Genomic DNA, 144,179 nt, shown 5'->3' on the forward strand with positions numbered 1-144,179 from the left:
GGAATTCAGTTACTAGTGGTGTACCGCAAGGGTCAGTGTTGGATCCACTGCTGTTTGTCATTTTTATAAATGACCTGGATGAGGGCGTAGAAGGATGGGTTAGTAAATTTGCAGACAACACTAAGGTCGGTGGAGTTGTGGATAGTGACGAAGGATGCTGTAGGTTGCAGAGAGACATAGATAAGCTGCAGAGCTGGGCTGAGAGGCGGCAAATGCAGTTTAATGCAGACAAGTGTGAGGTGATGTACTTTGGTAGGAGTAACCGGAATGCAAAGTACTGGGCTAATGGTAAGATTCTTGGTAGTGCAGATGAGCAGAGAGAACTCGGTATCCATGTACACAGATCCTTGAAAGTTGCCACCCAGGCTGACAGGGTTGTTAAGAAGGCATACAGTGTTTTAGTTTTTATTAATAGAGGGATCGAGTTCCAGAACCATGAGGTTATGCTGCAGCTGTACAAAACTCTGGTGTATTGCGTACAGTTCTGGTCACCGCATTACAAGAAGGATGTGGAAGCTTTGGAAAGGGTGCAGAGGAGATTTATGAAGATGTTGCCTGGTATGGAGGGAAGGTCTTCCGAGGAAAGGCTGAGGGACTTGAGGCTGTTTTCGTTAGAGAGAAGAAGGTTGAGAGGTGACTTGAGACATATAAAATAATCAGAGGGTGAGATAGGGCGGATAGGGAGAGTCTTTTTCCTAGGATGGGGACGGTGAGCACAAGGGGGCATAGCTTTAAATTGAGGGGTGAAAGATATAGGACAGATGTCAGAGGTAGTTTCTTTACTCAGAGAGTAGTAAGGGAATGGAACGCTTTGCCTGCAACGGTAGTAGATTCGTCACCTTTAAGTACATTTAAGTCGTCATTGGATAAGCATATGGATGTACATGGAATAGTGTAGGTTAGATGGGCTTGAGATTGGTATGACAGGTCGGCACAACATCGAAGGCCGAAAGGCCTGCACTGTGCTGTAATGTTCTATGCTCTATACGTGAGAACACCACCACCTGCAAGTTCCTCTCCAAGCCTCTCACCATCCAGGCTTGGAACTACATTGCCATTCCTTATCTGTCACAGGGTCAAAATTTGGAATTTACTCCCTCATGGCATTGCGGGTCAATCTACAGTACATCAAGAAAGCACCTCACCACCACCTTCTCAAAGGTAATTAAGGACACGCGATAAATGCAAGACAGCCAGAGATGCCCATGAATGAAAACAAAAGGCTGGGATTGAATCAAAGGGAAGTGGTAGAGACAGAGAGTGTGAGATAGTGGGGTGGGTAAATAGAGAGAGGGCAGAACGGATAGGATCGGGTATTTGTATTGGTGGAAGGTGGAGAGGATAAAAATTTTTATCAATCTTTAATTCATTCCTCAGTCAATGAAGTGGCCTCAGCCTGTGGGATCTCATTGTGCATCATGGTGAATGCCCTCGCTGCATTGAACGGGGTCTGAACTGTAAAAAAACATATTAATTTTACTGCCTTGAGTGCTGATGGTCGAAGACCTTTTGGAGCATGTTTCTGTAAAGACTCATTCGAAGGCAACTCATGATTTTGGGAGAAATTTTGACACTTCGATGAAACTTTCTAGAGAAATTTCAAAGCATTTGGAGATTCTGAAAGTATGGGCCTCTTATTCCATTGGAGGGAAGGAACAGGAGAGTCTAACAAAGAACAAAGAAAATCACAGACCTGCCATAATTCACTCCTTGGGATTTCCATTTCTAGCCTTCTGCCCTGTAAATGACAAGAGTGGGAAAATCCAGCCATCCCACAGATAGGATTGCACATAAATGGAGATACAAGAGTGGGTTTTAGGATGCAGCGGATGGGTAATTGAGAACCTACAAAGGGTGAAGACACACAGATGTGCAAAACTAGCTGGCTGCAAATTTGAGGGTGCAAAATGTTGATTGGGTGCGACACATGGGTGGATGCATAAAATTGGGTGTGGGAATCGCAGATTCAGGTCTGAAAGAAAGAGTAAAAGGAGGAAAGAGAAAGAGAGAAAAGAACAAGAAAAAGGAAGTGGCAAAGAAAATAGAGAAAGGGAGGAGGAAGAGAGAGAAAGACCTACGGAGAGGCTGCCAGTAAGAGACATGGAGAGAGAGACATACAGAGAGGCAGAGAGAGAGAGAGAGAGAGAGAGAGAGAGAGAGAGAGAGAGTGTGAGAGCAAGTGAGTGCGAAAGCGAGTGAGAGTGCGAGAGCGAGTACGAGAGCGAGTGAGAGAGAGTGCGAGAGCGAGAGCGAGAGCAAGAGAGACATGGACACAGAGAGAGAGGGAGACACAGAGAGAGGGAGAAAGAAATGGGGGGGGGGAGAGAGAGAGAGAGAGAGAGAGAGAGAGAGAGAGAGAGAGAGAGAGAGAGAGAGAGAGAGAGAGAGAGAGAGAGAGACACACACACACGGAGAGACAGAGACGCGTTGCCAGCGGAGGTGGTAGACGCAGACACGTTAGCGTCTTTTAAGATATATTTGGACAGGTACATGGATGGGCAGGGAGCAAATGGACACAGAGCGTTACAAAATAGATAACAAAGTGTGGAGCTCGATGAACACAGCAGGCCAAGCAGCATCTCAGGAGCACAAAAGCTGGCGTTTCGGGCTTAGATCCTTCATCATCTCTGATGCGATTTCTGAAACGTCAGCTTTTGTGCTCCTGAGATGCTGCTTGGCCTGCTGTGTTCATCCAACTCCACACTTTGTTATCTTGGATTCTCCAGCATCTGCAGTTCCCATTATCTCTGTTAGAAAAGAGATGACAGGTTAGACAGAGGATCTTGATTGGCGTAGGCTTGGAGGGCTGAAGGGCCTGTTCCTGTGCTGTAATTTTCTTTGTTCTTTGCACACAGAGGCAGACACGCACACAGAAACAAAAAGAGCGAGACAGACACACACAAAGAGAAACACAAAGACAGAGAGTGGGGGGGGGGGTGGGAAACAGAGAGAGAGATCAAGAGAATGCAAGGCAGGGAGGGTGGGGCAGGCTGAGACAAACAGAGAGATAGCAAAGAGAGGAAAAGTCAGTCAGAAGTAAGGAAAGACATGGGCAGACTCAAGTCGTCTCACCACTGCATTTGGTCCCAGTTACCCAGCTACCCTGCTGGTCTCTCACTCCCATTTTCTCCCATGAGGTTTGCTTCAGGATGCCTAGTTCAGGGTGCGAGAGTGCGCGAGAGTGAGGTTAAAGGATCAAAACTGAGTACAAGATACCATTTTTATTGCAAAAATATACTTTATTTATACAAATTTATGTTAATACATATACATAGGTATGAAAGTGGTTCTTCACAGTCTTTGCATAGAAAGGAAGAACAAACATTAGAATTTCTCATTGCCTGCAGCTGCAAGACCAAGGCATTTCCTACTACTGCTCGACACTATTTGTGTACATTTGGAGCCGATAAGAGGGTCTGACAACAGAACAAACCCCCATTGCACTTTAGCAGAAGGAGATTAGATTGTGGTCTTTCCCCACTGCACCTTGGCAGCACCTGCCCCAAGATTTAGTGCATCCTTCAGCATGTAGTTCTGGACCTTGGAATGTGCCAATCTGCAACAATTGGTTGAGGTCAACTTTGGGTAGACCAAAGAGCATCTTTCACCATGTTGATGGTCTTCCAGGCACAGCTGATTGTTGCCTTGCCATGCATCCCGAAGAACAGACCACAGAGTCCTGTGTCACAAAGCTGCTTGGAATGAACCTCGACAAGAATCATGGCAAGTCTCTCCAGACTTCCTTTGCAAAAGCACATTCTAGGAGGAAAAGCACGAGTCTCTAACCCCTCCTTTGCAGATGGGTCCGACCTTCTGATCCAGGATCAGGGACAGTGGTCTTCTGGCACAGTGACACTGTTGAGAGCACAGCTATTTATGCATTGAAGTGTTCACACAATCACCTTCAGTCTGTGCCTGGATTCCTGCAGTGACTCCAGGTGTCTCTTTCCAGTTGGAGTGAACTGATTTTCCCACAGTCTGAAATAGATTAAAGACGTTATAGGAGATAAAAATAGTGAACGAAGCAGTCAAGAGAGGAGAAATATGGGTTAATATTTCAAAAATAACTACAAGTAAATACAGTCCACGAAAAGGGACTGAATCCTATTCATACGTTCTTTACTACATTGAATGTTATAAAGACTCACTCAATCCGCTCCAAACTCTTACTGTCCAGAATGAGACGGCTGATGGCTGGGACAGATCGGTCCGTGAAGAGGTTTGTTCCCAGTTTCAGAATGGTCAGTGACTGGTTTGTACTGAGGGCAGAGGCAAGATCTTTGGTACAAGAATCCGAGAGACTGGTACCCCATAGACTAGGGATCAGAGAGGGAACAAGAGAAATAGCAAGAGTAAGATGAAGCTCCCAATGTTTATTAATGACAACAATACCAACGCAAATAACTATCTTCAGTATCAGATGATGAAAAATTAACACCAGTCTCATGGTCTGGTTCCTGTTGTATAAGACAGCTTATACCTGAAAGTGTTAATTGACATAATGTGATAGATCAGTAGGATATGAAAGACTGCTCCCGGGAGGACTTAACTAACAATTAGTTGTCTCTATAGAGAGAGGCTGAATAGGCTGGCACTATTTTCCTTGGAGTGTTGGAGGCTGAGGGGTGACGTTATAGAGGTGTGTAAAATCACAAGAGGCAGAGATAGGGTAAATAGTCAAGGTCTTTTCCACGGGGTGGTGGTGGGGGTGGGAATAGAGGAGTCCAAAGCTAGAGGGCATAGGTTTAAAGGTGAGACACGAAGGATTTAAATTGCACCTAAGGGGCAACCATTTCCACACAGAGGGTGCACGTATGGAATGATCTGCCAGTGGAAGTGGTGGAGGCTAGTACAATTATGACATTTAAAAGGCATCTGGATCGGTACATGAATAGGAAATGTTTAAAGGGATATGGGCCAAAAGCTGGCAAATGGGACTAGACTAATTTATGGTATCAAGTTGGAATGGACGAATTGGATTGAGGGGTCTGTTTCCATGCTGTACATCTCCATGACGAACAAATTGCTGGAGCATTGACAAACATCCTTCTATCCTCTTTAGCTACAGGACCGAGAATAGCCAATGTTGTCCCATTGTTTAAGAAAGATAGCAGGATAATCCTGAAAATTACATGCCTGTGAGTCTCAGGTCAGTGATAGGGAAATTATTGGAGAAGATTCTCAGGGACATGATCTATATGCAAATAGACTTGGTGGTGATAGGCAGCGTGGGTTTGAGAGGGGGAGGTTGTGCCTCACTAACTTGATCAAGTCTTTTTGAGGGGATGGCAAAGATGATTGATGATGGAGAAGCAGTTGATGTTGTCTACATGGACATCAGTAAAGCATTTGACAAAGTCGCACATGGCAGACTATTACAAAAAATGAAGTCATCATTCAGGATCAGGAGTGAGCTGGCAAGATGGACATAGAACTGGCTTAGTCATTGGGTAGCGGTGGAAGGATGCTTTTCGGAATGAAGGGTTGTGACTAATGTTGTTCCATAGGGATCAGTGCTGGGACCTCTGTTGGTCATGATGTACATAAATGATTTGGAAGAAAATGTCGCTGGTCGAATTAGCAAGTTTGATGACGATATGAAGATTGGAGGAGTTATGGATAGTGAGGAAGATTGTCAGAGGATACAGCAGGATGTAGGTCAGTTGGTGGCATGGGCAGAAAAATGGCAGATGGAGTTTAATCCAGACAAATGCGAAGTGGTGCACTTTGGAAGTCAAATACAAGTGGAAATTATACAGTGAACGGCAGAACCCTTAGGAGTAGTGATATGCAGAGGGATGCAGGTGTGCAGGTCCACAGGTCACCGAAGGTGGCAGGTCAGGTAGATAAGGCAGTTAAAAAATGGCTTATATAGTGTGCTTGCCTTCATCGGAAGGGGTATTGGATGTAAAGATAGACAAGTTACGCTGTAGCTTTATAGAACATTAGTTAGGCCACAATTGGAATATTGCATACAGTTCTGGTTGCCACACCACCAGAAGGCTGTGAATGCTTGGAGAGGGTACAGAGAAGGTTTAATGGGAGGTTGCCTGGCATGAGGGATTTTATCTATGAAGAAAGGTTGGACAGACTGGGTTTATTTTCACTTGGATGCAGGAGGTTGAGGGGCGACCTAACAGAAGTTTACAAGATTGTGAATGGCATGAATAAAGTGGAAAGTACAAAGCGTTTTCCTAGGGTGGAGGGATAAATTACAAGGGACACGGGCTCAAGATGAGAGGTGGGAAGTTGAAAATAAGATGCATGAGGCAAGTTTTTTCACACAAAGGGTCAATACCAGGAACACATCGCCAGAGGTGGTTGTGGAAGCAGACACAATAGCAGCATTCAAAGATCAGCTAGACGAATACATGAATCGGAAGGGAATAGAGGGGCACAAATTCTGTAAGTAAAGACAGTTCTAGCATGAAAGGGCAAAATGGGGCAGCACAGACTAGGAGGGCCAAAGGGCCTGTTCCTTTGCTATATTGTTCTTTGACTCTATGGCTCAATGCTGTAACCATAACGCTTCGGTTGCAGTAACACGTACTTTGAAGTGTAGGCCGAAGTATTATCAACAACCTTGTAACTTCAGTGTTTGCGACTCACTCACAAATACTAAGTTGGAAATCCATTTGTTTATCCCAAGTGAGTATTTCCTCTGCCAAAGACCTGATGTGGCCATCATTCACCATTTGGCTTCAAGAGCTTGGACTGTGAACAACAAAAAGGAACAAGGGTGGACAGAACAAACGCAAAAACAAATAATAATTCCTACCCCAGGTTCACAATTTTGCAAGCCGGATTGCTCAATGCCACAGACAGCAGTTTCACTCCAGTATCTCCCAGTTTATTGTTACCAAGGTTAAGAACAGTCAATGACCGAACTGTACTGAGTGTGCAAGCGAGTTCTTCGATACAAGAATGTGTGAGATGATTATCAAGCAGCCTGGGAATTAGGCAGAATGGAGAGACCAGGTGAGAGAGAGAGAGATACAAGTAACAAAAAAACAGGGTAATTCCCCATTATTTATTCAGAATGCTATGATTGATAATGATAATAATGCTCAGTGTTGGACATTCTGTTACTCTAAATACAATCTCTCAAAGTTTGATACTTACACCAGTTCCTGAAGTTTACAGTTCACATTTCTCAGAACCACAAACAGTCGTTTCACTCCTAAATCTTCCAATTTATTTTCACCCAAATTTAGACTTATCAGTGACTGGTTGGTACTGAGAGCCGAGGCAAGATCCTGGGCACAAGAATCTGTGAGACTATTATCATTCAGCCTGGTGATCAAAACAGACAGGAATAACAGGGGTAAGCCACAAATGCTTGGTGGCTATTGTTAATTATTACCGATACAAATGATGAACAGAATGTGACTCCGATGCTAATAATGATAGGCAGTAGTTATTAATAACACTATCAATGGTAATTATGCAAATGATCAAGTATCCTGCTTTGAGAAACAATCATATACAATTTGATGCTTACTGCAGTTTTTCTATTTGACAATCCGGGTTCTTCAGCGCTTCAGATAACAGTTTCATTCCTTGATCTCTGAGATCATTGCTTCTCAACCTAAACACAAAGAAATAATGAGAAACAGTGTGAATGAAACTCTGCATCTGATACTATTTTGCTCTCGGCTAATAAACATTGAACAAACTTAATAAAATTAATAATCAGACTTTCCGGCCAATGGCAAAATATTCCATGGTGTCCACCTCTCAAAATGTTCAGGGGCCATTTATGACAGTATTTATTAATAATATCCTATTTACATGAGGTTTTTCAATGTTCACTTTGCCAATACACATTTTAAATGTACCCAGTTCTGCTAGTTCAGAACTACAGCAAGACAATGTTGTAACAGTCCCATTAAAATTGTTTTGCATTTATTTCGGGTGCAGATGTTTTGACAGTAATTGGGAAATTTTCAGAAGTTGCCTGTGTGTTGGGCATTTCATATGCAGGTTTGGATAATGTGTATATGCTGGATCAACTCCCAGTTTTAGCAAGCAAACACTTTCTAGGTGTGTGGCTCCAATGCCAATTGGTGTATGTCTGAACTGTAGGGACAGAGCATTACAAGTCATTAGTTTGGAGGCATTATATCTGTACATTTAAATTTCCCAATAATGTTTCAATTTAGGACTATAAATAATCCAATAATTACTAACATTTGGAACTGAAAGATGTTCTATATTCCATATAATTTTGTCTTCATTCATTTACACAATGTGGGCTTCATTGGCAGGACGAGCATTTATTGCCCATCCTTAACTGCATTATTCTGGGTGTGGGGTCATATGTAGGTTAGACAGGGTAAGGATGAAAATATCCTTACTTAAAAGGACATTAGTGAACCAGATGGGTTTTTCCTGACACTCAACAATGGAGTCATGGTCATCATTAGACTCTTTAATTCCAGATATTTATTGAATTCAAATTCCACTATCTGCCATGGTGGGACTTGAACCCAGGTTCTCAGAACATTATCTGTGCCCCTGGGTTAACAGTCCAATATCATCATCACTGGGCCATCGCCTTCCCCTTGCTCGTCCTCATTCCCCTCACCCTGCCAACAAGGCAAACACTAAACACTGGAATAAATAACTATATAATAGTTTGATAAGTTCCCATTCTGTTTCTAATTAAAATAGTAGATGTGCAATATATTTTAAATTAACTTTTGTTCAGCCACGTTACATTTTCTGTTTGCCTTCCATTTCTCCATGATACTTAATACAAGTTAATTTCAAAGGATCATAGCCTTTAGGTCAAACTTTCTAACTCTTCTGAAAAATCAACTTCAGATATTCCAGTCGAGATACAGTTTTAAACTGATTGTTTTACATGGGTTTTATTTGCGTTGAATCTGTTTATCTCTGCTTTCAGTAAAACGTATCCATGGCAACCGACAGCAAATATCACACGATTGTTCTACAACTTATCTGAAAGAATCAGATGTAAAGAAGAGATACCTCAACTCCCGGCATTTGTACAGTACGGGGCCCAGTCGCTGCAATCCTTCATGCTGAATATAACAGTTCTCGAGATCAAGGAGTTTTACTGTGTCACACAGACCAATGACATGTGACACAACAAAGCAGTCCACTGGTGTCAAATGAAGTCCACTAAACACAAGTATTTTCATGGATCCCACTACGGACCGAACTAATGCTTTATTCTGAGATTCAAAAAGGTATTGCAATTTTTTCAGAAGGTCCCTTTTATCGGTTTTGCTCCCTGTGTTTCGAATCTGTCCTTCGCCTATCTTCTTCAACCAGTCAATCACTTGGCAGGTTGTTTGATGAAGAAATGGACCCAGAAACTCCTCCAGGGGCCAAGCTGCCTGTGGGGAGGTCAGGCCAGCAACAAAACAGAGAAATATCTCATAACGGCCATCTGCCTTACTGTGAGCATCACTGAGGAGTTTCTGGATGTCCCTGGGATTTGGAGTCAAGAACTGTGCAAGTGCAGCTACAAATTCTTGGATGGTGAGGTGTGGGAATGTGTAAACCACAGTCTGGACTGAATCATCCCTCTCCAGAAGTTCCATGAGGAACCCAGACAGGAACTGGGAAGGTTGCAGACTGTACTGGATCAGTTCTCCATTTCTAAACACAATGTTTTTCTCAGAGACTCCTTTGAAGGCCATCTCACCAAGCTTCAGTATCACATCACGAGGGTTTTCAATTTTTCGGCCATGGTGTTTCAGAATGTTGTAAATATAGTAGGAATATAGTTGAGTGATGGTCTTGGGAACTCGTTGCTCTTTCCCGTCAGATTGTGAGAGGAAAGGACCCAGTGACTGACAGAGGATCCAGCAGTATGAAGGATTATAGGTCATTGTGTACAAGATCTCATTCTCTTTCACGTGTTTATAAACAGCTGCTGCCACTGTCCTATCTTCAAAAAACCTGTTGAAATATTCCTTCCGAACATCATCAGAAAATCCTAGGATTTCAGCCCAGACAGCGATCTCAGCCTTTTCCAATAAACATAACTCAGTGGGACGTGTGGTCACTAACACTGAACACCCTGGAAGCAGCTTGTGCTGGATTAAACCGTACACAATGTCAGACACTTCACACCAGCATTCGGGATCTGTGCACGTGGACTGCGATCCTGTATTTCTCCGACTGTCAGTAAAATCAATCCTCCCCTTGAATTCATCCAAACTATCGAATATAAACAGTAAACTCTCCGGTTTCTTCCAAAGATTTCCCAGAATGTTCCCAAAATAAGGATACTGATCCAGTATCAGATTTTCCAGGTTTATACTACAGTTAATAGTATTCAAATCTCGGAACTTGAAATAGAAGACAAATTGAAACTGTTGGTAGATCTTCCCAATGGCCCAGTCATAAACAATCTTTTGTATCATTGTTGTTTTACCAATCCCTGGTACCCCACTCAGTGCCACTGTACTCCCTGAACTGAAATTTGTCTGGGAAAACCTCCTCTGGAACAGCTGATTAGTTTGGACTTTTTCCAGTCCTCTCCAGAGGAATTTCTCTCGCCACTCTTCATGGTCTCGGCCTCTTGCCAGCAGCTCATGTTCTACTAGAATTCGATCCCGAACAGTAGAAATGACCGTGAGATCAGCATATTGATCAACTAGCTGGAAAATCTTCACCTTCTCCTTTACTTGGACAGTGTTCACTCTCAGTGTTTCAGTTTGTACCCGCAGCATCTCTTTATGTTTCTGTTGAGCATCTGGAATTAGAACAGGGAGAAAGTGGTTCTCAGTGTTAACTGCATTATTATACAAGTAGTATTTCAATGCTATTTCTTGATGCAATAAAATGTTAAACAATTTAAAATCAGAGATATAATGGAAATGGGTGTAGTTATTTGAATTTTTTGAAACCTCAATTGAAACTCAGTGATGGCAGAAAAACGTTAAATTCTTTCTGGATTCAAATTTCTACTGATCATGGAAATTTTAACAAAGCTGATTCTCTTTCTCAATCTCCTAATTTACTCACTGTCCCAGCATCCACTGCACTTCAGGGTTGCAAATTACACAGATTCATGGTCATTTGATTTGAATCATCATTGTCACATGTATTGAGATATAGTGAAAGGTATTGCTTTTGAATACTAACCAGACAAATTACACCTTACATAAACACATCAGGGATGCAGGATATAGTGTTACAGCTCAGAGAAGGTGCAGAAAACAAAAATCAACTGTAACATATGAGAGGTCCATTCATAAGTCTGTAAACAGTGGGGAAGAAACAGTTCTTGAACCTATTGGCGTGTGATTTCAAACTTTGTATCTTCTGCCCCATGGAAGAGGGTAGAAGAGAGTATAACTGAGGTGGGAGGGGTCTTTGATTAAATTGGCTGCTCATCTCTGTTTCCATTCTGCTACAACCTATCCCAAAACATGGGAATGACTTCTCATTCTAGATTTCCCCACGCAAGAAAGCATCCTCTCTACGTGTGCTTTGTCAATCCCTTGTAACATCTTATATACCTCAATTAGATGTTATCCCATTCTTCTAAATTCCAGAGAGTATGTGCCTGAACTGCTCAATCTGGCTTCAACTGACTAACCTCTCCTCCCTGGAATCAATTGAATGAACCTCTTTTGGATTGCTTCAATGCATCTATATCCTTCTTCAAGCAAGGGGACCAAATTGTATGCACTACTCCAAGTGTGGTGTCACTAATGCCTTGTCCAGTTGCAATAACGCTTCCCGACTTTTATATTCTATTCCATTAGCAATAAATGCCAAAATTCCGTTTGCCTTCCATATTACCTGCTGTACATGCATCTGAGTTTTCTGCAAGAAGACACCCAGATTCCTCTGCACCAAAGTACCAGAACATACAACATAGGACAGAACAGGCCCTTCGGTTCACGATGTTGCGTCGAACATGATGGCAAACTAAACTAATCCCTTTTACCTACACTTGGTCCATTTCTCTCGATTCCTTGAATATACATGCACTTATCGAAATGTGCTACCATCCCTGGCAGCATATTCCATACACGTACAGTCTCTGTGTAAAAATCTTGACTCTTGCATCTCCTTTGAATTTTCCCTCCCTCACCTTAAATGCATGAACCCTAGTATTAGACGTTTCAACTCCGTGGAAAAGATTCTGACAATCAACCTTATCTTTGGATGTGAGTTTGCTCGCTGAGCTGGAAGGTTAGTTTTCAGACGTTGTCACCATTCTAGGTAACATCAGTGAGCCTCCGACGAAGCACTGGTGTTATCTCCCGCTTTCTATTTATTTGTTTAGGTTTCCTTGGGTTGGTGATGTCATTTCCTGTTCTTTTTCTCAGGGGATGGTAGATTGGCTCCAAATCAATGTGTTTGTTGATGGAATTCCGGTTGGAATGCCATGCTTCTAGGAATTCTCGTGTGTGTCTCTGTTTGGCTTGTCCTAGGATGGATGTGTTGTCCCAATCAAAGTGGTGTCCTTCCTCATCTGTATGTAAGGATACGAGTGATAGTGGGTCATGTCGTTTTGTGGCTCGTTGATGTTCATGTATCCTGGTGGCTAGCTTTCTGCCTGTTTGTCCAATGTAGTGTTGTCCTAGGACAAGCCAAACAGAGACATGCACGAGAATTCCTAGAAGCATGGGAATCCAACCGGAACTCCATCAACAAACATACTGGCTCCAAATCAATCTACCATCCCCTGAGAAAAAGAACAGGAAATGACATCACCAACACAGGAAATGACATCACCAACGAGGAAACCTAAACAAATAAATAGAAAGCGGGAGATAACACCAGTGCTTCGTCGGAGGCTCACTGATGTTACCTAGAATGGTGACGAAACGTCTGAAAACTAACCTTCCAGCTCAGCGAGCAAACTCACATCAAGAACCTCAACCCGAGCTACAAATCTTCTCAAAACTCGCTAACCTTATCTATGCATTGCATAATTTTGTAGATTTCTATCAAGTCTCCCCTCAGGCTTCACTGCTCCAGAGAACGTTTTTCTAAAGTTTCTCACCATTTAGCTAATAAGCTGCCTTTCTATCGCTCTGACCCAAAATGGATAACATCACACTTATCCATGTTAAGCATCATCTGCCAAATTTGGTCCATTCACTTAACCTATCTGTATCCATTTGTAAATATTTTCTTTCTTCAGTGCAACTTACTTTCCCATCTATTTTAGTGTCACTAGCAAATACGGCCTTGTTACTTTTTAATCGCTGTATCCAAATCATTAATTTTAGCCTGTAAGTACTTAAGGCCTGATGACCAAACCCTGTGATATCCCACTAATTACGTCTTGCTAACCAGAAGAAGACCCATTTATCTAGGCTGTCTGCCTTCTGTTGGTTAGCTGATCCTCAATCCAAGCCAATGACTATCCCCAGCGCCGTGTTATCTTACCTTGTGTACAAAATCTTGTGTGTGGCACCGCAGCAAAAGCCTTCTGGAAGTTCAAATATACAAGGTCTACAGGATCCCCATTATTCACCTTGCTTGTTACACAGTCATACAGCACAGAAGAAAACCCTCTGGTCAACCAGTCCATGCCAAACTTAATTCCAAACTAAACTTGTGTCGCCCACCTGCTCCTTGCCAATATCCCTTGAAACTTTTTCCATTTAAGTATTTTTCTAGCTGTCTTTTAAACATTAAGTATGCCCACATCCGCCATTTCCTCCGGAAGATTATTCCACACATGAAACATCTATGTAAAAAAGCCGCTCCTCACGTCTATTTCAAATCCATCTCTTCCTACCTCAAAAAGATGCCCCCTCAGCTTGCAATCCCCCATCCTAGGAAAAAAATACAACTATCATTAAATCTAACAAGATCCCTCACAAGTTTACAAACTTCTATAAAGGTCACTTCTCAACCACCTGTGTGCCAGTCAAACATGTTCCAGCCATTTCAGCCTTTCTTTGTAACTCAAACCCTCCATTCCTGAAAATACCCTGACTCATCTCTTCTGAACCCTCTCTGGCTTAATAATATCCTCCTTATAAGTGGGTCACCAGACTGGATACAGTACTTCAGAGGAAACCTCACCAATGTCACATACAACCTCACCATGACTTCTCAACTCCTCTGCTCAAAAGACAGAACAATGAAAGCAAGAAAGGTAAACACTCAACCACCCAGTCCACTTGAGTCACAAATTTCTTAGACAAACTCTAGCAAATTAATCATGACTTACCCCAGAAAGCAAGGTTGACTCTTATGGACGCATGTTGAACTAACTGGTCTGTAGTTTCCTACTTTCTGAAGACTTCCCTTTTTGAATAAGGGCATTTCAGACTATCAATAGCAAATGCGTACCGTTTGCTCAAGTCTGGTGTGGTGCAATAAGGGTTGGTGACTTTAAAATTTAGACTAAGTTTTTCCAATCCGCTGGAACCTTCACTCCATCCAGGAAATTTGGGAACATTCTAACCAATGAATAAGCTATCTCTGCTGCCACTTCCTTTAAGACCCTAATAGGTAGGCCACTAGGTCCTGGGGACTTGTTTGCTTTTAATCCCAATAGTTTGATCCATACATTCTCCCAAATGATTAAGTTTTTCCCCCTGTATAAAGCCTCTGTATTGACTGTTATAACTGGGGTGTTATGAGTGTTCTCCACTGTGAAAATTGATGTAAAATACTAATTTAGTAATTACCATTTCTGTGTTTCCCCCTATTAGCTCCACTATCTCTTCCTCCAATGGACCAAGTTGAGACAGACTTTGGGCAGGTTACACAGGTAACATGTTTAGAAAAGAAGAACCCTGTGCGTGGATTAAATTTCCACTGAAATTTCAATCAAGCTTTGGAGGCTGTGTAGTAGAAAAATAATAAACTGATTGTATGTAGAATGCAACCCACGTGCTATTTCCACCATTTCCGGAAATTTCAGACCCACATCATTTACTTTGCAGTTAATCTCTATGTTTGTAATAACACTTCCTCTTTGTCCCTGTTTCAGCTTATCTGTTGAAGAATCCATCAGACCCTTTGTTATCTTTAGCCTTGAACACTTATTCTCGCCGGAGATCATCCCAAACTGTACCCTCTATAAATATGAAGGAAACTGTATCCATGAACCCCATATCTTAATTCACATAAAGACTTCTTCAATCATTACACATGCACTTACTGTCCAATACTGACTCCCTTTGTGACAATATCTCAGTTCAAACTTTATAGATCTATTTTTCAAAAATCAGTCTACAGCCTTGGCACACCTCCCTATCACTGTAACTTACTACAGTGTTGCATTCCCGAAAAGACCTCCATACTCCTCAATTCTAGAATATTTACAAAACCCACATTTCCACCACAAGCAATCACAATGAGGTCAAGTTCCTAGTACTTGAGTGACGAAAAGCATGTCCACACCTTGCTTTATATATAGTGGTGTCAGATGGTTCACCTGAGGGATAGTTTATACTTTGAACAGAGTACGGCAGTCAAATGTTAAATGACTGATAACTCAGCATGAGGCCAATTCGTTCAGAGTGCAGAATATACTGGGTTTGAGAATATTGTGTAGACAGTTGTTAAATTGTTATTGTTTCAAGTTACTATACAATTATCCCAGCTATTAGCTGAACTTCAGCACTCAGCTGTCAAAGGGAAAGCAAAAGAATAACTTGAAGGTTCAGAAATAGTAGGAACTGCAGATGCTGGAGAATCTGAGTTAACAAGGTGTAGAGCAGGATGAACACAGCAGGCTAAGCAGCATCAGAGATTTAGATTAGATTCCCTGCAGTGTGGAAACAGGTGCTTCGGCCCAACAAGTCCACATTGCCCCTTGAAGCATCCCACCCACACCCACCCCGCTATAACCCACACAGCCCTGAACACTATGGGCAATTTAGCATGGACGATCCACCTAGCCTGCATATCTTTGGACTGTGGCAGGAAACCAGAGCACCCGGAGGAAACCCAAGCAGACACAGGGAGAACGTGCAAACTCCGCCCAGACAGTCACCAGAGGCTGGAATCAAACCCGGGTCCCTGGTGCTGTGAGGCTGCAGTGCTAACCACTTAGCCACCATGCCGCCCGGTGGCGGAGGAGCAGGAAAGCTGACGTTTCAGGCCTAGACCCTTCTTTGGAAATGGGGAAGGGGAAGGAGATTCTGAAATAAATAGGGAGAGGTGGATAGAAGATGGATAAAGGAGAAGATAGGTGGAGAGGCGGCAGACAGGTCAAAGAGGCGGGCGTGGAGCCAGTAGAGGGGAGTGTGGGTGACGAGTTAGGGAGGGGATAGGTCAGTCCAGAGGGGACAGAAAGGGGATAGGGGGAGGAAGAGATAATGGGAACTGCAGATGCTGGAGAATCCAAGACACAAAATGTGAGGCTGGATGAACACAGCAGGCCAAGCAGCATCTCAGGAGCGAAAAAGCTAACGTTTCGGGCCTAGACCCTTCATCAGAGAGGCTCTGATGAAGGGTCTAGGCCCGAAACGTTAGCTTTTGTGCTCCTGAGATGCTGCTTGGCCTGCTGTGTTCATCCAGCCTCACATTTTGTTGTAGGGGGAGGAAGGACAGGTTGAGGAGGTGGGGACAAGCTGGGCTGGTTTTGGGATGCAGAAGGGAGGGGAGATTTTGAAGCTTGGTGAAGTCCACATTGACACCATTGGGTTGCAGGGTTCTCAAACGAAATATGAGGTGCTGTTCCTGCAACCTTTGGGGTGACATCGTTGTGGCACTGCAGGAGGCCCAGGATGGACATGTCATCTGAGGAATGGGAAGGAGAATTGAAATGGTTCATGACTGGGAGGTGCAGTTGTTCAGCGCAGACCGAGCGTAGGTGTTCTGCAAAGTGGTCCCCAAACCCCAAGGTTCATACAGGAATCAGAAGGGAAGAATAAGGGAACTTGATGTACCGTGTCCGCATTCATACTGACAGATAGTAATGGCATTTATACCAATAATTCAGTATGGATCAAAATGAACATAATTATCCAGAGTGCAGTTTACATAGATCCTGCCAGAATTTCAGTGTATCAGGATCATGCCAGGTATGTACAGGGTATCACAATGTCTCAAGTTCCTGTTGGGTGTCTGCATGATTTCAGTGAATCAGGATGCAGCCAGGGGTGGACTGAGTTTCATGGTGTATCAGGAAACTACCAGATGTGTACAGGCTTTCACAGCGCTTCAGGATCCTAGCCCCAGGCATGTACACTCTGTATCAGGATCCTGCTGGGTGTGTACAGAATTTCACAGTGTATCTGGATCCTGTTGGGTGTAAAGAAGGATTCTGCCAGGTGTAAAAAGGTGTTTCGCAGCATCTTAGGGTCCTGTCAGGCATGTACAGGGTTACACAGTGTATTGGGATCCTGTCTGAGGCATGAACAGGCTTTCATACTATCAGGATCCTGGCAGGTGTGTACAGGATTGCACAGCTTAAAACGAAAGCACAACTTTCGAGGATCTGATAAGTTGCATAGAATGAAGCAAGAATGGAAGGAAGAATGGAAGGTACCAATGGCGGCACGGTGGTTCAGTGGTTAGCACTGCAGCTTCACAGCGTCAGGGGCCTGGGTTCAATTCCAGCCTTGGGGAGTTTGCACATTCTCCCTGTGTCTGCATGGGTTTCCTTCGGGTGCTCCGGTTTCCTCCCACAATCCAAAAATGTGCAGGCTAAGTGGATCGGCCATGCTAAATTGCACATAGTGTTCAGGGGTGTGTGGGTTATAGAGGGATAGGTCTGGGTGGGATGCTGCAAGGTGCGGTGTGGACTTGTTGGGCCGAAAGTCATGTTTCCACACTATAGGGAATCAAATCTAAATGCATGGCGATTAATACGAGCATTGCAGCAAGGCAGAGAGTTACTGAACCTAACAGGCAAATCAGGCTGGTGGTTACAATAACAACCAACATGACAGAACTAACTTCTTGGTTTCTGAATGCATGCTGTTTTCATAATATATCTGAATTGAACAGTATAAATGCATTAAATACACAGATTCTGAAAGCTATCGAGATAGGCTGCAAATTGATCAATACTTGAATCAAACATTCAACGTTACATGATATGTTCTCAGGGGTAGTACATTTGGATAGATAGAAAACTGGCCAATTAACAGGCAGCAGAGTCAATAAAAATGGTTCATATTCTGTTGCAATATGTTAACAAGTGGTGTGCCACAGGGATTAGTGTTTTGTAAACTGCACAAATTGTTAAAATAAAGGAACTGAAGGTATGATTGCTGAATTTGCTGATGATACAAAGTAAATTGGAAACAAAGTTGTAGAGAGGACGTGGGACATTACAAGCTGAAATTGATGGGTTAAGTGAGTGGACAAAGTTCTGGCACACACAGTACAATGTGGGAACATATGAAACGGTAGCAACTTACTGAGCTCTGAGATGCAAAGAGAAATCAGAAAAGCTAAATGCATTTCTGCTTTATTGCCAGGAGAGTGTACGTTCTGGGAGGTTACGCATCAGTTATACAGGGAATTGGTGTACTTTGTACAGTAGTGGGCTCCTTAGTGAACAAAGGATGTAAATGCATTGGAGGCTGTTCAGACCAGGTTTACTAGTCTAATTTCTAGACTGGGCAGGTTTTCTTATGAAAAAAGCATGTTTTGACTCGGCTTTTATCTGGAGAGAAAATGCAAGGTGACAGGACTGAAACAGAGAAGGACACATTAACCTTCTTGTTAGGTTACACGTAGGAAGCTTGTTTCCTCTTGTAGGCGGATCGAGAATCTGGGTACTCATTGAAAGGTAAGTGGCTGCCCATTTAAGACATCAATAAGGAGAATTTTTTATTTTCTTGCAGTCATGAGTCTTTGGATCTCAATTCTTTAAAAAGCAATGAAATTAGAGGGTTGTATATTTTTAAGATGGAGGTGGATAAACAACGGCGTGAGGAGGGTGCAGGAGGAAAGGTGGAAAAACCAAATTAGCCACTTATTGAATGGCGGAGCATTCTTGAGAGGTCAAGCGTCCTACATCTGCTCCGAATTTGTATGTTCTTATGCATGAGTTCAGGAAAGACTGAATGGTCAGAAAAATCACAAAGGAGCTCTGTTAATTAAAAATGATGTTGATATAATGGAGAAATGTATGACCTTCGTTCTGAAGATCAGGATGTAGAAAGAATTTAGAGATGGGATATACTAAACATAAGAACTTGCTTGTGGGAATGGTCTTTGCCCTCCTAACAGTAATCACACTATATTTAGGAATTCAGGAAGAAGTAATGGAGGTCGATGTGAAAGCTACAGGAATGACCGTGAGCAATTAGAATCTAAATGTAGATTGAAGGAATTACATTCTTCAGGTGGCCAACAGAATGGGTTCATGATGAATGCTTTTGGGAGTATTTCTCATTGTGGCGTGCTTTGCAGCCAGATAGTATTAGATTAGATTTCCTACAGTGTGGAAACAGGCCCTTCGGTCCAACAGGTCCACACTGCCCCTTGCAGCATCTCACCCAGGCCCATCCCCCTATAACCCACACAGCCCTGAACACTATGGGCAATTTAGCATGGACGATCCACCTAGCCTGCATATCTTTGGACTGTGGCAGGAAACCAGAGCACCCGGAGGAAACCCACGCAGACACAGGGAGAACGTGCAAACTCCGCCCAGACAGTTACCAGAGGCTGGAATCAAACCCGGATCCCTGGTACTGTGAGGCTGCAGTGCTAACTAGTAGGCTATTCGAATTCACTAATGCCAAATGAGACTGGAATGATCTGATAGTGAAGGTGCCTTAGGCAGCACTGATCAGAAATGATTGAATTTCATATTTAGTTCGAGGGAGAGATTAGTGGATCTAAGATAACTATTTCAAAGTGAAATAAACGGATTAGATTGTGAATGCAGAGCTGGCTATGGTTAACTGAGAAATTAGGTGAAAAGGTACATTCAAGTGCAGAGAAAATGCTCCATGAGAGGGGTGCACTTTCCACGGCGCAAAAAAGTAGTTCAAAATAGTATCACAGAATTGTTTCAGAAGGCCATTCAACCCATTATTTCTGCTAGCTTGCTAAACACTTTGACTTGGAGCCAATCTTTTGCCTTTTCCCTGTAAGCTGAATGTTGTTTAAATAGAAACAATCATCTTACCCTACTGAGTCTGCGTCAATCACGATTGCAGGCAGTGCATTTCAGATCTAGCAACTCACTACTTGGAAATGTTGTTTTCCCTTTCATCTTACATTTAACTTTTTCCCCAGAAGCCATTCAAAACTTGACACTCTGGTTCTTGATGCTTTGACGTGTAGTAACAGCTTCTCCCTATCCAAATGTGTCCAAACTCATGATTGAGAACTTCTATCACAATTTCCCTCAGCCTTCTCCTCTCCTAAGAAAATTGCCCAATTCCTCTAATCTATCCGCATAACTGAAGTGTCTCATGCCTGAAGCTAGTCCCAGATAACCAGGGAAGTAAAGTGGGTTTTAAATTAAACTGTGAGTACAAGGGCCCAAATTTGGGAAGTTGTGGCAAATCAAAGAATGAGGAAAATGCAATGGAAGGAATTAATGTGGGAAATGATAGACAGCCAATAACAGGGAGGAACAGAGAATGCAGATCTCAGATAAGCAGCAGATACAACTAAAGATTACCAAAAATAATAAAATGGTCTAACGTTTTGCACTGTTTTTGGATCTACTTGGCATCTGAAACAAAATCAGATTAACTAGTAGTACAAATTGAGATAAATGTTTACAATCTATTGGCCTTAACATTAGCTGGGCTGCAGAAAGACCGAGTTTGGAATCTGAATACTGAAGGACACGTAACATTTATGATGAACAGGAAGCTAGGAAGGGTGGAGTAATGGCTCTTTTAATTAAAGATGATATTAGCACAATAGAGAAGGAGAACCTAAATTCAGGAAACTAGGATACAGAAGCAGTCTTGGTAGAGATGAGGAATGGTTCACTACTGTCCTCTGGGGAAGGAGACTGCCATCCTTACCTGGTCTGGCCTACACTTGACTCCAGGCCCACAGTAATGTGGCGGATTCTTAACTGCTCTCTGGGCAATTAGGAATGGACAATAAATACTGCCTAGCCAGTGACAACCTCATCTCATGAATGAATGAAGAAAAAAAATGATAAAGACAAGAGATCAATTATGGCACGCCCCCTAACAGTAGCTAAATGTTAATAATGGTATTTGCCAGGCCATGAGGCTGCAGATTGCGCTGGAGTACAATTCTGCTGTTGTTGTTGTCCCACAGTGCCTCAAGGAAGCCCAGTCTTGAGCTGCTAAGTCTGTTTGATGTCTGTTCCAATTAGCACGGTGCTAGTGCCACACAACATGATGGAGATTATTCTCAATGTCAAAGTGGTGCTTCATCTCTATAAAAGACTGTGTGGTAGTAACTCTTACCAATACTGTCATGGACAGCTGGCAGATTGTTTATGGAGGAGGTCAAAAACATGCTATGGACTCCTGCGAAGGTGTTGCCTGTTAACTCAGGTCCTGTGACAAGCAACTGCCAGTTGAAATGGCGTAAGGAATGGAGGCTCCGTGAGGCTACTGCAATTGAGAATGCAGTGTGGATCTGGCCATTCCCCAGGTGGATCCTTAAACAAAGCTGCTTTGGCTGCTGCTTTGAAGGAGAGCGGGCGCAGGATTCCAATGACTGGCCTGAAACTTCTTTCAGCAGTGGTTTTTGGTGGCGATCTGGGTCTCCTTGTGGTTGCATTGCCATTGGTCTGTGACTCCACATGGGTTTTCTTCAGTATCGTAGAATATGGTCTTTGAGCCCAGAGCCAAGAAACTGACTAAACTTTCTATTTTTAATTTTTTTTATTATACTAGTGTGGAAAGGCTGTTACTCTTAACATTTTACTTAGTCAGATGTACAGCATAAAAACACACTCTATGGTCCAACTCGTCCATGATGACCAGATATCCTAAATTAATCTAGTCCTATTTGCCAACAGTTTGCCCATATCCCTCTATTCTATTCACATAGCCATCGAGATGCCTTTTAAATGGTGCAGTTGTATCAGCCTCCACCACTTCCTGTGGCAGCTCATTCAATACATGCACCAATCATTGGGAAGCCAGGATTTGTTTTTCGGTCTTTCATTGCCCTTGAACCGAGTGGCTTGGTTAGGGCCATGTTAGAGGGCAGATAAAAGTCAGCTGTATTGCTGAGAGCGCAGGGTCACATGTAGGCTCAAACCAGGTAAAGATGGCAGATTGCATCCCATCAGTGAATTAGTGAACTGGATGGGTTTTTACAAAAAAAAATTGATGGTAATTTCTTGGTCACAACCACTGAGAATAGCCTTAGAATTCCAATCAAATTAATGGAATTCTAACAGCAGCTTTCTTTATATTACTAATTTATTACCATGATTTTGTATTTTTAGAAGGTCTGTAATCCTGGACTTTTTATTTCTTTATTTTTCTTTCTTTTCCCTCTAAGAATTTGTACTCAGGAATCTGTACCAAGGCACCTTTGTACCTAAGATAGCGCCACATGTAGCATCTTGTGAATTTTAAACTGTACTCACAAGTACATATAGCAATAAAGCTAATTCACCCATTCCTTATTCATTCAAGTATATTTTTTAATGCTCTTGTTGGTTCCCTCAGCACCTGTCACAGACCTAGTCTAGCGGTCACATAGAACATAGAAAAATACAGCGCAGAACAGGCCCATCGGCCCTCGATGTTGCGCCAGCCTGTGAACTAATCTAAGCCCATTCCCGTACACTATCCCATCATCATCCATCCTTTAGGATCTGATGAGCTTGAGCTTGATGTGCTGCTGCTAAGCCACTCTTGGTGGTAGACATTGAAATCCCCCACTCACAGCACATGTTGCACCCTTGTCACCCTCAGTGCTTCCTCCAAATGGTATTCAACATGGAGGAGTACGGATTCATCAGCCAAGGGAGGATGGTACATGGTGATCAGCAGGAGGCTTCTTTGCCCATGTTTAACCTGAAGCCGGGAGATGTCATGGTGTCCTGCTGCAATGTTGAGGGCTCCGAGGGTAACTCCCTCCTGAATGTACACTACGGTGTGCTGAATTTGGCATGCCAGAGGGATAGAACACATCCAGGAATGGTGATGGCTGTGCTTGAGAGATTGTTTGTAATATATGATTTCGCAGTGTGACTAAGTCTGGCCATTGTTTTGACTAGTCTGCGAGACAGCTCTCCCAATTTTGGCTCTAGCCCCCAGAGGTTATTAAGGACGGCTTTGCACAGTTGACATGGCTGTTTCTGCCATTGTCTTTTCTGGAGCCTTGGTCGATGTCAGGTTGTCTATCCAGACTAACTTCCTTGTTGAGGCTTTGAAGCAACTGATATAACTGAGAGGCTTGCTTGGCTATTTCAGAGGGCAGATGAGAGTTAACCCATTGCTACGGCTCTGGAGTTTGGTATAGGCCAGACCAGATGAGAATGGCACATTTCCTTCCCTGAAGGACATTTGTGATCAGTAATTTTATTCTATGAAGCAACATTTAGGATTGATGATGAAGCCAAGAAACATTCAACTCGTTTTTGAAAGGCCTTTGAACTTCTGGGGTGGAATCACCCTAGCCCCTGAGCAATATGGGTCATGCCAAGAAAAGTTGGCAAAATTAGATTAGATTCCCTACAGTGTGGAAACAGGCCCTTTGGCCTAACAAGTCCACACCACCACTTGGAGCATCCCACCCAGACCCACCCCCTTTAACCCACACACCCCTGAACAATACGGGCAATTTAGCAAGGCCAATCCACCTAGCCTGTACATCTTTGGATGTGGGAGGAAACCGGAGCACGTGCAGAAAACCCACACAGACACAAGGAGAATGTGCAAACTCCACATGGACAGTTGCCCGAGGCTGGAATCAAACCTGGGTCCCTGGCACCGTGAGGCCGCAGTGCTAACCACTGAGCAACCGTGCCACCCCAAATGATGAAGGGTCGAGGCCCGAAACATCAGCTTTAGTGCTCCTAAGATGCTGCTTGGCCTGCTGTGTTCATCCAGCTCCACACTTTGTTATCTCGGATTCTCCAGCATCTACAGTTCCCATTAACTCTAAAGTACCAAGGCTATTGGCAATAGCATTTGTGCCAGCTTACACAGCATAATATCCTTTCCTTGCGATGAGGCTTGTGCTGCGACCCGTGCTGTAGGCTTTGGCCATATACAGCTGCCTTTCCCCAAGTGATGGGTGCGATATAGAGAACACATGTTGGGTTGAGAGGATCGTATCATAATGCGGTGAGAAAGGTTATCTGTGCTTATTAGTACGACTTCTTACAAGTTTGTGCTAGGTATTCTGGAAACTGGTCTGACTGGAAACATCCTTCGAAATTCATGTTTCTCTTGTGTTTGAGGGGCCTTACAAGGATGGTTATGGGAGACAAAGGTATCCAGTCTGATATGGCTAATGATTTAGTTAGGTAAAGCCCCTGACCCACTAAGGCACAGCATGGATTCAAAGCATCCCATTCTTCTACTATGGTCTTGGTGAAGCAGACATTAGGCCTGAAGGTGAGGTTTTGCTGTTTGATTGGTCTGTAGGTTCCTTACAATACAGTACAGTACACAGTATATAATCTTAGCGTGCTTTGCTCTGCTCAACTGAAGCAGAAAAGGAGGGATGTGGCAGAGTCTGATGAGCCAGGAGAGTGGGAGTGGTCTTCCATCGGGGAGAGGAGGAAATTAAGTAGGAGGAGCATCACCTTCTTTTGTTGTACTTAAGGTCACAGCAGTGCTGGGCACCAAAAGCCAGATGGGTCTCCACTGACCCCCCCCGTTTCAGCAAGTATGGGGGAAATGACCATTCATTTCCAGCCAAACTCTTGGTGCTCAAAAGGCAAGCAATGCCGTTCTACACAGAGACAAATATAACTTCTGTTTGTTTTTAATTCACTTTTTCTACTGGCGAATAAAAATGATTGCTGAAGCAACTAAAGGCTTTCCTTATGTGTTGGTCCTACATTGAACAATAAGATGATACCAGGTTGTTGAGAACTTAGGGAAAGAATAGAAATGACTTAGTGAAGGTTCCAAGATGTGATAAGAACAGCGAAGCTGTGTGGCTTAATGCTTGAGCTGCAATATATGTAAGAATATAAGAGAGGAGACAATAGGCTAGTTGTATTATCAGTAGACAACTAATCTAGAAATTCTACTAATGTTCTGGGAGCCTCTGTTCAAATCTCACCATGGCAGATAGTGGAATCTGAATTCAATAAAGAATCTAGAATTAAGGGTATAATGCCAAATGTGAGAAAAAACCCATCTGGTCAATTAGGGAAGGAAATCAGCCATCCTTAACTGGTCTGGCCTACATGTGACTCCAGAAATACAGTAATATGGTTGACTCTTAAATGACCTCTGGGAAGTTAGGGATGGTTGATAAATGCTGGCCAGCCAGATATGCTCACATCCTGTGAATGAATAAAAATGCAGATGCACGTGAAAGAAAGTGTCTGCTATGCCAGCTATGTGTCCCAAGAAGCACTAATTTGTGATTAATCTCATTACGTACACAGTGAAGAAAACCTCCAAACTGCCAAATGCTTGACAGGGTGCATGACTGCAGTTCAAAGATGACAGCCAAATCCAGGGATCCCAGGAAACCTTGGAAGTGGTGTTTACCTCCATCAATAGCGATTGGGAGATTTGGGCTAGCATCAGATGGTAACAAAGGGGAATGGCAGATAGTTAATAGAGTGAGTTTGGTGAGATTGCAACAAAATCCACCAGGGGTCACAAGAAGCAAGTTTCCATGAATCTGACCAAAAAAATGCCACTTTGAGAATTTGTGGTAAAATTCAGTCTCCATATTCCCAGTTCAGGCAAACATTCTCGTTTTCAGAAGTCAACTTGTAGTTTAAGATCTACATTTCATCTCTTACCTTTCAGATGACCGGGTATTTCGGATAAACCTTGAGCATGTTCCATTGCATCAAATGGATTAGAACCTGTTTAAAAATCAATAGACTTTATGAAATTGATCTGTGGAATAGTGAAAGCCACAGAGTTGCTGTATTGCTAAATCAGAAATTGAATACAGTGTGTGATTTTATCATACCAAACTCCTGTACTTGTTTCAGTATTTTGTCCAACTTTGGTAACACGTGGCGCATTCTCACAAAGGATTCCCACATCACCCTTCGGGCCCAAGAACCTTTCTCCATCACCAGTTTTAGAAGCAGTTTGGAACTGTCGGCCCGGATCTGCTTCTCCACAAGCTCAATGATTTTCTGTGAAGAATGTTGATGAATACACTGAGGCGTGAGTGAAAGTCAAAACACCAAAAATGTGCAGAAAGTGACGGGAACTTCCAGTTTTCCTGGATGTCTGACACGCTGTTCTAATGATATTGCCACTACTTTACCAAAGAAATAAAACTGCAGTGAACAATGACTCAAGTGGCAGGAAAGATGTGATTCTGAAATGAAGGAGGTAAACGGTTTTAGAAATTCCCAGCAACTAAATGAAATGACCAATGCTATTATTGGTTAGGAGAATCGAACAGACAGAGCAGCATTGGAAACTTAACTACTTCAATCACTAGAGGTAATAGGAACTGTACATTCTGGAGAATCTGAAATAACAAAGTGTGGAGCTGGATGAACACAGCAGGCCAAGCAGCATCTTAGGTCTAGGCCCAAAACGTCAGCTTTCCTGCTCCTAAGATGCTGCTTGGCCTGCTGTGTTCGTCCAGCTCCACACTTTGTCATCTCCTACTTCAATCACTATTCCCTCTAAAAATTAAAGCAGCACGACAACTTTGGTTTTGGAAATCTGTTCTCAATAACTGGAACATGTCCAGAAGTGAACACTGCTGTACTAGGACTGTCACGATTACACTTGGAGCTTTCACTGTAGTTAAACTTTGCATGGCTGTTCAAAATGCTGAAATTGGACAATGAAACCAATGCTAACTGGATGAATAGAGGAGCAGAGAAAGGCCAAGATGTGGAGTGATTTTCAGACTGCAGGAAATAAGTCAATAGTGGAGTGAACGAAGAAGTGCCCAAGCTGCCAGCATGACAAGCAGAGAACTTCAAAGGTATGGGAATGTTGCTGTGCTGGAGGGGATCTTAGAGACATGAAGGACACAGACAAAAAGATGAAAGTTTTAAACTAGAGTCTTTCAAGGCTCAGGTATCATAATGGACAAAAAATTCAGAAGTGTAATATCTGAAAAGGACTTTGAGGGGGGAGTAAAATAGATGGCATAATTTGAGGAGTCCTCAAAATAAAGTAAGATGGCAGACTGGCCAGAAGCTCTCAAAGTTAAGTACGATGGTTCAGCAGAATATGAACTGTTGTAACTAAATACGGATAATGTGCAATGGACAGAAAGAGACAAAATCAATCATTGTGTCAGAGCATATCTGGGCTCAAGATAGTCGCATTTTCAGACGAGAGACAGTATTTTCAATGTTAGGCAGTGCTGGAGAGAGAAAACCGTGCCATCTCAATGTTTATCGGAAGGCAAATATAAACTAACTTAACAGCAGGTTAATTGAGAAAATATCTCTTAACAATTAAAGTGATAGTGAAATATCAAGGTTCCGGAACTATTTTGTTCAAATTCAATGCCGAAACTACTGATTGCACCAGATGATACATTATAATTTATTTAAAAACCTCCCCGATTTTTGTAAAACAACCAGTTACTTTAATAAAAACTGAAAGAACCAAGGAAGCTGTAAATCCAGAACAGAAACAGAAGTTGCTGGAAAAACTGAGCGGGTCTGGCAGCATTTGTGGAATAGGGCCTCCCCCTGCTGCACCAAAACCAGCCCATCTTGTCCCTGCCTCCCTAATCTGTCCTTCCTCCCACCTATCCCCTCCTCCCATCTCAAGCCTCACCCCCATCACCCTTGGCCGTCATCCTCCCTAGACTGACCTATCTCCTCCCTACCACCCCACCTACACTCAGCTCTACTGGCTCCATCCCTGCCTCTTTAACTTGTCTGTCTCCTTTCACCTATCCTCTCCTCTATCCATCTTCCATCCACCTCCCCTCTCTCCCTATTTATTTCAGAACCCTTCCCCCCTCCTAAAATCATGAGGGGCATGGATAGGGTGAATAGCCGAGGTCTTTTTCCTTGGGGAGTCCAAAACTAGAGCACAGAGGGTGAAGGGGAGAGGGGAAAACAATCTGAGGTGTATTTTTTTATGCCAATGGTGGTGCATGTATGGAATGATCTTCCAGAGGAAGTGGAGGAGGCCGGTGCAATTGCAACATTTAAAAAGGTTTCTCAATTGACATTTGAGTTAGAAGGGTTCACAGGGATATGGACCAAATGCAGGAAAAATGGGACTAAGTTAGATTGGGATGTCTGGTTGGTGCAGAACAGTTGGACCGAAGGGTCTGTTTCAATGCTGTACGAGTGTATTACTCTAGAAATCCAACAAAATAGATAATTTTAAAAGAATAACAGAGTATAACAAAATACAAATTGGATGTTCTGGCACAATGGTAATATTCACATCTACCTGATAATAATGGAAAATTGTCCCAGTGTGCGTATAAAGCAGGTTAAATATCATTACAGTCTTGGTTCAAACATGGATTGAAGAGCTGAGCTCTAGAGAGGAAGTGGCAGTCACTAATCGAGGTACCTGGGCAGCCTTTCAAACTCCTCAGAGGGAAGCCCTTGGCCAACTGTCAAAAGCTGCTTCATTGCTGACCTTCCCTCCATGATAAAGTGATAAGTGGGAACATTTGTTAATGATTAGACATTGTTCAACACTACTAGAGACTCCTCAGATACTGAAGCAGTCTGCTTTCAAATGCGCCAGGCCTGGGCTGACAAATTGGCATCAAATTAGTGCTTGACATTGATCGCCTCAAACTGGAGTCAGAGTCACACAGCATGGAACTGGCCCTTCAGTCCAAATTGTTCATGCCTACCAGACATTCCAATCTGGCCTCATCCCATTTGGCCCATATCCCTCTAAACCCTTCCTACTCGTATGCAAATCCAGATACCTTTTAAATGTTTTAATTGTACTCACCTCCACCACTTCGTCTGGCAGCTCTTTCCAGATCCTTTTTAAAATCTTTCCCCTCCCACCTCAAAACTGTGGTTTTGGACTCCCCCCACCCCAGGAAATACAACTTGGTTATTCATGCCCCTCAAAATTTTATGAACCTCTGTAAGGTCACCCTGGGTCTCTGTCTAACTATACATTACTAAATGGGGACCAAAAACTGAAGTCTTGCTTGCATATTCATCAGAATTAGGAGTCAAAAAAAAGGCATCAATCCAAAACAGCATGAAAAGAGAGTGTTGCTCGGTTGAGTCATTTGCATGGAGATACCATTAAACTTAATTCTCAGGCCAGGCAGGCAGAATCTGATTGGATGGGACATCACCAGGTTTTGCCTTTTGGATCTTTTTTAAAACTCCAATCTCAGATGTTAACAAACCCGTCTGTGGTATTTAAGAAAACTGGAGCCAATAGGCAAGATCTAAAAGCTGAGAATATGAAAGAAGGCCGTAAGAAAGTTGTTACGATTTAGAACGTGCTGCCTGGGAGAGTGGTGGAAGTGAATTCCATAGGACGTTTCAAAAGAGCTGGAAATGTATTTGAAAATGATGAACTTAGAAGGCTACAGATTTCAGACTGTATATCCTGAAAGAGCTACCCAATATGTCAAATGACCTCCTTCTGCACTGTAAAAGTCTAAAATTCAGTGATTATGCAGTCGTTCCTGTTACTTGATTGTGACATTGCTGAACGCACACCATTCTGACAGTCAAGAGGTTCTTTAAGATACTGTGCCATTTTCAATGAGAACCATGCCGTGGAACTTGGGTTAGTTCTGCGCTAATCAGGCTTATTCCCCAGGGAAAGGGCTGAAATGTTTTGAGAGGATAATGGGGTTTTGAAGGAATTTGATGGCAATTGATACCGCATGATATGGACTGCTGAGACAATTCTTAAAGGTCTGTCTTAGCTGTACTTGCCATTTAGTGTATAATATTTATAACTGGTTATAATGGTTAACTCATGTTTAATTTGTGCTGGTTCTGCATTTTCCAAGTACGGGGTTAATCCATGGTCACACATCACCTTAACTTAGAAATATATTGCCTTTTTTCAAAACTGAAAACCCCTCCCAAACACATTGTGGGGGTTTACTCCTGCACATGGACTGTGATTGAAGATGACAGCTGACAACCACCTTCGAGGGATGAATTGGGACAGGGAGTAAATGCTGGCCCAACCAGTGATGTTCACATCCAATTAATTTCTAAAATAGTACTCAAGATTATAGTGATGTTTGTGTGGTTTTACTTTTGCATAGGAAAATTCTTCTGTTTAAACCTTGAGGCTTCATTATTTTAGTAACTATCTGGGATTTTGGATTTTGTTTCCTCAAAAGAGTTATTAGACTCCACTGTGATTCCAATACAGATGACTCTATATCAGTCATTCTGAAAGTTCTAGACCACTGGAATTTCCTGACTTCATATATGGCTGTGGATCAACTGACTAGTATGATTAGTTAATAATATCCAATACTATTGCAGCATAGGGCAGCCAGGTTGTTAGGCAACAATCCAGATAAACAATCAGCTCTTTTCTTCATCCAGCATTTTATTTGTTATTGTTTTGTAGGTTTCCTAATGTTTCAACACTTTCCCTATCTCTCTCACTTACCTGATGCTCCTGTCCATTGAAAATCCTCTTGTATGTTAACAATGAACTGAGTCCATCCACACAATCTTCCATCGCTTGTTCTAGTCTGTCCCAGAAGAATTTTGTGAACTGGAAGAGCTGGTAATCCTCACACTTCGCCAAGAACTCAGTGATTGTGGAGTTCGGATCTGAGAGTCCAAATCGACATGAAATATACATTACTGAACTGCAATCTAAATGATTACAATTCCAAATAGCCATAAACCACATTAAGTGCCTTGAGAGTCTACTCAATCAACCTCAGCACTGGTATGCTGCACCTTAAAAAGTAGACAGATTTGTCAATTGTGATTAACTTTTAACTTATCTGATCCAGACACCCTTGATAATCCTGTTTCATTAAACCTTCAGTGACAAGTTGAAAATACAGATACCAAGAGAGTGTGTTCATAAATCACTCCTCTTCGAAACCTCCACAACTTTCAAAACTGATAAAAAAAGTGCATTGTTTCCTTTGCTCTTCCTTAAATCGACTCATAGATTCTTTGTTATAGAACTCTTTACCAATACTGGAGTCCACAAATATTTCCTGGAGTTCTTCAACAGATTGTAATCAGGGTCAGTTTACTCAGTTCAGTGAAAACCTGAATTTTATCTTGCACAGAATATTGCATCACCCAAAACAACTAGGTCAGAAGGTTCCTGGGAATGCCACCGACAGCAGCTTCCCTTTAATTGGGGCAGATATTTGCAGATAAAGGGTGGCTGAAAAGTTGGAAGCCTTCAAAAAACAAAATAACAAGAAATCAGAGACAATATTTTCCGGTCAGGGTGAATGGTAATACCGATCGGTGCAGGGTGGATGACTAGAAAATTTGAGCTTTTGTTCAAGGAAAAGAAGGAAGCATATGTCACATATAGACAAGTGAATTGTGGATTAGTGACAAGTAACAAATTAATTCCTAAAAGATGATAAAGGCAGTAAGAGTACACTTAAGAGGGAAATCAGGAGGGGGGAAAAAGGGATGTGAGATAGCTTTGGAAAATTGGATTAAGGAGAATCTAAAGGGATTCGAAAAATACATTAAGGACAAAAGGGTACTAGGCAGCGAATGGGGCCCCTCGAAGATCAACAAGGCCATCTACGTGTGGAACCGAAGGAGATGGGGTAGATGATAAACAAGTATTTTGCATCAGTGCTTATTGTGGAGAAGGATGTGGAAGATAGAGAACTAGGAGAAATAAACAGCTGCATCCTGAAAAATGTCCATATTATACAGAAGGTTGCGCCGAAAATCTTAAAATGCATTAAGGTGGATAAATTCCCAGGGCCTGATCAGATGTACCCTAGAACTCTGTGGGAAGCTAGGAAGTGTTGGGTCCTTTGCTGAGATATTTGTATCATCGATAGTCAGAGGTGAGGTGCCGGAAGACTTGAGGTTGGCTAACTTGGTGCCACTATTTAAGAAAGGCGGCAAAGAAAAGCCAGAAAACTATAGACAGGTCAGCCTGACATCAGTGATGGGTAAGTTGTTGGAAGAGATCCTGAGGAACAGGAATTACATGTATTTGGAAAGTCTTTACTTATTAGAGATAGTCAATGTGGCTGTGTGTGTGGGAAATCATGTCTCCCTCACTTGATTGTCTTGAAGTAATGAAGACGATTGATGAAGGCAGAGAAGTGGACGTGATCTATAAGGACTTAAGTAAGGCTTTCGACAAGGTTTCGTATGGTAGTCTAGTTAGCAAGGTTAGATCACATGGAATACAGGTAGAACTAGCCATTTGGATTCAGTTCCAAAGAAGGACCACTGAACCCAAAACGTTAACTCTGACTTCTCTTCACAGATGCCGACAGATCTGCTGAGCTTTTCCAGCTGCTTCTGTTTTTGTTGCATTTTGTTTGCATGTGGACAGCATGGTAGGTCAGTGGTTAGCACTGCTGCCTCACAGCTTTGGTGTTCAGGAATTCTTGGGTGGAGCGAATGGAGTGGTGGGAGTCTTCTACTAGGTGTTTTAGTCTTTGGTGTAGTTCCTTGGCTAATCTGTAGGTTGGTGTTCCAGGTAGCGACACTATGGGCCTGAGGGGGGCTTCTGGTTTGTGAATTTTTGGTAGTCCATAGAAGCGTGGTGTGTTGGATCCATCTGGTTTCATTTTTTGGAAGTCTCTCTTGTTTAATTAACCCAAGAATTCCTGAACACCATCAAAGACACCAAGATAGAAGAGGATGAAATAATGGTCTCCTTTGACGTAACAGCCCTGTTCACATCCATCAACATCAACATCAACATCAACCTGGCCAAAGAAACACTGATGACACTATTAGAAGAACAGAAGACATATACACCAGACACCACCAACCTCATCAGCAAGGACAACATCAAGCTAGTGGACCTATGCCTCACCACCCACTTCACTTTCAATAACAAAACCTACAGACAAACCAACGGTACACCCATGGGATCTCCGATATCAGGGTTCTTAGCAGAGGCAGTAATGCAGAGACTCGAACAAACAGCTCTGCCAATCATCCAACCCAAACTTTGGGTCCGCTATGTGGATGACACCTTTGTCATCACTAAACAAAACAAATTAGAGGAAACATTCAAGACCATCAATAATACCCTTACTGGCATAACATTCACAAAAGAGGAGGAAAACAAGAACAACCTGCCATTCCTAGATGTCACAGTAGAGCGAACAGCCAATGGGGAACTTCAAACCAGCATCTACAGGAAAACAACACATACGGACCAAATACTGAACTACAGGAGCAACTATCCCAACACCCACAAACGAAGCTGTATTAGAACATTATTCCAACGAGCCACCACACACTGCAGCACAGAGGAACTACGCAGAGCAGAGGAAAATCATCTATGCAGCATATTCAAAAAGAATGGGTACCCTATGAACACAGTCCGCCGATTCCTCAGCAATAAACCCAAACAAACAGACAAAACGGGCTCAGAAACCATAACCACTCTCCCCTACATCAAAGACACTTCTGAAATGACTGCCAGACTACTCGGACCACTTGGCATCAGGGTAGCCCACAAACCCACCAACACACTAAAACAGCAGCTAATGAACTTAAAAGACCCTATACAGACAACAAAGTTAGAAAGAATTCTGAGGGATAAGATTTATGACCATCTGGAAGAGCATGGCTTGAACAAATACAGTCAACACGGCTTTGTGAGGGGTAGGTCATGCCTTACAAACCTTATCGAGTTTTTTGAGGATGTGACTAGAAAAGTTGATGAGGGTCGAGCTGTGGATGTGGTGTATATGGACTTCAGTAAGGCATTTGATAAGGTTCCCCATGGTAGGCTCATTCAGAAGGTCAGGAGGAATGGGATACAGGGGAACTTAGCTGCTTGGATACAGAATTGGCTGGCCAACAGAAGACAGCGAGTGGTTGTAGAAGGAAAATATTCTGCCTGGAAGTCAGTGGTGAGTGGAGTTCCACAGGGCTCTGTCCTTGGGCCTCTACTGTTTGTAATTTTTATTAATGACTTGGACGAGGGGATTGAAGGATGGGTCAGCAAGTTTGCAGACGACACAAAGGTCGGAGGTGTCGTTGACAGTGTAGAGGGCTGTTGTAGGCTGCAACGGGACATTGACAGGATGCAGAGATGGGCTGAGAGGTGGCAGATGGAGTTCAACCTGGATAAATGCGAGGTGATGCATTTTGGAAGGTCGAATTTGAAAGCTGAGTACAGGATTAAGGATAGGATTCTTGGCAGCGTGGAGGAACAGAGGGATCTTGGTGTGCAGATACATAGATCCCTTAAAATGGCCACCCAAGTGGACAGGGTTGTTAAGAAAGCATATGGTGTTTTGGCTTTCATTAACAGGGGGATTGAGTTTAAGAGTCGTGAGATCTTGTTGCAGCTCTATAAAACTTTGGTTAGACCGCACTTGGAATACTGCGTCCAGTTCTGGGCGCCCTATTATAGGAAAGATGTGGATGCTTTGGAGAGGGTTCAGAGGAGGTTTACCAGGATGCTGCCTGGACTGGAGGGCTTATCTTATGAAGAGAGGTTGACTGAGCTCGGTCTCTTTTCATTGGAGAAAAGGAGGAGGAGAGGGGACCTAATTGAGGTATACAAGATAATGAGAGGCATAGATAGAGTTGATAGCCAGAGACTATTTCCCAGGGCAGAAATGGCTAGCACGAGGGGTCATAGTTTTAAGCTGGTTGGTGGAAAGTATCGAGGGGATGTCAGAGGCAGGTTCTTTACGCAGAGAGTTGTGAGAGCATGGAATGCGTTGCCAGCAGCAGTTGTGGAAGCAAGGTCATTGGGGTCATTTAAGAGACTGCTGGACATGTATATGGTCACAGAAATTTGAGGGTGCATACATGAGGATCAGTGGTCGGCACAACATTGTGGGCTGAAGGGCCTGTTCTGTGCTGTACTGTTCTATGTTCTATGTTCTAAAACGAACGTCATCTACAAAATACCTTGCAAGAACTGTGACAAACACTACATTGGACAAACTGGCAGAAAGCTAGCCACCCGGATACATGAAAATCAACTAGCCACAAAACGACATGACCCACTATCACTCGTATCCTTACATACAGATGAGGAAGGACACCACTTTGATTGGGACAACACATCCATCCTAGGACAAGCCAAACAGAGACATGCACGAGAATTCCTAGAAGCATGGCATTCCAACCGGAACTCCATCAACAAACACATTGATTTGGAGCCGATCTACCATCCCCTGAGAAAAAGAACAGGAAATGACATCACCAACACAGGAAATGACATCACCAACCCAAGGAAACTTAACCAGATAAATAGAAAGTGGGACATAACACCAGCGCTTCGTCGGAGGCTCACTGATGATGTTACCTAGAATGGTGACAAAATGTCTGGGAACAAACCGGCAAGCTCAGTGAACCAGCTTACATCTCGAACACAATAAAGACCCACTCTCTTGTGGACCGAGAGGACGAGAGTGCTGTCTTGGAGGTGAAAGGAGGACGTCGGGTTGGCTGTGCACCCTTGCGACCAGTGGATCTTAATGCTGGCTTCGGCCTAACGCTGGTTCAGGGGAGCAGCCAACCTGCAACGATGGCTGCGGCAAGTGCTCATGCCCCAGGTCAGGGGGTCCGGAACACCATCCGTGTTTCTGTAAAGAAGGTGGATGAAGGTGCACCTGTGGACCGCACCTTCTTCGTGAAGAGGGTCCTGTTGGACTGTTGCGGGTTTGCTGCTGCGGACATTTACTGCCTGCAGGATTTCCCCAGAGGAGGTTTTTACGATGTGACCTTCCGGAGTGCCAAGCTTTGCGAGCGCTTCCTGGAGGTTTTCAAGGAGAAAGGAGGTGAGGGCCCCCTCTCTGTATTGACCGCTGTCCCACTGTTTGTGATGCCAGGACAGAGGAGCCGTATGGTGACTGTACACATGTACAACCCGCATGTGCCAGCAGTTGATGTCCTGACCTTCCTCGGAAGGTATGTGAAGGTGGAAGGGGACCTAACTGACATCGTGGACCCCTTTGGCATCTGGACGAATAAGAGGCAGGTCAAGGTGACGCTGAGGATGGGCGCAGACGGGAATGTCGCACACCCACCGTCCAGCTTCGCGATCGGCGGGAGCAGGGGCTACCTGACCTATGCAGGGCAACCTAAAGTCTGCCATGCCTGTGGTAGGTCAGGTCACATGGCGGCCGACTGCAAAGCCACCATCTGCAGGGAGGAGGGACACCTTGCAAAGGATTGCCCACGAGAGAGAAGCTGCAACCTTTGCGGGGAAGCGGGCCACTTCTATAGGGCATGCCCGCGGCGGGGTACCACCTACGCCCAGGTCGCCGGCAGGGGAAATGCAGGGCCAGCCCCCCCGGAGGAGAGGAAGGCACCAGGGCCCAGCAAGGACCCCACTAATGTGCAGGAGGGCCAGGCCGTACAGGAGGGCCCAGCCCTGCAGGATGGGCCCGAGGCCAGCAAAGCACCCCTGCAGGCTCCGATCCCCCCCGACAACCTGGAGCCAATGGAGGCGGCGACAGGCGACCCAGGGGAGTGGACAACAGTCCGGAAAGCGAGGAGGAAGGTGCGTCGACGGGCCCAGGAACCGCAACAATCAGGCGGGAAGAGGCAGCTACAGGGGGGCTATAAGAGCTCCTCTGACGAGGAGGATTCGGAGAGGGCCCACCCGAAGCAGAAGTTAAAGGTCTCGAGGGGGAAGGAAAGCAGCACCCCGCTTCCAGGTGATGGGAGGCGTCCTGAGGCTCACTCCGACACCCAGTCAAGTGCCGCTGGAGCACTGGAGGGTCCCCCGGAACTTCCAGGCGGGAAGGAGGAAACAGCATGTACCCAGCCTGACCCGGAGCCGGACCCTCCTGCCTCCGCACCCCTGACGGGGGGATGCCACCCGGAAGGCAGCACGGACGGTTTCCTGAGCCCAGAGAGCGTCCAGCAGTTAGCCCGGGCAATGGGCATGAAGGGACAGATGGAGGGGCTGGACCTTGGACTTGGAGGGTACTGCGGTCACTGCCCACAATGGGGGTACGAATCGCGAGCATTAATGTGCGCAGCGTCAAGTCAACCGCGAGATGTGTGTCCACGTTGGCCTACCTGACCACCATCAAGTTGGACCTCCTGTTTCTGCGGGAGTGCGGGATACCGCACCTCGGCAGGTACGGGAAATGGTCCGGCACCTGGACCTGTGGGCCTTCGATCTGGTCGGGGGGTAACGACTGTCGCTCCTCGGGCCTGGCTATTCTGCTGCGGGGGCACAACTTCACCATCTCTCAAGTTCAGGAGGTAGTGGGGGGGCGCCTCCTAGTGGCTGACATCACCTACAGGAATGCTCCCCTGAGGCTGATCAACGTGTACGCCCCAGTGGTACGGAGTGAGCGGTTGGCCGTCCTGCAGCGGCTTCCACCCCTGCTGGCTATGTCCAGGCCAGTCATCCTAGGCGGAGACTTCAACTGCATCATCGATGCAGATGGAAGATCCGGCGTGGGGACAGCAGGTGGGGGGATTCAACTGGACGTCACGTCCAGATTCCTGATGGGCACGGTGAAGGACGCCAAGCTGCTCGACGTACACCTGGTCGCGGCCAGACGGGTCTATCCGCTCAAGGATAGACTTCCTGTTTGTGTCACGGACGTTTTCGGTCAGATCCACCGGTGTCGAGCCGGTGTTCTTCTCTGACCACTGCCTCCTGTTGGCCGACTGTCACTTACAGGACGACCAGCCGGCCGGCAAGGGGACGTGGAAGCTCAACACGACTCTGTTGACCCCAGAGAACGTCGAGGAGCTTAAGAGGGAGTATGCCGGTTGGAGAACCGTGAAACCCCTCTTTGAGTCTCCAGGCGACTGGTGGGAGACGGTGAAGGAGAACATCAAGAAGTTCTTTGTCCTCAAGGGTGTTCAGAAGGCAAGAGAGAGGCGGGGAAAGCTGTTGCGACTCCAGAAAAGGGTGCAGAACCTGCTCCTTCTGCAGTTGATGGGGGTCGATGTCACGGAGGACCTCCGCGAGGTGAGGGGCCAGCAAGCCTTGCTCTTCGCCGCGGAGGCCTCCAGGATAATCTTCCGGTCCAGGGTCCGCTCTGTGGAGCAGGACGAGACGTGCTCGCGTTTCTTCTTTCAGAAGGTGCACAAAGAGAGCTCTGTGCTTAGCCGGCTGAAGGAGGACGACGGCTCGGAGACGTCGCCTCGGCCCGATGTTTTGAGGATCAGCAGATCCTTCTATGCCGGACTGTACGACACGAAGCCCACGGACAGCACGGCCTCCGAGTCGTTCCTGTCGTCTATCACGGAGGTCTTAGACGACGGCACGAGGGAGTGGCTGGACCGGCCGATATCCCTGGACGAGCTGGCCAGAGCCCTCAAGTCCTTGCAGAGGAATAGGACTCCCGGAAGCGACGGCTTACCGGTCGAGCTGTATTCTGCTCTGTGGGGCCTGGTCGGCCAGGACCTGCTGGAGGTGTACGATAGTGCGCTTCGGTCAGGGGAAATGTGCAAGTCCATGAGGAAGGGCATCATCACCCTCATTTACAAGAGGAAGGGGGAGAGGGAAGAAATTAAGAATTGGCGTCCCATTTCACTTTTGAACATGGACTACAAAATCCTGGCCAAGGTCATTGCCAACCGGGTCAGGTCTGTCCTGGAGTCAGTGATTCACCCTGACCAAACCTGTGCTGTGCCGGGCAGGAAGATCGCTGAGAGCCTCGCGCTCATCAGGGATACGATCGCCTACGTACAGGACAGGCGGGTGGACACCTGCCTCGTCAGCCTGGACCAGGAGAAGGCCTTCGACAGGGTCTCTCATGCTGACATGAGGGACGTTCTCTCCAAATTGGGGTTCGGGGAGGGCATCCGCAATTGGATCCGGCTGCTCTAAGCCAACATCGTTAGCGCAGTCTCGATCAACGGGTGGGAATCAGACAGTTTTCCTGTTAGATCTGGAGTCAGGCAGGGCTGCCCGCTCTCTCCTGCCTTGTTCGTGTGCTGTGTGGAGCCCTTCGCCGCCTCCATCAGGAAGGACGTGAGCCTGAAGGGCGTGACTATCCCAGGCAGCGGAGGCCTTCAGGTCAAGACCTCCCTGTACATGGATGATGTCGCCGTCCTCTGCACCGATCGTCGGTCGGTGAGTAGGCTGTTGGACATCTGCGGCCAGTTTGAACTGGCCTCGGGTGCCAAAGTCAATAGGGGTAAGAGCGAGGTCATGTTCTTCGGGAACTGGGACGACCGCTCCTTCATCCCCTTCACCGTCAGGACAGACTACCTGAAGGTGCTGGGTGTTTGGTTTGGTGAAGCTGGGGCATGCACTAAGACTTGGGAGGGGCGTATCGCCAAATTTAAGCAGAAGCTGGGCAGGTGGACACTCCGGTCCCCCTCCATCGCGGGTAAGAACCTGGTTGTCAGGTGCGAGGGGCTTTCGGTACTGTTGTATGTGGCGCAGGCCTGGCCTATTCCCTGGACCTGCGCCGCTGCGGTCACCCGGGCCATCTTCCACTTCATTTGGGGTCGAGGATGGACCGGGTCCGCAGAGACACCATGTACAAAGACCTGGGAAATGGGGGAAAGGGCGTACCGAACGCCACCCTCGCCCTGACGGCTACCTTTGTGTATGGCTGCATCAAGCTGTGCGTAGATCCTCAGTACGCAAACACTAAGTGTCACTACTTACTGAGGTTCTACCTGTCCCCGGTGTTGCGAAGGATGGGCCTGGCCTCGTTGCCGCGGAACGCTCCGAGTAGTTGGACCGTTCCGTACCACCTGTCCTTCGTGGAGAAATTTTTGAAAGGAAACACCTTTGACCACAAGGCCGTCAGGCAGTGGTCAGCACGTAGTATCCTCAGGACCCTTCGGGAAAAGGAGAGGGTGGATCCCGTCGTGTGGTTCCCCACGCAGACTGCCAAAGTCGTTTGGCAGAATGCCTCATCACCAGAACTTTCAAACAAGCACAAGGACATTGCTTGGCTGGCGGTGAGAGGGGCTCTGCCAGTGAGATCCTTTATGCATGCCCGGAATCTCTGCACCACCGCACGCTGCCCTCGAGGTGGCAGCGGGGGGGGACGAGACTGTTGATCACCTCCTTCTGGAGTGTGCTTATGCGCAGGAGGTCTGGAGGGGGATGCAGTGGTATTTGTCGAGGTTCGTCCCGAGCAGCTCCGTGACGCGGGACTCCGTGCTCTACGGGCTGTTTCCGGGGACGCACACCGAGACCAACATCAACTGCGCCTGGAGGACCATCAATGCGGTGAAAGACGCTCTTTGGTCTGCCCACAACTTGCTGGTCTGCCAGCTGAAAGAACTGACCCCGACCGAGTGTTGCAGACTGGCGCACTCCAAGGTCCAGGGCTACGTGCTGAGGGACGCGCTAAAGCTTGGGGCAGCCGCCGCCAAGGCGCGGTGGGGAAAGACCACCGTATGAGCCCCCTCGTCCAGAAAAGGGAAAAGAATCCTATCTGGTAACTGGGCCCAGCTGGCGCCTTCCCCAACTGGTCAGGGGGCCAACTGGGACTGTGCGGGGTGACTACTGCCTGGGCGGTTTCTTTGCTTTGTTTTTTTTTCTCTGTTTTGTTTTTTTTTCCTTTAGTTGGTGTACGTACCCCCGGGTAACCCGGAGTGGCTTGCATGACTGGGTAGGTGTATAAATGTTTTATTTTTTGTACATTCTATGAATAAAGTATATTTTTTCAAATAAAAAAAAGGTGACAAATCGTCTGAAAACGAACCTTCCAGCTCAGCGAGCAAACTCACATCCAGAACCTCAACCTGTGCTACAAATCTTCTTAAAACTCAATATCAGACATCTACTGCGCAGCCGCAGCACACAGGAACACTCTCTACATGTGACTGTAATGTCCCTCAAAATGGTCACTTGCTTCAGCCTTCCCACACAGCAGTGTCCCGCTTTCTTAACTTGGAGCTGCAAGCTCTTTCTCAAGAGCAGGGCATTTGTCAGACAGAGATATTTCCATAAGTAACTTTGTGAACTAACCTGTGTCTATTTTCATTTCAATCGAGGACACTGGATTTTCTTTCCTGTTTGGATCTTCAGCCATGTTGTTGACAGATGCACCCAGATTTTGATGTTCTGTAATAAATATATTAATTCAGAGCATTTCCTTGTTAAACATATCAGTTTCACTAGTGGGAACAAGGGACTGACAATTATAAACTGGAGGATCTTGAGCAGTTCCAGAATGTCACTATCAACTCTCCACATCAGGAGTGATGCAGACAGCTGCCAGTGAAATCCTGAGTCCCACTGATCTCCACAGCCCAATTCCCAGAATCTTACAGTAGAGAAGATGCCCTTCAGTTTTTACTCTCCCAGGCAGCACATCCTAGATTTCCACCACCCGCTGGGTGAAATATCCTTTCCTTAGATCCCCTATAAACCTCCCACCTTTCCCTTTGAAATTATGAACCATCACTCCCTGCATTCCTGACTCTTTGACTTAAGGGGAACAGCTGCTTTCTCTCCACCCTGACCATGCCCCTCAATCTGATACACCTCAGACCAGGTCCCTTCTGAGCTTTTGTTGCTCAAAAGAAAACAACCTGAGCTTAACCAGCTTCTTTTCATAGTGACAACGCTCTATCCCAGGCAACATCCTGGCGAATCTCCTCTACCACCCTTCTAGTGCACACACATCCTTCCTACAGTGAGGTGATCAGAACTGGATCTGTGGTCTAGCCAAAGTTTTGTACAGCTCCAACATAATCTCTTGCTCTTACAATGTTTGCCACAACTGATAAAGGCAAGTGTCCCAATATGCTGCCTTCACTATTATATCAGCCCTTCCTGTCACCTTCTGGGATCAGTGTACAAGCACCTCAAGAACCCTCATTTCCTCAGCTTCCTAGTATCCTGCCATTCATTGAGAGCTCCCTTATTTGGTTACTTTGATGGAAGTGCATTGCCTCACATTTATCACAGTTAAATTTCAACTGCCAATCAATTTAACACATTGTTTCTCACTGTCGGCCACTTGGTCAATCTTCGTGTCATCTGCAAACTTACTAATCAGCACCTTCCACCCCAATCCACCCACATTCTCATCTAAATCATTTACGGGACACAACACTGATTCCTGTGGTATGCCACAGGGCACCGGCTGCCAGTTACACACACTGCCTTCTACCATTACGCTCTGTCTGCTGCCACAAAGACAACTTTGGATCTACCTTGACAGGTTACCTGTGATCCCACGTGTTCTACCTTCTTTATCAGTCTTTCATGTGGGATCCAATCAAAAGCTTTGCTGAAATCCATGTAAACTGCAACAAGTGCACGCCCTCATCTATGCACACGGTCACCAGGAAAAATTCTATCAAATTGAAGACACATCACATCCTTCTGATAAAGACAGCCTAACTACTCCTGAGCAAACCTTGCCTCAAGTGAGGATTAACGCTCTCCTTCAGAATTTCATCCAATAGTTTCCCAATTGCGTCTGGGTGAATCGGTCTTTGGAGAATCGGTGTAGACTTGTTGGACCAAATGGCCTGTTTCCACACTGTAGGGATTCTATGAAGAGGGCTGCCACAGTGGTTGACTGTAAATTTTCCAATATTGACTGTGACTGCCTTAAAGCAAGAGGCAGAATCAGTTGAGTGAATTCATGAGGCTTTCTTGAAACAGTATGTGGATAGTCCAACTGGAGTGGTGGTGGTGGTGGTGGGGGGGGCGGGGGGGTAAATGAAGCCATACTGGATCTTGTATTGGCTAATGAGTCTGACCAGAAGTATTTTGGAAAGAGTGATCACAGCTCCTTAAGTTTTAAGATAGCAACGAATAAGGATGAGGGCGGCCTGGTGGCTCAGTGGCTAGCACTGCTGCCAGGGACCCAGGTTTGATACCAGCCTTGGGCAGCTGTCTGTGTGGAGTTTGCACATTCTCCCCAAGTCTACGTGGGTTTCCTCTCACAGTCTAAAGATGTGCAGGCTAGGTGGATTGGCCATGCTAAATTGCCCATAGTGTCCAGGGATGTTTTAGGTTAGGTGGGTTAGACATGGGAAATTAGGGGAATGAGTCTGGGTGGGATGCTGTTCAGAGGGGTCGTGTGGACTTGTTGGGCTGAATGGCCTGTTTCCACAACTGTAGGATTTCTATGGTGATTTCTATTGTAAATCAGAAACCTGCAGAAAGGTACTAAACTGGGGGAGGGCAAATTATGTCAGTATTAGGCAAGAGTATTGAGCAAGTCCATATTTGATATATGACAGTTGCTTATAGGATCTGCTGATCAGATTTCAGTACTGGCACATTCCAGTAAGATGGAAGGGCAAGGACGGCAAGGTAAGGGATCATTAGATAAAGAGGGAAGTTGTGAATTTAGTCAAAGGGGGAAAAAAGGAGCATTTTGAAGGTTAAGAAAGCTAAAATTGGACAGGGCCCCATTAAAAAAATAAAGAAAACAGGAAAGAACTCAAGCAGGGAATTAGGAAAATAAGAAGGAGCCACGAAATGACCTTGGCAAGTAGAGTTAAAAGAGAATCCAAAGAATCCCAAGGCACTCTATAAATATTTTTAAAAACAAGACACGAACTGGGTGAAGGTAGATAAAGGAGGGAACTTGTTAGTGGAGGCAGAGGATGTCAATGAGATTCTAAATGAGCATTTTGTATCCTTATTTACCCATGAGAAGGATATGGAGGATGGTGACATTTGTGTGGAGCATGCTTATATGCCAGGGCATTTTGATATCAAGACAGAAATAGTGTTGGGTCTCGTGAAGAGCATAAAGTTAGATAAGTCCATAGGGCTAATGGTATCTATCCCAGGTTCATGACAGAGGCAAGAGACAACGCTCCTGGGGCCTTGACTGAAAACTTTGCATCCTCATTAGCCACTGGCAATATCCTGGAGGACTGGTGACGAGTGGCACGGTGGCTCAGTGGTTAGCACTGCTGCCTCAGTGCCAGGGATCCGGGTTTGATTCCAGCCTCTGGCAACTGTCTGTATTGAATTTTGCTCCCCCTCCCCCACTGCATCCCCAAACCAGCCCAGTTCGACCCCTCCCCCCACAGCATCACAAAACCAGCCCCGCTTTTCCCCGCCTCCCTAACCTGTTCTTCCTCCCACCTACCAACCTCATTCCACCTCCCTGACCTGTCTGTCCTCCCTGGGCTGACCTATCCCCTCCCCACCTATACTCTCCTCTCCACCTATCTTCTCCTTGACACATCTTTGGTCTGCCTCCCCCTCTCTCCCCATTTATTTCAGAACCCTCTCCCCACACCCCCCTCTGAAGAAGGGTTCAGGCCCGAAACGTCAGCTTTTGTGCTCCTGAGATGCTGCTTGGCCTGCTGTGTTCATCCAGCTTCACACTTTAATACCTCTTACTCAGCTTTCTACTCTTTGTGAATCCAGAAGCCAGTGTATCATATTAGTCTGAAGACTTACACTCCCTGCCTATCTCTCAAAACAGTTTAAAACAAAAACTTCAATCGATTCCACCCCAACAGGATTGTCCCTAGGCCTCAATTACCATTCAATGACCATTCTGCTTGAACACAGATTCTCTTCTGGACTTGGAAAAATCAATTCCCAGGCACTGGCCTCATTAATGTCCAAGTTCTGCTGTCTGTTTAAACACAATGCACTTCCCGAGGATCACCGTCTCTGTCAGAATCTTTTTGATCAAGAGTCAGCATGCATTTAGCCTCCAGGCCTGGCCTCACAAACCAACAAACCACAATGTGTCCCAACATCAAAAAATCATTTCCAACTCACAATCCAAATCGATAAAGAATAATAAAAAGACCATCAGCAAAGCAACAGAAGATTCATTGATGGAGCTATCATGTGGCTCTTGCCAAAAAAAAGCTCATGATGCTCTGTTTCAGTTCCACCAGGACCTTTCCTGACTTAATTACTGCATTGCTCCAAACATGTACTAAAAAGAAGAGGTGAGATGAATATGACTGCCTTTGACAGCATGGTCATAATTAACAAAAGATGGTATAAAGAAGTCAGGGCAAAACTGTCAATGGGAATCAGGAGGAAAATCCTACTGGTTGGAGGCAGTAAGAAGAGAGTTGAGGTTGTTCAATGGTTATCATCTCAGCCCCAGCATGCAGGAGGTCTCAAGGTAGTACCTTGTGTTCAACCATCTTCTGTTGTTTCATCAATATCTTCCCTCCATCAAAAGGTCAGAAGTGGGGCCGTTCACTGATATTTACACAATATTCAACATCACTGGTAACTCCTCAGATACAGAAACACCTGTGTTTAAATGTTGCAAGACGCGGACAATATCCAGGTTTCAGCTAATAAGTGGTAAGTAACACTGACATCACGCAAATGCCAGGCGATGAACATCTTGTTGAGAATCAAACCATTGCTCCTTGACATTCAAAAGCAGTACCACTGCTAATTTCCCCCACCATCAATATCCTGAGGGGCTTACCTTTAACTGAACTGGTCAAGCCACATCGATACGGTAGCTATCACAACAAATGAGTGGTGACTAACTCATCTCTTGTCTCCCCAAAGTCTATCCACCATCTACAAAGCACTTGTTTCCACTTATCTAGATGGCTTCATTCAAGAAGCTTGACATCAAGGACAAAAACAGTCAATTTGACTGCTACCACGTCCACCTTTCAACTTCAATTTTCACTTCCATCACTGACACACTGTAACAATAATATATACCATCTAAAAGACTTATGATAACTCACCAAGGCTTCATTCAAAAGCAATTTCCAAACCCATGTCCTCAAGAACAATTACAGCAGATACATTGGAACACTAAAACAAAGTTGTTGGAAAAGCTCAGCAGGTCTGGGAGCATCTGTGGAGGAAAAAACAGAGTTACTGTTTCGGGTCCTGTGCCACTTCAATGTACCACCTTGCTCCCTGGCCAATATCTGTCGCTGGCTTGCTACGGTGTTCCAGTGAAGCCCAGCGCAAGCTGGAGGAACAACACCTCATTTTCTGCTTGGGGACCCTACAGTCCTACGGATTCAATAATTTTAGGGCCTAAACTCCCCCAAGTCCCACCCAACATGCCAGGCCTTGTTATCACATAGCCTGCCACTACACACCCACTGTTGTTAGTCACTAACAGTCCCCATTAACAACTATTCACCCTCCCAGCCAGATCGTTAGCAATTCCTTTGTCTCTCCAACTGTCTCTCTCTCTTTCTGGGCTCTATCCTACCATTTACTCCCTATCCCACCCACCCCCCCATTTTTCTGCATATAAACTGATGTTTTCCCAGCCACCATCAGTTCTGAGAAAGGGTCACCAGACCCGAAACGTTAACTGTTTTCTTCTCCACTGATGCTGCCAGACCTGCCGAGCTTTTCCAGCAACTTTGCTTTGGTTTCTGATTTACAGCATCCGCAGTTCTTTTGGTCCTTACTTGGGGATACTGTTTTCCCCTATACCAAGCACAATTCTAATTTGGAAGTACATCATTGACCCTTTATTGTTCTGGTGCCAAAATCCCAGAATACCTTTCCAAAAAGGAAAGTGTGTTCCAAGACCCTAAGGCTGCAGCTGCTCAAGGTGGCAGTTCACCTCCACCTTCCCTAGGCAATTAGCGATAGGTAATAAATACTTGCTCGTCAATAATACTCATTTTCCATGAGCAATCAGTCTTCCCCTCAAATCTTTGCAATCTGCTTCATAACTATGTGATTGACCTTATCTAAAGGTAAGACTCTTCTTTAAGACTGTAGTTTGATTTTGAACTTGATATGGAATTTAAATTATTTTGATCACTATTTCTCAGTTGATTTTTTACTGCGAGATTATTCATTAGTGCTATTCAAATGAGACCAATTAATATAAATTAGCTTCACCTCAAATCAATTTCACAATGTGTGGTTCCAGGGAACTACCACAAAAGCATTATGAATTCGTCTAGACCAGATTTGACTCATCTCGTCTCCAAGGACACAGTCCTCCACAGGCATGATATCATCTTTACTGCCCTTGCTTCAAGTTCTGACAGTGTAACTCCTGTTAGGTGCCTTATATACTAATCCCACTTGTCTTTCTGACTCTAGTTATTCTTAGTATCCACCAATGCTGATTCTACTTTCTTCTAAAAGCTCTTTCATGGGATTTTACTGTCACCGGCAATGGCATGTATTCACCAACTTCTTAAACCACTGCAGTCATCTGATTCAAATAATCCTACAATGCTTTCAGGAAGAAGGTCCAAGATTCTGTAAGCATCTGTGGCCCTTTTCTTTCCAGGCGGTAAAGGTCGTGTGTTTATACCTAGCTCATACTGCTGCCACTGCATCTCTGGTGGATGCAGTAAACGTTTACTTTGGTGGATTGAGCACCTGCTTTTTCTTTCCTCTCGATTGAGCCAAATGTCATGAACGTTATTGGAAATGCACTCATTCTTGCAATTTGGCAGTATTCCACCAAACTGGTCACTTGTGCCTGTCCTACCTTGATCCTTTGCTGTAGGGTCATACATCTTTATCCATTCAGTCTGGCTCCCTGGAGTACCATGTCTAATGCTTCAACCCCGGGTCAATCTAGAAAATCTTTAATCAAACACTCTCCAGTGAAATATACAGATCTCCTTTGTTGTTATTTAGAGAAACAGTTAAACTCTTAACTTTTACAGAATATTCCACTCTAACTGGGAGATAGGAGAGTCCCAGTTTCTTTGAAGAAATACGTTCATTGCCAGGTTCGTAGTTAAAGGTTCTAACATTCCCCAACTAAAAATACGACACAGATATTTCCCACTTCCCTTTATATTAGGTGAGTCAAGGCAGAGAAACAGGTGATTTGTCGCAACTGACTGAGGCCTACATATCAATGACCCAAATATGTACCCCAATGATCCCGTGTGTCCTAGTGACTCAGACCCTTACTCTAATTAGCTAATCTTTCATGCCACTGATTCAGCCTTGCTGCTATGCTCACCACCATAGTTCCAACATCCCGGCAACACTGAATGAGCCACAGCACAGGACTGCACACATAGTGGGTCCATGCCCCCCAGGTCACAGCCTGTGGGATCTCACTGGTGCCACCCTCTCAGGGGTCACACATTGATCTCATTGGCTCCCCGGACAAACACCGTCTGCCCTCACTTGCTTCATCCTCACTATGTCACACACCACCTTATCTCATTAGCCCCATTTTCCACATTATCGCCTGTTTCCATCGAAGATAATATATTTGTATTAATCCTAAAGAATATACAGTAGAAATTAAGTGTCGTCACTACTGCTAAGCAAGGAACAACAGCAGGTGGACTACAACGGTTCAAAAAGGCAGCTCATCACCACCTTCTCAAGGACAACTAGGGATGGGCAAGAAATGTTGGCCAGTCAGGAATGCCCACATCATACAAATGAATTAAAAGAAATTGGTGCAGTTGGGCAGCACGGGTGGCTCAGTGATTAGCACTGCTGCCTGCTAGGGACCCAGGGGTTCAATTCCAGCCTCGGATGACTGTCTGTGTGGAGTTTGCAAATTCTACCCGTGCCTGTGAGGGTTTCCTCTGGGTTCTCGGGTTTCCTCCCACAGTCCAAAGATGTGCAGGCTAGGTGGATTGGCCATGCTAAATTGCCCATAGCGTTGAGGGATGTGTAGATTAGGTGGGTTATTGGGGAATGGGTCCGGTGGGAGTAATGGTCTGAGGTTAGGTGTGGATTTGTTCGGCCTGTTTCCACACTGTAGGGATTCTATTAAAAAAAAGCCCGCTGGCCCTGATGGCTTGGACACTAGGATCCTAAAAGAGGTATCTACTGATATAGTGGATGTGTTGGTTGCAATTTTCCAAAAATCCTTTGATTTTGCAGAAGCACCAGAGGATTGGAAAACTGATAATGCAATACCTCCAGTCAAAATGGAGGCGGTCACAAGTGGATAACTATAGGTCGACTAGCCTAACATCTATTGTTGGAAAAAAAATCGGGATCAATTATAGACGACATATTAGCAGAACATTTGGAAAAGCATGAATTAGTTAAGCAGAGTCACAGCTTCACGAAAGGAAAATTATGTCTGACTAATTTATTACAGTCTCTCGAGGAACATTCAACCAGATTGATGGGGTGGGGAGGGGAGAGGTAACCAACAGGTGCATTTGACAAGGTACCTCACAAAACACTATCATGAGCTAAGAGCCCATGGTGATGGCAGTAGTATATTGGCATTGACAGAGATACAGGCAGTTTACAGAGAGATATTGATAGTTTAAGTCAACAAAATGTTGGCAAAATGGATATAATGTGAGAAAATGCAAAGTTGCTCATTTGGAAGGGAGAACAACAAAAATTATTTCAATGGAGACAAACTTCAGAAAGCTGCAACACAAAGGGACTTGGGGGGAGGTGGTGCGGAGAAGAGGTACTTGTGAATGAAACACAGAAAGCCAGACACACAGGTGCAGTTGGTCATCAGGAAGGCTAGAGAAATGGAGGCCAAGGGTTCTCTTGTGGTGGCATCCCTATCCCTGAACCGAGACATCTGGATTGGAGTCCCTCCTATTCCAGAGGTGTCTAAATACATTTCTGAACAAATTGATTTGAAAACTAAGTTAATAATAAAAAAAATGAAATGTTGGCCCTTATTTCAAGGGGTTTGGAGTATAAAAGGAAGAAAGTCTTACTGCAACTGTCCTAATCTGAGAACAAAGCAGCATCGATTTAAGATTAAAATGAGGGGGACTTTCTTCTCTCAGAGGGTTGAGTGTCTTTTTGCTCCACAGCAGTCTGCAGTAAAGAGTTCCGAGTCTTTGTGTATATTTATGTCTGAGATACACAGATCTGGATCACTGGGGGAATCAAGAGTTCCAGGAAAAGGGTAGGAAAGTGGATGTGAGGAATGCTGGATCAGCCATGATCCTACTGAATGGTGGAGCAGGCTGCAGGGACCGAATGGTTTACTCCTGTTCCTATTTTTTAGGTTCTTATGGTTTGAAGACTGGTTAGTACCTAGAAGAAAGAGGATTGAAGTTAATGTATCTTTTTCAGATTGGAAAGATACGATTATTGGAGTGCAACAAGAATTAGTCCTTGAAACTGAAATATTTACCATGTATGTTGATGACATGTATGAGGGGGCCAAGTGTCATGTAGGCAAATTTGCCTACAATACAAAATAGGTGGGAGGACAGGTTGTGTTGAAGACATAAGGAATCTGCAAGGGGATATAGATAAACTGAGTTAATGGGCTAAAACTTAGCAGATAGATTTTAACATTAGAAAGTGTGAGGTTTTGTGCTTTGGTAGGATGAATCAAAAAACAGATTATCATTTAAATGGATAAAAACCACAAATAGGTGCAGCACAAACAAACGGTTTGTTTTTGTGCATGAAACACAAAATGTTAGTATGTGGTGCAGCAATAAATGAAAAACTCAACTTGAAGTCTGGCTGTTATTGCTAGAATGTTAAAGTTTAAAAATTTAGACGTTATGGTTTGGCCACATCGGGAGTACAGAATTCAGTATTGGTCCTTGAGTTTGAAAAAGATATGCTGATATACTGCTGGTCAAAGGGATTTACTGTGCTGATTCCTGGGTTGAAGGGCTTGACTTATCAAATACATTTAAGGTTGAGATAGACTTTTTTTCCCCAATAAGGGAATGAGGGGTTATGTGAAATATTTTCATATTATACATCATCTCATTGAATAGCTGACCAGGCTTGGGCACACTTCTGCTCCTACATCATATAGTCCTTTGCGAACAGTCAACAAGGTCTGGTCATTATTTGTTAGAGTTTAGAAGAACGAATGGTGATCTTGTTGCAACCTACAAAATTCTGAGGGGATAAAATAAAATAAAAACTGCAGAAGCTTACAAAATTATGGACATGGAGAGAATGCCTACTTGAGTCTTTTACTTAGGGCAGTAAATCTCAATTACTAATAGGTTATAGCTTAAAGTAAAACGGTGGGTGGGATATAAAGGATCTGCCAGTGGCAAGTTTTTTTTCCTAAACGTACAGTGTAGAAAAAAATCCTTCCAGCCCAACAAGTCCACACCGACCCTCACAGCATCCCACACAGACCCATCCCCTTATAAAGATGGAGGGAAGATATTGATGAAATGACAGAAGATAGTTGAACACAAAGGTACTACCTTGAGACCTCCTGCATGCTGGGGCTGACATGATTACCAATGAACAACTTCAACTTTCTCCTTTTGCTCTCGGTATGCCTCCAACTAGTGGGAATTCTGCCCCGAATCCCATTGACAGTTTTGCCATGACTTCTTGATAACCATCCTTTGTTAATTATGACCATGCTGTCAAGGGCAGTCAATTTCACCTCACCTCTGGAGTTCACCTTTTTTTTTAAAGCCCATGTTTGGATCAATGCTGTAATTAAATCAGGAAAGATCCTGGTGGAACTGAAACTGAGCATCATGAGATTTTTTTTAGCAAAAACCACTTGATAGCACCGTCAATGAATCTTCCGTCACTTTGCTGATGATCTTTTTATTCTTTTTTAAATCGATTTGAATTGTCAACTGAAATTGACTTTTTGATGTTGGGACACATTGTGGTAAAAGCAAAGGAATAGACTAAACATGCTTTGTTGGTTTGAGAGGCTAGGCCTGGAGGCTAAACGCATGCTGAGTCTTGACCAAAAACATTCTGACGGACAGAGTGACCCTCAGGAACAGCTTATACCAGGAGATTGCCTGGATTAGAGGGTAAGCCTCCTCTGCACCCTCTCCAAAGCCTACACATCCTGTCTGTAATGTGGCAACCATAATTAAACGCAGTGGTCTGCGTGGCCTAAACAAAGTCTTTTAAAGCTGCAACATGACACCCTGTCTCTTGTACTCAATTCCCTGATCATTGACACCCTTTACCACCCTATCTACAAGACTGATAACTTTCAGGGTGCTATGGACTTGAATCCCAAGATCCCTATGTATATGAACACTGTTCAGGGTCCTGCCATTAACTGTATACTTTTCTTTAATGTTTGATCTCCCAAAGTGCAGTGTCTCACACTTACCCAGATTAAGCTCCATGTGCTTTTTCTCCGCCCATATCTGGAATTGATCGAGATGCCATTATATCCTTTGACAACCTTGTACACTAACCATACCTCCACCAATCTTCGTATCGTCTGCAATCTTACTAACCCACCCACTCAGCTACGTTTTGATCCAAATCAAACAACAGAGGTCCCTGTAAGGGTTTCTGTGGAACATCACCAATCATGGACCTCCAGCTAGAAAAACACCCTTTCACCGCTGCTGTCAACCATCTATGGACAAACCAATTCTGAATCCACGTGGCCAAGTCACTGTGGCTCCTGTGCATCTTAATCTGGATAAGTCATGGGGCAGCATTGCTGCCTCACATTGTCAGGGACCCACGTTCAATTCCAGCTTTGGGCAACTGTCTGTGTGCAGGTTGAATGTTCATTCCATGTTTTGGGTGCTGCGGTTTCCTTCTACAGTCCAAAGATGTGCAGTTTAGGTGGATTAGCCACGATCATTTACCCACAGTATTCAGAGATGAGTAGGTTAGGCGCATTAGCCATGAGAAATGCAGGGTTACAGGGATATGGGTGGGTGATTGGTCTGGGTGGGATGCTGTTCAAAGGATCGGTGTGGGTACGTTTGGCTGAATGGCCTGTTTCAACAATGCACAGATTATATAGATATGGAGCTTACCACGAGGAACCTTGTCAAAAGCCTTACTAAAGTCCAGGTGAACAACATCCACTGCTCTACCCTCATTGATCAAATTTGTCAACTGAAAATTCAATGAAGTTAGTAAAACATAATTTGCCTCACACATAGCAATGCTGACTGTCCCTAATTAGGCTATGCTTTTCCAAATGCACTTAAATCCTATATGTAAGAATTATTTCCTATATCTTCCCAACCACCAATGTGACACCTACCCGTCTATAGTTTTCTGGATTGTCCCTATTTCCCTTATCATAGAATCTTCACAGCATGGTAAGAGGCCATTCAACCCTTCTGAAGGCCATCCTACCCAGACCCATGCCCCAACCCTACATTTCCCAAAGCTAACACACCTAAGCTACACATCCCAAGCTACACATCCCTGAACACAATGAGCAATTTAGCATGGCCATTCCACCTAGCCTGCACATCTTTGAATTGTGGGAAGAAACCAGAGCACCCACGGACACGGACACACACACACACAGAGAATGTGCAAACTCCAAACAGACAGTCACCCAAGTGTGGAATTGAACCCAGGTCCCTGGTGCTGTGAGTAGCAGTCCTAGCCATTGTGCCACCCCAGTTATAGAACAAGTTTAAGAGGCAACTTGACATATGCATGAATAGTCAGGGACTAGAGGGGCACTTACTGCATAAAGACAGAGTTTAGAAAGGCATCATGTGTCAGTGGGCTTGATGGGCCGAAACACCTGCTGCTGTGCTGTAGTGTTCTTTGATCCTGGAGATGTGAAACAAAAACAGGAACTCCCGGCAAAACTCAGCAGTTCCAGCAGCATCTGCGGGTCGGATGAAGTTACCAGGCCCATCAAGTGATCTCTGATGAAGGGTCTAGGCCCGAAACGTCAGCTTTTGTGCTCCTGAGATGCTGCTTGGCCTGTTGTGTTCATCCAGCCTCACATTTTATTACCATCAATTTAACTCTCCTTTTCCCCCCCACAGAGTCGGGTCACCGGACCCAAAACGTTAACTCTGTTTTCTCCTCCACGGTTGCTGCCAGATCGGCTGACCTTTTCCAGCAACATTGTTTTTGTTCTCCCCACAGATGTTGCCAGATCCACCAAGTTTTGCAGCAAAATTCTGAGGTTTTTTTTAAACGCGGTGGGTGCTCAGATGTCTGTGACTACTACCTAGTTAAAACGGAGGTGCAAAAGAATTTCTCCTCCCAGAGGGTCAGGGCAATTCCGAAATGCTATCCCCAGAAAGTGATGTGGAGGCGAGAAAAACTGAGAATTTAAACAAGAGGTGGTAGATCTTCGAATTACCGGGAACTTTGAGGGCTATGCTGAACGGACATGAAGAAGTTGACCCCGGTTGAGATAGGCTGCAGGGGTTGAAATGGCCCACTCCTGCTCCTCTTACCATTCCCCCTATCATTTCCGCCTTGAAGCGAAATATTTCCCTTCAAAGTACAAATATACCTCATGGACCAGTCCGTGCTTTAACAACATCAGAGTAAAACCATATCAATAATAAAAATCAGTAAGTGCTCTAATATTAACAGAATGACAATAAACATTGTATCGATTACTCAACCTAAACACGAACTTGAAAATCGCCCACCGAAGGTAGAAGTAGCTATAGCACCTGCGCACAAACGTAAACCGATCCCCCGCAAAGGAAATGCGATCGCGCGCCCGGACGGTTGAACGGCCGAGGATTCCTTTTCAGCGAATGATTACCCGTGCGGACATCTGCCAGTCACACGGAGCCAGCCAATAGGAAGCCGGGTCGTTGTCCTCGTGACGACTCCGCCCTATTCCCTCTAAAGGAGTTGGGGCGCTCCTTCCGGAGTTGTAGAGCGACACGGGATAGGAAATGTAGTTAAAGTTTCAACTTTCTGGCAATTCCGAATTAAACCGAAATCGCTTAGTGTGATCGTTAGCAGTGCAGTGGTTTTGTTTTTCATGTCAGGCGTACTCAAGCGAAAAAAAATTACGAGCCGCCATCTCAGGTACGGAGGTAGAGGAGATAATGGGAACTGCAGATGCTGGAGATTCCAAGATAATAAAATGTGAAGCTGGATGAACACAGCAGGCCAAGCAGCATCTCAGGAGCACAAAAGCTGACGTTTCGGGCCTAGACCCTTCATCAGAGAGGGGGATGGGGGGAGGGAACTGGAATAAATAGGGAGAGAGGGGGAGGCGGACCGAAGATGGAGAGTAAAGAAGATAGGTGGAGAAGGTGTGGGTGGAGAGGTAGGGAGGGGATAGGTCAGTCCAGGGAAGACGGACAGGTCAAGCAGGTGGGATGAGGTTAGTAGGTAGCTGGGGGTGCGGCTTGGGGTGGGAGGAAGGGATGGGTGAGAGGAAGAACCGGTTAGGGAGGCAGAGACAGGTTGGACTGGTTTTGGGATGCAGTGGGTGGGGGGGAAGAGCTGGGCTGGTTGTATGGTGCAGTGGGGGGAGGGGATGAACTGGGCTGGTTTAGGGATGCAGTGGGGGAAGGGGAGATTTTGAAACTGGTGAAGTCCACATTGATACCATATGGCTGCAGGGTTCCCAGGCGGAATATGAGTTGCTGTTCCTGCAACCTTCGGGTGGCATCATTGTGGCAGTGCAGGAGGCCCATGATGGACATGTCATCAAGAGAATGGGAGGGGGAGTGGAAATGGTTTGCGACTGGGAGGTGCAGTTGTTTGTTGCGAACCGAGCGGAGGTGTTCTGCAAAGCGGTCCCCAAGCCTCCGCTTGGTTTCCCCAATGTAGAGAAAGCCGCACCGGGTACAGTGGATGCAGTATACCACATTGGCAGATGTGCAGGTGAACCTCTGCTTAATGTGGAATGTCATCTTGGGGCCTGGGATGGGGGTGAGGGAGGAGGTGTGGGGACAAGTGTAGCATTTCCTGCGGTTGCAGGGGAAGGTGCCGGGTGTGGTGGGGTTGGAGGGCAGTGTGGAGCGAACAAGGGAGTCACGGAGAGAGTGGTCTCTCCGGAAAGCAGACAGGGGTGGGGATGGAAAAATGTCTTGGGTGGTGGGGTCGGATTGTAAATGGCGGAAGTGTCGGAGGATAATGCGTTGTATCCGGAGGTTGGTAGGGTGGTGTGTGAGAACGAGGGGGATCCTCTTGGGGCGGTTGTGGCGGGGGCGGGGTGTGAGGGATGTGTCGCGGGAAATGCGGGAGACGCGGTCGAGGGCGTTCTCAATCACCGTGGGGGGGAAGTTGCGGTCCTTAAAGAACTTGGACATCTGGGATGTGCGGGAGTGGAATGTCTTATCGTGGGAGCAGATGCGGCGGAGGCGGAGGAATTGGGAATAGGGGATGGAATTTTTGCAGGAGGGTGGGTGGGAGGAGGTGTATTCTAGGTAGCTGTGGGAGTCGGTGGGCTTGAAATGGACATCAGTTACAAGCTGGTTGCCTGAGATGGAGACTGAGAGGTCCAGGAAGGTGAGGGATGTGCTGGAGGGCTTGAAATGGACATCAGTCCACATTAAGCAGAGGTTCACCTGCACATCTGCCAATGTGGTATACTGCATCCACTGTACCCGGTGCGGCTTTCTCTACATTGGGGAAACCAAGCGGAGGCTTGGGGACCGCTTTGCAGAACACCTCTGCTCAGTTCGCAACAAACAACTGCACCTCCCAGTCGCAAACCATTTCCACTCCCCCTCCCATTCTCTTGATGACATGTCCATCATGGGCCTCCTGCACTGCCACAATGATGCCACCCGAAGGTTGCAGGAACAGCAACTCATATTCCGCCTGGGAACCCTGCAGCCATATGGTATCAATGTGGACTTCACCAGTTTCAAAATCTCCCCTTCCCCCACTGCATCCCTAAACCAGCCCAGTTCATCCCCTCCCCCCACTGCACCACACAACCAGCCCAGCTCTTCCCCCCCACCCACTGCATCCCAAAACCAGTCCAACCTGTCTCTGCCTCCCTAACCGGTTCTTCCTCTCACCCATCCCTTCCTCCCACCCCAAGCCGCACCCCCAGCTACCTACTAACCTCATCCCACCTGCTTGACCTGTCCGTCTTCCCTGGACTGACCTATCCCCTCCCTACCTCCCCACCCACACCTTCTCCACCTATCTTCTTTACTCTCCATCTTCGGTCCGCCTCCCCCTCTCTCCCTATTTATTCCAGTTCCCTCCCCCCATCCCCCTCTCTGATGAAGGGTCTAGGCCCGAAACGTCAGCTTTTGTGCTCCTGAGATGCTGCTTGGCCTGCTGTGTTCATCCAGCCTCACATTTTATTATCAGGTACGGAGGTACCTGGGCGCAGAATCTTGGGCAAATCAGAAAAGCAAAGGAAAAGAAAAACAGAACTAAGCTGAACATTGCAGTCCTTCTTCGTAACTTGTAGAAAACCAAGCTAATAATTCAACGTCACAGTCCGTAAGCGCCTGACCATGCTGAGCTCGCACTCCATTTTAACACGCAGTCCCTTCTTGTTTCTGTATCTATTTCCATCGTGGCTTGTTCCGTTGTCACTTGCCCAGCCGCCGGGGCTGTACTTTGATTTATCTCTGCTTTGCCTTCTTTAATCCGTTCCAACTTGTGGTTGAAGCTGAGACATTTAGAAATTCCAGAGTCCTGTGGAATGGGAACAGATGTTTCAGCCCAACTTCCTCTAGCAGCTTGTTTTGCACCACCCTCCATGTGTGCAAAAGTTGATCCCGGGTCTGTTTTAAATCTTTTCCCTTTCACCTTTTCTATGGCCCTCATGATTTTGTAAACCTCTAACAGGTCATTCCCTCAGCCCCTCGCAGTGCTCTGGTGGAGAAAAGGAAATCCCAGCCAATCCTCACAGTGTGGATGTAGCTGGAGGAACGCAGCAGATCAGAGCATTGGGAAAGTTGAAGTTTTGGGTCAGAACAAGGATCTGTTGTCTCTGATTGCAGCATCTGCAGTTCTTGTTATCTCCAGCCTCATAATTCAAACTTTCTAGTCTTGATAACATCCTTCTTATTCTTTTTTGCACCCTTTCCACTTTAATAACATCCTGAAGCCTTCCACTGCCAAAGTTACCTATCCACATGCAAACAATCTCCCTGTAACAATTAGTTGCTGTTTCAGTGTTGATGCCAGTCACAGGGAAAGGATGTATTTTTGCAGTGAGATAAGGTGTAGAGCTGGATGAACACAGCAGACCAAGCAGCATCGTAGGAGCAGGAAAGCTGACGTTTCGGGATTAGACACTTCATCAGAAATGTGGGAGGGGAAGGGAGTTCTGAAATAGAGAGCGGCAGGCGGATAGAAGATGGATAGAGGAGACAGACTGATCAAAGACGCGGGGATAGAGCCAGTAAAGGTGTGTAGGTAGGGCAGTAGGTAGGAGATAGGTCTGTCCGGGGAGATGGACAGGTCAAGGGGGCACGATGAGGTTGGGAGGTTGGAGATGGGGGTGGGGCTTGAGGTGGGAGGAAGGACAGGTTAGGGAGGCTGGGACGAGCTGGGCTGGTTTTGAGATGTGGCAGGGGGACGGGAGATTTTGAAGCTTGTGAGGTCCACATTGATACCATTGGGCTGCAGGATTCCCAAGCGGAATGTGAGTTGCTGTTCCTGCAACTTTTGGGTGGCATCATTGTGGCACTGCAGGAGGCCCAGGATGGATATGTCGTCTGAGGAATGGGAGGGTGAGTTTAAATGGTTTGCGACTGGGTGGTGCAGTTGTTTCTTGCGAACTGAGCGGAGGTGTTCTGCAAAGCGGTCCCCAGCCTATGCTTGGTTTCCCCGATGTACAGGAGGCCACAATGGGAAGAGCGGATGCAGTATACCACATTAGCAGATTTGCAGGTGAACATCTGCTCGATGTGCAAAGTCTTCTTGGGGCCTTGGATGAGGGTGAGGGAGGTGGTGTAGGGGCAGGTGTAGCACTTCCTGCAGTTGCATGGAAAAGCGCCGGGTGTGGTGGGGCTGGAGGGGAATGTGGAGCAGACAAGGGAGTCATGGAGAGAGTGGTCCCTCCAGAAGGCAGATAAGGGTGGGGAGGGAAAAATGTCTATGGTGGTGGGTTTGGATTGCAGGTAGTGGAAGTGTCAGAGAATGATGTGTTGGATCCGGAGGTTGGTGGGGTGGTACGTGAGGACGAGGGGGGTTCTGTTTTGGTTTTTATTGCGGGTAGGGGATGTGAGGGATGAGTTGTGGGAAATGCGGGAGACATGATCGAGGGCGTTCTCGACCACTGCCGGGGGGGGAAAGCTGAGGTCCTTGAAAAACGAGGACATCTGAGTTCTTTAGATAAGTGTTAATGCTGATGATCTAGTTTGTCCTGAGCTAAATTTACATCAGACACAGAGATCACTAACCTTAGTATCCTGCCCTTTTGATTGAGTTAATAAATCCTGTTATTTCCCAAGTGTAATTTCCTCCCTGTTCCTGTTTTTTTTTCAGTTTATTCACTTGTGATGGTGCTGTTGGGTTAACGTTTATTTCGAATACCTCATTGATTTTGCCCGTGAACATGCCCACTGGACTATTTCCAGTTCCTCTTTATGCAAATTCTTCAACTGCCAACAGTAAGAAATAAGGCCTTGTTACCTGCAAGGCAATGCAATCCATTCCATGTGATTATCCTTCCCTTGTCATTCTATCCTGTCTTTACACTAACTTTGACCTGCACAATGGTGAGGATAAAGATACAAAAATTAGTTGTATCTGGAAATTGGACTTATGGGGATTTCTGAGATTCTAAATATATTGCAAAACTGTGCTTTTGGTAAATCTGATTATAGATACAGGTTAGAGTGGTGGTGCTAAATGTTTATACTTTTGCAGTGTTCTTCAATCAGATGCTGAGAAAATTGAGAATGTAATAAGTATATTCAAACAGAAACAGCAACCAGATCATGCCTTGGTAAACATGCAGGACAGTAGACACCAAAGAAATCACATCTAGCTCTGTTTTACATGTTACAGTGGTTTACTAAAGAAACTGTATCTCTTGTTAAGCAGAAGAGGGAAGCTTATGTGACGTTGAGACGAGATGGTTCAGATGAGGCGATGGAGAGTTACAGATTAGCTAGGAAGGATTTAAAGAGAAAGTTAAGAAGAGCAAGGAGAGGACATGAGCAGACATTAGCAGGTAGAATAAAGGAAAACCCTAAAGCTTTCTATAGGTATGTGAGGAATAAAAGGATGGCTAGGGTAGGAATAGGGCCGTCAAAGACAGAAGTGGGAAGTTGTGTGTGGACCTGGTGGAGATTGGAGAGATGCTAAACGAATATTTCTCATCTGTTTTCACTCAGGAAAAGGAGAATATTGTAAAGGAGAAGACTGAGATACGGGCTATTAGACTTGAAAGGATTGAGGTTAATAAGGAGGAGGTGTTATCAATTCTAGAAGGTGTGAAGGTAGATAGATCCCCTGGGCTGGATGGGATTTTTCCGAGAATTCTCTGGGAAGCTAGGGAGGAGATGGCAGAACCTTTGGCCTTGATCTTTGAGTCGTCATTGTCTACAGGTTTAGTACCAGAGGACTGGAGGATTGCAAATGTTGTGCCCTTGTTCAAGAAGGGCAGTAGAGATGACCCAAGTAATTATAGACCAGTAAACGTTACGTCTGTTGTAGGAAAAGTTTTGCAAAGGATTATAAGAGATAGGATTTATAATCATCTAGCAAGCAACAATTTGATTGGAGATAGTCAACATAGATTCATCCAAAACCATCCATGACCTCATCACCTCAGGTGACCTCCCATCCACAGCCTCCAACCTCATTGTTTCCCAACCCCGCACCGCCCGCTTCTATCTCCTTCCCAAAATCCACAAACCCGGCTGTCCTGGCCAACCCATTGTCTCTGCCTGCTCCTGCACCACCGAACTCATGTCCACCTCAAGGCTCACTGCTTCTTCCTGTCCCGCAGGCCCGACCAGTCCCCCTCCATCGACACCCTCATCGCCTAGCCGAACTCAACAACTTCTCCTTCGATTCCTCCCACTTCCTGCAGACAAAGGGGGTGGCCATGGGTACCTGCATGGGCCCAAGCAATGCCTGCCTCTTTGTAGGTTACGTGGAACAGTCCCTCTTCTGCACCTACACTGGCCCCAAACCCCATCTCTTCCTCCGTTACATTGATGACTATATCGGCGCCGCCTCTTGCTCCCAAGAGGAGCTTAAACAGTTCATCCACTTTACCAACACCTTCCACCCCAACCTCAAGTTTACCTGGGCCATCTTAACACATCCCTCACCTTCCTGGATCTCTTTGTCTCCATCTCAGGCAACCAGGTAGAAACTGATGTCCACTTCAAGCTCACTGACTCCCACAGCTACCTAGAATACACCTCCTCCCACCTCGCTCCCTACAAAAATTCCATCCCCTATTCCCAATTCCTTCGGCTCCGCCTCATCTGCTCTCAGGATGAGACATTCCACTCCTGCATATCCCAGATGTCCTCGTTATTCAAGGACCGCAAACTCCCCCCCGCAGTGGTCCAGAACGCCCTTTACCGTGTCTCCCGCATTTCCCACAACACATCCCTCACACCCCGCCCCCCCAACCACCGGCCTAAAAGAATCCCCCTCGTCCTCGCATACCATCCCACCAACTTCCGGATACAACGCATCATCCTCTGACACTTCCGCCATCCACAATCCAACCCCACCACCCAAGACATTTTTCCATCCCCACCCTTGTCCTCCTTCCAGAGAGACCATTCTCTCTGTGACCCCCTTGTCCGCTCCACCCTCCGTTCCAACCCCACCAAACCCAGCACCTTCCCCTGCAACCGCAGGAAGTGCTACACATGCCCCCACACCTCCTCCCTCACCCACATCCCAGGCCCCAAGATGACTTTCCATATTAAGCAGATGTTCACCTGCACATCTGCCAATGTATTATACTGTATCTACTGTACCTGGTGTGGCTTCCTCTACATTGGGAAAACCAAGCGGAGGCTTGGGGACCGCTTTGCAAAACACCTCCGCTCGGTTCGCAATAAACAACTGCACCTCCTAGTCATGAACCATTTTAACTCCCCCTCCCATTCCTCAGACGACATGTCCATCATGGGCCTCCTGCAGTGCCATAATGATGCCATCCAAAGGTTGCAGGAACAGCAACCCATATTCCGCTTGGGAACCCTGCAGCCCAATGGTATCAATGTGGACTTCTCAAGCTTCAAAATCTCCCCTCCCCAACTGCATCCCAAACCCAGCCTAGCTCACCCCCTCCCCCCACTGCATCACAAAACCAGCCCAGCTCATCCCTGCTTCCCTAACCTGTTCTTCCTCTCACCTATCCCCTCCTCACAGCTCAGCCGCTCTTTCATTTCCCACCTACCAACCTCATCCCGCCTCCATGGTCTGTCCGTCCTCCCTGGACTGACCTATCCCCTCCCTACCTATACTTTCCTCTCCACTATCCACCTTCGGTCTGCCTCCCCCTCTCTCCCTATTTATTTCAGAACCCTCTCCCCATCCCCCTCTCTGATGAAGGGCCTAGGCCCAAAACGTCAGCATTTGTGCTCTTGAGATGCTGGTTGGCCTGCTGTGTTCATCCAGCTTCACACTTTGTTATCATGCATTCATCAAGGGCAGGTCATGTCTCACAAACCTCATTGAGTTTTTTGAGAAGGTGACCAAGCATGTGGATGAGGGTACGGCAGTTGACGTAGTGTACGTGGACTTCTGTAAAGCCTTTGATAAGGTTCCACATGGTAGGTTATTGGAGAAAATACAGAGGCATGGGATTGGGGGAGATTTAGCAGTTTGGATTAGAAACTGGCTTTCTGTAAGAAAGCAATGAGTGGTGTTTGATGGAAAATATTCAGCCTGGAGGCTGGTTACTTGGGGTGTGCCTCAAGGATCTGTTTTTGGACCACTGCTGTTTGTCATTTTTATAAATGACTTGGACGCAGGCATAGGTGGCTGGATTAGTAAGTTTGCAGATGGCACTGAAATCGGTGGAGTGGTGGACAGTGTGGAAGAATGTTGCAGGCTGCAAGGAGACTTGGATAAACTGCAGAATTGGGCTGAAAGGTGGCACATTGAGTTTAATGCAGATAAATGTGAGGTGATTTACTTTTGGGAAGAATAATAGGAAGGCAGAACACTGGGTCAATGGAAAGATTCTGGGTAGTGTGGATCTGCAGAGGGATCTTGATATCCATGTACTTAGATCCCTGAAAGTTGTCACCCAGTTTGATAATGCTGTTAAGAAGGCATATGGTGTGTTAGGTTTTATTGGTAGAGGGATTGAGTTCCAGAGCCGTGATGTCATGCTGCAACAGTACTAAACGCTATTGCGGTCTCACTTGGAATACTGCGTGCAGTTCTGGTTGGCCCATTACAGGAAGGATGTGGAAGCATTGGAGAAGGTGCAGAGGAGATTTACCAGGATGTTGCCTGGTCTGGAGCAAAGGCCTTATGAAGAAAGGCTGAGGGACTTGGGTCTGTTCTCATTGGAGAGAAGGAGGCTAAGAGGGGATTTAATAGAGACATACAGGATGATCAGAGGATTAGATGGGGTGGGAAATTGACATTGGTTTGTACGTGGGGACATAGCTGCAAATTGAGGGGTGATAGATTTAAGACAGATGTCAGAGTCAGGTTCTTTACTCAGAGAGTGGTAAGGGTGTGGAATGCCCTGCCTGCCGATGTAGTTCACTCAGCCACATGAGGGGCATTGCAACTGTCCTTGGAAACGCATATGGATGATGATCGGTTCGTGTAGAGGGATGGGCTTAGATTAGTTCACAGGTCGGTGCAACATCTATGTTCTATGTTAGAATGAGCAGCAAGACTTGATACAGTATATGGGCTGCCATCCCTGCAACAGCATGCAGGATTAGAGTCTGGAGCAGAGATGGGGTGCGGGGAAGGTAGTCTTGGTACTTACCTTGGAGCAGCTGACTGCCAGTTTAGAGCGTCTGGGTGTTGGATCTAGAATTGATTGCAAGAAATGACATTGGGTCAGATGATACAGAACCTGTGTGGGTAGAGTTAAGGAACCATGCCGGTTACAAACGAAGTCATTATGGGAGTTACGTACAGGCCTCCAAATAGTAGTCAGGCTGTGGGGAAGAAGATACACCAGGAGATAGAAAAGGCCTGTAAGAAAATCAACATAGTGATACTGGGTGATTTAAATACGCAGGTGGACTGGGAAAATCTGGTTGGTAGTGGATTGCAAGAAAAGGAATTTATGGAATGTCAATGCATTGGCTTTTTGAAGCAGCTTGTGGTGCAGCCCACTAGGGAACAGGCAATTCTGGATTTAGTGCAAAGAGACAGACTTGATAGGCATGCTTAAGATGAAGAATTCCTTCGGAGGCAGCGACCATAATGATCGGATTTAGTGTGCAATTTGAGAGGGAGAGGCTGGAATCAGATGTAATAGTACAACAGTTGAATAAAGGCAACTACAGAGGCATGAGGAGGAGCGGGCCAGAGTTGACTGAGTGAGGAGCTAGCAGGAAAGACAGTGGAACAGCAAGTTACTAGTATGGACAGAAGATTGGCTGAGTGGCAGAAAGCAGAGAGTGGGGATGAAAGGGTCCTTCTCAGGATGGCAACTGTTGACTAGTGGTGTTCCACAAGGGTCAGTATTGGGACCACAACTTTTCACTCGACACATGAATGATCTAGATGAAGGAACTGTTGACATTCTGGCTAAGTTAGCAGATGATACAAAAATAGATGGAGGGACAGGTGCTAGTGAGGAGGCGGGAAGGCTGTAGAAGGATTTAGGCAGGTTAGAAGAATGGACAAAGAATGGCAGATGGAATACAACTTGGGAAAGTGTGAGGTCATGCACCTTGGTAGGAAGAATGCAGGCAAAGATTATTTTGTCACTGGGGAGAAAATTCAGAAATCTAGTGCGAAAGGATTTAGAAGTCATAGTCCAGGATTCCCTTCAAGTTAATTTGCAGGTTGAGTCAGTAGTTAGAAGGCAAATACAATGTTGGCATTTATTTCAAGAGGACTGGAATGTAAAAGCAGAAATGTACTTCTGAGGCTTCGAGGCTGCAGTCAGACCACATTTAGAATATTGTGAACAATTTTGGGCCCAATATCTCAGGAAGGATGTTCCGGTCCTGGAGGGAGTCCAGAGGGGGTTCACAAGGATGATCCCAGGAATGAAATGCTTAACGGATGAGGAACGTTTGATGATTCTGGGTCTTTACATGGTGGAGTTGAGAAGGATGAGGGGGATCTAATTGAAACTTAGAGATAGTAGGAGCTGCAGATGCTGGAGAATATGAAATAACAAGGTAGATGAACACAGCAGGCCAAGCAGCATCAGAGGAGCAGGAAAGCTGACGTTTCAGGCCAAGACCCTTCTTCAGAAATAGGGGAGGGGAAGGGGGTTCTGAAATAAATAGAGAGGGCGAGGCGGATAGATGATGGATAGAGGAGAAGATAGGTGGGGAGGAGACAGACAGGTCAAAGAGGCAGGGTTGGTGCCAGTAAAGGTGAGCGTAGGTGGTGAGTTAGGGAGTAGATACTTCCAACTTTCTCCTAAATCAGCTGATAGAGAAAGGCTCTCAAACCCAAAGAGTAATGTGGGAATCCTTTGTGAAATGTGCTGTGGGTTTCCAAAATTACTCAAAATATTGAATGAATTAAAGAAACTTAGTACAGTAACATAACAGAATGGTTTAAATGCAGATTGAATCATTATGGAAATTAATATATTAGACATCTCTAATTTCATTCATGTTAATGGATTTAAACAGGTTCTGATCCTCTTGATCACCATTGTGTAAACGTTAAAAAGTTTGACCGGAGCATCTGAAATTAGATAATTAAATTGAGATTTCAAACTTTTCAATTTTTGATGAAAATCAGACATTAAATGGAGGGAAAGAGATAGTAGGAACTGCTGGTGCTTTAGAATCTGAGATGACAAGGGGTCGAACTGGGTGAACACAGCAGACCAAGCAGCATCAAAAGGGGTCCAGACCCAAAACATCAGCTTTCCTGCTCCTCTGATTCTGCTTGGCCTACTGTGTTCATCCAGCTCTACATCTTGTTATTTCTTATTTAAATGGAAGCATTTGTTTAGAACTACGTAAAGCCTACTACAAATATCTAACCTCCTGTTAGACATGGAAGCTCCCTGCAGACATGATAGAATTCTGCTGCATTATGAAACCCTGAACACTCCCAGCAGGATCCTGATATGCTGTGAAACCCTGTGGACATCTGGCATGTAGTATTTTTTGCGTTCATTCCAACAAGATGGTAGACACTGGACCCAGTTCTGCAGAATGGAAATTACGAACAGGAGTAGGCCATTCAACAATGGTATCAACCATGTCCAGTAAGTGATAGGTTGGAAGTGTTTGGCACACCATGATCATTGCATTCGTAAGGAGGTAACAAGCCCATTGAGGGTGATGTCGGTCATGTGGTGTAGTGGACTTCTGGAAGGCTTTTGAAACAATGCCACTGAACAAATCTGTGAGTTAATTTGTAGGCCTTTGAATAAAAGTGACAATTGTAGCTGGATACAAATTTGCTGGGTGATAGGAAAATGAGAGAAATGGTCATTGGAATAGTTTTTGGGCGGGAGGACGGTTTGTACTGGAGTTGCCAGGGGGTCCCTTGCTTTTCCTAATGATTTGGTCTTGGTGAGCAGGGGACAATTTTGAAGATTACACAAGACACGAAACTTGGCAGGATTGCAAAATGTGAGGAGAACAGTGTGGACTTTCAAGATTACTTGGATGAATGTGTGGATAGGCAGCAGACGAGGTTCAATGAAGAGAAGTGTGAGGTGAGACATTAACTGAACTGTGATGAACTTTGTCTTAATTTTAAATCAAAACCGAAAGAACTGTGGATATAAAATAGGGTGTTACAGTTCTAAAAGGAGAGAAGGAGCAGAGGGAACTGAGGGTGTATGTGTATAGATGGCGGCAGGAAAGGTGGAGAGCAGTTAGTAAAGGCTAAGATAACGAAGTGTGAAGCTGGATGAACACTGCAGTGGTCTCAGTTTTATGAATAGAGACACAGATGTAAATGTCTATGAGGATAGCCACGGTTACATTAATCAGCAAAGCAGGCTTGGCGAACTGAACATAGAACAATACAGCGCAGAACAGGCCCTTCGGCCCTCGATGTTGCGCCGACCTGTGAACTAATCTAAGCCCATCACCCTACACTATCCCATCATCATCCATATGCTTATCCAAGGACTCTTTAAATGCCCCTAATGTGGCTGAGTTAACTACATTGGCAGGCAGGACGTTCCACACCCTTACCACTCTCTGAGTAAAGAACCTGCCTCTGACATCTATCTCAAATCTATTATCCCTCAATGTGTAGCTATTCCCCCTTGTACAAGCTGACGTCATCATCCTCGGAAGAAGACTCTCACTGTCCACCCTATCTAATCCTTTGATCATCTTGTATGTCTCTATTAAATCCCCTTAGCCTTCTTCTCTCCAATGAGAACAGACCCAAGTCCCTCAGCCTTTCTTCATAGGGCCTTTGCTCCCGACCAGGCAACATCCTGGTAAATCTCTTCTGCACCTTTTCCAATGCTTCCACATCCTTCCTATAATGGGGAGACCAGAACTGCAGGCAGTATTCCAAGTGAGGCCACACTAGCGTTTTGTACAGTTGCAGCATGACATCAATGCTCCAGAACTCAATCCCCCTAAAATAAATCCTAACACACCATAAGCCTTCTTAACATCACTATCAACCTGGGTGGCAACTTTAAGGGATCTACGTACATGGACACCAAGATCCCTCTGCACATCCACACTACCCAGAATCGTTCCATTGACCCAGTATTCCGCTTTCCTATTATTCCTCCCAAAGTAAATCACCTCACATTTATCCGCATTGAACTCCATGTGCCACCTTTCAGCCCAATTCTGCAGTTTATCCAAGTCTCCCTGCAACCTGAAACATTCTTCCACACTGTCCACCACTCCACCAGTGTCATCTGCAAACTTACTAACCCATCCACCAATTCCTGCATCCAAGTCATTTATACAAATGACAAACAGCAGTGGACCCAAAACAGATCGTTGAGGCACACCACTAGTAACCGGACTCCAGGCTGAATATTTTCCATCAACCAACACTCCTGGCTTTCTGTCAGAAAGCCAGTTTCTAATGCAAACTGCTAAATCTGTCTCAATCCCATGCCTCCATATTTTCTTCAATAGCCTACCATGGGGAAACGTATCAAAGGCTTTACTGAAGTCCATGTACACCACGCCAACTGCCCGACCCTCATCCACATGCTTGGTCACCTTCTCAAAAAACTCAATGAGGTTTGTGAAATGCGACCTGCCCTTGACGAATCCATGCTGACTATCTCCAATCAAGTTGTTGCTTGCTAGATGATTATAAATCCTACCTCTTATAATTCTTTCCAAAACCTTTCTTACAACAGACGAAAGGCTCACAGGTCTATAATTTCCTGGGTCATCTTTACTGCCCTTCTTGAAGAAGGGCACGACATTTGTAATCCTCCAGTCCTCTGGTAATAAACCTGTAGACAATGAGGACTCAAAGATCAAGGCCAAAGTCTCTGCCACCTCCTCCACAGTTTCCCAGAGAATGAGTGCTCATGTCCTCTTCTTGCTCTTCTTATCTCTGTCTTTAAATGCTTCGTAGGTAATCTTTAACTTTCCATCACCTCATCTGAACCATCTCGTCTCATCATCACATAAGCCTTCCTCTTCCTCTTTACAAGAGATAAAATTTCTTTCATAAACCACGGTTCCCTTACCTTATCAATTCCTCCCCGCCTGACAGAGACATACCTATCAAGGATACTCAATATCTGCTCCTTAAACCAGCTCCACATTTCGATGGTCCCCATGCCCTGCATTTTGCTAACCCATTCTATGCCTCCTAAGTCTTGCCTGATCGCATTATAATTGCCCTCCCCCCATCTATAACTCTTGCCCTGTGGCATTTTCCTATCCCTTTCCATCACTGAACTAAACCTAACAGAATTATGGTCACTCTCTCCAAAGTGCCCACCTACCACTAAATCAAACACCTGGCCTGGTTCATTACCAAGTACCAGATCCAATGTGGCCTCCCCTCTTGTTGGCCCTTCAACATACTGTGTCAGGAAAGCGTCCTGCACACATTGGACAAAAACTGATCCATCCGACACACTAGAGTTATTGCACTTTCAGTCAATGTTTGGGAAGTTTAAGTCTCCCATAATTACTACCCTGTTCCTTTCACTCCTGCCCAGATTAGTTTTGCCAATCCTCTCCTCCACAACCCTGAAACTTTGTGGAGGCCTATAAAAAACTCCCAGCTGTGTCATCCTCTCCTCCTGTTTCTGACCTCAGCCCACACCACCTCAGCAGACGAGTCCTCGTCGAAAGTTCTTTCAGCCACCGTTATACTATCCTTGACTAACAAAGCCGCACCTCCCCCTCTCTTACCACCTTCCCTGATCTTAATGAAAGATCTAAACCCTGGAAGCTGCAACACCCATTCCTGACCCTGCTGTATCCATTGTCTCCAAAATGGCCACAACATTGACGGCCCAGGTACCTATCCATGCTGCAAGCTCTCCTACCTTATTCTGGATAGTCCTGGCGTTGAAGTAGACACACTTCAAACCAGCTTGCTGTCTACCAGCACAATCCTGTGACAGTGAAATCCTGTCCATGTCCTCCCTACTCTCTTCCTCCTGTGTACTGGAACTACACCTCAGTTTCCCATCCCCCATCTGAGCTAGTTTAAATTCACCCGAATAGCACTAGCAAATTTCCCACCCAGGATATTAGTACCCCTCTAGTTCAAGTGGAGACCATCCTGTTTGTAGAGGTCTCGCCTTCCCCAGAATGAGCGATCACTTATATAGCGGAGGGGATAAAAATAAGTCCCTCTTTTCCCAGAAACAATATTCCTCTTGCCTCATTTTCTCGTGGTTCAATGCCCACTCTTGCCTCTCATCTTTTAAATGTCTTCTTAAAAAAACTTGCAATCTTTTATTATTAACTAGTTTAGTCTCATATTTCAGCTTCACTCCTCTGATTGCTTTAGGTTATCCTCTGCCGATTTTTAAATGCCTCCCGACATGATGGCTTCCTCATTAATCTTCTCTGCATTGTATGCTTTTACGTTTTTGTGCTTTCCTTCTCAGTTCTGGTAGCCTCATCTTCCCTTTAGTATGTTACTTCTCCTTTGGGACGAATTTCTGCCGTACCTCCCAAACTACCCCCCAGAAACCACTGTCATTGCTGCTGCAGTGTCTCCCCTGCTAACCACCTCTTCCAGTAAACTTTGGCCAGTTCCTCCCCTTTCTCTTGTAGTTACCTTTATTCAATTGTATTACTATTACGTCTGATTTAATCTTCTTCCTGTCAAATTGCAGAGTGAATTCAATCATATTATGGCCTCTGCCCTCTAAGGCTTCCTTCTGATCTCACAAGGAATCAAGGGGACGGGGAGAGTGCAGGGAAGTGGAATTGAAATGCCCATCAGCCATGATTAAAATGGCAGAGTGGACTCGATGGGCCGAATGGCCTTACTCCCACTCCTGTGTCTTATGGTCTTATGGTCCTAAACCTCTGCTCTCCGAGGTGCTGCTGCTTAAAACACAAATGGAGGGCTCCAACGCTCAAGGTAAGCTTTTAAAGATTTAAAAGCACTGACTCACCCGCTTCCCGACAGGCCCCTGGTTCAAGCTCCTGCTCTTGCTGCTGCTGAATGGAATAATCCGACTGAGATGTACCTGCATAAAAACTGTAAGAAGTGCGGATGCTGGAAATGAGAAACAAAAACAGAAATTACTGGAAAAGCTCAGCAGGTCTGGCAGCATCAATGGAGAGAAAACAAAGTTAATGTTCTGGGTTCAGTGACCCTTCCTCAGTTCTGCCAGATCTGAGCGTTTCCAGCAATTTCTGGTTTTGTTTGTATCTGTGCAATGTTCCTATGTTCCCTATCCAATGCCTTTAGTATTTCTTGGCATCCACATATTGTCAGATATGAAGAGAAGAGAGAGCACCATTCAGGAGGAGTAGGAAAGAAACTGTGAAACAGCTGAGACTGTGAAGGCCACTCCTGCCTGCTCGCATGCATGAACCATCAGGAAATCAATGGGACTCATTAACAAACAATGGCACAGATGGAAGAGTTAAAATTTACATAAGGCCATGTTGTCCTGAATTTGAATAGAATAAAAAGTAATTTGTTTAAAGTTAAAGTTGAGACTTTAGTGTTAGACCAGCTCAATTTGTTCTAAGCAGAAAGATCACTCTGGTTCTGATGCACATGAGGAATGGTTGAGCTGAAACCCAAAGTGATGGCTTGCAGCAGCTTTCATACAGAGGGTGGTGCTACACATCTCATTGATCACGCTCCCCAGCTCAAAATTGACAATGTGACTTATAGAAATGAAACAAGGAAGTCTGACTTGATCTTGCAAAAGCTACACAGAAATGAACAACTAGAAAATAGTTTTGCTGTATCAAGGTAAATTCAGATTAGTTTTTAAACGTTCTTCCTATGTCTTCCCATTCTCTGATAGGCTCTTGACACTTTGGTTCTTTGGGTGTAATCCCAAACTGTGACTGAGGAGAATCTACTTAGACTGGGGCTTGTAAGATGAAATCCAGTCAGGGTTTCCGTGCATTGAGATCACAGTCAGAACAGAAAGCAGAAACAGGACTTCTACTAATGTGAGAAAAAGGTGGGAGGGAAGCAGAGGGGAGAGAGGGAAGTGAGGGGAGGGGAGGGAGGGAGAGAGAGAGGGAAATTCAAGTGGAGGGAGAGAGAGATAGACGGAAGAGAAAGAGAGAAACAAGAAGAGGAAGGGAGAGAGAGAAGTGAGTCGAGGTGGAGGAGAGGCAGAAAAGTGAGTGGAGGGAGAGAAAGAAAGAAGCGAGAGAGGGAAATGAGAGGAGGATGGGAGAGGGAAAGAGAGAGAAGGGAGATGAGGAAGGGAGAGCAAGCAGGCAATGGCGAAGTGAGAGGGAGAGGAGCTCAGGCAGGAAGGGAAAGAAGGAGGAGGGAAGAAAATGGAGAGATGGGAAGCGAGGGAAGGAGAGGGGGAGAAGTGGGAGAGAATAGAACTGAGTAGAATAGAAATTTATTGTACATGAAAAATACAGTGAAAAGTTTTGTAAGTCGTACCACCACATCGCCTACATCAATGACAGAAATCATACATAATAATTTTAAAACTGTAAAATTAAGACAAACAAAAACAGAAGTTGCTGGAAAACCTTGGCAGGTTTGGCAACAGCTGTGAAGAAAATGTCAGAGTTAACTTTTCGGGTCTGGTGACCCATCCTCACTGGACTCGAAATGTTAACTCTGATTTTTTTTCTTCATAGATGCTGCCAACAACCTCTGTGTTTGTTTCTGTTTCTGATTTACAGCATCCACAGTTCTTTCAGTTTTTATTTAAAATTAAGACAAAGTTCATCACAGTTCAGTTAATAACTCCTGGCCAGAAGGGGGAGGGAGAGAGGGAAGGGAGAGAGAGGAGGAAGAGAGAGAAGAGGGAGAGGTGGCAGGCGAGAGAGAAGAAGCAGGGATAGAGAGAGAAGGTAGGGAAGAGAAAGGAGAGAGAAGAGGGAGGGAGAGAGAAGGAAGGAGTGAGGAAGAGATGAAGGAAGGGAAGGATAGTTGAAAGGGAGTGGAGGGAGGACGAGGGTGAGAATGGGAAGGAAGAGGGAGAGAAGCAGGGAGGGAGGGAGAGAAGAGGAGTTAGGGAGCAGGGAAAGTTGGGGGTGATGTAATCAGAGGGAGACATGGGGGGGGGTTTGAGAAGAGAATGGGTGGAGCGGTGTAAATATGTCAATTCATTGCCTTCTGGCTAGATTTGAAGTTGTACCAGAGTTTGATCTCCTGTAACATGTAGTTATTTTTCTGCTTCAGCCACACCAACACATAATGTTTGAAATTAACATTTAACTTATGGAAGGGAACAGTAGTGTTTTAAGATGAGAGTTTTAAACAGGAAGAAAGCCAATTGCAATATGGGACTTTTTCACTGAAGCGTAGAAGGCTGAGGGTTGACCAAGTCGAGACAGTAAATTAGTATTTTGCATCAGTGTTTACAGAGGAGAAAGATATGGAAACTAGAGAACATGGGGAAATAAAGAGCAACATCTTGAAAAATGTCTCTGTTACAGAGGATATGGTGCTGGACATCCTAAAGTGCATAAAGGTGAATATATACCTGGGACCTAATCAGGTGCACCCTAGAAATCTGTGGGAAGCTAGGGAAGTGATTGCTGGGCCCTGTGTTGAGACATTTATGTCATTGATAGCCACAGGTGAGGTGCTGGTAGACTAGAGGTTGGCTAAAAAAAGATGGTTCGAAAAAGCCAGGGAACTATAGACTAGCGAGGCTGACATCAGTGGTGGGCACGTTGTTGGATGGAGTCCTGGGGGACAGGATTTACATGTATTTGGAAAGGCAAAGACTGATTAAGATTGTCAACATGTTGTTGCATGTGGGAAATTGTGTCTCACTAACTTGGTTAAGTTTTTTGAAGAAGCAGTGAAGAAGATTGATGAGAGCAGAGTGGTGGACATGACCTGTATAGACTTCAGTAAGGCGTTCGACAAAGTGCCATATGGGAGACTGGTCAGCAAGGTTAGATCGCATAGAATACAGGCAGAATTTGCTATCTGGATACAGAGCTGTCTCAAAGGTAGAAAACCGAGGGTGGTGGTGGAGTGTTGCTTTTCAGACTGGAGACCTGTGACCATCAGTGTGCTATAAGGATTGGTGCTGGGTCCATTGCTTTTTGTTATTTATATAAACGATTTGGCTGTGAACTTAGTAGATATGGTTAGTAAGCTTGCAGATGATACCAACATTGGAGGTGTGTGGACAGCAAAGAAGGTTACCACAGGGTACAGCTGGACCTTGATCAGATGGGTCAATGGGCAGACGAGTGGCAGATGGATTTTAATTTGGATAAATGTGAGATGCTGCATTTTGGAAAGGCAAATCAGGGCATGTCTTGAGTGTTGCTGAATGAAAAGTCCTTAGGGTGCAGACTCATAGCTCCTTGAAAATGGAGTTTCACGTAGTCAGAATAATGAAGAAGGCATTTGTTATGCTTATCTTTTGTTGGCCAGTGTGTTGAATACAGGAGTTGGGAGTTCATGTTGTGGCTTTACAGTACATCGATCAGGCCACTATCCGAACACTGTGTGCTATGGTCATTTCCCTCGGGTGGGGAGTACAAAACTAGAAGGGCATAGAATGAAGGTGAGGGGGAAATAGTTCAAAAGGGCAACTTTTTCACACAGAGGGTAGCGTGTGTAGTGTATGGAATGAGCTGCCAGAGGAAATGGTGGAGTCTGGAACAATTACAACATTTAAAAGGCATCTTGATGGGTATGTGAATAGGAAGAGTTGAGAGAGATATGGGCCAAATGCTGGCAAATTGGACTAAATTAATTTAGGATATCTGGTCGGCACAGATGAGTTGGCAAAGGGTCTCTTTCAGTGCTGTACAGCTCTATGACTCTATGATTCTATTTATAAAATCATGAGGGAATAGATAAGGTGAATAGCCAAGGTTTTTTTTTTATCCAGTACACGTGAGTCCAAAAGTAGCGGACATAGGTTTAAGGTTGAAGGAAAGATTTAAAAGGGACCTAAAGGGCAGCTTTTTCACACAGAAGGTGATGCATGTATGGAATGAACTGCTGAGGATGGAGTGGATGCAGGTACAAGTACAACATTTAAAAGACATTTGGACAGGTACATGAATAGATTAGATTCCCTACATTGTGGAAACAGGCCCTTTGGCCCAACAAGTCCACACTGCCCCTTGAAGCATCCCACCCAGGCCAAACCCCTATAACCCACACACCCTGAACACTACAGGCAATTTAGCATGGCCAATCCATCTGCACATCTCTGGACAATGGGAGGAAGCTGGAGCACCTAGAGGAAACCCATGCAGACATGGGAAGAATGTGCAAACTCCGCACAGACAGTTATCTGAGGCTGGAATTGAACCCAGGTCCCTGACACTGAGGCTGCAGTGCTAACCACTGAACCACCGTGCCGCCACACAGAGGACAAGTTTACATGGATATGGGCCGCATGCAGGCAAATGGGACTAGTTTAGCTTGGGAAACTTGGTCGGTATGAACGAGTTGGGCTGAAGGATCTGTTTCCATGTTGTATGACTGTGTGAACTGGATAAGGGGTAGGTCAGCGAGCATGTAAAGCAGCAAAAGTCTCAAAGGACCATAGAGCTGCTCTCTCATTACAGAGAGATAACTGGTGAGATTTTAACCCGAAGGGCAACATGCCTCAGGTGAGAAGTTGAGAAAGAGAGCCCTTCATGGTAGCCTCATCCAGTGTAGAAATCGAACCCACGCTGTTGGAAAGACAAACCAGCTGCCCAGCCGAACTGAACTAACCAACTGCCAATTTCTGCACTAGGATACTTACCATGGAAAATTTATGTGGATTTGTTTACCTTCAAAACGAGGATTCTTTGCCCAACCAATTGAAAATAATCTTATTAAAGTGAATTTATTTCAAAAAAGACAAATCCTGCTTACATTGCCCTCTGAATCCACGTCCATTCACAGCTGACTGAGGTTGAATTTCACAGTGAATTATAATCCATTTGTATGATGGACTAGGGTAGATAGCCATGCTCCTATTCCTGATTTCTTCCTCACAGCCACTTCCACGATGTGTCTGTGGGTGTTGATGTGGTGAGGAGTTATTCCAGACACGGCTGGTCTGAAGTGATAATAAAATGTGAGGCTGGATGAACACAGCAGGCCAAGCAGCATCTCAGGAGCACAAAAGCTGACGTTTCGGGCCTAGACCCTTCATCAGAGAGGGGGATGGGGAGAGGGAACTGGAATAAATAGGGAGAGAGGGGGAGGCGGACCGAAGATGGAGAGAAAAGAAGATAGGTGGAGAGAGTATAGGTGGGGAGGTAGGGAGGGGATAGGTCAGTCCAGGGAAGACGGACAGGTCAAGGACGTGGGATGAGGTTAGTAGGTAGATGGGGGTGCGGCTTGGGGTGGGAGGAAGGGATGGGTGAGAGGAAGAACCGGTTAGGGAGGCAGAGACAGGTTGGACTGGTTTTGGGATGCAGTGGGTGGGGGGGGGGGGGGGGGGGGGGGGGAGAGCTGGGCTGGTTGTGTGGTGCAGTGGGGGGAGGAGACGAACTGGGCTGGTTTAGGGATGCAGTAGGGGAAGGGGAGATTTTGAAACTGGTGAAGTCCACATTGATACCATATGGCTGCAGGGTTCCCAGGCGGAATATGAGTTGCTGTTCCTGCAACCTTCGGGTGGCATCATTGTGGCAGTGCAGGAGGCCCATGATGGACATGTCATCTAGAGAATGCGAGGGGGAGTGGAAATGGTTTGCGACTGGGAGGTGCAGTTGTTTGTTGCGAACCGAGCGGAGGTGTTCTGCAAAGCAGTCCCCAAGTCTCCGCTTGGTTTCCCCAATGTAGAGGAGGCCGCACCGGGTACAGTGGATGCAGTATACCACATTGGCAGATGTGCAGGTGAACCTCTGCTTAATGTGGAATGTCATCTTGGGGCCTGTGATAGGGGTGAGGGAGGAGGTGTGGGGACAAGTGTAGCATTTCCTGCTGTTGCAGGGGAAGGTGCCGGGTGTGGTGGGGTTGGAGGGCAGTGTGGAGCGAACAAGGGAGTCACGGAGAGAGTGGTCTCTCCAGAAAGCAGACAGGGGTGGGGATGGAAAAATGTCTTGGGTGGTGGGTTCGGATTGTAAATGGCGGAAGTGTCCGAGGATGATGCGTTGTATCCGGAGGTTGGTAGGGTGGTGTGTGAGAACGAGGGGGATCCTCTTAGGGCGGTTGTGGCGGGGGCGGGGTGTGAGGGATGTGTTGTGGGAAATACGGGAGACGCGGTCAAGGGCGTTCTCGATCACTGTGGGGGGAAAGTTGCGGTCCTTAAAGAACTTGGACATCTGGGATGTGCGGGAGTGCAATGTCTTATCGTGGGAGCAGATGCGGCGGATGCGGAGGAATTGGGAATAGGGGATGGAATTTTTGCAGGAGGGTGGGTGGGAGGAGGTGTATTCTAGGTAGCTGTGGGAGTCGGTGGGCTTGAAATGGACATCAGTTACAAGCTGGTTGCCTGAGATGGAGACTGAGAGGTCCAGGAAGGTGAGGGATGTGCTGGAGATGGGCCAGGTGAACTGAAGGTTGGGGTGGAAGGCACCTCCTCCCACCCACCCTGCTGCAAAAATTCCATCCCCTATCCCCAATTCCTCCGCATCCGCCGCATCTGCTCCCACGATAAGACATTGCACTCCCGCACATCCCAGATGTCCAAGTTCTTTAAGGACCGCAACTTTCCCCCCACAGTGATCGAGAACGCCCTTGACCGCGTCTCCCGTATTTCCCACAACACATCCCTCACACCCCGCCCCCGCCACAACCGCCCTAAGAGGATCCCCCTCGTTCTCACACACCACCCTACCAACCTCCGGATACAACGCATCATCCTCGGACACTTCCGCCATTTACAATCCGAACCCACCACCCAAGAGATTTTTCCATCCCCACCCCTGTCTGCTTTCTGGAGAGACCACTCTCTCCGTGACTCCCTTGTTCGCTCCACACTGCCCTCCAACCCCACCACACCCGGCACCTTCCCCTGCAACAGCAGGAAATGCTACACTTGTCCCCACACCTCCTCCCTCACCCCTATCACAGGCCCCAAGATGACATTCCACATTAAGCAGAGGTTCACCTGCACATCTGCCAATGTGGTATACTGCATCCACTGTACCCGGTGCGGCCTCCTCTACATTGGGGAAACCAAGCGGAGACTTGGGGACTGCTTTGCAGAACACCTCCGCTCGGTTCGCAACAAACAACTGCACCTCCCAGTCGCAAACCATTTCCACTCCCCCTCGCATTCTCTAGATGACATGTCCATCATGGGCCTCCTGCACTGCCACAATGATGCCACCCGAAGGTTGCAGGAACAGCAACTCATATTCCGCCTGGGAACCCTGCAGCCATATGGTATCAATGTGGACTTCACCAGTTTCAAAATCTCCCCTTCCCCTACTGCATCCCTAAACCAGCCCAGTTCGTCTCCTCCCCCCACTGCACCACACAACCAGCCCAGCTCTTCCCCCCCCCCCCCCCCCCCCCCCCCCACCCACTGCATCCCAAAACCAGTCCAACCTGTCTCTGCCTCCCTAACCGGTTCTTCCTCTCACCCATCCCTTCCTCCCACCCCAAGCCGCACCCCCGTCTACCTACTAACCTCATCCCACGTCCTTGACCTGTCCGTCTTCCCTGGACTGACCTATCCCCTCCCTACCTCCCCACCTATCTTCTTTACTCTCCATTTTTGGTCCGCCTCCCCCTCTCTCCCTATTTATTCCAGTTCCCTCTCCCCATCCCCCTCTCTGATGAAGGGTCTAGGCCCGAAACGTCAGCTTTTGTGCTCTTGAGATGCTGCTTGGCCTGCTGTGTTCATCCAGCCTCACATTTTATTATCTTGGAATTCTCCAGCATCTGCAGTTCCCATTATTTCTGGTCAAAAGTGAACTGATTTGTCCATAGGGTCAGTGTGTCCTGTTATTCCAGACCATGTCAGACTACAGAAAACAGTTTTAAAAACTGCTATAGGTGGGAAACATGGAAAGGAAAATCAACGATAAAACAAAGAAGTACACTACATTAATCTTACAACATCCCAGAAGACTGTAAGATATAAGACCAGAGGTAGGCCATCTAGCTTATTAAGTCTCCACCACTGTTTAATAATATTAAGGCTGATCTGAGAATCCTTAATTCCACACTCCTGCCTTTTATCCACAACCTTGATTCCTTTACTGATTCAAAATCAGTCTATCTCGGCCTTCAACAACCCTTTGTGGTGAAGAATTCCATAGACACAATACCTTCAAAGAAGAAATTTCCCCTCATCTCTGTCCAAACTGGGCAATTCCTTACTCTGAGATGATGCTCACTAATCCTAGACTCAAAAGGGGAAGCAACCTCTCCACATAGAACATAGAACAGTACAGCACAGAACAGGCCCTTCAGCCCACAATGTTGTGCCGACCATTGATCCTCATGTATGCACCCTCAAATTTCTGTGACCATATACATGTCCAGCAGTCTCTTAAATGACCCCAATGACCTTGCTTCCACAACTGCTGCTGGCAACGCATTCCATGCTCTCAACTCTCTGCGTAAAGAACCTGCCTCTGACAGCCCCTCGATACTTTCCACCAACCAGCTTAAAACTATGCCCCCTCGTGCTAGCCATTTCTGCCCTGGGAAATAGTCTCTGGCTATCAACTCTATCTATGCCTCTCATTATCTTGTATACCTCAATTAGGTCCCCTCTCCTCCTCCTTTTCTCCAATGAAAAGAGACCGAGCTCAGTCAACCTCTCTTCATAAGATAAGTCCTCCAGTCCAGGCAGCATCCTGGTAAACCTCCTCTGAACCCTCTCCAAAGCATCCACATCTTTCCTATAATAGGGCGCCCAGAACTGGACGCAGTATTCCAAGTGCGGTCTAACCAAAGTTTTATAGAGCTGCAACAAGATCTCACGACTCTTAAACTCAATCCCCCTGTTAATGAAAGCCAAAACACCATATGCTTTCTTAACAACCCTGTCCACTTGGGTGGCCATTTTAAGGGATCTATGTATCTGCACACCAAGATCCCTCTGTTCCTCCACGCTGCCAAGAATCCTACCCTTAATCCTGTACTCAGCTTTCAAATTCGACCTTACAAAATGCATCACCTCGCATTTATCCAGGTTGAACTCCATCTGCCACCTCTCAGCCCATCTCTGCATCCTGTCAATGTCCCGCTGCAGCCTACAACAGCCCTCTACACTGTCAACGACACCTCCGACCTTTGTGTCGTCTGCAAACTTGCTGACCCATCCTTCAATTCCCTCGTCCAAGTCATTAATAAAAATTACAAACAGTAGAGGCCCAAGGACAGAGCCCTGTGGAACTCCACTCACCACTGACTTCCAGGCAGAATATTTTCCTTCTACAACCACTCGCTGTCTTCTGTTGGCCAGCCAATTCTGTATCCAAGCAGCTAAGTTCCCCTGTATCCCATTCCTCCTGACCTTCTGAATGAGCCTACCATGGGGAACCTTATCAAATGCCTTACTGAAGTCCATATACACCACATCCACAGCTCGACCCTCATCAACCTTTCTAGTCACATCCTCAAAAAACTCGATAAGGTTTGTAAGGCATGACCTACCCCTCACAAAGCCGTGTTGACTGTATTTGATCAAGCCATGCTCTTCCAGATGGTCATAAATCTTATCCCTCAGAATCCTTTCTAACACCTTGCAGACGACAGACGTGAGACTTACCGGTCGATAATTGCCGGGGATTTCCCTATTTCCTTTCTTGAAGAGAGGAATTACATTTGCCTCTCTCCAGTCCTCAGGTACGACTCCAGTGGAGAGCGAGGATGCAAAGATCTTCGCAAGTGGCGAAGCAATTGCATTTCTCGCTTCCCAAAGCAGCCGAGGACAAATCTGATCCGGGCCTGGCGACTTGTCAATCTTAATGTTTGACAAAATTTTCAGCACATCAGCTTCGTCTATCTCTATCCATTCCAGCATGCACACCTGCTCTTCAAAGGTTTCATTCACTACAAAGTTGGTTTCTTTCGTAAAGACAGAAGCAAAAAACTCATTTAGGGCTTCCCCTACCTCCTCAGGTTCCACACACAAGTTCCCTATGCTATCCCTGATCGGCCCTACTCTTTCTTTGACCATTCTCTTATTTCTCATGTAAGTGTAAAATGCCTTTGTGTTTTCCCGGATTCCTTCTGCCAAGCCTTTCTCGTGCCCCCTCCTGGCTCTCCTCAGACCATTTTTGAGCTCCTTCCTTGCCTGCATGTAATCCTCTCTAGCTGAACTTGACCCTAGCTTCCTCCACCTTATGTAAGCTACCTTCTTCCTTTTCACTAGAAGCTCCACCGCTCTCGTCATCCAAGGTTCCTTTATCTTACCCCTTCTTGCCTGTCTCAGAGGGACATATTTACTCATCACTCCCAACAACTGTTCCTTAAACCGTCCCCACATGTCGATAGTTCCCTGACCATGGAACAACTGCTCCCAGTCTATGCTTCCTAACTCATGTCTAATCGCATCATAGTTTCCTCTTCCCCAATTAAATATCCTCCCATTCTGCCTAATCCTCTCCTTCTCCATAGCTATGTAGAATGTGAGGCAGTTATGGTCACTATCACCAAAATGCTCTCCCACCATAAGATCTGATACCTGCCCCGGCTCGTTTCCGAGCACCAAGTCTAGAATGGCCCCTCCCCTCGTCGGCCTGTCAACGTACTGCGTTAGGAAACCCTCCTGAACACACCTTACAAAAACAGCTCCATTCAAATCTTCTGCTCGAAGGAGGTTCCAATCAATATTAGGAAAGTTAAAGTCACCCATTACAACAACCCGACTGCGTGCACACTTCTCCAAAATCTGTCGACCTATGCTTTCTTCAATCTCCCTGCTGCTATTGGGGGGCCTGTAGTAAACCCCTAACGAGGTGACTACTCCCTTGCTGTTCCTAATTTCCACCCATACTGACTCAGTAGGCAGATCTTCCTCGACAAAGGAAGCTTCTGTAGCTGTGATACCCTCTCTGATTAGTAGTGCTACACCCCCTCCTCTTTTTCCCCCCTCCCTATTCTTTTTAAATGTTCTAAACCCTGGAACATCCAGCAACCATTCCTGCCCATGAGAAACCCATGTCTCTGTTATGGCCACAACATCATAGCACCAGGTACTGATCCATGCTCTAAATTCATCACTTTTATTCCTGATACTCCTTGCATTAAAGCAAACACACTTTAACCGATCCCTTGGTTCCTTCCCAGGAAAATCCTTCCCACTAGCTGGTCTACCTCTTGCTACTGCCTCACCTGCATCAACGCTCACCTCTGGTATACAGCTCAGGTTCCCACACCCCTGCCATACTAGTTTAAACCCTCTCGAACTACTCGAGCAAACCTTCCACCCAGGACATTGTTCCCCTTCCAGTTCAGATGCAACCCGTCCTTCTTGTACAGGTCCCACCTTCCCCAGAAGGCATCCCAATTATCTACATATCTGAAGCCCTCCCTCCTACACCAGCTGCGTAGCCACGTGTTCAGCTGCGTCCGCTCCCTGTTCCTCACCTCGCTATCTCATGGCACCGGTAGTAAACCAGAGAACACTACTCTGTTCGTCCTGCTCTGCAACTTCCATCCTAACTCCCTGAAATCACTTTTTATATCCTCAAACCTATTTCTGGCTATATCATTTGTGCCAATATGTAACACGATTTCTGGCTGTTCGCCCTCCCCTTTTAGAACTTTATACACCCGATCAGAGACGTCCTGGACCCTGGCACCAGGGAGGCAACATACCTTCCGGGAATCCCGATCTTGCCCACAAAATCTCCTGTCGATTCCCGTAACTATCGAGTCCCCTACCACGAGTACTTTTCTATTCTGCCCCCTTCCCTTCTTTGCCACAGGGTCAGGCTCAGTGCCAGAGAACTGACTACTATGGCTTTCCTCTGGTAGGTCATCCCCCCCAGCAGTATCCAAAACGATATACTTATTGCTGAGGGGAATGCCCACAGGGGATCTCTGCACTGTCTGTCTGTCGCCTTTCCTCCCCCTAACTGTAACCCGTCTATCCTCGTCCTGAGCCTTAGGAGTGACCAACTCCCGATAACTCCTCTCAATTACCCCCTCTGCCTCCCGAATGATCCGTAGTTCATCCAGCTCCAGCTCCATTTCCCTAACACGGTTTTCAAGGAGATGTAGCTGGGTGCACTTCCCGCAGATGTAGCCAGCGGAGACGTGTGCCACATCTCCCAACTGCCACATTCTGCAGGAGGAGCAAGCAACTGCCCTAGCATCCATACCCCACTTATCTGAACACCCACTCAGTACTAAAGTAGAAAGCTTACTTCAAGTAATAATAACAAATTAATAACAAACTTGCTGATATATATGGTCACTGCTTTCCTTCCCGGCTGCCCCTCTGGTCCTCGTCACTTCCTCTGGTGCTCCCGCTCCTTCTCTGAAAGAGGAAAAAAAAACACCGCTGCCCGCTACCGGTAAGTAATTTTAAAAATAAACTGCTTTACCTTAGCTGCAGTCTTCCGGGTCCGTCTTGCCTCCGCTGCTGCTCGCACTCAAAATGGCCGTTGGCGTCGAAGGGTGAGTATTTATACTCACTGCTTTCCTTCCCGGCTGCCCCTCTGGTCCTCGTCACTTCCTCTGGTGCTCCCGCTCCTTCTCTGAAAGAGGGAAAAAAACACCGCTGCCCGCTACCGGTAAGTAATTTTAAAAATAAACTGCTTTACCTTAGCTGCAGTCTTCCGGGTCCGTCTTGCCTCCGCTGCTGCTCGCACTCAAAATGGCCGTTGGCGTCGAAGGGTGAGTATTTATACTCACTGCTTTCCTTCCCGGCTGCCCCTCTGGTCCTCGTCACTTCCTCTGGTGCTCCCGCTCCTTCTCTGAAAGAGGGAAAAAAACACCGCTGCCCGCTACCGGTAAGTAATTTTAAAAATAAACTGCTTTACCTTAGCTGCAGTCTTCCGGGTCCGTCTTGCCTCCGCTGCTGCTCGCACTCAAAATCTACCCTGTAACATTCTCTAAGAATCTTATATGTTTCAGTAAGGTCTCCTCTCGTTCTTCTAAATTCCAATGATGATAAATCCAACCTACTCAATCTCTCCATGTTGGATAATCTCTTTTTACCCAGGATCAACAAGTGAACTTGTTGAGATTGCTTTCAACACAGGTACATCTTTCCTTAGATACAGGACCAAAATTGCTCACAGTATTCCAGCTGAAGTCTGACTAATTTCAACAAATCCTTTTTAGTTTTAAACTCCATTCTTTTGAAATAATGGTCAACATTCATATGTGCTTTTGCTGTTGCCTGATGAACTAGATTTTTTGTAATTCATGGATGAGGACTCCGAAATCTCTTGTGTGTAACTTTCCACATTTCATTAATATTCAGCTCCTCTATTCTCCCCACCAAACTGGATAACAACACGTTTTCCCACATCCCATGAAAGATTACTATCTACATTTACCTTTTGCTCATTATTTGCTTGTTGTTTCAGGACACCTAATCAGGGAGTCCTTTGTTTTATTTAAGCACGCTGCAAGATTGTAATTTGAACTGATTCTTGTTTTGAGAGAGATAGAATTTGACCCTGTTTTGTGAAAGCTATACCCAGATCACAAAAGGATATCAGTGTCAGCAATTTTCTTTTGTGTTCGGAACAGGATGGGCCTGATTGACAACTGGGTCTATTCAGCTGTGAACACAGTAGATAGTGCTTCCTCTCTGAGCTGAGTATATTCAGTAAAGCAAATATTTTGTGCAAGCCTGGTGACTGTCCAACCAGCTGGTGAATTGAAGAGTTATTTCTGTAAGGATTAATAACTAATGTTTCATCACCTCATGTTTAAGGGAGATGTATCTTCTTTGTATCTTCTTGATACTTAATAGGAATCATATCCTTGATTTTGTATTTGATCAGTTGGACAAGAGTTGCTTCGCTGTGCAGCCTTCTCTCTCTCTCTACCCCTGCCTTCACTTATATAATTCCCTCTTCCCTCTTCCCCTACTTTTCATGCTTTTACTGACTCTCCCCAAGACTCCCTCCCGTGCCTCTTCCCCCCGACTTCACTCATGCTCTCAACTACTTCTCTCACATACCTCCCCACTTCTCTCTGTCCCCCCCCAGTTCTCATTCTCCCCCACTTCTCTCTTGCCCCATTTCTGTCTCTCCCCTACTTCTCTAACTCTCTGCCTCTCTCTCTCCCTCTCCCACTTCTCTCAGACTCTCTCCCACTTCTTCCTCCCCCCGACTTCGCTGACTCTCCCCACCACATCTTGCAGTGTCCACTCACTTTTCTTGTTCTCTCTCCCACTACTTTTTCTCTTCCACTTGGCATGGAGGGCCTGTTGACTCAAACTTCTGGACCCCGCAAAAGTTCCATTAACTTCTTTTCTTACCAGCTTCTGAGTATCAGTCAATGCCCCCACTGTATGGTTGGCTAATTCCTCCAGGGCAGCTGCTAAATTAATTATTTCCCGAGAACTTTGGGAAGTTCCATAAGGGGGAAAAAGGATCATCCAGAACCTTTCCATTCAGGTATTTCCCTATGTTGTCGACCCCAACGAGGATGCTCCTTGGGGTGACTCATAATTCATAAATGAGGGACAAAATACGCTAAGTAACACAAATTCTTCCAAGGGCAGCTCTGGGATTTAGTGATTCCACCATTTTCGGCTTTCTCTCCTGGCAACCAAGTGTAAGCCTGGTTCCCGCACACCCAATAGGTTCCATTTAGAGGCCATGGAAGTGCAATACTCTGATTCTTTACAGAGGAGCTGTATCCCACATCATGGGGCGCACTCTGAGTATGGCTACAGTAACAGGTAGCATTTACCGGATCTTTAGGAGGCAGCACTATGAAGGCAGGCATTAACTTCCCAGGATCTGCGGAGCTTTTCTTGCTTTCCACCCTTCAAAACGACATGGCTGATGAGCACTACTGTGTTGATATAGTGAGCAGTTGACCACACTACCATTAGTGGAAGCTGAAAAGGTTTGCATTGAAGTTACTTCACTGGCATTGAGGGGGACAATAGACATGGAAATCATGGCCTTACCGTGTTGGGGAATCTCAGCACATACCCAACATGCTCTCTGCTCTACCAGTTTGCCATATGTATGACAAAGGGACAGAAAGGTGTTAGCCCGAAATCCTTTTGCCCTCAGAGTAAAATCCCCCAAAGCCACCAGAGTCCCAATTATCCTATGCATTTTTCTTCCTTAATCCTTCTCTGTTTTTTTCACTGACTCGTTTATATTTGGTTCTATGAATCCAGCAGGGTTGTCCTTGCACTTTCACAGCCCTGGGGGTGGTCAGCAACACCTGATATGGTCCTTTTCACCTTGGTTCCAACCTTCCCCGGTCCCAGTTCTTAATCAGGACAAAACCTCCAGGGTCTACAGGAGGGTAGTCACCTTCAGACAGATTGTCACCCTCTCAATAGGCTTGGCATACCTGTGAATGTAAACTTTGGAGAGTTTTGGATAACTTGAGCCGGTATTTTCCCATTTCCTCTCTGAGAGTGTGCATGTCCAGACTTTCAGGAAAGGGAGTTTGGACGACCCTAAGTCCCCATGGGGTGCGCATGGACTTCCCATAGACAATCTCAGCGGGAGATAGCCCTGTTTTACCTGAGGGGGGTAACTCTCATGTGGAATAGCGCCAAAGGTAGGACCTTCAACCATTTCAGTCCTGTCTCCTGTGTTAACTTGGCCAACTTATTCTTTCGAGTGCCGTTTGCTCTCCACTATCCCGGCTGCCTTTGGATGGTGAGTGCAGTGGAATTGTTGCTTTATAGCCAGCTCTTTGCAGATCTCCTCGTTTACTCTAGCTACAAAGTATGCTCTATTGTCCAAACTTATCGTTTCTGAAAGTCCATAACAGGGAATTATTTCCCTCAACAATAGTTTTACCACTGTTGTAGCAGTATTGTCAGTCGTTGGGATGGCTTCGATCCATCTACTAAATACAGTAGAGGGAGGAGGGTAACTCCTTCAGATAGGCATCCTGGAAGAGGCTTCGCAGTGAGGTTAAACTAGTGATCAGAGATAATGGGAACTGTAGATGCTGGAGAATCTGAGATAATAAAGTGTGGAGCTGGATATCAATCCACACATCTCAGGAATTACATGAGTTAACCTCTTCTATACCACACCCAGTTGAACCATATCACTCCTTAAGTAATATGGAGCTCTAAGTACAGATTAATTAGTGCACTGTATAGTTGTAATAGGGGTTCCATATGTGTTTGCACCATCTCACCTTCAACAGAGGCTAGCATTTCAGTTTTCACAATTACCAGTTACTTGTGCCTGCAAGCTAAGGTGATTAAGAGGATAAGAGGACCTGAGTTCAGAAGTAGGGATGTCTTACTGCAGTTTGAAAGAGCGTAGGTGCATTTTCATGTCTCTTTGAGGGAATATACTTGCCATAGAGGGAGGATAATGGAGGTTCACTGGGCAGATACTGGGGAAGGCAGGACTGTCCCATTTCGAGAGGTTGGTTCGACTGGGACTGTATTCACTGGAGCTCAGAAGAAGAGGGGTGGTTCATAGAACATAGGACATTACAGCACAGTACAGGCCCTTGGGCCCTTGATGTTGTGCCGACCTGTCAGACCAATCTGAAGCCCATCTAACCTACACTAGTCCATGTATGTCCATATGCTTGTCCAATGACAACTTAAAGTTGGTGAATCTACTACCGTTGCAGGCAAAGTGTTCCATTCCCTTACTACTCTCTGAGTAAAGAAACTACCTCTGACATCTGTCCTATATCTTTCCCTCCTCAATTTAAAGCTATGCCCCCTCATGCTGTCACCATCCTAGGAAAAAGGCTCTCCCTACCCACCCTATCTAACCCTCTGATTATTTTATATGTCTCAATTCAGTCACCTCTCAACCTTCTTCTCTCTAACGAAAACAGCCTCAAGTCCCTCAGCCTTTCCTCGTAAGACCTTCCGTCCATACAGGCAACATCCTAGTAAATCTCCTCTGCACCCTTTCCAAAGCTTCCACATCTTTCTTACAATGCGGTGACCAGAACTGTAGGCAATACTCCAAGTGCGGCTGCACCTGAGTTTTGTACAGTGGTTCGTGTGGAGGGATCTGATTGAAACATTATCATTCTAACAGGGCTGCACTAACCAGATGCAGGGAGGATGTTTCCCCTGGTAGGGGAGCGTAGAACTAATGGTCAAAGTCTCAGGATTTTGGGTAGCCCATTTCGAACTGAGGTGAAAAGAACTTTCTTCACCCAGGAGGTGGTCAACTTTTGGAATTCTCCATCACAGAAGTCTGGGGAGGTCAAGTCACTGAATATATTCAGAAAAGGAATTGATGTTGTTTTGCATATTAAAAGCATGAAGGGATATGGAGAGAAAGCAGGAATATGGCATTGTAATCGAGGATCAGTTATGATTATAATAAATGGTGGAGCAGGCTCTAAGGGCCAAATATCTTAATCCTGGTTGACTTTTCTGTAGAGCTATAAGGTCATACAGCACGGAAACAGACCCTTTGGCCCAACTTGGCCATGCTGACCAAGTTTCCCAAACTAAACTGGTTCCATTTGCCTGCATTTGGCCCAAATGCCTCTAAATCTTTCCTATTCATGTACTTGCCTAAATGTCTTTTAAATGTAACTGTACATGCGTCTGTCATTTTTTCTGGCAATTCATTCCACATACAAACCTCTGAAAATGTCCCCCAGGCCCTTAAGTCTTTCTCCTTCCATTTTAAAAATGTGCCCTCTAGTTTTGAAGTCCATCATCCTAGGGAAAAGACCTTGACTGTTTACGTTATTCATGCCACTCATAATTTTATAAACCATAAGGCCACTCCTCAACCTCGCTCATTCCAGGAAAATAGTTCCAGCCTATCCTGCCTCTCCTTACAACTCAACTCAAACCCTCCAGTCCTGGCAACATGTAGTTTATGTATGAGAGCAGTCAGGTTCCTCTGCACTGCAGTATTTTTTTTTCAGGTTTTCTAAATTAAGTAATACTCTGCCTTTCTATTCTTCCTGCCAAAGTTGACAAACTCATACATTTTCCAAATTATCAATCATAGATATTAAAATATCTATGATGCTTTACAGACTCGGTACCCTCTTGCAGTTTGAGTTTGACTTATCTTTGTGATAGGTACTAGGGAATGGAAGTGTCATGGAAGGAAAATTTTTGAGTTTGTGTGTATCATGTTAATGCCACACCTTGCTGTAGGTGTGTGTATGTGGGAAGATAATGAATGTTTAAGGTGGTACACGAGATGTCGAAGAAGTTGTCCCAGATGATATCAAGGTTCCTGAGTACTGTTGGATGTAAATATATCCAGCCTTTCCTTGTAATTCAAACCTTCCCATCTCAATAACATCTTTGTTATTCTTACAACAAGCGTGACATCACCATCAGTGTGAAAAAAGAAAGCATTTCCATAAACAAGTCTGATCAAGCCTGCTGTGCTCATGTGGATTAACATAATGCAATGTTGAAAGCAAATTCAAGCAGAATGAACAAAATAAAGTTGCTGCAAAAACTCAGCAGATCTGGCAGCATCTGTGAAGGAGAAAACAGAGTTAACGTTTTCTCCTTCACAGATGCTGCCAGACCTGCTGAGCTTTTCGAGCATCTTTGTTTTTGTTCCTGATTTACAGCATCTGCAGTTCTTTTGGTTTTTATTTAGATTTTTCCCTCATGTTGGTTTTATCAGCACCTGTGGCACGTCAGTCCAACATTCTTTGCAACTTGACCAATTAGTCAGTACATTGATATTGACAGAGTTCTATTGATATTTAATTCCATCACAGAGTGCATCTAGTTTCCTTCTTACCCTTAGTGCTTCTTCTACACAGTGTTCATAATGCAATAACAGATTCTCAAGCTGAGAGAGCACAGCTTATAACTTTCTGGTCCATGTTTGAACTGCTACCACAGAGACTGAATGAGCTCCTGAGGTTCAGAATTCACAGGCTGTTCCTTTTCAACTGGAAACTACTGTGCTACATGTCTGGAAAGTCTGTCCTGGTTGTAAGGCAGAACATAGCATTAGAACCCTCACAGATTTTCATCATTTTATTGTCACTTCACTAGCAATTTTGGTTTAGAGCTGTGAACAGTGGCCCAGTGGTCAGCATTACTGCCTCACAGTGCCAGGAACCTGGGTTTGATTCCATCCTCAGGCCACTATCTGTGTAAAGATTACAAATTCTCCTTGTAGTCTGCATGGGTTTCCACTGGGTATACCAGTTTCTTCTCACAGTGCAAAGATTTGGCCTGAAATTTAATTGTATGATGATTCTTGTTAAAAAGTGCTCCATAGATAGTTGTACTCCAGAGAGGCGTCTGGTTGAGCAGATGGTGGATGTTCAATGTTAACTAGGACCTCCTTGAAGAAGACTAGTCTCACAAGGATAAACTGGAGTTTGAATTAGTGTTGAACTGTGATTAAGGCAGAAAGATTGTGCCTATGTAAGACCCATGATGGAGTTTGATTGCTCCCTGTTTGTCTTCCCATTATCAGTTTATTGGAAGTTTATGGAATAGCATTTATGAATTAAATGAATGGCCCTCAGATCCTGCAGGAAATTATTTGCATGTATTGGTGTTGTCAGAAACCAAGCAAGATTATTCCAAAGTGATGTTACAGATCGTGGATTTCCACCATTTCCACTCCCCCTCCCATTCTCTTGATGACATGTCCATCATGGGCCTCCTGCACTGCCACAATGATGCCACCCGAAGGTTGCAGGAACAGCAACTCATATTCCGCCTGGGAACCCTGCAGCCATATGGTATCAATGTGGACTTCACCAGTTTCAAAATCTCCCCTTCCCCCACTGCATCCCTCAACCAGCCCAGTTCATCCCCTCCCCCCACTGCACCACACAACCAGCCCAGCTCTTCCCCCCCCACCCACTGCATCCCAAAACCAGTCCAACCTGTCTCTGCCTCCCTAACCGGTTCTTCCTCTCACCCATCCCTTCCTCCCACCCCAAGCCGCACCCCCAGCTACCTACTAACCTCATCCCACCTCCTTGACCTGTCCGTCTTCCCTGGACTGACCTATCCCCTCCCTACCTCCCCACCTACACCCTCTCCACCTATCTTCTTTACTCTCCATCTTCGGTCCGCCTCCCCCTCTCTCCCTATTTATTCCAGTTCCCTCCCCCCATCCCCCTCTCTGATGAAGGGTCTAGGCCCGAAACATCAGCTTTTGTGCTCCTGAGATGCTGCTTGGCCTGCTGTGTTCATCCAGCCTCACATTTTATTATCTATTACAGATCGTGGAGTCTGCTTAAATGAACTGGCCAGTTACATCTCATTTATTTATTTTTCCCTTTTGACTTATTCCCTAACTGTGTCTGTTTCTCTGTCTGTCCTTACATAAGTGGGGTGTAAAATTAAAGAAAGTTAGGTTTAAGTCAAAACCATTAAGTAGATTACTTTGATAGTAGGAACTGCTGATGCTGGAGAATCTGAGATAACAAGGTGTGGAGCTGGATGAACACAGCAGGCCAAGCAGCATCAGAGGAGCAGGAAAGCTTGACGTTTTGGGTGGGGAAACTTTTTCAGAAATGGGGGAGGGGAAGAGGATTCTGATATAAATAGAGAGACGGGGGAGGCGGATAGAAGATGGATAAAGGAGAAGATCGGTGGAGAGGAGACAGATGGGTCAAAGAGTCAGGGATGGAACCAGTAAAGGTGAGTGTAGGTGGGGAGGTAGGGAGGGGATAGGTCAGTCCAGGTAGGACGGATAGGCCGGGGGTGGGGGGGGGGGGTTGGCGGGATGAGGTTAGTGGGTAGGAGATGGGGGTAGGGCTTAAGGTGGGCAGAATGGTTAGGGAGGCGGGGACTAGCTGGGCTGGTTTTGGCATGCGGTTGGGGGAGGGGAGATTTTGAAGCTTGTGAAGTCCACATTGATACCCTTGGGCTGCAGTGTTCCCAAGCGAAATATGAGATGCTGTTCCTGCATTTTTCAGGTGGCATCATTGTGGCACTGCAGGAGGCCCAGGATGGACATGTTGCCCGAGGAGTTGGGGGGGTGCGGGGTGCGGGGTGGTGAATTGAAATGGTTCGCGACTGGGAGGTGTATTTATTTGTTGTGAACTTTGTTTAACTTTGCTCTTCTGAAGTTACTGTACTGTTACTAAGTAGTTGTCTTTTATTTACACCATAAGCCTGGTGACAATTATAAATTATTCCCAAAATCTCATGTAGCTTATGCAAAATATTTGTCTAGGAACCATTGGGGTCAACTTTTGATGGTCATTGACATTTTAATTTTACTGTGTCACAAATATGTGGATTGGGAGTTTGACTTGAATTGGATGCCTGCCTCTGTGTTGCAACAAAAACAATGTACGCTAATGGATGAATCTGTAGCACTGGCTGTGAGTTATGTTTCAGTGAATATGCTTTTGCCAGGCTGTTGCTTGATTAGCCTGTGGCACTCTTCTACAAATGTTTGCACCAACCTCTAGATGGTCATTCAGTGGAAATTTCAAGGTTGACTCAGCAGGCTGTGTCTTTGTGGTTTCAAGTGCCTGTGTTGATTTGTGATTTTTTTGCCAATGATTTTATAGATCTTACTGACTTGCAAAATCATTTTACAGGATTGTTCAGTCACGTGTAAAACAGATTAAGTCAAGATGACTGATATCCTTAGCCGAAGCACATAGTGAAGCTTTTACAGCAATCTAGCTGTTTTATATTCACCATCACTGAGACCAGCTTTGTATTTCAGATCTGATAAATAATTGAATTTTAAATTAATCATCTGTTCTGGTGAGATATGTCGTACCGCTGAAGTCTTATTTCAGGTGTCTGACATTTGGTCCACTAATATTGCCACTATTACTCATCACCATCGATGTGTCAGATCAACTGTTGCTGAAAACTTGTCATTGTCTTTATGTACATTAAGACTTGACTATTTTAATGTACTCATGGCCAGCCTCCCTGAACCTACTGCCCATAAACCACATGATCCAAACTCTACTGCAAATGTCCGAACACACATCAAATCTTGTTCTTTCTGAGCAAACTTGTGTCCTGGCTAAGCAACACTTGCCTTATGAAATGTTCATTTTAACTTGTCAAAGTCCTCCTGCAGACTCCTGTTCTCTGAACACTTTGTATAGCTCCAACTATCTTGATGTCGTCTGCAAACTTAGCAACAATGTCCTTAGTTTCTTCATCCACATCGGTAATGTATACTGGGAATAACTGGGCCCAACATTGACCCCTGTGAAACTCCACTTGTATCCAGCTTCCATCCTGAAAGGATCCATTTGTGCCCACCCTCTGCCTTCTGCAGTGTGCCAATCCTCTATCTATGCCAGTGCCTTGCCCCTAATATCATATGCTATTATCTCATCTAGCAGCCTCCTATGTGGCACCTTGTCAAAGGCTTTCTAGAAATCCAAATAGATCATGCTCACCAGCATGTTTAACTTGCTTTTACCTTCTCAAAGAATCCTGACAGAATTATCAGGCATGCTCATTCAGCCCTATGTTTACCATACACTTCCAAATACTCCAAAATCTCATCCTTAACAATGGACTCAAAAATATTACCAATGACCGAGATCAGGCTAACTTGCCTTATAGTTTCCTGTCTTCTGCCTCCCTCCTTTTTTAAAAAAAAGGGTGTTACATTAGCAATTTTCCAGTTCTTAGGGATCTTCCCTGACTCCAGTGATTTCTGAAAGATCACCACCAGTACCTATAAAATCTCCTCAGCTATCTGCTTCAGAACTTGGGTGCAGTCCATCTGCTCCCAATGATTTATCCACCTTTAGACCTTTCAGCTTCTCTAGCATCTTCTGTTATGTGATGCCACTACACTCACCATTGCCCCCTGACTTTCTTGAAGTTCTGGTATACTCCTGATGTGGAAACCGATGCAAAACACCTGTTCTTTTCCTCTGCCATTTTGTTTTTCCCCGGAGTCTCTCTCTACTTCTCCAGACTCATTTTCCATCGGTCCAATGTCCAATCCTGCCTCTCTCTTTCCTTTTATAGATCTAAAAAAAAACCTCTTGCAATTTTCTTTTATATTACTAGCTACCTTACTCTCACATTCGGTCTTCTTCCCCTTGTTGATTTTATAGATTATCCTCTTGTGGTTTTTAAAGGCTTCTCAATCCTATGACTTCCACTAATCTCTACCACGTCGTATGCTTTTTCTTTTGCTTTCTCATTATTCCTGACTTCACTTGTCAGCCATGGTTATCTTGTTCTACCCTAGGTCTATTTCTTCTTCCTTGGGATGACTTTATGCTAAGCCTCCCAAATTACCTGAGAAATTCCTGCCATTGCTGCTGCACCATCTCCCCTGTCACCTCTGGCCAGTTCCTCCTCTATGCCTTTGTAGTTACTTTTATTTAAGTGTAACATTGCTGTGTCTTTCTCCAGCTTCTCCCTCTCAAATTCAGGGTGAATTCTATTATATTGTGGTCACTGCCCCCGAGGGGCTCCTTCACTTAATCCCTCCAATCAGGTCTGACTTATTACACTCATCAAATCCAGAATTGCTTGTTCCCCTGTGGGCTGTTCCACAAGTTGCTGCAAAATAAACATTTTGTAGACATTCACCAAATTCATTTTCTTAATATCCAACTTGATTTTCTCAGGCTGTCTGCATATTGAAGTCTCCCATGTTTATCGTAATAGCATAAGTATTGTACGAATGCCTTTCTTACATGGCTGTTCTATCTCCTGATTTACTTTCTTCCTCACATCCTGGCTACAGCTGGGAGGGCTGCACACAACTCCCATCAGGGTCTTTTTTTAACTTTGTAGTTTCTCAACTCTACCCACATAGATTCTCTGCCTTCTAACTCTATATCATTTCTATCAATTTAATTTCATTTCCATCTGCCTATCCTTCCGATTGGTGGTGTATCTTTTGATACTTAGTTCCCAGCCCGATCCCCTTGATCTCACATCTCTGTGATGGCCATAACGTCGGACCTGCCCATTTAAATCTGTGCTGCAAATTCATTTACCTTATTCCATTTACTTATGTTTGAGCCATGTATTTATCTCTTTAATCTTGTCAACTCTGTCAATCCATAGATTATTACCTTTTATGTTCTGCTTTTTAGTTTCACTCTAGCTGCTGATATTCCCTCAACAGGACCCGTTTCCACTCTGTACCTATATTGTTCAGATCTACGTGGACCATGAAAACTGGATCTTTCTCCTCCCATTCTAATTCCTGTGCAGCCCAGATGAGATTTCCTGAACCTGGGCATCAAACAGGCAACATAGCCTTCAGGATTCTCAACCCTGGCCACAGAGAAATACTGTCTACTCTCCAACTATGCAATCCCCAATTACAAATACATTTCTATTTTCTCCCCACCTTTGAATGGCTCCCTGTACCACAGTACTATGGTCAGTTCACTCATCTTCCCTATAGTCCCTATTTTCATCTACACAGGGAGCAAGCATCTCAAACCTGTTAGGAAAGCTCAAGGACTCAGGTTCCTTCAGCACTATCTCCTGGATCTTTCTACCTGCTTCACTTGTAATCACAACCTCCTATCCCTGATCACTGACCAAATTCAAAGTAGTTAATCTAAGGCTTATGACTGTCTCCTGAAACACAGTTTCTAAGCAAATGTGCCACTCCCTGATGTGTCAAGTATTCGAACCTCAGACTCCAGCTCATCGACTCTAAATTGGCATTCCTCAGATAACCAACACTTGCCACAAATGTCGTTGCTGTGGATCACAATGGGGTCGCACGTTACATAGATACAGCACACTGCCTGGCCTGTATCTCTACTGAATTTCTTTATTCTTAATTTGTTTTTTTTTAATCTACTGCTCTTTTAGTTTGTAACCAGTATATCGTTTCCCTATTTACCTTCAACTTGAAAGTAACCTAGAATAGATTGTCAAATTAGTAGATATTAACCATTGAACTTAGAGTTTACCTGTGATGTCACTCTTCTGAGTTTGGCTTCAATTTATCCTCTTTAGACAAAACCTTACTAGCTATGAGCCAGAAAAAAAAACAAGCAAAAAGCATTGCTTCCCCTCTGAACGAAATTCCCACGCTGCCTCCAAATTCCCTGAACTGTGTGCTCAGTTGGGTTGTGTTTCACTCTAGATGTGATCTCTTCATAATACATTACAATATCTTTACATTGTCATGTGTATGCCATCGTAGGAGTACAGTGAAAACCTTTTACAATTCCTGCCTTTTTATGCCGACATCGTAGGTATAAATACCTAGGTACAATTCTTGGATACAGCACAGGATTAGAAGTAGTTGCTTAAATGCAGAGTTGAAAATAAGTTAAAAATAGGAAAATGTTAAGGGATTAACATTACAGCGTTCTAAGGTAACTTCTAAGATAAGGATTATTCCGTCGCACTGGCGTCTGCCTAGTACTTGCTGCTGTGCGCAGTTCTGGGGCTGTTTCCCATGTCTGCTGCAGGGCTTCTTTTCCCCGCTGCTCCAGGCTCACAGCCCATGTGGTGCTCCAGGGTTCACTGTTGCAGTGTCCTGGGGATCACGGAGCGTGCCTGCACAAGGCCATGCTACTCGCGCTGGTTCTGGAGTGGGACTCGACCTGTGCTCTCTTCCATACACCGCGGGATTCGGCCCCTTGCTCCAGTCCACTGCAGGATTCGGCCCAGACTCTCTGGTCCACTGCAGGACTCGGCCTGCTCGCCTGCAACTCCACTCTCCAGTGGGGGAGATGGAGAAAACCACGAGAGCGAATGTAAAGAGGGAAAAGAGCTAAAGGGATTGGTGAACAAAAAAGCTGCCATCTTGGCCAGACCTGACCCTGCAGAGCGTACTCAATTCAGTTCAACCCAAGTGATGCAGATTCAACAGAAATATAATAAATCAGAAAGGAGAACAGTCAATAATTCTGTCAGGACTGGTGAATCAAAAGTGAAGCCTTCTGAAACATTCAGGATTTCGGTTTCTATTGGATCAGCAAATACTTTATCAGCACTGGTTACGTAAATCAGAGTTAACAACTTTGAGAGCAAATACAGTTTATAAATGAAAGTCAGCATAAAAAATAAAGTTGATTGTATTATCCTCATCCTCCATATAGGCTAAAAACATGACAGTAACCAGAGTTTATATCACTAAGAATTGCAAATTTAATCCAATCCATAGTAGAGTGTCTTTTGAGGGGAGACATTTGCTGAATGATGACACTGGGGAAAGAGTTTTAGAATTTGTCACAATCCTTAACGTTAAGATAGAATTGACAGTTTTGACTTGAATCTTCCAGGACACTTGGTTGCAATCCAACAGGTTGAGGTGTATTATTTGTCAAGTTGGGACACCATCTGTTCAGCAATTTAACATTTTAAAAAAGGAAAGAGAAATGTAGGAAGATGATATGAGAGCTTAAGCACACTGCCACTGATGATGTTCAAGCAGCCACACTGAAAAACCCACAGGTATCTCAGTGATTTCAAGGGGTTGAAGATAGTTACAAAGATAGAGATTTAACATCGAGGTTGAGAATTTTATAATTCAAGATTTGCTTGGTTGGCAACTGATGTAGGTCATACACACTGGTGTGCCTATGGAAATTTGATGTGGCACCTTGTCAAATGCCTTCTGGAAATCCAGATACACCATATCCACATGTTCCCCATTGTCCACCATGCAAGTCATGTCCTCAAAGAATTCCACCAAATTAGTTAAACGTGACCTACCCTTCATGAACCCATGCTGGGCGTTCCCAGTGGGACAATTTATATCCAGATGTCTTGCTATTTCTTCACTAATGATAGATTCAAGCATTTTCCCACTACTGAAGTTAAGCTAACAGGCCTATAATTACCTGCTTTTTTGTCTACTTCCTTTTTTAAACAGCGGTGTCACATTGGCTGTTTTCCAGTCTGTGGGAATCACCCCAGAGTCTGGTGAATTTTGGTAAATAATTACTTTTGCATTTGCTAATTCCCCATCATCTCTTTAAGTACCCTGGGATGCATTTCATCAGGGCCAGGAGACTTGTCTACCTTCAGCCCCATTAGCTTGCCCAGCACTGCCTCCTTAGTGATAATGATAGTTTCTAGGTCCTCACCTGCTATAATGTTCTTGTCATTAGTTTTCGGCATGTTATTTGTGTCTTCCAGTGTGAAGACCGACACAAAATAACTGTTTAATGTCTCGACTATTTCCTCATTCCCAGTTATTATATTGGCTTCTCATCCTGTAAAGGACCAATGTTTACCTTCACCACTCTTTTACGATTTATATATTCATAGAAACTTTTGCTGCCTGTTTTTATATTCTGAGCCAGTTTACTGTCATAATCTATCTTACTTTTCTTTATAACGTTTTTTGTGACTTTCTGTTGGCCTTTAAAGATTTCCTTGTCTACTAGTTTCATTGTACTCTTTGCTTTTTTGTATGTGTGTTTTATCAATCTGATACTTTCCTTTATTTCCTTAGGCATCCATGGCTGGCTCTCTCTTTTCGTACAGTTCTTCCTTATCACTGGAATGCACTTCTGCTGAGCACTGTGAAAAATTGTTTTGAAAATCCTCCACTATTCCTCAAATGACCCACCATAAAGTTTTTGCTCCCATTCTACCTTAGCTAACTCCTTCCTCATTCCTTCATAGCCTCCTTTGTTTAAGCACAGGACATAGGTACTGGACTCCATCCTCTCTCCACTTAACCAGACCCCGCCCTCCTACATCCGAAATTCCTCTGATTTCCTCCACCCTATTGACAATACCCAGTTCCCTGACCCTAACTGCCTTCTGTTCACCATGAATGTCAAATCCCTCTATACCTCCAGTCTCCACCAGGATGGTCTGAGACCTTTTGGCTTCTTCCTCAACCAGAGGCCTGAACAATCCGATCCACCACCACTGTCCTCCGCTTGGCTGAACTTGTTCTCTCACTAAGCAATTTCTCCTTGAATTCATCTCACTTCTGACAAATCAAAGGAGTAGCTACAGGCACTCATGTGTCCCAGTTATGCCTGCCTCTTTATGTGGAATGTGAAACAAGTCCAGTCCTAGAGTGACCCCTTCCCACAACTCTTCTCTTCGTACATTAATAACTGATTTGGTGCCATTCCATGCTCCTGCCAGTATCTTGAAAAATTTCTGATTTTGCGTCCAATTTTCACCCCTCTATAGCCCACTTCCAACATTTGCCTTCCTTTCTTTGACCTCTCTGTCTCCATTTTGGGGAATAAACTGCCCACTGCCATCCATTATGAAATCACTGACTCCCATAGCTATCTTCACTACAGTTCTTCAAAGCCCTACAAAGATTCTGTCACATTCTCCAAATTCCTTCACCTGCATCATGTCTGTTTGGATGATGCCACCTTCGAAAACAGCACTGCTGATATGTCTTGCTTCTTCCATAACATTGGTTTCCCATCCACTGTGGTTGACAGGGCCCTCAACCGCGTCCGACCTATCACCGTGCTTCTGCCCTTGCCTCGTTCCATCACTCAAAACGGTATGATCCATTCCCCCATGTCTTCATCCTACTAGTCTCTGCATTCAAAGGATCATTCTTCAATTTTTCAACAACCACTGAACATATCTTCCTCTCACTCACCTTGTCTACATTTCACAGGGATCATTCTCTACGGGACACCCTTGCCCATTCATCAACCACTAACACCATCCCTCCTTCCCACTGCACCTTCCCATGTAACCGCAGAAAGTGCAACACCTGCCCCATCACCTCCTCCCTACTCACCATCCAAGGGCCTAAACAGTCTTTCCGGTGAAGCAGCATTTCAGCTGTATCACCTCCAATTTTCTGCATTGTATTCACTGCACCCAATGTGGCCTACTCTGCAATGGAGAAACGAAATGCAAACTGGGTCACCACTTTGCAGAACGCCTCTGCTCTGCAGAAGCATGATCCAGAACTTGCTGTCATTTTAACACAGCATCCTGCTTGCATGCCCACGTGTTTGTCCTCGGCATGCTGCAGTGCTCCAGTGAATCGCAGTGTAAACTGAAGGAACAACATTTCATCTTCAGACTAGGCACTTTACAACCTTTTATACTCAACATTGAGTTCAACACCTTTAACTCCCATTCCTTCCCTTTCTTTTTGTTTTACTTGATACATTCTCTGTCACCATGTCCTCTTGCATCTCCCCCCACCCTAGTTGGACTGTCTATTCTATCAAATCTGGCAGTTGGACATACTGTTGTTCGGCTATTCTCAGATTCTGATCACTAAATCTGAACTACCAACATACTTTCTGACTCAGCACTCTACACTCTGTGCCGCACCATTCCCCGCTACAACTGTAATATAAATGCTGTCCCTTCCACACTTCACATCAGCTCTTATGAAGAGTCATTTAGACTCAAACATTAGCTTGCTGTCTCTCCATGGATGTTACCTGATCTGCAGTGATCTCCAGCATTTCTTATGTTAAGTATTTGAATATTTGTGAGTTTGGTTAGTGAGGTTTATTGGCAATAAACAGAGATATTTGTGCATTAGTTTTCTCATGTTTTAACACGGTGAATCCATTGTTGATTGTTGGAAAAGCCCATCTGATTCACTGTTGCCCTTTGGAGAATAAAATGGCCATCTTTACTTGGTCTGGTCTGCATGTGACTCCAGACTCACAGCATGTGCTTGACTCTCAACTGCTCTCTGGACAATTAGGGATGGGCAATAAATGCTGGCCTAGTCAGTGATGCCCTCATCCTGTGAACAAATAAAAAAAAAACTGTCTTGTGTAATTACAGGAAAAAAAGTGTGCAAGACCTGGGGATTTGATCTGCTTGTTTATCCCACGAGATCATTTTGACTTTAGACTTGAAAGCAATAACTTGGGAGATTCTGGAATGAAAGTGCTAGCTGAGGCTCTGAGAGAACCTAACTGTAAAATACATGAATTATGGTAAGTGCCAGAACACGTGAGATTGTATTCATAATAAGCAAACTGCTGACTACATAATTTGTTATTAATTTCCAAAACTGTACTTTGGAATTACAGAAAAATTTAAAGTTCTGTGCTACCAGATAGTGGTGAGCCATACTTTAATTAAGGGGTCAGTAACAGCTTTAATCATTCTTAAAAAGAGACCTGAAGCTGAATCTTTTGATCTTGACTCATTAGGAATATAGTGCAAGAAAGCTAGCTTTAGAAAAGAAACAGCAATTATGCAGCATGAGATGAGGGTGCTGCCTGGTTGGATTATGGATGCCATTGAGATGAAATCAATACTGTGAACTGTCAAACTTAGTAACTGATTAAATTCAAACCAAGGAATTCCATTCTGGTTGCTCAGGATATTGCCATGAGGAAGTAGCATGAATTGACATTCACCAATGCCCTTTTCTCATTGATAAGATGCATTATGTGAACATCTGCATTTTGCCTATAGAACCAGTAGACTATATGTCAACATACAGCTTTCAACAATCACATTGCAAATCTAACTGATAATCTTAAATTGCTTTCCAATTTAATTCTTAATGCATTCAGGATTATTGTAAAAATGCTGTCCAATAGCAGAATAACTCCTAATGCTGGACACATTGTTTTGAATTTTACAATCATGGACTGGTTGATCACAGCAGCATGCTGTCTGATCTGGACAGAGAAAGGGACAAGTTGTTTGGTATGGTCCATCAATGAACGGGATTTATAGCCAACATAACTGACATTGCACCAGCCCTGAATCTCATGTCACATTGCTCACAGTTGTGTTATAGGCAGAACCTTTTTTTTGTATTAACCTCAGCTTCCTATCAGTGAGGAATAACAGTGGCGTTCACTGCAGAGTAGTGGTGTGAAACAGTTAGATTTACCTGTTACCTGTTACTCACAGTTCCCTTCCAGGTAATCCTAGGTAGACTGGGCAAAGTGTGGCAGCCTTGGGCTCAGTCATGACTCCACTTGATAAATCAGGGAGTGATGATTTGCTTATCCCAGCCATTATTGCACAGAACCTCTCTGAAATGTCCTAGTGCATAATGAATGGATAGCAAGGACACAATTCATGGGGTTGCTTTGAAGGCTGGCCTTGACCTGCCAAATTGACTGAAAGTCATCGTGCACTGGTTATTATATGCATTGGTCTTCCAACAGGGCATAGCATAAGCAGGCTTATACGTATATAGATTGATAGAACCTGTATATCACCAAATAAGGTGAAAACTCTTACTACCATCAGTAAGTTACAGTATTTAATATAGCTCTCATTCATTGGCAAGAAGACTGAAGTAGGTATTTGCCAGGATTTTTGCATTCAGACCTATTGTTACTAGATACAGTACTGGAGTCTTGACAAATTAGAAGTTATTTTTCCCCTCTCTAGATTACAGCCAAAAGCTAGGAGTTTTCTTCCTAGGCTGCTGGATTGTATGTGAGACAAAATCTGGTTTCTGAATTTGCCTTTCTGCTAAGGGGTGCTTATGGGATCTTGCTATATTGGAACTGCTACTGTTTATTAGTAAAATAATCTATTATTCCATTAAGTCTTCCAATAAAGTTATTCCAAGTTCCTCTTTCTATTGTTGTATTTTAACTATAGTGTTTGAATAAATTGTGTTTTTCTTATTTTTGAGCAATTTGACGAATTGAATTGCATCAAGAGCATAGCATCTCACATTTACCTTTAAAACTATGAAAAAAGTATGGTCTAGACTACCTTTTTAATATACTTTGAGGGTTTCCATAGCACACGTACAGGAAGAAGCCAGCAGTCTTGGTTGCAGTGAGACACTGACAATTACATTCAGTATTCCTGGGTTTGGGGAAAAAAATATCCAGGGTTTCCACTCAGCATCAATGCCCAAAGAACATGCTGGGAAGTGAACCTGTGCAGGCTGAATTATTTAGCCATTTAACCCATCAGCTCTGCTCCACAAGGCAAGAGCATCACATTCCTCAGAGACTGAAGTAGCCTGTGTCCAAATACATCAAGACCTGGAACAGTATCCGCATATAGGCTGACAAGTGGCAAGCAACTGTCAGGCCACACACACGCCAGGTAATGATCATCTCCAACAAAAGAGAATCTAACCATCATTGTTTGACATTGGAAAAGGCAATTTGGCCAACTGCTAACAGAGCATTCAGTTCATTCTCACCCGTTTCTAGCAAAAACCCCCCTTTAAATCAATATTTGTGATTGAACTCATTCAAATTTCCAAAATAAATGATCTTTTTCACCAATCTGTTCAGGTTAGTTTATCAGGTACTGATATTGCTAACTTAAATTGTTCTCACCAATCTGCAGGAGCTCAAACACTGATGGTCAGGTCTGATAGCAGATCGTTAAATAATCTGCCTTTGAATTGTGTTACTAAAATTGCCAAGCAACCTTGCATACACATATATTTTTGACTGCTTTTATCTAATAAATTTTCATACAGTTTTAGATTTTGAAGTCAAATGACTCCTGTTCAGTGAGAGTTAGTAGGAACTGCCAATGCTGGAGAATCTGAGACAACAAGGTATAGAACTGGATGAACACAGTAGGCCAAGCAGCGTCAGAGGAGCAGAAAAGCTGACGTTTCGGGCCTAGACCCAACCAGAAGGGTCAAGACCTGAAACGTCAGCTTTCCTGCTCCTCTGATGCTGCTTGGTCTGCTGTATTCATCCAGCTCTACACCTTGTTGTCTCCTGTTCAGTGATTTGCTTTCTCCTTTCATCTTAAAACCTTTCCCAAGAAAGGCTGAATTGTTTGTGAGGATCTGAACTGAGGATTGTTCAGCTGAACTTGTATTTGTTTGGAACTTGTTAGTGCATTATTATTCAGCCAAATGGATGTGACTAACTCATGAATGTAAATAGACTTAAGTTAAATGCAGACATTCAATATAGTACACTAGCAAATTGACTTGGAATAAATAAGGTCAGGAAATTGAATGCATGACTCAGTGGCTGGTGTGTGAGAAATAGTTTTTGATACATAGGACGCTGACACCAAATTTGAATCAGACAAAGAAAGCATGAGATATAAGCTCTTAGCCTGTTTTCTGGATACTTTTCACAAGAAGCACATTTAAGAATAAACTGGCAATCAGCCTTTCCAGTCCTGGCAGAGTGCAGTGAGGCAAGGGTAATTAATATGAGCAGATCGTAAACAGCATATCATAAAAGGACTCTTCCAGTAGCACTGATCAAATTCAATTTGAGAAAACAATCAATTTGTGAAAGGGAAGAGTAGTGTTTTTAAGACTAGTGTTTTAAGCGGAAAGTAAGACAACTACAGGCATATGAAGCTAGGTAAATAAAGTAGCCAAATTCCACAGGACTCTTGGCTGTTCTTTCATTAGAAAGAGGGATGACAAGTGATAGTTTAACTGGAGGCTCACCACACCTCAGGTGAAGGAAAAAGGTTGAGAAAGAGACTCCTTCTTGGTAATGTCAGATTGTATGAGAATTAAACTGTTGGCATCATTCTACATCACAAACTGCCATCAGGCAACTGAGCTAGCCAAGTAGGTCAATAGAATTAAAGTAGCAGACATTTATTGAAATATGCCGTCCATCAAAGCTACATTTTCAAGAAAGGACTTGGGCAGACTAAGGCACTGTCCGTAGCTCAGTAATGAAGTTAAAGTGGCAACAAATTAAGTAAATGCAAATGTGTAAGCCTTAAAGATACTTGTTAGCTTAGAAAATTGTGTCAAACGCTTTAAAGAGCAAAAGTGTGGTTGTGGATCTTTGGAGGATTTTTGGGCTCTGGGATATCAGTCATTTAGTACATTTAACATTGGAATTGACAGCTGAAATAACTATGATGCAAAGGGATATGGGATTATGTCAGGAATATGTTTTGTAGTAGATAATTAACCACAATTCAGCTGAACAGAGGAGCAGTATTGAAGGCTGAATGGGCTACTCCTACTCCTACATTCATTTATTGAGCACCCTGTTTTCTTATCTGTGGTATTTGGGATAGTTTGATGTGTTCCATTTTTAATATTTGATTAGAGTCACAATAATAAAAGTGCATCCCTGAGACTGAGGAACTTTGACATCAATGTTAAAGCTTTAGACGTAGACAAGAAAATTCGAATCAGGAGCAGAATAAGATTATTTTTCCTGCCCAGCCTACTAAGCAATTCAGTGCTATCAATACCATTATTCAAAATCCAATAGATTGTGGATTCAATTCTATTTTTATATCAGCATTTTTCCAATCCCACTACTTTACATATTTATTCGCTTCTTCAGACCAAAATCTGAGTTTGTCATTGATCTATTCAAACAATGAACAACAACTGCTCTTGGGGTGTAGAATCACAACCTTGATGACAAACTGTTGGAATATGTTGCAACTTAACTCTGCCTTTTCTGGCTAGCCACCTTATGCAGAAATCACATCCATTTACTTCGGGCTCCTCCTGGAGAAGAAATGTCCTTTAGAACTCACTCTACCAATATCCTTTGCAACCTTTCAAACTTCTCTTTTAGAATTAGATTTATTGTCAGATCTACTGAAGTATAGAAATACAGGAGTACAGTGAAAAATTTACAACGTTGTCCCTCACAGTGAACCTTAGGTACAACATACCTAGGTATAAATCTTAGATAAAGAAAAAAGAAACATATTACCTTACAGTGATTCGTAGCACAAGTTAGAAAATAAGAAATAAATTTGTAAGGATAAACTGGTTACAGATAAATATTACGTTGCAGTAGGTAAGCCTAAAGGGATCCTGCACGTGATCTAACTGGGCTCGCATGCCACCGAACACCTCCAACAGTCCCCAGTCCAACGACTGTCCCCGATCCCTCCATGCCACCAGCCCACTTCACTCCATCCTATGCCTCCAGCCTGCTCCACTGGAGGCCTCCAGCCTCTTCCACTCCATGCCTCCAGCCTGCTCTGCTCAACTCCATGCCTTTATCCCTCTCCACTCCAGCCCTCAGCTGCTCTGTTCTGGCCCTCAGCCACTGCAAGGTAAGCTTTCCTTTTATTTTAAAACAATAAACACTTTAAAATCTTGGAAAAAAGAAGAGAGATTAAGAAAAAGAAAGGAAGAAAGTGGTCGGATGGGCGAGTCTTGGGGTAAGGAGCTCAGACTTTGCCGGCCCTGCTGCCGCCATCTTTGATCAATGCCAATGATTTCACTTTTAGGCAGTTATAAAACAGATCCTGTGTACTTGGAGATTACCCAATGAAATGATTTTAGTGACTATTGAGGACACAATAGCCTGGTGTTCAACGGTGGTGCCGTGGCCCAGAGGGAGATAGGAGATGTCCAAGAGCTAGCACTCAGCCTTTTGCAAAGTGGAGTTCCATCTTTGTTGGCAGGCTTAATTACCAAGTCAGGGTTGGATCTGAGATGATGCACTGCATTCAGTTCAGAAGGAGACAAGTTAGAATGGGCGGGGGATGGACAGAGTGCGTAAAAATTGTAGTATTCAATGTCATGTCAACAGCTCTCAATGAGCAGGTCAAGTTGAATTAAAAGTCCTGCTGAGGGAGTGAGGGCTTCAGGACAATGTTAGTGATGGGTGAAGGGGTCTGTGGGATGGGGAGATGACTCTTGTCTAAACAAACGGGCACAGAAGCAAAGGCAGCGGAAGAAGAATTCAATGTTAGATTTTGCCCAAAATTCATTAAAGTGGGTATGATTAGTAAGTTTACAAAGTCACCAGAATTGGTGGTGTAGTGGGCAGCAAAGAAGGTTACCTCAGATTTGATCAGATGGGCCAAAGGGCTGACACGTGGCAGCAGAGTTTAGATTAGATTAGATTCCCTACAGTGTGGAAACAGGCCCTTCGGCCCAACACGTCCACACTGACCATCAGAGCACCCACCCATTCCCCTAGAAACCATCTAATCTACACATCTCAGAACACTACAGACACTTTAGTATGGCTAATTCACCTAGCCCACACATCGTGGGCTGTGGGAGGAAACCTGGAGGGAACCAATGCAGACATGGGGAATATGCAAACACTACAAACAGTTGCATGAGGGTGGAACCTCGTGCTGTGAGGGAGCAGTGCTAACCACTGCGCCACTGTGCTGCCCTAACATTGTAGTGGTTTAGGAAATCATGAGGGTCATGTAAAACGTGAATAGCCAAGGTCTTTACCCTGGGGTAGGAGAGTCCAAACTAGAGGGCATATGTTTAAGGTGAGGGGGAAAAGAATTAGAAGGGACCTAAGGGGCAAGTTTTTCATGCAGAGGGTGGTGTGTGTATGGAATGAGCTGCCGGAGGAACGGTGGAGGCTGGTACAATTGAAACACTTAAAAGGCATCCAGATGAGTATATGAATGGGAAGGATTTAGGGGATTATCGGCCAAATGCTGGCAAATGGGAATAGATAAATTTTGGATATCTGGTTAGCATGGATGAGTTGGGTGGAAGGAACTGTTTCTATCAGAGAGAATGGGAACTGCAGATGCTGGAGAATCCAAGATAATAAAGTGTGAAGCTGGATGAACACAGCAGGCCAAGCAGCATCTCAGGAGCACAAAAGCTGACGTTTCGGACCTAGACCCTTCATCAGAGAGGCCGATGGGGAGAGGGTTCTGAAATAAATAGGGAGGGGGGGGAGGCGGACGGAAGATGGATAGAGGAGAAGATAGGTGGAGAGAAGAGTATAGGTGGGGAGGTGGGCAGGGGATAGGTCAGTCCGGAGAGGACGGACAGGTCAAGGAAGTGGGATGAGGTTAGTAGGTGGGAAATGGAGGTGCGGCTTGAGGTGGGAGGAGGGGATGGGTGAGAGGAAGAACAGGTTAGGGAGGCGGGGGAGAACTGGGCTGGTTTTGGGATGCAGTGGGGGGAGGGGACGAGCTGGGCTGGTTTTGGGATGCAGTGGGGGAAGGGAAGATTTTGAAGCTTGTGAAGTCCACATTGATACCATTGGGCTGCAGGGTTCCCAAGCGGAATATGAGTTGCTGTTCCTGCAACCTTCGGGTGGCATCGTTGTGGCACTGCAGGAGGCACATGATGGACATGTCGTCTGAGGAATGGGAGGGGGAATTAAAATGGTTCACGATTGGGAGGTGCAGTTGTTTATTGTGAACAGAGCGGAGGTGTTCTGCAAAGCGGTCCCCAATGTCGAGGAAGCCACACCGGGTACAGTGGATACAGTACACCACATTGGCAGATGTGCAGGTGAACATCTGCTTAATATGGAAAGTCATCTTGGGGCCCCCACCCTTGTCTGCCTTCCGGAGAGACCACTCTCTCCGCGACTCCCTCGTCCACTCCACACGCCCCTCCAACCCCACCACGCGGCACCTTCCCCCGCAACCGCAGGAAGTGCTACACTTGCCCCCACACCTCCTCCCTCACCCCCATCCCAGGTCCCAAGATGACAAAAATATCATTGTTGACTGTGCTCAGCACTGTTCTTGTGGAGAAGAAGTTGGAGAATACCTTATATCAATTTGTGTGACATCATCACTGTGCCAAATGGAACAGATTCCAAACAGATCTAGCCACTCAAGACTGGGCATTCATGAAGTGCTGTGTCAATCAAAAGTCACAGAAATCTTCCCCAAATGCAATGTGCTAATTCATGGCCTGGCATATCCCACTCTTCAGCTTTTACCATTAAGGAAGACGATTAACCCTGTTTCAATGAAGAGTGCAGGAGATGATGCCAAGAGAAGCATCACATATGCCTCAGAATGAGATATCAATCTAGTCAAGCTACAAAACAAGAGCGCTTAGCGTGATGAAAAGCATACTTAGCATGTGATAGACAGCTCAGCATTGCCATGACCAATGGATCACATCTAAGCTTTTTAATCCTGCCACATCCAGTCATGAATGGAAAATTATCAAAATAAGTGGATGAGAATGTCCCACAAGTATTTCCATCTTCAGTGATGACAGAGACCAGCACATCAGTGCAAAAGTGCTTTCAACAATCTTCAACGAGAAGTGTTCAGTGGATGGTACATCACAGCCTTTTCTGGAGGTCTGCACCACCACAAATGCCAACTTTCAGCAATGCAATCCACACCATATGATGTGAAGCAAAGGTTGGAGGCACTGGCCAGTACAAAGGCAATGGGACCTGACAATATTGCGGAAACATTTATGAAGACTTGTGCTGTAGAGACTGCTGCACCCCTAATCAAGCTATTTCAATATAGCCACAACACTGGCATCTACCCAACAGTGTGGAAATTTGCCCTGCAATGTCCTGTACACAGAAAGCAAAAAGAAAATCCATTGTGAAGAGGGGGTTTTGGACTTAAGTGTCAATTCTGTTTTCTCTCCACAGATACTGCTGAACCTGTTCAGTTATTTTTCAGCAAGGTTTGTTTTTGTTTCAAGCCCAACCCTGCCAATTACCATTCCATTAGTCTCCTCTCAAACATCAGTATAGTAATGGAAGGTATCATCAACATTGTGTCAAGCAAGCCTGCTCAGCAGTAACCTGCTCACTGAAGCTGACTTTAGGTTCTGCCAGAGACACATAACCAATGACTCTGAAGAGATTTTTATTTAGACAGACCTTTATCTTAATTCATCATTTTATTTCTAGAGATTAAGTAAGAATACAAAACAGTTGTGTTGGATTCCAATAGTACAACAAAAAAATACACATAAAAACCAAAAGAACTGCGGATGCTGTAAATCAGGAATAAAAGCAAAGTTTCTGGAAAAGCTCAGCAGGTCTGGCAGCACCGGTGAAGGAGAAAACAGAGTTAACATTTCTGTTCTGGTGATCCTACCTCAGAAAAGAATAGTACATATAATGAGGATAATGTTCTAGTAGACACTTTGCCAGAAAACTAATGAAACCAAGTGTCGTGATTGAAATTAACTTCTGTAGTCTATATTTTTTATGTTGGCTGCTGTGTGTTTAAAGTAAATACATTTATACTGTTCGTATAATATTGAATAGTGATAGTAAAATGATAGATACAAAATTAAAATGCCACTCTGATTGCATGTTTATTTTTCTTTAGGTGGGAGGAGTGATCAAAAACTCATGTGTGATATTTTGGGTTTGTGTTTTAAAATAGATTTGTGATTCTAGTTCTCCGAAGTAATTTTATTTTGAGGAAAGCAGAAAGTAATGTGAGCCAATTTACTGACTGCATTTATTCAAATGAGTATGGGATAACAGTCAAATGTTTGATGCGACCTCTGTGTCAATGTGTGAATGATTTATACTGTTGAATCTAAAATAGGTCAGAAAGCTTTTCATTTAGCTTTCACTTCAGAACAGCGAATTCAAGGTATCAGTTCAGAAGAATTAGCATGCTCAGCCCAGGAGGGAAAACAGTTTTTCTGTTTGGGAGAATACTGCTTTAATTTAGGGGAACCAGTCCATCTGGCCAAAATGCTTTGGTTGGTCGAGATTCTAACCATGTAGAGTTTGGACAGGCATATCAACATCTAGTATGTGTCTATGTGTCAGAGTACAGGTGGGCAGTTCGTGTGCCTCAGCTTTGGAAAGGAGATGTTGACTAATAATAGATGCAGTATCACAATAGTAGTTTATGTTCCAGGTGGAAGCCAATACTAGACAGGATACAGGCAGTCAATTTTCATTACAGAACATGACGTATAGTCTAATTCATCAGCTGATTAAGATCATAAAAATGAGTGCTGCGTGTGCGGTAATGGTGAGGGTTGAACATTGATCACCACTATCTTTGATAAGAGATATATCTATGCATAGAAAGATAACCAAACTAAATCACAGGCTGACTGGTTCATTTATGCACTGACAGTATGCTTTCTTTAAATTTCCAGAATGGACAAGCTCAAACTGGAGTCAGTTGGTGGTTAGGATTTGATACATTTCATCTGATGCCAAAATACCAGCCTTTTGTTTTAGGAACTATAAATCCCTTTACAACTTAGGTTCTCCCATAGAGAATATTTACTTATTAATGTCAGGTCATATATCCATTGTTTCTTTTACAGTTAACTCAGTTGGTGATCGAGATCCTGTCTGTGGAAAAATGTGGTCTCTCCAAACCCACTACTGGGTGGCCATGGCTTTGGCGGATCTGACGGCCTTTATCACTGAGATCATACTGATCCAGATCAACTAATATTACTTTCTGTTGTTTTTCCTGGATATCACCCCGTCTGTAACACGCAAAATGTCCTGACATTTGCAGAAAGAGACTGTTCAGCCTGGTTCACTGTAACATTTACCTTTGATCGATTTGTGATGATTTATTGCGAGAATCTGAAAACTGAATTTTGCATGATAAGAACTGCACTTGTCTTCTGACTGAAACAGGCATTCTGTTTTGCTTAACAAAATTCCATTCTATTTTGGAGATAGTAAGAACTACCAGTGCTGGAGTCAGAGAGAACACAGAGCCTGCTGTGCTCCTCCAGCTCCACACTGTGTTATCTCTAATCTATTTTACACCAGAACCCTTAGAAATAATTGATGAACTGCCATGTTCCTATAGGGATAGCTATTATAGAGAGATTAGATGGATTGCATTTGACTGGACTGATACTTTTTTAACACCATTTCTCCCATTCGCTTTTATTGTATTGTCCTGACAATCAAGCAATTTTTAGTTGCCAGCCTTTTCCATTAGGAACTGAAGCTTCAAAACAAAAGAGTGAATCACTTTGACCTGGAAAAGCAGAATAGAGAGAAGTCTGTGATTTACTCTTCACCATATCTGGAAGTTTCATACTTCTTTGTCTGACATATTTGCTTGGTATTGCATATTACTTTGATTATGATTCTTTTTATATATTCCAATAAGTTGGATTCATGCTGTACAACGCAGGTTGCTGCACAAACATGTTTACATATGTCACAACTCAATGTAAGTGCAGAAATTGATTCAAAACTGCCAAGAAATATCTAATTACACCAATTAGTAGATTATTTCACGCAAACCCATTGACAATGGCAAAGTCATAGATGGGGGAGGAGAACAGGTTACCAATACACAGTGAAACAACTGGGCTTGAAGGAGTTGTGGCACAACCAAAAGCCAGGTTTTACATCTTCTGAAAAGTATCAGACGCCTGCTGCATTTGAGTCATAATTGAAGGTCACTTTGCAGGCAACTAATTTGACCCAGAAAATCTGAAATGTCTTACACTTGTGCCGTCACTGAGGCAATATCGATTCAATGTAACCAATTTGCTTTGAATATCACGTGTCTTTACTTTCATGTTCAATCTACCACCTGAGGCCAAAACTTTAGGGAAGAGGGCCCATCTTGTGGCAGAGTGGTCGCGGCCTATAACCTTGGGCTTGGAGACCCCGAGTTCAAGTCACAACTGTTGCGGAGATGAGGAATAGCATCTCTGAACAAGTTGATTATCGAAAAAAAATGAAAAATGCAGAAAAGAAAGGCCTCTAGTCGTGCAGTGGTAGTGTGCTACTCCTGAACCGAGAGGAATTGAGGAGAGTGAAGCATGCCCAGAGAAACTGGAAGATTTCTGGAAGGAGTAGGAGAACTTAAAAGAGAGGATCAGAGCTGATCATAGACGAGCCATGCTTGGAGAGCAGACCGGCTTGGAGTGAAAAGCTGGTGCGGGTCCTGTGTTGCTGCAGCTGCCTAGGCCCTGCTGCCTTTTTGTGTGCCATTGAGAGCACGTGGGAGCCATTTACAGTGTGACCCCAACACTATGGATGCCTACAGTGGGACCAAACCATTCATATGATGGGGTGGCTGCTACTGTTGCTTCGGCCCCAACAGTGTTCCTGTCACCCTTCAGGCTCCTAACCATGGGCCTTGTAGTTCAAGCATATGTCAAACGAGAAATGACCATCGAGGCCTACAATGGCCGGTGTTGTCGGCGCATTAATCATTATTGTATGCATGAGAAGTTGGTGTTTTTCCCACCATCATGTGGGAGGTGTACTGGGCCCTGGAGAGTGGGCTCACTGTGGGTGGGACTTACTGACCATTCAAACCTCTGGCAGTCATAGCACAGAGATGCGTTATTCCCTTTGTTGCCAGTGGGCTCCACCTCTCCCATTTACATCTGGGAGGGGAGGTGTCAGGGATTGCACCCATCCCACTCGGTCTGAAGAATGCCAGTTTGAAATGTATCTAATCCTTATGGAACCAAGTCTTCATTAGTTTTTCATTGTGCTACATGAGGGGGTGGTGTACTGCACCTTTTGGATGGCAGATGGTACGTGGCTTCCCCTCTGCAAAGAATTGGGGCACATCTGTAGAAGTTGCCCCACTCCAAAGGCAGCCAAAGTGGCACTGGCAGTCGCTTTTGGCACTGTCATACCCACTCTCACTCCTCCAAAGGTAAAACGAGGAGCCCTGCAAGTGGGGCCCGAGCAGGAGGTCACCGTACATCTGTGAGGAGGGTGGGTTTCTCTCCAGAAAGAAGGTACAGGGGAACGCCAGCCACTTGGAGGCTGACCCCGGACGTGACCTGTTGTGTCCCAGATCCTGGCCCCTCCTCGGTGCAAAAATATCCTTGTGTAGGACCTTGAGCGCAACCCTCGCCCCTTGTTGGTTGAGCATGTTTTCATGCTCCCAAGCTGCAGGATTTCAAACCTGGCGCCATCCAACCAACAGCAGCGGTTCCAAATCCCAAGGGGTTCCGTCAAAGAACTCAGCTGTGCAGGAATCATGATCCCATGAGAGCCCCAGGTCCCCCAACCTTCATCAACCGATCATGTACTCAACTGGAAGTGGCTGGAATGTAAGTGATGTAAGAAGCCTTCCCTACACAGACCACACCTCAAACCAATGCTCCACACACGCCCCCCCCACCGGCTAATCGTGTTTGTCGAGCCCCTGACAGGAAGGGTATTGTCACTGGACCACTAATCCACATAATGTTGTAAGGACATAGGCTCGAATGCTGCCTTGGCAGCTGGGGAATCATGAGAACCACAGCGGACAGCCACCATGACCAGGAAGAGGGACCACTCCCTGCAGGGGGAGGACTTTCCTGTCACTGGGGGGCAGGGGGGGTGGCGAACTGCAAGTCCCCCACTTCACCTCCCCCCTCCCGAGAAGGAGAGCATTCTGCACCTGGGTCCCTCCCTTCTTGAGGTCTCTACAGCTTGTGGCATTAAAGAGGGTTGCCCCGCTGCCTCAATCCTACCTGAAATAGTGATAAGTCAACCACATTCCTGTGGGCCTGGAGCCACATGTAGGCCAGACCGGCTGAGAATGGCACTTTTCTTCCATAAAGGATATTCTTGAACCAGATGGGTTTTTCCTGACAACCTGCAATGAATTCACAGTCATCATTAGATTTTTAATTCCAGACATTTATTGAATTTAAATTCCCCCAGCTTCCAGGGCAGGATTTGAACCTATGTCCCTACAACATTATGTAGATAATACCATGAGGCCGTTACCTTCCCAATAAGTGGAGGCCCCCTTTCTTTGCCAGCAGGATAATGATTGCTCAAAAACAATAAAATGTTTTTGGCCTGAAGGGCTGTGAGGACCAGGGTGGGTATCTATCTCTGTATTTGCAACTGGAGATTGGGTTAACCATGCCGAAAGAAAGCCAGGCACTTGTATGAATAAAAGTATCATAACCCATTGGCACTGATTTTCTTCCAGGACTTACTTCTATGCTCCAGCGCAGTTTCAATGAAATGTGCTCATCGTGCAGTTCTAGTTGAGATGAACAACACCATAGATCCACGCCTCAGAAAATTCTAATGCATTACAGCATTTTGCATTTCATAACCAAAATTTGCCAGGTTACAACTTGGTGAATTTTTGCAATGCTTTCTGAAGATATATGCAGTGCTTCTCCTGAGTGTCAATGGTGGCGGAAGAGTATGTTTGTGGATGTGGTACCCATCAAACTGCACTGCAAGTTTATTCTATCAAAATGTGGACAGCAACAATGTTCCAAATATGCTGCCCCAATGCTTCTTGGGAATTTTTTTTTGATGCGATTTACTTACTGAAACCTGTTCTAGTAAAAATATGTAGAAAACCATGGATATACTATTAAGACAGAGAGAAGCAGCCAAACACAATAAACATTCTAACCTGATGATTTTTCATCAGAACCGAAGGATGCTGAAAATATAACAGAGCTTAAAACAGGATGTGGTAATGGGCACTTTGTCCAAAAGTAAGTGTCTGTGAGGTTGAAGTGCAGGAAATAGAACCCGTCATAGTGCAAAATGAAAAATACAGTTGTAATATTTGTAAAAAAATAAGCTTTTACACATTTTTGTAAAAGTTTTCACTGATGAGGTTAAAGAAAGATTAAAAACTGGAGCACAATAGGGAAAATGCAACTGAAACACCATATTTTTAAAATTTAATTTCAAGATTGAGTCCAGAGGCTGCGTAGAATGCATTGAGCAGATGGGGTTCTGCTCCTTGAGCTTAGCTATTGCTAAGACACTCAAGTCCCTGGAGTCTGTTCTGTCATTCACTGATGCCGAAGTTGATTGACGACGTCTCCATAAAATCAATTTTCTGTCATTGTGATACGTCTTCACATGCTCATTGAGCTAAACTCTATCCATCTCAGATTTAAAGGAAAAAATTAACCAATAGCAATTGGCATGTACAAAAATGAGCTGGAAAGTTGCAGCAACATTTGTGTGTGGAATTTTTTTCTTTTTTTTGTTGTAATATCCGGATTTATTTTATTTCTTGTGATCCTTGTCCCAGATTGCAGGTTCAATCCCTGCTGTGATTGGTTTCCAGCAATAACTCCATTTCTCCAAATGAAAGTCTGTTCCATAATTCAGCCCGAGCTGAAGGCTCCCAAATATTTACTGGTTCATTTCTAAAAAAAAAACCTGTTTTTTTTTGTTTTTGATTATTTGTGTTTTGTATTTCTTGTTCTTTCAGTTTGCAGCAACAGCATGTCTGTGCACCTGGAAACATTGTCAAGTGTAGTTTCTCTGTACTTCTCACTGACATTTCCCCACTTCATTCATCGGCCTCCTCTGGGACATTCTTTTCCTTTTTACACTCTGCCCAAGTGTTTCAACAGAATATACAAACATGATTTTATTCTAGTTCATAACCTTTGATGTGACAAAGTGTCTGTTCTTAGCCTCTTGTTTAAAATGATTCCTGCACTTAATAACTTTGATGCTTTCAGTCAACAGCATCCTCCTTGTCCAACAGCTCTCCATTCTCGTTCAGTTGAGAGGGACTTTTAAAACTAGCCAGCAATTCATAGCCACGCTCATTCCTCAAACTGAATGGTTTTCTGGATCATTTCACGTGTCTGTTAGGATGAACCGTATCACTGTGGATTTGGATTCACAAGCAAGACCTGAGGCACTGAAAGAGGATCAGTGACCCGATAGATTTTTCACACAACTGATGATAATTGTGTCCAAACTGATCAGTGGTATAGATAAAGTAGACAGTCAGAGACCTTTTCCTCGGATGGAGGTAGCTTTCATGAGGGACATAGTTTTAAAGTGAAAGGAAGTAGATATCGGGGAGATGTCAGAGGAAGGTTCTTTACACTCAGAGTGTGGTAGGGGCGTGGAATGCATTGCTGGAGAGGATAGTGGAGTCAGCCTCATTAGGGATATTTAAGCGGCTATTAGATAGGCATATGGATGATAATATAAGGTAGCAGTAGAGGTTAAATAGACCCTAGGTTTCATGTAAAAGTTCAGCACAACATCGTGGGCTGAAGGGCCTGCACTGTGCTGTACTGTTCAATGTTCTATGTTCTATGTCCTATAATTTCATGGCCACCATGACTGAGAGTGAGTTTGTGTTCCAGGTTTCTGTGGCATCCCAAAAAGGGTTAGGGGTCAGGGATAGGAGGTAAACCATTTATATCAGGAGTAATATTCTATGAATAAAGTATTTTTTTAGAAAAAGAAAAATTATATCAGGAGTAATTCATCAGTCTAAGTATGCCATGTCTTCGGAGTTCACGGGCTAAGAGAGCTCTGTGGCCCTGGGTGCCAAATGTGCTCCAGACAAAAATAGATAGAATTGTTATGAAAGATGTTAAGTGTTTGCAGGATGGTGTGTTAAGAAATGGCTGTGATGCAAGAATAAATGCGTTTGAATTAAAGGATGGAGCTTGCTGGCAGAACTGAATGTCCCACTCCCACTCCTATTTCCCATGTTCTTACTTCTTGATTAAATTAACATAAATTCCACTAGCTGCCAGGATAGTAGTTTAACTCTGTCTCCAGAGTATACCCCTGGTCATCTGTGTTACAAATCCAGGACATTCCCATGATGCCATCTTCTCCAATAGCACACAGCCTCATTTAAGTGCAGCCAGCGAATCACGTGCAACTGTTTCTCTCTGGCTTTCTTTTGTAATTTTCAAATCAAATATTTTGTTTCCTCCTACAAATTTTATGAATAAACTGTCTTTTCTGGGACAAAAATTGTTCAGAAAATGCCAGAACCAAGCAAATGGAGAAAGCAAGCGGAAGAAAGATCCTCACAAAGAGATGGCTCCCACAGCAGCCCCCAAGAGTGTTGTTGGATAGAGTGAAGATGCCTCATTTCTACAGACCTTGTGCTGTGGTTCAGAGGGAAATCTGCCGTTATTAGAAATCCAGGTAGCTACTCATCTACAAACTTCCCTTCAAGTGCGTGGTGGGAGAGATCACTCAAGGAGACTGGGCTGAGCTTCTGGAGCTCTCAGGGCTGTCATAAACCTGCAGGAGGCCATTGAAACTGGCCTGATGGCTATTTGAGGATAGGGAGCTGTACATCATCCATACCAATCAAGTAAGTATCATGCCCAAAGACTTCCAGCTGGTCCTTCTCATTTGCACAGAGAGAACCTCCAAGCTGGCCTCTGCACCAAGAGCTTTATTGACTCTGAACAGAAACAGGAAAGAGCTGTGATCTGTCATTGTTGTGGCCAGAACACCCACATCAATAAATGCTCTTTGCAATTTTACTGACACTCAGTGTTTTGCTGCACTAGGTCACATGGCCAGTTAAAAGCAATCACTGGAGTCACATATTCACCAGCCCATGGAAAGAGTGATCTCTTACTGAACCTGAGCATTTAGTGTTTGTTTCCTTCCTCTATTTGTCCTTCTCAGGCTCATTGCTTATAATTCACAGTTTCGTAGCGGCATGCAGCAATGAAATAGACCGTCTGGTCTAACTCATCTGTGCTGACCAGACATCCCAATTTGACCTAGTCCCATTTGCCTGTATGTCCCATATCTGTCTAAACCCTTCTTATTCATAAATCCGTCCACATACCTCTGCGTGAAAAAATGTGCTCTTCAGGTCATTTTTAAATCTTTCCCTCTCATCTTAAACCTATTCACTCCATTTTTGTACGCCCCTATTCAAGGGAAAACAAAAGCTTGGCTATACAATGATTTATTACAGCCTCTAGAATGTTACCCCTCAGTCTCCAACACTCCAGGTAAAAGATAAAGCTGCAGGCTACTCAGTTTCTCCCTGTAACTTAAACACTCCAGTGCCAGCAACATACTTGTCAATCTTTTCTGCACGCTTTCAAGTTAACAACATACTTCTTATAGAAGGATGACCAGAATTGTATGCAGAATTCTAAAAGTCTCAATATTAACATACAGCCACAACATGACATCCCAACTCCGATACTCAACGCTCTGATCAATGAAGGCAAACGTGCCAAATGCCTCCTCCATCATCCTGTCATCCTGCAACTATAGTGTTAAGAAACTATGCACCTATTCCCCCAGGTGCCTTTGTTCAGCAACACTCCCCAGGGCCTTACCATTAAGTCTATAACTCCTGCCCTGATTTGCCTTACCAAAATGCAGCAATTGGCATTTATCTAAATTAAGCTCCATTTGCCACTCCTCAGCACATTCGCTCATCTGATCAGGGTGCTATTGAAATTTGAGGTAATCTTCTTCACTGTCCACTATATTATCTATTATGTTGCCGTTTGCAAACTTCCTAACCATAACACCAGTCTTCACATCCATATCCACATCCACATATAAATGACATAAAACAGTGGAACTAACACTGATCATTATGGCACACCACTGGTCACAGGCCTCCAGTCTGAAAAGCAACCCTCTCCCACCACCCTCTGTCTCTTATGTTCAAGCCAATTTTCGATCCAATTGGATAGCTCCCCAGATTGCACGTGGTCTAACCTTACAAACCAGTCTTCCATGCAGAACCTTGTCAAACACCTCATTGAAGTCCATACAGACAACATTGACAGCTCTGCCCTCGTCAGTTATTTTTGTCACCCATTCGAAATCCTCAATAATGTTAGTGAGTCATGATTTCCCAATAACAGAGCTGTGCTGATTATCCATGATCGGTCCTTGCCTTTTCAAATGCGTGCAAATCCTGTTCCTCAGAATCCCATCCAACTACATAACCGACACTGATGCAAGGCTCAGTAGTCTATTGTTCCTTGGTTTTTCCTTACAGTCTTTCTGAAACAATGCCACCACATTAACCCATCTCTTGTCTTTTTGCTCCTTATCTGTGGCTGTCAGCGATACAAATATCTCAACAAGGGGCCCAGCAATCTATTCTCCAGCTTCCCACAGAATTCTGGAAACACCTGATTAGAGGATTTGGGGATTTTTCTATCTTTCTGTGTTTTAAGATATCCAACACTTTCTCTTCTGTAATATGTCTTTTGAAGATATCACTGTTTATTTGCCCAAGTTCCTTGGTTTCCATGTCCTTCTTCACAATAAATACTTGTGCAAAATATTCATTTAGTATCTCATCCATGTCCTGTGCTTCCACACATAGGGGCCCATGTTGAACATTAGGGAGCCCTATTCTCTAGCTGGTCACACTTCTGCCATTAATGTATTTATAGGATCTCTTTGGATTCTATTTGCCAATGCTATCTCATGACACATTTTTGCCCTCCTGATTTCCCTTTTAAGCACACTCCTATTGCCCTTGTATTCCTCTAGGGATTCACTTGATCCCAGCTGCCTGGACTTGATATATGCCTCCTTCTTTTCCTTGGACCAGAACCTCAATTTCTCCAGCTATCCAGCACTCTCTACACCTACCAAACTTTCCCTTCACACTATCAAGAATATCCTGTTTCTGAACACTTGTGATCTCAATTTTAAACACCTCCCACCACCCAAATATTCCTTTACTCTCAAACAGCTTCTCCCAATCAACTTCTGAAATTTTCTATCTGTTGTTGTTAAATTTGGCCTGGCTTTGATTTAGATGTGTTGGTACTGGTGTTGGACTATAACTTTTCTATCAGTTCTAACTTTTTCATAAGTATTTTAACTCTAATTGAATAATGATTTCTTGCCTCAAAGTGCTCCCCCACTGACACCTCACTCACATGCCCTGCCTTATTTCCCAATAGAAGATCAAGCATTGTTCCTTTTCCAGTCGGTACATCCATGTATTGAATCAGAATGTTTTCTTGTATGCACTTAACAAATTGCTCCCAGTCCAAACCCTGAGCATCATGGCAGTCCCGGTCTATGTTTGCAAAGTTAAAATCCCCTACCATTCCAACCCTATTATTCTTATCGATACCCGAGACCTCCTTACATATTTGCTTCTCAAATTCCCGCTGACTATTTGGGAGGCAGATAAAACAGTCTCAACATGGTGATAATCCCTTTCCTTGTTCTCAGTTCCACTCATATAAAGACACTGGATGATCTCGCAGGAATATCCTCCTCAAGTGCAACCACAATGCTATCCGTAACCAAAACACCATGCCCCTTCCTGCCTTGCCTCCCTTTCTGTCCTTCCTGCAGTATCTATATCCCAGAATATTAAGCTGGCAGCCCTATCCCTCCCTGAGCCAAGTTTCTGTAATAGCTATGATATCCCTGTCTTAAGTTCCTAACCATGCCCGAAGTTCATCTGCCTTACCCTATGCAGTAAATGGAAAAGTCCTGGGGAAAATTGATGTACAGAGAGATCTGGGTGTTCAGGTCCATTGTTCCCTGAAGGTGGCAATACAGGTCAATAGAGTGGTCAAAAAGGCATATGGCAAGCTTTCCTTCATCGGACGAGGTTTTGAGTACAAAAGTTGGCAGATCATGTGACAGTTGTATCAGACTTTGGTTCAGCCACATTTCGAGTACTGTGTACAGTTCTGGTTGCTACATTACCAAAAGGATGTGGATGCTTTGGAGAGGGTGCAGACGGGGTTCACCAGGATGTTGCCTGGTATGGAAGGCACTAGCTATGAAGAAAGGTTGAGTAGATTAGGAATACTTTCATCAGAAAGATGGAGATTAAGGGGCAACCTGATTGAGGTCTACGAAATCATGAGGGGTACTGACAAGGTGGATAGCAGGAAGCTTTTTACCAGAGTGGGGGACTCAATTACTAGGGGTCATGAGTTCAAAGTGAGAGGAGGAAAGTTGATGGGAGATTTGCATGGAAAGTTCTTTACGCAGAGGGTGGTGGGTGCCTGGAGCATGTTGCCAGCGGAGGTGGTAGATGCAGACACGCTAGCATCTTTTAAGATGTATCTGGACAGGGAGCAAAGGGATACAGACCTTAGAAAATAGATGACAGGTTTAGACAGAGGATCTCGATTGGCGCAGGCTTGGAGGGCTGAAGGGCCTGTTCCTGTGCTGCAATTTTCTTTGTTCTTTTGTTCTTTATCTGTCAGGCCTCTTGCATTGAAGTAACTGCAGTTTAATTTATCAACCTTATCTCTCTCTCTCTGCCAGTCTTTTGTATGCCTTGACTGTTTAACTTGCTCCCCTTAGCTACTGTCCCATCCTCAGCATTGTCACTTGTCTCACCATCTCTTTTGGCTTCTAATTTAACCTTCCTGGGTACCTCGAGCAAATGTCTCTGCAAGGACATTAGCTCCCTTCCAATTAAAATGGAACACATCCTTCATATACAACCCATTTCTACACCCAAAACGATCATAATGGCCAAAAAACGTGAATCCTTCTCCCCTGCACCAGCTCATCAGTCACTTACTGCTTAGTTTCCCATATTCCCGCTGTGCATAGCATCATCCCTTTCCCTACCTACGCCATTGGTGCCAACAAGCACAACGACCTCCTGTTTTTCAGAAAGATCCAGACCCGAAATGACAGCTTTCCTGCTCCTCTGATGCAGTCTGGCCACCTAACCTAAACAGCACCTGGACACTGTGGGCAATTTAGCATGGCCAATTCACCTCACCTGCACACCTTTGGACTGGGAGAGGAAATCACAGCAAACCCACACATGCATAAGGGGAATATTTAATCTCCACACAGACAGTCGTCCAAGACTGGCATTGAGCCTCCAGCGTGGCCATGTGAGGTAACAATGCTAACCATGAAGCCAGCTTACCATGCCATATGTGGCAAGGCTCAACAGAATAGTCAGAGAATCAAGACAGTTATTAAAACATTAAGGAACATTCTTGGTGGATGGCATTTGGAATTGGCATGTAATGTTCAGCTTCATGATTTTGGAATCATTCATTGTTTTACTCTTATTTTGTACACTTGGCTCTATCATGTCAGTATTACTGTTGTGTTTTAACACCAGCGTAAGCATCAAATGCAGTAGCTTAGGACATGATGGTCTCAAAACTGCAATGGGTGAAGCAAAATCAATGTTGTTTACTCTAGTTTTGTTTTATATATGTTTATTTCTTTGTGAGTCCTTACTGATGATTATTTTGTCATACATTAATTTATTATTGCTTTGCAAATATCACATAATGGAATATCAATTTAAAATTGTGCATGGTGTAGCATCTTAGCTTGGATATGAATTGATATAGTGGAAAATGACAAATGATATTAGCTTTGCCCAACATTTTAAAAATAATAAACAAGGAAAAGGGGCTGTAATACATTGCATAAGGATTGAACCCTCGACATTTGTTGAGACAAACACTGTTATAGAGTCACAGAGTCATACAGCGTGGAAACTGATTCTTCAGTCTAACCAGTCCATGCCAACTGTAATCCCAAAGTAATCTCGTTCCACATGACTGCGGTTGGCCCATATCCCTCCAACCATTTCAGGTTCAGGTACTTATTTAAATATCTTTTAAGTGTTGTAACTGTATCTGCATCCACCAATTTCTCTGAATGTTCATTCCACACATGAACCACTCTCTGTGTGAAAAAAAAATGCCTGTCATGTATTTTTAAATCTTTCCCCATCACCTGAAAAATACTCCCCTGGTCTTGAAATCTCCCACCCTAGGGAAAATACACCTTCTGTTGGTTGGAATTAGACTTAGATTCCAGCATTAATTGGGCAATGACAAAGTTGCATTGAAAGGTTTACTGCATAGTCTTATTTTGGTTGTTATCTGCAATAAAGTTCAAATCATAGTTTTCATCAATTGTGAGATTTCTTCCTAAGTAGCTGACTTAAAGTTAACTTGTGGTGGTGAACCTACAACAAGTGACACTGCCACAATGCAACCATCTCCCCGTCTGACAGATCAATGGGGAGAAGAACAAATTAACACTCAGGACTAATTACTTTTAAGAAGAACAATGACCAGAAGAGAAATGGAAAATTCCAGTGTGGATTTCACAAAGGCACAGATGATGGTTTACTCAGAAGCCTTACTGAGTTAGAAGTAGAGATTAGAAATGTGTAAAGATGGTATTGGATATTATTGGTGCTGCAGAGGATGTGGAAACATAAATCAATGCAGCAGAAAAATGATTCTGGAAGTTCTGAACTGCCTGGTTCCACATTAATTATTGGTGGTGGAAGAAGTTATATTGAATGGATAGGGAATGGAATTTTCATTTCAAATTATGACATTAGCTTCAACGTGTTATACATTAAAAAAATATGAGGAGCAAATTAGTTCAACCTGACTGCATAGCTGTGCCTGCCTCTTTGTAGGTTACGTGGAAGAGTCCCTCTTCTGCACCTACACTGGCCCCAAACCCCACCTCTTCCTCCGGTACATTGATGACTGTATCGGCGCCGCCTCTTGCTCCCAAGAGGAGCTTGAACAGTTCATCCACTTTACCAACACCTTCCACCCCAACCTCAAGTTTACCTGGGCCACCTCCAAAACATCCCTCACCTTCCTGGACCTCTCTGTCTCCAAATCAGGCAACCGGTTAGAAACTGATATCCACTTCAAGCCCACCAACTCCCACAGCTACCTAGAATACACCTCCTCCCACCCACCCCCCTGCAAAAATTCCATCCCCTAGTCCCAATTCCTTCGCCTCCCAGATGTCCGTGTTCTGCAAGGACCGCAACTTCCCCCCTGCAGTGGTCGAGAACGCCCTTGACCGTGTCCCTCGCATTTCCCGCAACACATCCCTCACACCCCGCCCCCGCCATAACCGCCCCAAGAGAATCCCCCTCATCCTCATATACCACCCCACCAACCTCCGGTTACAACGCATCATTCTCCGACACTTCCACCACCTACAATCTGACCCCACCACCCAAGATATTTTTCCATCCCCACCCTTGTTTACCTTCCAGAGAGACCCCTCTCTCTGTGACTCCCTTGTCTGCTCCACACATCCCTCCAACCCCACCACACCCAGCACCTTCCCCTGCAACCGCAGGAAGTGCTACACTTTCTCGGACACCTCCGCCCTCACCCCTATCCCAGGCCCCAAGATGACTTTCCATATTAAGCAGATGTTCACCTGCACATCTGCCAAAGTAGTGTACTGTATCCACTGTACGGTGCGGCTACCTCTACATTTGGGAAACCAAGCAGAGGCTTGGGGACCGCTTTGCAGAACACCTCCACTGTCTCATGGTGGAACAATCACTGAAGGTTGGTTTGCAGGCACAGCAGGCAGTGAGGAAAGCAAGTGGTCTGTTGGCCTTCATAGTAAGAAGATTTGAGGAGCAGTGTAAGGATGTCTTGCTGCAGTTATACAGGTCTTTGGCAAGGCCAAACCTTGAGTATTGTGCACAGTGTTGGTCACCTAGTCTGAGGTAGGACATCCTTGCTATTGTGGGAGCCCAGTGACGATTCATCAGACTGATTTGTGGGATGGCAGGAGTGATATATGACATCAGGCTGGATCGACTGGGCTTGTATTCACTGGAATTTAGAAAAATGGTGGTGGGAGTGGTCATGATGATTTTCATAGAAACGATTAAAATCTGATGGGACTTGATAGGTTATATATGGGAGTAAATGTTCCCGATGTTGGGAAAGTCCAAAACTAGAGGTCACCAGTCCAAAGATAAGGGTTAAGGATTAAAACGAGGAAGAATTTCTTCATTCAGAGAATCTTAAACTTGTGGAATTCTCTCCCACAGGAAGCTGTTGGGGCCAGTTTATCTGATATGTTCAAGAGGGAGCTGGATGTGGCCCTTGTGGCTAAAGTGATCGAGACTATGGCGGGGGGGGGGGGGGGGGGGGGTGGGGCGCGGAATGAAATGCTGAGATTGCATGATCAGCCATGACTGTATTGGATAGTGATGTGGGCTTGAAGGGCCGAATGGCCTCCAGCTGCGCCTGTTTTCTGTGTTTCCATGTTTCTAGTGTTGCGAATGTGGTGCTCCGCAAGTAAGGACAGCAATATCCGTTCACTTGCGTATGTGCAACGTTTATACTCATCCGAGAAAGTGCCCATTAATCCTCTTTCTATAATATTTTTAACATATTTGAGGCAGGAGTTGTTCCCACACCAACTCTGCAGGAGGTGAATTATTGCGTCTCATTCATGGTCAGGTTGATGAAAATTCAAATAAATAAGCCTTTTTGAGGCAGTCCTGTGGAAACCACTAAAACAGTCATCCTGACTGTCCATGTTTTATCTCGAGGAAAGAAACAAGAAAATCAGTGTTAATTTTCCCTTCGAATCTGACCTGTCAGGCGCATCGATGAAAACCTTCAGGCTGTATTTGCTAAAAGAATGCAACTCATGCTAATTTAGAGGAACTAACTAAATCCTTGGTGGATTGATCAGTGTATAAATGAGATACTCTTCTATTAGCTGTCACATGCTCCAGTCAGTGTCTTCCTGCTCATGAAAAATTCACTGAGAAAATGGAAAAACCAGCAGTTCTGATCGCGAAAGAGATTTACTATCCAATTATTGCAACCATGGGTATACCTGGTGAGTACTGACGGTATGCTTTGTAATTGGGATGATGTGGATGTGCTGGTGTTGGACTGGCGCGAACAAATTCAGTAGTCAGGCGACACCAGGTTATAGCACAACGGGTTTATTTGAAATCACAAGCTTTGGAAGCGCTGCTCCTTCATCGAGTGAAGTCACTGGACCCTAAATGTTAACTCCGACTTTTTTTCTTCACAAATGCAGCCAGACCTGCTCAGCTTTTCCAGAAACTTTGGTATTTGTTCCTGATTTATAGCATCCACAGTTCTTTTGGTTTTTATTCTAAATCCGCTTGTTAGCTGATGAACGTTATGCCTTCATCAAACAGCAATATTTTTGAAAGTACTGCGCATATGTACCTGTGCAATTCAGACTTTGAGCAACAGTGATGTTATTGATAAAATGTGTCACTTCCTGTGTAATGTTCCCACAATAACCCTCGTCGTGCAGTTGTTCATATTGATAGTCAGAAAATAGAATAAAGCATTCTCTACAAAAATAGCAACCAGTTCTTAAAACGTGGCTAATCTCGTCTCTCTCTCTTTTGCAGCGAACGTGATGACAATTGTAATTCTCTCTCAAAGGAACTGTGGTGTTTCCAAGTGCATGTCTATCTACATGGTAGCCATGGCAACAGCAGACCTACTCGTTATGGTCATCGATGTAACCTTGTATCGCGTTTTCAGTTTTCATTTTCCATTTTCGTTCCTGTCACGTACCCCAGTGTGCACGGCGATCTTATACACGATGATCACCAGCCTCGACCTGTCTGTTTGGTTCACAGTTTCCTTCACATTTGACCGTTTTGCAGCGATCTGTGGCCAGCGATTCAAACAAAGGTTTTGCACAGCAAGAAATGCTGGTGTGGTAGTAACAGCGTTCTCTTTTGTCAGTTTGCTCAAGAATATCCCGACTTTGTTTGCATTTGAAACACAACAACGAATTAACGGAGTCCAGTGGGGATGTCAGTCAAATGCGGATTTTTTTTTCTCGCCGCCAGGTATAGCATTCGTCTGGTTTCACAGCACTTGGGTCGTGTGGTTTCCTTTTACACTGATTCTCCTGTTTAATTCTATGATCATCCGATCTATTCTCCTGGCCAACAGGATCCGCAAAGCACTCAGAGGTCATAGAGATAAGAATCACAGTGATCCAGAGATTGAGAACCGCAAGAAATCTATCATTTTATTGTTCTCCATTTCAGGTTGTTTCATATTGTTTTGGTTGACAGCCTCGGTAAGCTTTGTGTCAACCAGAGTGTCAAATACCACTTATTACAGAGGTGACCTCAGTGATCCTGGATATATTGCCCTTGAAGCAGGGACTTTCCTGAAGTTTTTGACTTGTTTACAGAACCCATGCATTTATGTCGTAACCCAGAGTAAATTCAGAAAAGCACTGAACAAAATGATTTGCTGTCTGGTCACTAACGCTAAGACCAGTTGCGAAATGTGGCTAAAGTTAAATAAAATTGATTTAACGTTCAGTTACAACACATTTGTTTTATATCGCGAGATGTCTTGCTTTGTTGTATAGTGGAGAAAAAACCCGAAATGTTTGAATTATTTTGTTCACAGCTGTTTTATTTTGCAGAAAATGTTGCCTGTATTATTGTCTGGATGACTTTAATTCCATCTGTCCATTCTGGTTTCATTTTTACCACAATAGGAAAAGCCATCACAGCAGAAGTAGACCATTCAGTCCATCAGTTCTGCTCCACCAGTCAATGAGATGTGGGGTGACCTGATAATTCTTAACTTCACATTCCACAGAGAGGAAGTCAGCTATATTTTAGATACAGGCGCCCATTAAAAAAAAAATTCATTTAGACAGTTCTCACTGCAAGTCGAACAATGATCAATTTTGCAAGATATGCAGGACATTTCATTTAACTGTTGAAGAAGTGGATTTCAGTAGCTGCTTCATTCTCAAACAGAAGTGATGACGTGATTAATATCGAATAATTGAAATAGAAGAAACCTGAGTTCAATTAAACTGAAATGTCACATTCTCTAATCTAAATATTAGTTAAAGTGCTAAATGTACTTATTCTCCTTATTGTGATCCAGGGATTATTTTTTGTTTGTGCAGAGTGTGTTTGCCCTGCATTTGAGGGTGAAATACTGCAAATATTGTCCAGATATGGGAAATTGATCATACATGGACAATATTTAAGATTAAAATTGCGCAATTTAGTTCTTCTACCAGATTAGAAAGGAGACAATAAACAGGAAAATTAGAAGGAGGATGAATCCTAAGCACAGGAAATGGAATGGCTATGAACTGAAACAAAATATTTCGATGATTATCTTACAACACTCGTTGTACTGAGATCTTATTTTCAGAGCAATCTCACAGTGTAATTTACACAACGATAACACACTTTATATTCAACTCAGGCCAAGTGCTAACTTCGAAGATGTGTGTGTGCGATGTAAAATCCCTCTGGTGTGAAATGTTGCAAGACCATTGTATTTGCTAGCTCTGACATTCAGATGTTTCTCAAATGGAAGCATGACATTAATATCAATGAAATATTATTAGCAGCTCCTGGAGTGCTGTGAAAGTGATCCCTGAATGGCAAATGAGAACTGTAAATGCAGCTAGTTTTGTTCTTAGAATCCCTGCAGTGTGGAAGCAGGCCTTTCAGCCCAACAGGTCCACAGCAACCCTCAGAGCATCCCACCCAGACCCAACCCCTCATAGCCCACCCACTCTACACATCCTTAGACACAATGGGTAATTTATCATGGCCAACCCACCTGGCCTGCACATCTTTGGGCTGCGGGAGGAAACCCAAGCAGACATGGGAAGGATGTGCAATCTCCACACAGACAGTCACCCAAGGGTGAAATCGAACCCGGGTTCCTGGCAGTGTGAAGCAGCAGTGCTACCCACTGAGCCACCATGCTGCCAAAAGTGTAGTAAGAAACCTGGGCTCGTCCAGGAGTTGAACCCGGGAGTTGTATTAACACTACACGGGACCCGAAGCGAGAATCATACCCCTGGACCAACTCACCATCTCCATTTGTTAGTGTATTGAAGCCCCTTTGAGTGACACACAATATATTGAAAGGAGGCAGAATTGCATGGTTCTTAATTTTCCATGTGTGTTGCTGGGTAAAAGCTCAGAAAAAATACGATCTTATCTTAATGAGTAACTCAGAACAAACGTCCAAAGATGTTTCTGCCCTGAGCGAAGGAATAGAACATAGAATATGGAACAAAACAGCGCAGAACAGGCTCTGCGGCCCTCGATGTTGCGCTGACCTGTGAACTAATCTAAGCCCATTCACCTACACTATACCATCATCATCCATATGCTTATCCAAGGACTGTTTAAATGCTGAGTGAACCACATTGGCAGGCAGGGCATTCCACGCCCTTACCACTCTCTGAGTAAAGCATATCTCAGACTTCATCTACCCTGTCTTCCATGTAAGGTTTTTGTTAAGATTTGTAACTCTGGTTGTTTGTGAGTTTGTTGACTTGTTCACTGAGCTGACTTGTTTCTTGTTCAGACGTTTCTTCACTAGGTGAGGTAACGATTCTGTTCTGTATGGGTTTGTATACGGGGTTCAATTCTATATAAAAACTGAAAGAACTGCAGGTGCTATAAATCAGAAACAAAAACAAAATTTCTGGAGAGGCTCAGTGAGCCTGGCAGCATCTGTGAAGGAGGGAAAAAAAACAGAGTTAACGTTTCGGGTCCAGTGACCCTTCCTCAGAACAGTTCCGAGGAAGGGTCACCGGACCCGAAATGTTAAATGTTTTTTCCATTTCTATATGTTTATTGGTTGTGTCATGGTTTCCTCGAGGCATGGTTCTCAACCCATAAGGCAATCAACGAATGTGTAGAATTGGACCCCATATACAAATCCATACAGAACAGAACCAGAAATGACCCAACTCACCATAACGGACAGGACAGTATAAATTCCAAACAGAGTAGAACATCTCTTCATCAGAGGCCTCACTGATGATGTTGCTTCGCATATCTACCACGTGGTAACTTTTTGTTTGAGTTGATCTAGTAACTTTATGAAAATTGGTAGCAAGTAATATCCTTTGGAATCTTCTGCATTAAGATTAGTCGGGAAATTAAATTGAAACACATAATTTGGAAGAGAAAACAAGGTGTAGAGCTGGATGAACACAGCAGGCCAAGCAGCATCTTAGGAGAAGAAAAGCTGACGTTTCGGGCCTAGACTCTTCTGATTGTTATCTCGGACTCTCCAGCATCTGCAGTTCCTCTTATCTCTGACATAATTTGGAAGAGTCCTTTGTAACAAGTAAGCATCCAGGTTATTGGCAACTATTATGCTACAGCTGGCAAATATCTGGGAAGGAAGATAACTGTCGGCATTAATAAATGATTGAATGAGATGCTTTGCAAGTGCAGAAAGACAGGTGATAAAGGTATCTAGCGAGCATCATAGGAGGGCCCAGGGATGTGAATAACGTTGTCCATCATTGATTGTGTGCGTACAAGATTGGATGTGCAGATTAATGGAATGTGGTCAACAATGACATCAATGTTGCATGTAATTAAATGCAATGTGAAATGTACTTTTATATGCTGAATTTCAGTTTCAGTTCTGAATCTTTAGCCACCCAACAGCCACACAGAAGCCCTTGGAGCAGGGTTTTGCTCCTGATGCAAGAAACAGATTGTGAAAACCCATCGAGTGAAAAGGAATTGCAAGAATAACTTGTTTTTTAGGGTGTATTTTGGTTTTCCTTTTGTTTGGTGAAGCTATGCTGTCATTCCCTATCTCATTGCCCGTGTTAATCTGCTTTCGTGCGACCGTTTCACTTCGCCTGCGCCCCTGCCTTCTATCTTTTTTTCTGTCTCTGAAAGATTATCTCTTTATCCATTTTGCTCTCTTTGCCTCTGACAACCTGTTTCTCGGCCTTTCGTACTATTTATCTCAATGTCTCCTTTGTGTCGGGGAGAGAGAGATAACCTATGGAGAGATATAGTGAATAGTGGATGGCAAGAGAATATGGAGGAGACAGCGAGAGCTGTAGATAGTGCAAGTGAGCGAAGCTGCAATACAGATGACATGAGTGGTGGAGAGAAAATGAAAGACCCTGCAATTCTGAGATACCAAGATTTTGAGTGAGATAAAGTGCGAATTTGAGCTTGGAAAGCTTCAGCGATTAAACATTTCTGAAAACAGCGAGGTGATAAGATGGCAGAGGGTTGTAGAAAGTGACTTGGAGGGGGATGTTTCAAAATGCAATGGGACAGAGATAAGAAGGATGTGGAGAAGTGAGAATTTGGAAAACATGTAGAATGGACATCAGAGAAGATGGATATGGATATGAGGGAGGAATATCTGGGTGATCATAGTGGACTTTCTCTGCAACAACCTCTTCAATCTTTATCATGACTTGCCTACACAATGCCCACACCTCCAAATTTGTGGAAAAAATGCCATAGTTTGTCTGAATCATATAATTATTTTGGTCGAATGTGCAACTCAGTGAGAAGGTTTCTCTAGTTTCAGCACTTGCCCAAGGATCGCTCACGGAAGAATAATTCTCTCTCTCCCTCTGTGCATTGTCCAAACTTCAGTTTCTAAATCGATAATCATGCCGAGCTGTCCATTTTCAGAGTTCTAACACTCAGATTCCAACATTAATTAGTTCATTTGGGAATTTTATCAAGAATACAACAGAAAGCAGTCTGGTGTCATAATGCAATTATATTTAATTAAGTTATAAATGTTACTTATCAAAGTAAGGCAGCACCAGTCCAACCTGTCTCTGCCTCCCTAACCGGTTCTTCCTCTCACCCATCCCTTCCTCCCACCCCAAGCCGCACCCCCAGCTACCTACTAACCTCATCCCACCTCCTTGACCTGTCCGTCTTCCCTGGACTGACCTATCCCCTCCCTACCTCCCCACCCACACCTTCTCCACCTATCTTCTTTACTCTCCATCTTCGGTCCGCCTCCCCCTCTCTCCCTATTTATTCCAGTTCCCTCCCCCCATCCCCCTCTCTGATGAAGGGTCTAGGCCCGAAACGTCAGCTTTTGTGCTCCTGAGATGCTGCTTGGCCTGCTGTGTTCATCCAGCCTCACATTTTATTATCTTGGAATCTCCAGCATCTGCAGTTCCCATTATCTCTTTACGATGCATTTAGTTTCTTGAAATACAGTTCAGGACACAGTTCTGCACTTGGTTCATGGTTCTCTTTCCAATGCCATGTGGACCTTCCAGTCACAATAATCAGCAGGATAGCTTTAAACTTCCTCACGAGTGCTTTAGTCACTGGAAGCTTTCACTTGTTAACAATTTCCAAGTCACAACCCAGAGCTTGATCAATTGCGTTATAACCTTGTGATTGGCCTCGGCTAGGCAAAGCTTATTACTTTTTGGTTTATGCAAGGAATGAAGGATACGGACCAAGGACAGGCAAGAAGGATGATTTTAATTTGGCTTCATGTTCAGTATAACATTGAGGGCTGAAAGGCCTGTTCCTGTGTTGCACTGTTCTAACTTTAACTGAAACTCTCCTGCCCAGGTAAATCTCCTCTGCACCCTCTCCACTGCTTCCATATCCCTCCTATAATGTGGATTCCAGAACTGGACACAATGCAGTGTATGGCTGAGCCAACCATTTTTCACAGTTCCTGCATAATGCTCTGCACTTAAGCTCAATGGATCACCCAATAAAGACAGACATCCAAGAGATATTTTTCACTGCTTCATCCACCCATCCTGATAACTTCAGGGCATGGACACCAATGTCCCCCATTGATCCTGGTGTTTCCAAGGTCCTCCCATTCACTATGAATTTCCTTGCCGACTTTGTCTTGCTCAAGAACATCACCTCACATTTACCCAGAATGATATTCAATTGTCACAAATCAGCCCATCTGCCTGGTGCATCTATATCTTCCTGTATTATGAAATTAACCTCATCCCCATTTATCACCTCAGCATTTCTGTATCATTAGTGAATTTACTGATCAGCCCACCTACGTTCAGATATAAATCATTCATATTAAGCACAGATATCAAAGGCTCCAACACTGACCACGGTCAAATCCATTTGGACAGAGACTTCCAGTTGGAAAACCACCCCTGTTTCTGAAGAAGGGTCCAGGCCTGAAACATCAGCTTTCTGGCTCCTCTAATGTTGCTAAGCCTGCTGTGTTCATCCACCTTTTCATCTCAGATTCTCCAGTATCGGCAGCTCCTACTATCGCTGTCAACCCTGTGTTTCCTGCCACTCAGCCAATTTTGGATTCATGCATATGTCAACAGGAGCTGTTATTTCATTTTTGGAGGTCTTATCAATTTGGAATACTGTGTTGAGATCAGGAGCTGGATTGCACAATAACTTTCAATGATTCACGAGGAGTATGCAGAAGATGAATAGTTAAGGGTTTCTTTCCCTAAGGTGGGCAAGATCAGAACTCGGGAACATATGTGTAAGGTGAGATTAAAAAGGACCTGAAGGGCTACTTTGTAACACAGACACAAGTTCATATGTAGGTTGAACTGCCAGAGGAAGTGTTCGGTGCAGCTACAGTTACAACATTTAAAACATACTTGCACAGGCACATGAACAGGAAATTTTAAAGAGACATGTGCCAAATGCAGATAAGTGGGACCAGTTTAGTTTGGGAAACTTTGTCAGTATGAACGAATTGGACTGAAGGGTATTTTCCTATGGTGTTTGATTCTATGACATGGAAGCAGGCCGAATTGGCGCATTAGTTTATAATTCTGCACTATGTTGTCTGCATTAATAAATTGGAATTATGAATCAGTTGAAGGCAATAGATTATTCTGAGGTACCAAATTAGTTTCAACGGCTGAATTATGTTGATGGGCAGTACAATGTGAGGAGCTGCATAAGTTGAAGTAATGCAGCTGTTTGAGGAGATGTTTTATTTTGATATGCTGCATGTAGTTAAGAACCATTCCTAGAGGTACAGTATTGCTTACAGATTCTGAAGAATGTTGATGCGCTCTATACATTTAGGGTTTCATTTCATGTACTCTGTTGTAGAAGTTTCAAGAGCTTGGAAATTTCGAGGACTCAGTCTCAATAACTCTCTGAATGCTTCGTTGAATGTTTACTGGTGGAGAAAGAGTTCCCATCCAGCTGTGCAGGAGGGCAGTCAGTGGTACTGCAGCAGTGATAGGTTTCATTCAGTTCTGTAATGGACACAGCAGAGTGAATCCCCACTGGAAGATCAACAAATGTGGTGATGCCATTATTAATACTTACATTTGACAATGTTGTTTAGAAATGAACATAATTCAATTTGTCTTTAGAGAATCAATGTGATCATGCTGTGGCTTCCTCTACATCGGGGAAACTAAACGAAGGCCAGGGGACCACTTTGTGGAACACCTACACTCAGTTCGCAACAAACAACTGCACCTCCCAGTCGCCAACCATTTCAACTCCCCCTCACACTCCTTGGACGACAAGCCCATCCTGGGCCTCCTGCGGTGCCACAATGATGACAGCTGAAGGTTGCAGGAACAGCAACTCATATTTCGCTTGGGAACCTTGCAGCCCAGAGGTACCAATGTGGACTTCACCAGCTTCAAAATCTCCCCTCCCCTGACTGATCCAAAACCAACCAGCATGTACCTGCCTCCCTCACTTGTCCTCCCACCTATCGGCTCCTCCCACCTCAAGCCACCTCCTACCTACGAGCACCATCCTGCATCCTTGACCTGTCCGTCCTTCCTGGATCGACCTAGCCCCTCCCTAACTCCCCACCAACACTCACGTTTACTGGCTCCAACCCTGCCTCTTTGACCTGTCTGTCTCCACTCCAGCTATCTTCTCCTCTACTCATCTTCTATCCACCTCCCCTTCTCTCCCTATTCATTTCAGAATCCTCTTTCCCTCCCCCATTTCTGAAGAAGGGTCTTGACCTGAAATGTCAAACTTTCCTGCTCCTCTGATGCTGCTTGGCCTGCTGTGTTCATCCAGCTCCATACCTTGTTATCTCAGATTCTTCAGCATCGGCAGTTCTTACTATCTCTGATCATGTTTATTCAGAATCTGGTGTTTACACATTCAGCCACAGTGTTTAACTTATTCTGTTACAACAGAATGTGTTTGATCAAACTTTTGAAATGATGCAGTTATAATCAGAGGTCACTCATGGAGATTGCAATGACATGTACATGACAGGCTCAGTAAATTCACTGTCTTGGGCTTAGCCTCCAGGAGATGGCTGGCAGCACAAAGTGACATATTATTCCACGGACAAAATCGGCAAAATACTTCCTTCGATTGAAAAAACAGTTTGCACGTTGATTGTTGTCATTGGAGTTCCTAGTAAGTATAAATAACCACTGAGGTTGTGTGGTAATGCTTCTGAGCTGATGAATTCTGATTTTTGCTATGAAGCATAAATTACATTTAATGGTTACTGTTTCACACATGCTGAATCCATGGTACAGTTTATTTCAGTTAAAAATGATAAGGAACTGCATCAGATTTATTTGGTCCCATTTATTTCAAAACAGTATCTACTTCTAGCTCATACACTTGTTAAAATGTCATTTGTATGTGTAGTATATATGTACTGTTGGATTACACCTTCGCACACTTATTTTGATTGAAGACATTACTTGGAATGTTTGTATTTACTACTGTACTCAGTTTATATCACTGACTAGAGTAGAAATACCTCATACAACCATTTCTACAACAAGCAGCCACTGTAGAATTGTACTGAATGTGAGTCACCGTAAGTGAACAATGAGGGCTGCAGTAATGTGTGACTGGGAGCATCACCCAGTCCTGAAGTGTACTACGTGTGGCTGACGAACTCCACTGAGCCACATATCTCCAGGTACCATACGATGGGCACTGGCGATTTTAAATAAGCATATTTACAAACAGGAGAAAAATGTATGTTCTACTGGAAATGTTTATTGCTGGTAATCCATTTACTATTGAACAATAGAAAAAGCAAGTATATTAATTATTTACGATAAGCACTCAGCAACATGACTTCTCTATTCAGATGTTTCCTCCTGTGAGCATTCTATTGAAAACACTCTCCAGCCCTGAATCAACTCATTGCCTCAGCAATGGTCATGAGAATCGGTGGGCGATGGACACCACAATGCATTGCCGTGATGCAACATACGAATCAATTTGGCCGTTTGCATTGATTTCTGCCCTTGTCTATGTGATAGACCTTTAATGGATGAGTAGCCATCAATTATCAGCAGAGTCCCACCAAAAATAAAATCCAGCGATCTCCATTCCCCTTATCTGACGTTGGTATATCTCTGCAAACTGACACACGTAGAATTGGAGTATATAAACTTGTCAATGACGACACAGCCATGTGTTCCAATCAACAAAATTGACTACTATTCATAATGGAGGGAATAAGACACTGCTTTAACAAATGAACTAAGTTTTTGACAATCTGGGCACGATTATCATAAATTACAGGAAAGCTAATCGAACCTGGTGTAGAAAATGGCCCATTTAGCCAATTTTATCATTCTCTGCCACTTTCGCCACCTACTGTCTGACTCCACGACCAAAGAGATATTTCCCTCCCCACCTCTATCTGCCTTTTTTGGAGGGACCACTCACTCTGAGACTCCTTTGTCTGCTCCACATTCCCCACTAACCTGACCACACCAGGAACCTTTCCCTGCAACCACGGGAAGTGCTACACCTGTGCCTGCACCACCTACACCCCCTTCCCCCACCACCCTCACCCCCATTCAAGGCCCAAAGCAAACCTTTCATATCAGACACGGGTTCACCTGGACATCCGACAATTTAGTCTGCTATATCCGCTGCTCCCGATGCGGTCTCCTCTGCATTGGTGAGACTAAGCATAGATTTGGAAATCATTTGGTAGAGCATCTGCACTACATGCATGACAAATGTCAACAAATTCAAATCACCAACCATTTTAATTCCCCGTCTCGCTTCCTGGGTGCCATCTCCATCCTGGGCCTCCTCCAGTGCCACAACGACAAGACGCGCAGACTGGCGGAGCAACACCTCATATTCCACCTCGGGAGCCGACAGCCCGATATCCCAAACATGGAATTCACCAGTTTCAAAATCTCTACACCCATGACCAACCCTCCCTCACATCCCCACCTTGGCCTGACACAACCTGTCTATCTTCTCTCCTGCATATCCGCCCCACTGACAAATCCCCACCACTCCGACCTGCATTCAACCTATCACCATCCCACCTTCCCTCTCCCCATTTTTGAAGAAAGGTCCTGATCCGAAATGTCAAGTTTTCTGCTGCTCTGATGCTGCCTGGCGTGCTGTTGTCTTCCAGCTCCACACTATTTTCTCTGACTCCAGCATCTGCAAGTGTTTGCTATCTCAAAGCTCCTGTTTTGTCTCCACATTTACCTCCTCATATCCCCGTCCACCGTCTTGTGATTGTAAAACAGAAACAGAAAATGCTGGAGAACCTTAGCACAATCTGTGGTGAGTGGAGCAGAGTTACCGTTTTAAGTCTGTTGCCCCTGGGGCAGAACAGAGTTACCGGACTCGAAATGTTATCTCTGTTTATTCTCCCACCACTGATGCTGCCCCACCTGCTGAGTTGCTCCTGGACTTTCTGGCTTTGTTTCAGATTCCCAGCATCCACAGTTGTATGTTTTGTTCCACATAATGTCCTTTTATTCCTACGTTCCTCTGTCCAAACCTGCTCTTAAAATCACCTTCTCAGTGCAGTTGACATTGCCTCATGCTTCCAGTCTTGATTGTTACAGACTCTCCTCGTGCTTGCGAGTAACTCACGAATATCAGCAAAGCCCTGTTCCACATTGGTTCAATTAGAAGCTTTTAAAGCTTCAAATATCTCTGGCTGCGTTCCTCCCAGGGAGGCTTTGCAGAATTAATTTTGTCCACCACAATTAACTTGGCGATCAGAGGAGTGCGATGGGAAGATAGAGCAGGGAAGATGGTTGTCCTCCTGGAGACATCATCCAATCAGTCAATCTTAATTTGGTGGGTATTCTGTCAGAATAATTGCAGATATAGATCAAGACTTATTTTGAGTTTTACAATGCTCCTTGCATTGAATCCAGGCGATATGCTGGAGGTATTGTTTTTACTGGCACTTTCCTGTGTGATACATGCGTTGTACTGAACTTTGCACAGAGAATAACGGCAGGGCGAGAACAGCTTCTCAGCAGACCAGACTTCTCTTGATTTACAGTGGCCGTTGTAAGCTGATCACTTACTTTCAGATATTGTAGATGGCTGCACTGAACCAGTGTTGCTTTGGAATGTAAATTGCTGTGCTGTTGTGCTTTGGGAATTAATTCAGTTTTTTTCTCAGATGCTCACTTCAATATATACATATGAGCGGTGGCATCAATGTCCAAGAAACTTTGGGCCGTTATGTAAGATATCGTTGCAGTAAAACTGAAGAAAAGTAAATTATATTAATGTATTTATTAGTATTATTAGCTTGAATGTTTGAATAGTAGCGTAGAGCATTGATAAATATCTGAGGGCTGTGATTAAAGGTAATTCATCTGACAGACTTTCCAAAACACATGTTCAAGAGCAGGGACCTGATGGGGGGGGTTAATGACTATTTTTTAATGTTGTTCTAAAGAGCATTCACATCTGATTCAAAACATTGTCTCTGTTCCTCTATCTGCAGATATTGCCTGACCTGCTGAGTTTCTGCTTAAATTTCTCTCTTTAGATTAGATTAGATTTCCTACAGTGTGGAAACAGGACCTTTGGCCCAACAAGTCCACACCGCCCCTTGAAGCATTCCACCCAGGCCCATCCCCCTATAACCCACATGCCCCTGAACCCTATGGGCAACTTAGCTTGGCCAATCCATGGCGAACCTGCACATCTTTGGATTGTGGGAGGAAACCGGAGCACCCAGAGGAAACCCACGCAGACACGGGGAGAATGTGCAAACTCCACACAGACAGTCGCCCGAGGCGGGAATCGAACCCAGGACCCTGGCGCTGTGAGGCTGCAGTGCTAACCACTGAGCCACCATGCCGCCCCATAATAGTTCAAATTATCAGCATTTTGCTTTTGTTATCATTCATGTATTCAAGGCTGGTTTCAGCTTAACATTGCACAAGTAAACAAAATATAAGTTCAAATAGGCCAGATAACCAGGTCCAATCTGCAATGAGTAAACATATGCTTTAGTTATGTATGGATGAAGGTCTGCTGGTCTGAGCACAAGAAATCAAAATTGGGCAACTAGGTGTATCTACATCAAGATATTCCAGTGTTTTTTAATGAGGTTAATGCTGCTGAGGCCAGTATTTCTTATACAACCATAATTGTTCTGATGTAGTTTTTCAGGGAGCAATTAAGAAACAAATGCATTGCTATTGGTCTTCAGTTAAACGTAGTCCCGGCCATATAAGAAATATAGATTTTCTTTACTCAATGGTTTTGGTGAACCAGGTTCTTTTAAAGATAACTGATGGCTAGCAAGTGACTCGGTGGTTTTTACTACTTCCTAGAGTGCCGGGCATCTAGTTCAATTCTAGCCTTGAGTGACTGTCTGTATGCTGTTTGCACACACTCCCCATGCCTGCTTATACCTCTGCTGGGTGCCAAGGCTTCTTCTCAATCTGACGATGTGCTGTTTAGGTTGGTTGGCCATGCTAAGTTGACTGTAATGTCCAGGGATGTGCAGAATAGATGGATTTGCCATTGTTAATGCTTCGAAAATGGAATTGGATTTGATGGGGAGATCATCATCCGGTCAGTTTGCATCAAATGTCCTCTATCCACACTGTAGGGATTCTATGATAACAGTTAATCCCCCTGCTTGATTCTAGCATTTCTTTTGATAGCTTCTAGATGTCATTGAGTTGGAATATCGCCAGCTCTTCAATTTGAACTCATTTCCCAGAATTCGGCCTTCATCATGAGGGGATTTGAGTGTCAGAGTAAGGATATCTTGCAGCAGTTGTACAGGGCCATGGTGAGGCTACAACTTGGGTATTGTGTGCAGGTTTGGTCTCCTAGTCTGATGAAGGACATTCTTGCTGTTGAGGCAGTCCAGTGAAGGCTCATAGGACTGATTCCTGGGATGGCTGGGCTGGTATATGGAAACAGACTGGGCCAACTGGTCTCATAATCAGTAGAATTTAGAAGAGTAAGGGGCTCGGGGTTGGCGGGGGAGGAATCTCACAGAAACATATAAAATCCAAATGGGACCAGACAGGTGAGATGGGGCAAGAATATTCCTGATTTTGGCGAAGTCTAGAAATGGATGACTAGGTATACAAGGTCAGCCATTCAGGATTGAAATGAGGAAACTTTTTTTCACTCAGAGAGCTGGAAACGTTGGCATTCTCTATCACAGAAAGCTTCGAGGATCAGCTCACGGTATTCAAGAAAAAGCTGGACGTGGCCCTTGCGGTTTAAGGAACGAAGGGGTATGGAGAGAAAGCGGGAGTGGGATAATGAGATTGCATGATTGACCTTGAGCAAATTGAACAGTGGTGTAGATTGTAGGGGACAAATGACCTACTCCTGGACCTATTTTCAACGTTTCCATGTTTCTCTGACAGTAGCGTTCTGGAGTATCAGGATTACTGATCGAACAACTCCACAATTGAAAACATATTTGATAATATAAACAACTATCTGTGTGACTGTACTGAAAACTGAAAGAAAATAGTGTATCAGTAACAGAGATGTGGCCCACTGTTATAACAAATGAGACAGCATGCATAATACTATGAATAAAACCTGAAAGAATTGTGGATGTTGCAAATCAGAAGCAAAAACAGAAATTGCTGGAAAAGTCTCAGCAGGTCCAGCAGTATCTGTGGAAAGAAATCAGAGTTACCATTTTGCATCGAGTGACCTTTCCACATTATATTAATATTAGCATTATCTGGGCAGTTAGATTAAGAGAAGGTGCTACAAATCAGAGATGCCTGAGAGGAACCTTCCTCTCATCCAATTCCCTCTGACTCCCTCCCCTCTTCCAACCCCACCTCCTCTTGGGTATTCACCACCCCTCCTAACATTCTGGTCTCCAATGCTGAACGTTCTGTACTCAGGAAAGGCCTCAGCTTTATTCCTCTGCATCCCTACCTGAGCGCGTTTCGGACACCACATGATGTCAAATTCTTCTTCTGCCATCTTTGCCCCTGCGCCCATTTCTTTGGACAAGAGTCATCTCCCCATCCCACAGACCCCTTCTGCCAGTTCCAAAGCTCTCCCTCCACCTCAACCCCCTCCATCTGGCCTTTAATCAGCTCTCAATCTGTCTGTTGTGAACTGTTGATGTGATACCGGTCACCTCAATTTCTCTGCATCCCTTGGCAAATCTAATCTTTCTCCCTCCGAACTGACTACGCACCTTTCCTGATGAAGTATCAAGGCCCAAAACATCAGCTTTTATGGTCCTAAGATGCTGCTTGGCCTGCTGTGTTCATCCAGCTCCACACTTTGTTATCTCGGATTCTCCAACATCTGCAGTTCCCAGTATCACTGACTGCACTCCATACGCTTAGATCGAACTCTGACTTTGTTATTAAATCTGCCGATAGGGGTGGTATTGATGCAGTCTGGCATACTAACCCCTACATTGCAGATGATGAGCACTAGGTCTCAGATACCTCCTTCTTTCTCCTCTGGACCATGACTCCTCCATGGCACATCAGGCCATTGTATCAGCTACAGGAACTAATCTTACTTCATCTGATCACCTTCCCCAACAACCAACCAACATTACCACCAAGCTCATTGTCCTCCAGCCTCACACAACTCAATTCTACACCCTTCCAAGTATCAGCAAACAGGTCTGTCCGGGCAGACCCATTGTTTCAGCCTGATCCTGCCCCACGGAACTCATCTGTTCCCATCTTGGCTCAGTCTTTTCTCCCTTGGTCCAGTCCCTGCCCACATACATCTGTGATTCCTCTGATGCTTTACACCAGTTTTAGAATTTCCAGTTTGTAGCTTCCAGCCACCTCCCCTTTCCCATGGATGTGCAATCGCTCTTCATGTTCATTCCCTATCAGGAGGGAGTTAGGGGTCTCCGCTTCTTTCTGGAGCAAAGACCTGAACCCACCACCACCCTCCTCTGCTTGGCCAACCTCATCCTCATTCTCAACAACTTCTCTTTTAACTCATTTTCTTCAGGTCAGATGGGTGGTCATGGGAAAATGTATGGCCTCAGTTATGCCTGTCTCTTCTTGGAACCGTGGAACATTTTTTGTTCCAGTCCTTTTTCTGGCCCGACCCACAACTCTTTATCCAATGTATTGATGATATCATCAGTGCTGGTTCCCTCTCTCGTTGGGAATTGGAAAAGTTCATTGATTTCCCTTCCAATTTCCACCCTGTCCTCACTTTCACGTGGTCTATCTCTGACTCCTCCCTTTGCTTCCTTGATATCTATGTTTCCATTTCTGAGGATAGACCTGCCACATATAGCCACTATAAACCCAGTGATGCCCGCAGCTATCTGGGCTGTACATCCTCAGACCCCACCTCCTGTAAAGACTCCAGCCCATTCTCTCAGTTCCTCGTCTCCATCGCATCTGTTCAGATGAGGTCAACTTTGACAAGGGAGCCTCTGAAATGTCCACCTTCTTCCTCAACTGAGGATTCCTGAGCTCTATTGTCGGTAGGACCCAGGTTTGACCCATCTTCTGCACTTGTGCCCTCACATCATCTCTTCTCTCCGGCAAGCAATGATAGGGTTCCCCTTGTCCTTACCGACCATCCCACTAACATCCACATTCAGAAGATCATCAGATGCCATTTCTCACGTCCAGTGAGATGTCACCACCAGAAGCATATTCCCTCCCCTCACTTGTCCACCTTCCACAGGGACTGTTCCCTCTGGGACATCCTGGTCTACTCTCCATTTACCCCAACGACAGGCTTCAGCCCCACGGTACCTTACCCTGCAACTGGTGAAGGTGCAACACCTGCCCATTTACCTCCTCTCTCCCCGGTATCCAAGGGCCCAAACATACATTCCAGGTGAAGCCACACTTCACCTGCACTTCCCAGAATCTAGTCTGCTGCATTTGCTGCTGATAATGTGGTCTCCTCTACCTTGGGAAAATGGAACATACGTTGGGTGAAAGCTTCACAGAACATCTTAGTTCTGCTCATTTCCGGTTGCCTGCCACTTGAACACACCACCCTCTTCCCCAGCCAACATCTCTGTCTCAGGCTTGCTGCAGTGTTTCAGTGAAGCTCAATGCAAACAGGAAGAACAACGTCTCATTTTTCTCTCAGGGACCCTGCAGAACCTCCAGACTCAGTATCGAGTTCAATAATTTTAGGGCCTCAGCTGTCCCATGTCTTAGCCCCCTACCCCACACACCAGGTCTTTTGTCACATAGTCTGCCATTACACAATTTCTATTGTCAGTCACTAACAGTCCGCATTAACAGCTATGCACCCTGTGAGCCACATCATTACCAACTGCGTTGTCTATCCAACTGCTCTTCTCTCTCTATCCTTCATCCTATTGTTTACACTTTACCCCATCCCCTCCCTATTTTCTGTGTATAGAACATAGAACATAGAACATAGAACAGTACAGCACAGAACAGGCCCTTCAGCCCACAATGTTGTGCCGACCATTGATCCTCATGTATGCACACTCAAATTTCTGTGACCATATACATGTCCAGCAGTCTCTTAAATGACCCCAATGACCTTGTTTCCACAACTGCTGCTGGCAACGCATTCCATGCTCTCACAACTCTCTGCGTAAAGAACCTGCCTCTGACATCCCCTTGATACTTTCCACCAACCAGCTTAAAACTATGACCCCTCGTGCTAGCCATTTCTGCCCTGGGAAATAGTCTCTGGCTATCAACTCTATCTATGCCTCTCATTATCTTGTATACCTCAATTAGGTCCCCTCTCCTCCTCCTTTTCTCCAATGAAAAGAGACCGAGCTCAGTCAACGTCTTTTCATAAGATAAGCCCTCCAGTCCAGGCAGCATCCTGGTAAACCTCCTCTGAACCCTCTCCAAAGCATCCACATCTTTCCTATAATAGGGCGCCCAGAACTGCACGCAGTATTCCAAGTGCGGTCTAACCAAAGTTTTATAGAGCTGCAACAAGATCTCACGACTCTTAAACTCAATCCCCCTGTTAATGAAAGCCAAAACACCATATGCTTTCTGAACAACCCTGTCCACTTGGGTGGCCATTTTAAGGGATCTATGTATCTGCACACCAAGATCGCTCTGTTCCTCCACGCTGCCAAGAATCCTATCCTTAATCCTGTACTCAGCTTTCAAATTCGACCTTCCAAAATGCATCACCTCGCATTTATCCAGGTTGAACTCCATCTGCCACCTCTCAGCCCATCTCTGCATCCTGTCAATGTCCCGCTGCAGCCTACAACAGCCCTCTACACTGTCAACGACACCTCCGACCTTTGTGTCGTCTGCAAACTTGCTGACCCATCCTTCAATTCCCTCGTCCAAGTCATTAATAAAAATTACAAACAGTAGAGGCCCAAGGACAGAGCCCTGTGGAACTCCACTCACCACTGACTTCCAGGCAGAATATTTTCCTTCTACTACCACTCGCTGTCTTCTGTTGGCCAGCCAATTCTGTATCCAAGCAGCTAAGTTCCCCTGTATCCCATTCCTCCTGACCTTCTGAATGAGCCTACCATGGGGAACCTTATCAAATGCCTTACTGAAGTCCATATACACCACATCCACAGCTCGACCCTCATCAACCTTTCTAGTCACATCCTCAAAAAACTCGATAAGGTTTGTAAGGCATGACCTACCCCTCACAAAGCCGTGTTGACTGTATTTGATCAAGCCATGCTCTTCCAGATGGTCATCAATCTTATCCCTCAGAATCCTTTCTAACACCTTGCAGACGACAGACGTGAGACTTACCAGTCTATAATTGCCGGGGATTTCCCTATTTCCTTTCTTGAAGAGAGGAATTACATTTGCCTCTCTCCAGTCCTCAGGTACGACTCCATTGGAGAGCGAGGATGCAAAGATCTTCGCAAGTGGTGAAGCAATTGCATTTCTCGCTTCCCAAAGCAGCCGAGG

At 44.7% G+C, this 144,179-nt stretch overlaps 1 protein-coding gene across 1 annotated transcript; it reads right to left on the reverse strand.

Moving 5' to 3' along the window:
• Window positions 1–3,281: 3,281 nt before the first annotated feature.
• LOC125450148 (NACHT, LRR and PYD domains-containing protein 3-like) lies at window positions 3,282–54,624 on the reverse strand. Its single transcript, XM_059643114.1, has 12 exons — window positions 54,266–54,624; window positions 47,479–47,576; window positions 41,052–41,147; window positions 30,600–30,766; window positions 26,002–26,173; window positions 25,826–25,891; window positions 8,995–10,732; window positions 7,502–7,588; window positions 7,123–7,293; window positions 6,779–6,949; window positions 4,149–4,316; window positions 3,282–3,978 (listed from the first exon to the last, which is right to left on the reverse strand). The coding sequence occupies exons 2-12, from the start codon at window positions 47,504–47,506 to the stop codon at window positions 3,891–3,893; spliced, it is 2,952 nt and encodes a 983-aa protein (XP_059499097.1). The 5' UTR covers window positions 47,507–47,576; window positions 54,266–54,624; the 3' UTR covers window positions 3,282–3,890.
• Window positions 54,625–144,179: the final 89,555 nt, after the last annotated feature.

This window comes from Stegostoma tigrinum, chromosome 48 (assembly GCF_030684315.1).
Source record: "Stegostoma tigrinum isolate sSteTig4 chromosome 48, sSteTig4.hap1, whole genome shotgun sequence".
NCBI lineage: Eukaryota > Metazoa > Chordata > Chondrichthyes > Orectolobiformes > Stegostomatidae > Stegostoma > Stegostoma tigrinum.

What these genes read in the sequence shown, in the direction of transcription:
- LOC125450148 (XM_059643114.1), bottom strand. Translation starts at nt 47,506, where the DNA reads ATGTATGACCCTACAGCAAAGGATCAAG. An exon ending in GAAACAAGTACAGGAGTTTG is followed by an intron (nt 25,892 to 26,001) that starts GTATGATAAAAT and finishes ATTTTTAAACAG; the next exon opens with GTTCTAATCCATTTGATGCA. An exon ending in TGTCAAATAGAAAAACTGCA is followed by an intron (nt 7,294 to 7,501) that starts GTAAGCATCAAA and finishes TTTGATCACCAG; the next exon opens with GCTGAATGATAATAGTCTCA.